Source organism: Vigna unguiculata, chromosome 3 (genome assembly GCF_004118075.2).
Source record: "Vigna unguiculata cultivar IT97K-499-35 chromosome 3, ASM411807v1, whole genome shotgun sequence".
Classification (NCBI taxonomy): domain Eukaryota; kingdom Viridiplantae; phylum Streptophyta; class Magnoliopsida; order Fabales; family Fabaceae; genus Vigna; species Vigna unguiculata.
The window spans coordinates 62,663,867-62,806,551 of NC_040281.1; the positions used below are offsets into that span (position 1 = coordinate 62,663,867).

Sequence of the window (142,685 nt, forward strand, 5' to 3'; positions counted from 1 at the left end):
CATTTTTTTACAAACTAAAACCGTCAAATGTGTATATACAAAGACTAGCATAACGAGCCTTAGTACACAGCAATTTTCCATATAAATTATTTATTTTCAACTTAATTTAATCATCTAAACAATTAACTAAAATTTTCAAATAACATATTTTTTTCATTTCACTTCATTCCTTTTTTTTTCTTTACTTCTTTCCTCCCTATTTAACTACTAATAAGAAAACACGGTTAAGACTTACTTTAAAGTGTACATGGACGTCTTAGTAATGTTATTTAAATTACACGAAAAAAAGTTCAAAGTATATGTATATATAAAACTTATATAATTTACAATTAAAAATTATATATTATGTTGTAATATCGATTTATATAGTAAAGCAATAATTTATCGGAAGAGGTATAACACCAGTAAATTTATCTGATCCACGTAAAGAATTGAGACCGTCTCCAGTCACAGACACAAATTTTAAGATAATTAGCGTTTGGGTCTTCATCTTTGTATAATATTCAACTTTTTTATATTTACCTGAAATCATTAAGGCTCATATTTGAATTATCAACAATCTCCCCATTCTTATACCATTATTATACAATAATAAAATACATTTACTTTAAACTTTTGTGAAGGATATTCTTAATATAAGAAACCATTAACCATATTGTATCTCATTTTAGTCGGTCATTAAGACGAACCTTCAACTCTAATATCACTAATGAATTTACCGGAAAGATATAACACAAATGAATCTGAGCTCAATCCATATAAGGATTGACACCACCTCCAACACAAATAAGGGTTTTGGATGTGAAATTGATTGAATTTAGAAGAAAAGTTTGTAAGTAATTTGATTGATGTGATAGATTAAAAGTTAAATTTAAATAAAAGAAAAACAAAATTACCAAATTGACCTTAATATTGAAATTAAACTAAAATTATATTTAGATAAGTTAGATTTATTTTATAAAAATCATTTAATCAATAAATTAGAAAAAATATTTTTTTTTAATAAAAACATAATAAAATACCGTATATTTACGTATTGAAATTTTTGTTGGTAAATACTTTAAAAATTTTGGGTATTAACATATCATTTAATTTAATAAAATAAATAATAGATTGTCAAAATTCTATCCTCCACAAATTCAAAACACCACCTCATTTTCATATTTTATATGATTTTTGTTTCTGTTGCATGCATAGGTCAAGATTAGTTCAACTATAACACGGAAAAACACGCTTAATGTGAATCTACACTTCCTATTATCAAGCACAGCCAATGTAATAGTTTGACAAACTACTATTAGATTATAAATATACATAGATAATGCATTTTTTATATACTTTTTTATTCATCTCCAAATGGTCAACAGCTACAACCATGCAAAAATAATTGAGATAACGTCAAGCAATTTAATGACAAGCGACAAAGTAAAACTTATAAATCAAGGAAGGTAATTGTCAAATTCCATCCTAAAAATAGTTATATTAGGAGGATTTCTAGATTTTGGAAATTGAATTTTTGTTTTTTTGAAAAAAAAAATCTTATTATTTTATTGTTGTTACTTTGTAATATTTTACTATCCTGATAGATCATATATATATATATATATATATATATATATATATATGAGACTTATAAAATACTTATTTATTATATATATATTGTTTATAAATAAGCTTGGAAAATATATAAGTAATATATTAATTTATAAAACCAAACGAATACTAAAATTTGTTTTCTAACATATTATTATGGTCCATTGAAATATTAATGACAAATTACTTCATTGGTCCTATTTTGAGAGATTTATTCTGATCAGGTCTTTTTTATTAGTAATACACTGACAACGTTAAATATGTGTCACAAACTCGTTTGTGTTTTTTTTTTTAACTTTTTAAAATAAAAATAAAATAAAATAAAATTGTCATGTGTTACGTTGGCATTGTGTCACAGGTGACAATGACAGTGTGAAGCCACAAAGACAATGTCATGTATCACTATTACATCAAATGTTATTATTACCTTAGTCTTAATTCGGTCCATGTATCTTTAATTAAGTCACATTTTTCTTTTTTAAATTTAACTAATTTTGTATCTCTTGATATTTTTATTCATATTTATATTTAATATTGAACTTTATTTAAAATTGTTTTCAAATTATAAATTTATTTGTTTTAAGTTGTTAACAAATTGTTTACAATAATTTTAAAATTTTACATTTGAATTTATAAAATTTTTATTTTTAAACCAACTCAAGTATTTGTATGGAAATTATTAAATTTTACATATTTTAAAAATATACAATTATTTAAAGGAATTGGAGAAAGTTGATAAATTATTTTACTTTATGAAATGTAATTAATAAACAAGTTTAACTATTTGTTAGTTGAAATTAATTTTTGAACTTTTTTTGTGTGTTAATATTACTTTGTATTAAAACCTTTAAAACAAAATTCAATAAAATTCAATATAAAATATAAATTTAAATAAATTTAATCTTGTTAAAAATATTTTAAAATAATGTTTGTATAATATTTATACAAAATTAAATTTTGTTTTAATTTAGAGAAAGACAAAATTGCTCAAATTTTGAAAATATTGGGACTCAATTGAGACAAAATAAAAGAATATAGGACCAAATTGAAACTAAGGCAATAACACATGGCCAAATAGTAATTTGTGACACTTCTACTGTCATATGAATAGGGACGTTAATAAAAATCACACCCGGTAGGTATCCACAGATAAAATCTGCTACGGATAGGAAATGAATATTATAAATGGATATCCATGAGTAACGTGTACGGATATTTTTTATATTCACATGTTAACGGGGAGATACAAGTATCATAGTATTTGTACCTGTGGATAACCGTACCCTTTATACTATAATTTAAATAAAAAAACGTGATTAAAACATTAACACATTAATTTTGAATGAGTTATTTTTTATCAATTTGTTTTAAAAAATCTTTATTTATTTATAAACCGCCATTCACTATATAAATGGATTATTTGTACTTTTATGAAATTTATGAATATTATGCATTGCATTTTTATTTGAATTTATGGTTAAAATATGTTGTTAAATATTAAAATTTTCTTTTGTAAATATTCATTGGTACCCTATTAAAAAAATATGTGTGTACCCGCATAATGGATACCCGCACAGATTTGAGTACGAGTGTAAACATATATTTATCGAGCAGATATGGTACGAGAAAACTGCTACACGTACTTTATCCCTTTGTTAACATCCCTACATATGACTTTGTCATTGCCACGTGATATAAGATCAGTTTTACAGTGACATCTTTTTTTAATGTTGAAAAATTATTAAAAAATATATAAAAAATTATAAAAATAAAAAATGTCAAATACTAACACTTAACACATTTTTAACGTTGTTAGCATTAATGCAAAGAATATGATTATAACAACATATTTAAATAAAATTAAATTGAGACGCGTAAAAAAGTAACCAATTTAAAATTTTGCTTAAAAAAAATAAGACCAATCAAATGATTTAACAAAATATTAAAGGAGAGGAGATACAAGAGGACTGAGAAAAAAGAAGAGTTAGTTTTGAAGGAGTTAAATGCACCTTCTGAAGCAATAATAAAGAATGGTAGTGAAAATGAGTAGCTGAAAGAACGATACGATCCTCTCTACTAATTTTCTTTCTCTAGACTGCACAAATCATCATCACGCCTCATCTTTCCATTCCAGCTTCATTAATTGCTGAATTAAAGTTTCAGATTTTGCAAGATTTAGGGAGCCAAATTGGATTAAAAATTATTTCCTTCAACGTAATTATAATTTCATCTTTTAATTTACATTTCTTATACTAGATTGAAATTATTTGTTATTTATATTTTCCTTTAAAGAGGATTTAAAGTCAAGACACAATTATTATTTATTAATACAAATTTAGTAATCAATATTCCTTAATTTTCTCGAATCAATGAGTTAATAAATTATACCTTATAATTGTTGGTATTCTAAAGTTATAATTTTTTAAAAGACTTAATATGAGTTAATAAATTATAACTTATAATTGTTGGTATTCTAAAGTTATAATTTTTTAAAAGAGTTAATATAGTCATTCATAATGCAGTGTTCATTTGAAATGATGACATTGTTAGTAGTTATTTAAGAGAATGACTTACGATAATTATGTGCATTTTTCTCGATTGGTATGCAAAGAAATGGAAGTGTGAATTTATCAGATAGATGAATTATCTCATCCTTCCTACCAAGCGAAGATTTGAGAATGTTTCTTCAGATTTTACCAATATAATCTTGTTTCTCTTTGAAGTTTGAAGATGAGTGCATTAGTGTTATAGAAGGTAAAGAAGGAGGTGTTATGGAACATGAAACACTATCTAAGCAAAGTGTGTGAACCTCTGTGTGTGTGCTTGTGTGAAGAGTGAAATAAGGTGTAAGTGAGTGAGTGCACCAGTTACATAATTGATGTTGCGTGTGTGAGTATGTGTGCATGTGTTACATAATCGGTGTTATGTGTAATAATATTTATTTATTTATCTATATATATATAATGAATAGTAATAATTATCATTATATTATATGTATAAAATAATTATTAATAATAAAAAAATATATAAATATGTATAAAAATTAATAAAAATTAAATATATTTAATATTGACATATTAAATAATATATATAATTCAATAACAAATAATATATAGAAATTAAATATAACAATAAATCATAAAAATAATATATATATATATATATATATATATATAATAATCAACAAGAATAATTATTAATGATAATTTTAAATAATAATAATTTGATATAATTTATCTTTTTATTATAATTTATCAAATAATATTTTTTAAATTTAATATTTTTAACAAATCAAAAAATCATTTTATATATTTTTACTATCAAGGGTATTTTAGTAATCTTCAAATTTTATCTATTAAAACTTTTTTTTATCACATCCCTCAAATTACTTAGTAAATTCTACACAATTCATCTCCAACTTCACTCACTTCACCCTTTAGATCCACTCAAATTCATCTTCACACTCTTCTTTAAATTCGTTGTATCAAAAGAACATAGACTAAATAAATTTCTATTTTGTTTACTAATTCATTACCTTTTAAACAAGAAAGGATTTAATCAGATTTTATATTCTGAATTTTTGAGATACATTTGATTTGATTCCTCCAATTAAAAGAAAAAAACTTCCTCCTTTGAAAAATACAATTTTAATTTTGAAACTGAACAAATATTTTAGGTCTTCAAACTTAGAGGTGAGTCATTAAATGAACTAAAATGGTGTCACTAGTGCAATTTTACGTTTCGACAGCGCCTTATATGCCTCGGTTCTAGTGTAAACGAGACATATTATGATGCGGTGGCACTTTTGTAATTTAAGTGAACTTTTATGCTTCGTGTCTCATTAAAACCTAGGCAGAATAACAATTATGCTTCGGTCATATATAACTCGATGCAATAGGGCATTTTAGGGTTTAAAAACCCAAGTCACTTCACTGTTCTTGCGCCTCCTTCTTTCTTCCTTCAGCGTCTTCTTCTTGCTTCTGCAACGAAAAATTCGTGCACGCCAAACTCTCCACCGCATACTACGCCAGCCACTCCGTTCACCCCTCCACTGCAGTTTGGCCGTCGAATAGGGCATTGTTGGGATGCCTCCATTGTCGCGGGATTGAACGGTATGTAGATGGAGGCACTAGGTTTTTGTCTTATGTGCTTGGCTCTTTGAACACTTTCTCCACCCGTAAGAACTTTCAAAATTCAATCTTCCAAACTGTTCATTTCCATTTATTTCTTTGCCTTGAAAGTTGTTGAACTTATCTGGTTTCAGCTACCCCAAGGACTCCGACAAACACATGCTTCCACCAAGTACATTCCCGAGCCAAATATTATTATTAGAAGAAGATGGCACACTCAAAGGGTAGCACCAGCAGCAACACCAATTCCCGTGTCAGAAATAATGAATTGGGTCAGACTGTGGGCAAAAGAAACTTCTCCATTGTGAAGCTTGCAAGTTCCCTACTCAACAACTGTGTCAAAGTTTATCCTTTCACCAATGTGTTTTGTGTATCAAAAATTGGAAATGGAACAGGTTGTAAATTGGTTCATAAATGCTCAAGTTCAACTTTAGAAGCCAATGGTGGAAGAAATGTACTCGGAGGAGATGAAAGAACATGAACTAAACTGCAATTTTTTTTTAATTTTTTATGTCTATTAGGTCACAGTTGAAGTAAGACCCGAGGCAGTGATTTTCGTATATGCCTCGGTTATGAACAGGGGCATAAACCTCTCTTTTTTACCTCACCAAGATATGTCTCGATTATGAACTCGCGATAAAAAGACCAAAATAACCACAACCAAATCTACTATGTGCACTAGTGTGTCTTGAATGTAGAAGAGCAAAACCAAAACCATTTTAAACTTTAAAAACGAGAAACATTAAATATATTATAACTTCAATCACATTTAAACATCTTTGTTTATGAACCTCTAGACTCATTCCAAGAAAAAGGATAAATGGCCAACCAAAGTTAGTTCAGTGAGTAAAGATTAGACTTAATGAAATCTTAATGATCATTAAGACTTGTATATACCTAATCATAATAAGTCTTTGACATTCAACTCACCTGGACTTTTCTTATCATATAAAGAAAACATGGTTCCACCATGTCCTGTGTGTGGGAGTACCAAAAGGATTGGTGTGAAAAAGTGTTTGGGGAAAAGACAGAGAGAAAAACCCTAATATATTGTGTTTATCTTGAATTTCAAAGTTGAAGACACACTCACACAACTCATGCACTGCTTCAACTAAAAGCTCTCACTAAAGTTAAATGTCACTGCACACTCACTCTCTCATTCATTCCCCTCTTCTCTCTTTCCTTCTTTTCTTTACCACCAAAAAGATAAGCTGATCCATCCATGGATCAATGATGGATACCCTAAGCCAAAATGCTGCTACCAAACACATTAACACAAGAGGACAAAACTGACCCAGTTTTTTTTTTTTTTCCATTGTTACGTGGCATTTCCATACCCAAACTAGTCAAATCTCTGCAAACGCTTGTTACTGCTCTATAGCTGTACGGGACCCACTCTTTCTCCTTCCCTTCTTTCTATTTATGCTGTTTCCTCCACCATTTTTCATACACCGTTGATTAAAACACTAACCAAAGAAAAGGCGTAGAATGAAACATGGTTGGTCTTAGCGTAGTGCTGGAAGTTCAGAAAGGTTGTATCAGTAAAAAGACACCTCAAGTCATTAACAAAACCACCATTTTGTCCACCACCACCACCCACAAAAAACCACCCCTTTCTCCTTCTCCTTCTCCTTTTCAAACCCCCACTTTTCTAGACCAATGCTTTCTCTGTGGGAAGAGACTCTCGCCAGGGAAAGATATCTACATGTACAAGTGAGTCCTTTTAATCAAAATAAACAATATGTTTGTTTTTTTCTGTTTTTACTGTAGCATGGTGTGATCCATTATCCATACAACCTACATTATTTGGTCTGTTAGATATAAGACTTTTGCTTTTGTTGTTGTTGTGTTGTTATTTTCAGATCTTATGGTATCTGGATCTTTTGTTTGTTTATCGATGTTATTGAAGTTGTTTTTTTTCTTTTGGGGTGTGGTTGAAACGAAACATGAACATTGTAGAGGGGACAGGGCATTTTGCAGCGTGGAGTGCAGATGCAAGCAGATTTTTTCGGACGAGGAAGAAGCTATTAAGAAAGAGAAGTGTTGTTTGGCTGCAATGAGGCCCACATCGTCTTCGTATTCATCTTCTTCAACCTCACGTCATCATCGGAAAGAAACAAGAAACCGTGGTGTTGGTTTTTTTTAAGGAAGAAATCACGAGATTGTAATTTTTTTTTTTTGCACTCGCATTCCAGTTTTACCCACTATTTATTTGGTTAATGACAGCACAGGCCTTGTCCTTTTTGCTTCCTAGTATGAAGCCAAAAAATGTCCTTTCAGCTTTTCATTTTTTGGGGTCCAACTTCTAGCTGTACCTGAGACCTGATGAATGGTTTGGTTCCACTGCTCAGAAACCGAACCCACACAGAAACACTTCCATGTTTTGTCTTTTATTTCATTTTTAGTTGCTGACAGTTGGAAGGGTATTTGTGGCAATGCATTCTGAAATATTAGAATTCATGTTGATGATGGTGATTGAAAGTGATTTTGAGAAGAGTAATTAAGCTTAAACTGAGTTCTTAACAGGGTGAAGTGAGATATTAATGGTGGAAGATGATTGATTGATTGATTGATAGATAGAGTGAGTGGATTTTCCTTGGGGCTTGTGGCATGAAAGAGCGGTGATTGTTTTTAACCAAAATGACAATGGAATACAGAGATCAAGTTTCCATGCATTTGTGGAGTTGTCGGGGTAAGTACGAATGCCACATTTGTAGTTAGGTATGCAATGTTTCACATTTCTAGCTACCTCTCTCAGCTGCTCATGGAACGCACTTCCCTCTTTAAAGTATGCTGCTAGGCTAAATATCAAGTTATAAATTTTTAGATTTTTATACTTAGAAATCCAAATATAAGTTTATCTTTCGCATTTTATAGAAATAAAATAATTGAGTAATTTATAAGAAAAATCTCATAAATTTATCGTAGATTTTAAATTAAAAATAATATTAAGTTTAATTAACATTGGACTCAAATAACTTTAGTGGTTATATATATATATATATATATATATATATATATATATATATATAATAATTTTTATTTTTATTTAAATAATTTGATGTAAAAAGTAAATTTAAAGCAATTAAATTAGAGTTAAAATAAAAATATATTAAAGTGAATTATTTTATAAAATATCAAAATTTAAATTAAATTTATTTTGTTTTATTTTTTTTCTCTTTCATGATCACATGTGTTTTCCTGTTGAATCTTATGTCTCGGATTGGTCAGGGTTGTAATCTTAGGACCACTAGATTGGGTATGAAAAAGAATTGCATTTCTTCTTGCACCCCTCTTTTGTTTTTTCCTCTGCACTCCATAAAACCTGCAATCCCAAAATCAATCCTCACTAAGCGTATAATAAAAATTTCTGCATTTTTTTTTCTTCTGGATTGAGTATTTAGGAAAATATATCTTGAGAACATTCTATCCAAAATATATTTTCTATATATTTTAAAATGAGTGTGCCGGAAATTACTTCCAAATCTGTAAATATTTTCTGAAATGCTCGATCTGAAATATAAAAGAAATATTTTGAAAAATACTTTTAAATCTGAAAGCATCTTGCAAAACCTTTAATTTGAATTTTTTTTTATACTTTCCGGTTTCGAAATAGATATTCCAAAAGACATTTTTCAGATTCAAAATTTTTCAGAATGTTAATTCTGGAATATATCTAAAAAATAATTTCAACCGTGAATCCGGGACAATGAATCTAAGGTCTTCTTGATCGTTTTCATTCTCATCACAACTGGAGAACGATGAGGGAGAAATGCCTCAATAGGGATTTTAATAAATTTTGACTGGAAGATAAAATAGGGATATCATAATTTATGGGGACGCGTGAAGAAAAAAAAGTTGCAAGAAGAAATCCCTATCTTGTTTATAAAAAAATAATTGTCCACATGCTACAGTTGAGGGAGCCCATGCCAATGGACCACTGAATGACTTACTTTTAGGGAATTTCTACTGTGTTCCCGATTTTTCTTCCTGCACCCCAGCTTTTACTACACTAACTATTATGTCTCTACAAAAAATATATATACATTATTAAATAAATAAGGTCAGCAATAGTTATTGTTTATCAACCATTATTTACTACACTCAACAATCTTTTTCACTTTAAATAGCCACTCCAGGTTCACAAATTTAATTCAATCAGGTACCATTTTTATTTCCTTTTGAGAACTTTGTTTTTGTGTGATTGGAGTGTATTAAGTGGTATTTGTTAGGAGTGTTAAAACAGGTCAATTCGGCCCATTTAGGCTCCGGATCAATTTTGGCCCACTTAAAACAAGTCGGATCACATTGGCTTGCCAAGTGAAACGGAATTACCTATTCAATTCGGTCGGTCAGCTTTGACTTTTTTTTTTAGATTTTGAATTGGAGGCCAAAATCATATTTGATCTTTTTTTCATATTCCATAGTAGAGGTCCAAAGAAACAACTATACAGTATGGAGATCTTATGTTACCAAATAATTAATTGACCCAAGTACATTTTTTCCTTTCATGAACAGTAGAATAAAAATCTAATTTAAGAAAAATAATCACATGTGAACTAAAACAGGTTCAGCCAATAATAAGCATTGAGGAATGAAACAAAATGACATAACCCAGTCAAAAAAAACACAAATAGCAACCCAAGCAGTAACACAAATGTCTATTAAAACAACAACACAAACAACAATTAAAGCAACCTAACATCACAAATGTGTGTGTAGTGTGGTCTGGTAACTCACTAACAACAACATTGTATGCTAAAAACAACAATACAACACAAATAAGCGGCAGCCCAACAACAAACATCTTAATTACAACAATTTACTATACAAACATCAATAAATAGTCCAACAATTGTTATTTTTTTTAAATCAATGATTAAATATAGTTATATCCAATCCAAAGAAGCCAATTACGATAATAACTATGAAATCAAAATTCGGAGAAATAACAGCAACACCAATCACATGATGTCTCGACAACAATTACAAAAACACCATTCACAACAACACCTTAAATTACCTAATAAATAAAATGTTTATGCTATTGAACACTTAAAATACTCAAATATCATACATAAAAAAATATTTATTTGACATGCATTATTTGAACATAATTGCACAAAGATTGTGATAAGAAGAGAAGTATCTTGGAAATATAAATGAATTTTGTAACAAACCAAACAAATTAAAAGAAAAACAAAATAGAGCACACACATGCACGCACATACACTAAGTCAATTTGGAGATTCTCCATCAAAACGGAGATGAGTTCAAACAATACCCAAGTGGATGAGTTTATTTGTCCTCCCTACATAAAGGATGTGGGAGAAAAATGTAATTGTTGGAATTTTATAATTAATCTACGGGTCTTAAAGCGAGTTTAGCCAGCCGGGCCAACCCGTTAGCCCATTAAGGAAATAGCGGGTTGAGTTGAAATTTTCAACCCGCCAATTTGTTTTGGTCTGGCTCGCCTATTCTGTCAAATTGGTGGGTTTGCCCGGTCCATTGAGCCATTTTATTTATTTATTTTAATTTTTAATTTTAATTCTTTTTTAGTTTTAACAAATAAAAATAAAATTTTTTTTTCTATTATATTTTTGTATAAATGTAAATATGCAATACTGTTTTAATTTAAATCATTGACCCAAATAAATTAAGTTCTGATTATTAGTTATAATACAATAATTTAACATGTAAATATAATAATTATTTTAATTTATTCAATTAAAGATATTAACTGATCAATTAAAAGCTTGAAAAATATTTATATAATTAAATATGCTCTAAATATTTGTTTATAAGTAAATGTATAACAAATTTTATAAATCAAAATAGAAAAAAGTGGTAGGGCAGCTCGCCAATTTGTCTTGTGATGAGAGATGGTTGTAATTTCTGACTCATTTTTCAGTGACGAACTAGTCCGATTCGATTGTTTTTTGTGAGCTAAGGGCGGAAAAGGCCAAAACGAGACAGACTAGCCCGTTTTGTCACCTAATGTAATCCATCAATTATATATTTTAAAAAACATTAAAAATTGTATATTTAAGTAATAATAACAATACATATTACATTTTATAAATTCATTTAATAATTTTTTTACTCCTCCATAAGAATAAAAATGCAAAGACTTTATTAAATATATTTTAATTGTGATCTAATATATTTTTAAAAGTAAAAATTGAATAAAATTACTGACAATTAAAAGTAAAATTACTAAACAATTGAGAAATAAAACCAAGGATGGTTAAAAATTATGATATTAAAATTAGAAAGAAACGTAAAGATTAAAATTGTGAATTTCGTAAAATATAGAATCCAAAATTTGAATTAAGTGCAATAAATTTATAAATTAAATTATCCGTATCTAAAATTTCTATTTAATATTGTTGTAAATAATCATTTAATACTCTCTGAGATGTTTGAAGGATAGGTGATGGTATTTTTTATTTTTGTTGCACCTTGAAAATATCAATCTTGCTCTATCTTATCTGTTAGTCTCCCTTAGACTATATATGTTATTTTTCATTTAATTATATTTAAAAAATATATTTATTTTTTGTGTATTCTGTACACGGAAGGAAAATATAAAATTAAAAAGTATTTGAAAAATTAGACATGTTAAAGCGAGTCAAACTGTAATCAGATATGTCAGTCCGTGAAGAAAAGAACGGGTCAGATTGGAGTTTTCAACCTATCAACCCGCTGTGTCCTGGTCCACCTAGTTTGTTAGGGCGAGCCAGCTCGTTCGTCCCGGTCAGCCGACCTGTTTTTTTTTTATTTGTATCTTTTATTTTTTATGTTTAAAAAATAGAAATAATTAAAAATATATATATTATATTATATAAACAAATTTATATAATGAATAAATTTTATAACCAAATATTTTAAAAAATTAAAAAAATTTAAAAACAATTAAAAGAAAAGTGGCGGACCAACTTGCCGTCCTGCTCTGAGAGACAGGTTATAATGTTTTTCGGTGGTGGACCAGTCCAATCCAACTCATTTTTTGATGAACCAAGGACAATGCGAGTTAAAATGAACCGGACTAACCCATTTGTTACCCCAGTAAAAATAAAATGAAGGTGATAGTAATGTAATGAATATACCTTTACATATGTGTGTACTTATTAATATATGTATTTATTAAATAATTTTTGTAAAAGTTAAAATTAAATTAAAGAAATTGTTATAGAATTTAATATCAAATATTAATTAATAATAAAGAAATTTATAGGGTGCAGAATAAATTAAAGGGATGAAATTTTCCGTCTTTTTAATTTTAAAATTTCAAATACTGTCATTTTATTTTTCAAATTTTTAATATAGTTTTACTTTATTTTGACATATAATTTAATCTCGTATATAACATGATAAATCTAACTAATTTTATTAAGATAAATTTAAAAAATGATTTAGATAACGTTTTATAAAAATAAAATTTAAGTCTAATATTACTTTTACACACAATTATATATTTGTAAACAATATAAGACCTCGTATATATCGTGTTATATAATCTCATGTGACATATTACCAATACTTAATTTCCAAATAACATTGAGAAAAAAAAATTGAATTATTACATATTTTTGCAATATTGTTAATTTCTTAACGATGTTGACAAAAAGTATACTAGATTATTCCATTTTTTTTTCAAAAGGTCATAAAATTAAAAAATAATATAGAAATAAACTTAAAAATAGTTGGATAAAATAAATTATTCAATCCAAAGAAAATTTATGACATCCATTAAAAAAAATTCCTCTTATATGAGTATGTAAAAACACAAAAGTGTCTTGCTAATAGATTAATAGAATATGTTGTTCGAAAAAGTGTCTCGGAATTGTTTTAATCTTTAATAATCAATTATGTAGCTATCACAATTAATTATAAATTTAGTAGTATTATTATTATAATATTAAGGAAAAATGTTTTTTTAATAATAATAAACCAATTTATATAGTAATCAATAATAAATAAAATAACTTATCTTTCTTCTAATTTATTTTCAACTAAATAACCTTTATTTTCATTTATTTCTCAAATTTTTTCTTCTACTTCCTCTATTATTTTTCTCTCACCTAAACCAAGCCTTTGGGAAGTGATGGTGAAATTTAGTGAAAGAAAAAAAAATACTTACATTTATCTCATCAAAATAGAGAAAACATTAATTATTGATTATTTTTTAAACTCCACTTATGTAAATTAACAATTTGACAGAGTAAATTTTAATAAATAAATAACTTTTATTATAGGTATAAATTAAGATAATTATTAAAGAATTAACTAATGTAATATAAGCGCCATTTGTAATTAGTTAAATTTGAAGGTAAAATTAGAAAAGCTATTTCAGAAGTTCAGAATGGTGTGATGTGATGTATTGTTATATAGTAGTTATTTTATTATTTGGATTAGAGCCAAGTTTTTCCTACTAAACAGGACATTCCGTTCACGTCACTTCTTGTTATTTCATATTCAATTTCTTTTCCATCTTCATATCAAATCTGAATAATCGAAAACCAGAGGAATCGCATCACAGCACAATGGGTAGCAGAAGAGGGCACACGCAAATGGACGTTGGCTCCGATGGGGTTGCCGTCATCACCATCGTCAATCCTCCCGTCAATTCCCTCTCCTTTGACGGTACACACTTTCGCCTTTTTCTTTTAGCTCGGAAACCATTTCTTCATCGTCTCTTTAGTGCTTCTTTGATTTCTAGTTCCACCACGAGTTAACCGAAGTCTCTCATGATTTGTTGTGCCTTCAGTCATGTATTCTGAAAACAGAAATGATTTTAACTTAAAACAGCTTGGAACAGTCTTTTTAAGTTGGATTAAGAATTTTACTATTAACTTCAAAATCAATTTTATCGAAATTGATTTTGCCAGCAATCACCCAGGCACACAGTAGATTGCATTTACTGCCTGTTTTCTCGCCAATCTTGATGATGATGTGATAGTAGAACCATGCTTTTATATTTATATAACGGATTTGGGATTGCTCCGTGAAATTAATCAGCGTTTTTCTGATTAATGCCACTGCATGTTGTGAAACGTTGATGTGTGTTTCGATGTGCATGTGCATATTTCAGTATGGGTTAAATATGTTTTTGTTTCCTTAATTTTGACTGAATTTTGGAATTAATCTATTTCAAAACTTTGAATCAATTTAGTTATTTATCTTTTGAAATACGTAAATTTAGTTATTTTAATCAAATTTTGTTAAGTTTTTTTTTTTTTTATATTTCAAGCACGTTTCATAATAGTATTTGACTTAACATTAAAGCAAAAAACGTATAAACAACTCAAATATAATGCTGAAATGCGTACGAAACATCATATAAACCTAACAAAATTTGATTAAAATGACTAAATACACGTATTTCGAAAGATAAAGGACTAAATTGGTCCAAAATTTTGAAATGTACTAATTCTAAAATTTACTGAAAATTGAGGGACAAAAAACATATTTAACCCTTTCGGTATCATTTTACATTTTCTTCACGTTGTTTTTTCTATTACTTATTGTTGCTTTATGTTGCTCATCTGTCTCCCTGTGTCTCTTTTTGTCTCTAGTATTGAACAGTTTAAAGGAGAGTTTTGATCAGGCGATAAAGAGGAATGATGTCAAGGCAATTGTCGTTACAGGTATTGTGATTTGCTTTTGACCAGAACAGTTTCTAAGCTTGGTGCGGGGAAGGGACAACACTTAAGTTTGTTCAATTTAACAAGATAGAATCCGTAATTAGGTAGGGGTTGATATTGAAAGTAGTAACCATGATTTGGCAGGGACAATGTAAAACAAATAAATTTCTTAGAAGTAATTTGTTCTAAGGGATCAATGTAAAACCAAAACTTATAATAAGAAGAAGATAATGTGATAAATAGCCACCAATTGAGCCTATAACCTTTTACCCAAGTCCCCACCCTTCATTAGCAATGACCAAGTGACAACTTTGGATGTAGTTATCCCTGTCAAATTAAAAGTACCTGATCAAATGAAATGCTATTATACAAATGTTAGTAATAGTTATGACTTTCAACCATCTAGAATGATCATTCTCACTCAACTCGACTAACTTCTATGACATAATTTTGACATTTGATAAGCACAGAATTTTCAAACTACAAAGAACTAATTACAATTGAGAAGTACAAAAGGGAAAAGAAAAATGAAGCAGCAGGCTAGTTTTTGTGCTTCGCCAAAGATATTTTTTGGCCAACTCCACATAATTATAACTGAATCTTGTCACATGTATTAGGTGCAAAGGGAAAATTTTCTGGAGGTTTTGATATTTCTGCATTTGGTGGCATTCAAGAGGCCAAAGGTACTTAAACAATTTTGGGTGACTTTCTAAATTTCAATAATTGACATTCGTACTAATTTTCTAACTCTTTCCTCTCCCCTCTTATAGAGCGTCCAAAACCTGGTCTTATATCAGTAGAAATCATCACCGATACTATTGAAGGTACTTCGTTTTTTTAAATTCTTTATTTTTTATTTGTTTTCATTTTGTTATATGTTAAATTATTCCACTTAATTTTTCAGCGTCTAGGAAACCATCAGTTGCTGCCATTGATGGCCTTGCCTTGGGTGGGGGTTTAGAAGTTGCAATGGTACACTTTACCCACTAGTTAGGAAGAAACATTTCCTCTTATTTTTCTGCAAAATTTACCAATTCTTTCTTATACAGGCATGCAATGCTCGGTTATCAACTCCAACTTCTCAATTAGGCTTGCCTGAACTTCAGCTTGGAATAATTCCAGGATTTGGAGGTACTATCTGATTCCTCCCTATTTTGATCAAATTAACTTGTATTTTGTGTATGAATTCAAATTAAATTCTTCTGTATACATAACTTTTTTATTATTTATTTTGAAAACATACTTGTAACCTTCATGACTGGACATTGTTGAGTGACATGAGCTACAGAGGAAAGCTGATTGAATATCAAGTTTTACATGCTTTTAATGAAGTAATGAACTAACTAAAAGTTTGGTTAAATACCTTAATTCGCACATTTGACGGGGCTAGAATAATTTGTAAAAGGAAGTTAGACTATGAGTAACAGTGAATGTCTTGTAACTAAATGTTCTCCTCACTATATTTTTCTTTAGTATTGCTAACCTGGATTTTAAATTGTCTTAGGAACTCAGCGGCTTCCTCGTCTTGTTGGTTTGCCAAAGGCACTTGAGATGATACTGGTATGCTACATTTTATGCTTTCATTTTATAACTTTGCTATTCTGTTAAATGTGAAGAAGGTATCTGAAAAACTGGTATATTCAAACTCAAGGTTGGTAATCAGTCTAACAGCTTTGCACTTTTATGTTTGAAATTTGTTGGATAGATATCACCAGATTTTTTGGTTTAGTTCTTCACTTCGAGTGGAATTGTACTTTCCATTTTAACACAGTATTCAAGATTAGTGGTTTGGCTTCAATGTGCTTGTGTAGTGATTTTCAATTAACTTTTTTAACACTTCATTTTAAAAAAATCCAGGCTTCAAAACCAGTCAGAGGGAAGGAGGCTTTTAGTTTGGGGCTTGTTGATGGTTTAGTGCAACCTAATGATTTGGTAAACACTGCACGCCAGTGGGCCTTGGATATATTGGGCCACCGACGACCATGGGTTGCTAGTCTTTATAAGACCGACAAATTGGAACCCCTTGGGGAAGCAAGAGAGATTTTGAAATTTGCGCGAGCTCAGGCTCGAAAGAGGGCTCCTAACCTCTATCATCCTTTGGTTTGCATTGATGTTATTGAGGCAGGAATAGTGGCTGGTCCACGTGCAGGACTCTGGAAGGTTGTTATCTGTCTACACCAGTATATCCCTTTTCCCCTTCATATTACTGTTGCGTAAATATGTATGACTTTGTGTTTAATTTTTGTAGGAAGCCGAAGCCTTCGAACAACTTGTGCAGTCAGATATTTGCAAAGGCTTAGTTCACGTATTTTTTGCTCAAAGAGGAACAACCAAGGTTTGTTTGGGTTGTGTCTTAATTTTTTACCTTTGCTTTTTTCCAATTCAAGTGACAAAACTATCTATTAAGACAAAAATAGCTTATATTTTTTAATACCATACTTTAAACCTTTAATAGAAAGGTTAAATGTTGTCAAAATATTTAGTGTTTGGACATAATTGAAAACGGACACACAAATCACTGAGAGTAGCTTCTGCCTCAGATTGATGAGAGGTTGTTGTTGTTGATATACGTTAACAAATGATTTTAAATGTCCGCTTATTTCTAAATGTTGTATTTAATTTAGTTAATGTTTTGAAAAGAAAGACTCTTCTACTCTTTTCTCTCTCCTCTATGTCCATACCCCTTCGGTGTGGAGCTAATGGACCTTTTTCAATGTTTTTAATCATTCATTAGTATGGGATGTTCAGTGGAGTACTTAAGGGATTTAGTTCTTCCCCATTGAAAAGGTACCTTTTGATGGGTTATATTTTTTTTCATATATATGGTTTATGGTTATAGTCATTGAGAGATTGTGGTTCCATATGGTTATATGACATTAGTCTTACACATATAAGGCATTTGACACCACTTTTACACCAAAACCTTAAGACAATGGTGTTATGAGTCTTTATTCTTATATAGTGTTTAACTTTGTCTTTTCTATCCAATGTGGGACTTTTGACTCACACTTGGACTATTCCCAACAATCTCCCCTCAAGGGAGAGTCCATTTTTTTTTTCATATGATATATTTCCCTTCAGGTGTATGTATGAGTGACCCATTTTTGGTTATGGTTATGCGGTCAGTCACTTTGGTGACCCCTTTGGTTATGGTTATGCAGTCAGTCACTTTGAACCATCGGCTCTGATAGCACTGATGGGTTATATTTTTTTTTCATATATATGGTTTATGGTTATAGTCATTGAGAGATTTGGTTCCATATGGTTATATGATATTAGTCTTACACATATAAGGCATTTGATATCACTTTTACACAGGGAATGGTGTTATGGGTCTTTATTCTTATATAGTGTTTAACTTTGTCTTTTCTATCCAATGTGGGACTTTTGACTCACACTTGAACTATTTCCAATACCTTTCAAGGAATGTTCCTTGAGTGGTTATTGGTATTGGATTTTGTTTATTGGTGTCTCAGAAGAAGGAATTATCTATGGAGTGGTTGACTAAAAGGGATGAGTGAAGCATCACATTATCGTTGGGACATTTACTCTTAGGAATAGGGCCATGATCAAAACTTATCTATTATGGAGTGTCTTAAGCCCCACATTTTGTAGTATCAAATGCTCGATGGAGTATTTAAGTGCTTTCCTTCACCCGCGGGTAACTAACTTTTAACACATTTCCTTTTCGTTTGTTATCTTTTCTTGAACACTTCCATTTAAGCACTATGGGTTCAAAACTTTTTGATTCACTGAAGACTGTTCGGTAGCTTCCTTATCTTCGGATACATCTCATGTCAAATGAAATTAGCATCACTTTGTCATTCCCAATTACCCTTCCAACTCATCTTAAAACGTATCTTAAATTTGAAAGTGGTGTTTTCTTGCCAGAGGTTTTATTGGATTGTTTAAAAGTTGCATATTGTCTATAATAAGGTTTGGGGAATCCACCAACCTTGAGCTAACTTTTCGAATTAGGTTAGGCTTGATGTTGGGTCACTTGCAAATGTTCAATCTGGCAAACTTCAAAATATATGTATCATCCTAGACCTGGATATGAGGCAAAGTTAAGATGAGAAACATTAGCTAGGAATATAGTCATAGTCCTTATAATGTTTGGGCAATCCTCCTCTCTGTGACCTTGATTTTGGAGTCCAGTTAGGATCGATTTATCTTTTTTATAAAGACAAAGGTTTTGAAGCTGCATTAGCTAGCCTGTAAAGGTCTATTTATTTATTTTTTTTTTGTATAAATTCGACAAATACGAATTTCCTAATACCTTGTGTCATGGATAGGTACCTGGGGTTACGGATCGTGGTCTGGTTCCTAGACAGATCAAGAAGGTTGCCATCCTTGGTGGAGGACTAATGGGGTCCGGAATAGCAACAGCTTTAATTCTTAGCAACTATCCTATCATCTTGAAAGAAATAAATGAGAAATTCTTGGATGCTGGTTTGAATAGGATTAAAGGTGAGAATAGATTCTTAAGAGTTGGCTCTCACCGGTCCCTATTCAATCTGCATTTTTAATGAAGGTATATGCTGTTGTTTTCCTGTTTTAATGTATTTTTTTCTTCACTATGAACAGCAAACTTAAATAGCCGTGTTAAGAAAGGTAAAATGACCAAGGAAAATTTTGAAAAGGCCATCTCTCTTGTAACCGCTTCCCTTGACTTTGAAAGCTTCAGAGATGTGGACATGGTCATTGAGGTTGTATAATGAAACTCCAAAATATATTTCCTTATTAACCGTCCTCAAGGTTGTGGTTGCATGTTATGGAAGTTATGAACTTTTGGTGTTTGATATCTCGACAGGCTGTTATTGAGAATGTGTCCTTAAAGCAGCAGATCTTTGTTGATCTTGAAAAGTATTGTCCCCCTCATTGTATACTTGCAAGTAACACTTCCACAATTGACTTGAACTTGATAGGAGAGAAGATCAAATCCAAAGATCGAATTGTTGGAGCCCATTTCTTCAGGTGGTATCTTGTATTTGGAAACTATTTTTCTCCCCGTAATGTCTTTCTGACTTAAACATCTGACTTGTGCTTACTTAGTCCTGCACATGTTATGCCACTTTTGGAAATTGTACGTACAAAGCAGACCTCTCCCCAAGTGATAGTTGACGTACTAGATATTTCAAAAAAGATAAAGAAAACACCAGTGGTGGTTGGAAACTGCACTGGATTTGCTGTTAATCGGATGTTCTTCCCGTACACGCAAGTAGGTCTCTTGCTTGTTGAACGTGGAGCAGATGTTTATCAAATTGATAGGGTAATCACCAAATTTGGAATGCCCATGGGGCCTTTCAGGTATCAATTCTCGGATAAGATCTTTATATTCATAATCAATTCTTGAAGAGTCTAATTTGTTACATATTTACTTGTGCAGATTGGTTGACCTTGTTGGATTTGGTGTGGCAATTGCTACTGGCTCGCAATTTATTCAGAATTTTCCTGAGCGAACTTATAAATCAATGCTTATTCCACTTCTACAAGAAGATAAGAGAGCTGGTAAAGATAAACACTGCATCGATTGGAATTTTGATGAGATATATGTGTGGAGTGTATTTACTAACATTGAAATGCTCGGTCATATTCTACTGAACTAATTCATGAACAATCTTTGTTTAACACACTTCTAACAGGTGAAACAACTCGCAAAGGTTTTTATTTGTATGATGATAAACGCAAGGCTAGTCCTGATCCGGAATTGAAGAACTATATTGAGAAGGCGAGGGGCATTTCTGGAGTCTCTGTTGATCCTAAGGTATTTTCAACTCTTCCTAATTCATTGCATATTTGTTGGCTGAAGAGGAAACAACATTTGAAGTCTGATTTGTTTTTAAATTTCCATTGGATAATCTGAACCTGGACAGCTTGCGAAATTACAAGAAAAGGATATCGTAGAGATGATATTCTTTCCTGTGGTGAATGAGGCTTGTCGGGTCCTTGATGAAGGTATTGCAGTCAAAGCAGCAGATCTCGATATTTCTGCTATCATGGGCATGGGGTTTCCACCTTACAGGTTTGTCTTATTATTTATTTGGCACACTTGTAAAAAAACTGTGTACATGTTCTAAAATTTTGAGGTCGATTTCGTTAGGGGAGGCATCATATTCTGGGCCGATTCTTTTGGATCGAAGTACATATATTCAAGATTAGAAAAATGGTCAGAGTTGTATGGAGAATTCTTCAAGCCCTGTGCGTACTTGGCTGCTAGAGCCGCCAAAGGAATTCCTCTGGTGAGTAAAACTATGCTCCTTTATTTCCATTTCATTTCATACAAAACCATTTGTTATTCCAGTAGGGTTTAGCCAATGTCTATTTGGTCAATGGCATTAGGTTGGGATAGTGTGCAAAGTGTTCTTTCCCTTGGTAGATTGTTTGCAGGATTATTAGATCTGTTTTTAACTCAAGAAAAGATCGAAACTTAAGGTAACTTCGTTGTCTAAAGGGCAATTCACTAACACATTGCATCTGTAGCCAGAAAATCAAGATCATCTATTATAGTTAACTCCTTTGCTTTATCAACTGCTTTAAACACTTAGCGAAGCAAACAAGCCTCAAAGAGACCAAATTAAAAATGTTTTAAGAGAGTTAACTTCCGATCCGAAGTACGATGACAGGATGAAACTTGTAATGTTTGTATGTATAATGATCAATTTAATAAAATTTTACTTATAAAGTCCAATATATGAATAAATACTACATTATATGTTTAGCTGTTTTATATTTTCTCCCTACATATAACGAAACCACATTTTAGCTTTAAAATAATTAATTGACACTTTGTTATAAATCAATTTATGTATGACTGAATTTTAATTTAAGGAAAAAATGATTTTATTTTATTATTTGATTCATATAAGTTAATTTTGATCTGTGAAAGAACTATTTAATTTATTTTTTCTGATATTTCTTTTGTAACAGTGTCTTTTGAGAAATTGTTGTAAGAATAGCTTATGTCACATCCCCCAATAGATAATGTTTGAGAATTATTTTTGCTGTCTAATGGATTTTGTCCGATTGTATTGCAGAGTGCCCCCGTGGAGCAGGCAAAGTCAAGGATGTAAGAAATAAACAGCTCATCAAGTGTTTACTCTATTGAATTTTCCTTTTCTCCTATCAAATGGTGGGAATATAGTGGTGACTTCAAAAATAGCTAATAAATAATGTATGATGAGAAAATATTTAAACAGCACTATTCTTTGGTCAAAATAAAAGTATCTAGTCTAGATAGATGTTTGTTTGTCACTAAAAATAGAGGACCAATATCAAGAGTTTGACTTAAATGGACGGTAATAAATGGTCATGGAATTAGTTTTTATGTTTTTTAATGGTAATTAAGTTAAAAACATGGATATTCGAAAAAATGAATTAAAATTTACAACATTTTTTAAGGCATAATATTATTTGCCTTAATAAGATAATTTATTACTCTTACGATAACCGATTGAGAGATATTGGATACTCCTTACATCTTATCTACAATTTTTAGTAATATCATTAAAGTATTCAATTTTATCATCTAGAAACCCGGTTATGTTATAAATTCAATAATAAACAATTGAATCTGAACTGACATATATTCAATAAAGAGAATATCATGCCGGGTCACTACTTTCTAAAAAGAAATAAAAAGGAAATTAATATTATAATAATTACAAAAATGTAAAATAAACAAAGTTCACCGCAATAAAATAAAAGAAGATAGAATAAAATTAAAGCTGTATATCCTTGTTGTATTGTTCCTGAAATTAAAAAGAAGAGATAAATAATATTTGAAGTCCTATAAGTTTTATGTGGTGAAACGATATATTTTTTTTTCATTTTGATCTATAAATATATGTTATTATTGTCATTTGAATCCTTCGTTGGGGATTAAAAAAAATTAGGAGCTTAAATTTAGAATTAAAATATTTAAAAAATTATGTAAGTTTTTCTTAATTTTAAAGATTAATATTACAACGAAATGGTGATTAAATTAATCATTTTTCAAGAAAATAGTAATCAGTTTCATCAATAATGTTGGAATAAGGTGCCAAACGATGTGTACTTGCAGTTTATAGTGTAAGATGATTAGTTTGGGGTGTTTGTTTTATGATGTTGTAATAGGAATGACAATCCCATATATACTATAATCAAAATGTTATTTTTAGGCATGCTTGAAATATTATGGGTTAACTTTGTTTTTTGGAATGTTTTTTTACATAAAAAATAACCAAAATAAAAATAAAAACAGACAGTGAAGTTAAAAAGTAATTTATATCTTTACCATTGGAATATAACCTTTTTACCTTTCAATATGAAAATAAAAATATTGCAATAAGATAATATAACATTTATAGGAATAAAATAATTCGAGAATGTTTTTTTTTTTTTATAATTACAAGTATGCAAAAAAATCGAAAAACTTAACCAACTTTAACTTATTTGATTTCTTTCTATTATTATCTCTAATATTTTAACATATATTTTCATCACTTTTAATGTATATTAATTATTTATTATCATCATTATTAATTTTACCTTTTTAAAAATAATTAACTATTATAGAATTTTCAATATTTATGGTTTTTAACATTTTTATGTAATTTAAATTAAGAAAAAGTAGCATTATATACATAAGAATTATAAGCAATAAATATTATAAAAAATCATATTTAATTTTAATTTTTAAAAACTAAAACTAATTAATATTTAAATAAAAACACTTGTTGAAATAAAAAGTATTATATATAGCCTTAAAAATAAATAAAATTATAGAAAAAGTGTAATAAAAATGTAGGTATTTTAAAAAAAATAATTACATAGTAATATATTTTATGAACAGCTAACAACTAACAACTAAAAATTTATGAGATAGTTCCGTGAAAATGAAAATTGACTTAAAGGTATCTATGGAAAGGTAGATACAATCATTAATATTTGATGTGCCTTGATGTGATGTGCGTAGCTTATTTATGTTACACAGTAGTCACCATCGTCAACAAAATTTCTCCCTCTTTTTTGATTTATTATTTTCTTCTTCAAGTCTGATTCTTGGAAAGTCGTAAGAGTGGCAGCGTAATGGGAAGCAAAGGACACACGCTCATGGAGGTTGGACCCGATGGGGTTGCCGTCATCACCATTGTCAACCCTCCCGTTAATTCTCTCTCCTATGATGGTAAATTTTTATCCTTTCAATTCTTTTTCTATTGCTCAATGTTACTCTATGTTGTGTCGATAATTTCTCCTTCTTTTTCTCTCGCTAGTGTTGCGCAGTTTTAAGCAGAATTTTGATGAGGCTCTAAGCAGAGACGATGTCAAGGCATTTGTTGTTACTGGTATGTTTTGCAATTTGCTTTTCTAGGCAGAGATTATTCAAAAAAAAACTGGGAAGGGGGCAATGCTTAAGCTTGTTCCCTTGGTATCTTATCTATTCAAATAGTTGTCCTTGACCAAATTGAAAATTTCTTGACCGATCTTGCTTGTTAGTTTGTTATGACTGATACTATTGTACATTCATTGATGGTCAAACCATCTACAGTAGCCATCTTCATTCACTCCTGTGATATGATGGGGATATTTTGATAAACACCGAAGTTTCAAACTGTGAAAATAACTAATATGCTCTATTAGATTGGGAAGAACAAATGGGAATTGAGTGCTGGCCGATTTTGGGCTTAACCGAAGATATTTGTTGGCCAACTAGCTTGTAGCTATCGCATCATAACTGAATCTTATGTTACTTTATCAGGTGCAAAGGGAAAATTTTCTGGAGGCTTTGATATTTCTGCCTTTGGTGATGAAGGGCCGATAGGTACTTCTTTGGGAGTGTCTTTGTAATGTGGTTACATTCATAGACATTGTGTAATTCTTTCCTCTCTCTCTCCTCATGTAGAGCGTCCAAAAACTGGTTGGCTATCGGTAGACATCATCACTGATACAATAGAAGGTACGTCATTTCTTTATGAAATTCTTTATTTGCTATTTATTTTTCATTCTGTGCTATCTACAATCTATTTTCTTCATTTTTCAGCGGCCAGGAAGCCATTGGTTGCTGCCATTGATGGCCTTGCCTTGGGTGGGGGCTTAGAAATTGCAATGGTTTGTGTTGCCAACTGATTAGGAAAAAGAATATTTTCTTTGTAAATTTCTACAAATTGTTACCCATTCTTTCTCATATAGGCGTGCAATGCTCGGTTATCAACCCCAACTGCTCAGCTTGGTTTGCCTGAACTTCAGCTTGGAATAATTCCTGGACTTGGAGGTATTAACTCATTCCTATCTGTTTTCATCAAATTTACTTGTATTTTGTGTATGAATTCAAAATGTTAAATAGAGAACAAGTTAGACCATGAGTAACAGTGCAGGTCTTATGACTAATTTTGTTATTGTTTCCTTTTTCTTTAGTATAGAACATTTTTCATTAAAATTTGAATTGTCTTTCAGGAACACAGCGACTTCCTCGTCTTGTTGGTTTGGCAAAGGCACTTGAAATGATGCTGGTACTATACCTTTTTATGCTTATTTTTTTGTAACTTTCCACTCTGTTCAATGTGAAGAACTGATCTGAAAAGCTGGTGTTTACAAACTCAAGGTTGGTGATCAGTCAAACAGCACATTCACTGTTCCATCTTAGAATTTTTTTCTGAACGTAATATCAACAAGCTTTTTCTTCAGTTCTCCACTTTGTGTTGAATTATGTTTTTCTTTACAGGAAAGTTTCAAGAGTTGTGACTTCAATGTTCTTGTCCAGTGATTTTCAATTAATTTCTTCACCTCTTTTTTTTTCTCTCTTTTTGAACTAAGACTTCTAAACCAGTTAAAGGGAAGGAAGCTTTTAGTTTGGGGCTTGTAGATGGATTGGCGTCGCCTGATGATCTGGTGAAAGCTGCACGACAGTGGGCCTTGGATATTGTAGGCCATCGGCGACCATGGATTGCTAGTCTTTATAAGACTGACAAATTAGAACCCCTTGGAGAAGCATTGGAGATTTTGAAATTTGCTAGAGCTCAGGCCCGAAAAAGGGCTCCTAACCTCCACCATCCTTTGGTTTGCATTGATGTTATTGAAGCAGGAGTAGTTGATGGTCCCCGTGCAGGACTCTGGAAGGTTGTATCTGTCTCCAGTATACCCTTTCGCCCCTTCATATTATTGCTGCAGAACTTTGTGACATTTTCTTTTGATCTTTTGTAGGAAGCTGAAGCAGCTGAAATACTTGCAAAGTCAGATACTTGCAAAAGCTTAGTTCACATATTCTTTTCTCTCAGAGGGACGTCCAAGGTTTGTTGGGTTTTCTGTCTTAATTTTACACTTATTTCTCGTCCTTCAAGTGACAAACTAGTTACTAAGAGATAAACTAGTTACACTTATTGTTATAAACTTTTACATTGAAAGCTTAAATATTACATAGATTTAATTGCAAAATTTGTATTGAATTTGAAGAAAGTTTTGAAAAGAAAGACTCTTCTAATCTCTTATTTCCTATTTTCATTGAATCCTGACCCATCTTGATGTACAACAATAGCTTCATCTCAATAGATGTGGTTGATTACATGAATTAATCAATACCATTAGCCCCGGTTAAAAATAATTTTTCAGGTTATCCCTTTTAATAGATTCTGTTATTGTCCTTCTTGGCATCCTTTTATCAATTTCACACGGACTAAAAGCCTTGGCAATTACCCTTCCCATCGGTGCCTCCAATGACTTTCTTTGAACACATCCCCACAGAATTTTTGGCCATTCAATCAAGCAGATCCCGCAGCCAGAATTATTTGACTATCCCCTTCAATATGATTGCTGATTTTGTAATTATTTCCTTTATTAGGATATTTGTAATCACATAATTATGTCGTTATCTACTTCATTAGGATAATATAGATGTAGGTTAGCATTTGTAGCAGTTCAGCTACTTTTCAAGGCCGAAATTTTATTTATTATATTACTCATATGAGAGTTCTCCAGATGAACACAATTTTTCGGAGTTTAACACGATATTAGTCTGAGGTGCGATCCTACCTAGGTTTGCCCAGGATTCCTAGCCTCTTGTATTTATTATCTCATTTCTGTCCTACTCTAGAATAAGTTTATTTGACCTCTGTCCCTTTTTCAATGTGCCCCTTGTTCCACTCAATTCTTTATGACATCTTGTTTGTTCACTGTAATGGCAAGAACTACACAACCTGAGCATTTCAGTTCTAGATATTTGTCAAAGGTAAGGAATTGTGATACTGATCGTAGCATTCCTTCTCTCGATAAAGATGAACAAAACACTAAATATGACAAGTGATAAATCAAAGACACTCGAGTCATGATTTGGATCATAGGCTCTCTTGATCCCAATATTGTCCTCAATCTTTTAGACCATTCAGCACTGCAGCCAAGATATTGGCCTATCTAAAGAAAATGTGTAGAAAGAATAACACTGGTAGAAGGTTCTGGCTTGAACTTGAAATAAACATATTTCAATAGGAAAGTCTCCCTTACTCTGAATTCATTGCCGTTGTTTATGAAGATTTGTCAATTAAAGGTCATACTGTGGTGCAAACAGTTCATGAAACTACTAAACGAGATTAATTTGTTATTGAGTTGAGATCAGATTTTGAAGGTATTCTGCTCAATTCTATGAACAATATTGTATCCTCGGATGCATGCCTAAATGAACTTCAAAAAGAAAAATATCTCTTCCAGTTGCGGACACCATACAAATCAAACCTAAAACACATTTCTTGAGAACTATTCAATGTTGGTGCTTCTTCTGCTCGTAGCTTTGTGCATACAGGAAATGTGCATCATAATGCTCTTACCCGCCTTCAAACTTTGACCCCTGATACTACCGCTTCTCTGCTTTAGGGCTCTTGGGGAAATCTTCTTGTACCCATTATTCTTGGAATTTTAACTCTGGGGCATCCAATCATATGCCCTACAGTGCCGAAACCCTTACAAATGTCACAGGATACTCAGGAAATCTCCAAATTCGTACTGGAGATGGAAACCATTTACCTATCACAACAGCAATGGTGATAGATAACATATTTAACAATGTCTTTGTTTCACTTAGTCTCATTAGTCATCTTATTTTTGTTGGTCAATTAGTTAACAATGATTGTCAAATTGAGTTCTCAAAATTTTGTTTTCTTGTGCATCATCAACAATCATGTAAAGATGTTCACGAAGGGCCTGAAGTTGTTCATCTTTTCCCCCTTCATGTCTCAGTCTATGTGTTCCTTCCAGCCTTTTATTTCTTATAATTCCACTGTTGTTAATTTCAAAACATGGAATATGGTATTAAAGTGTATCTAGTGTTGATGTTGAGTTACCTACAGCTGTTTAATCTTGCAAACATCAGACTACGGAGGTGACGGGGTGTTAAGATGCCTCCCATTAGCTAGTAATATAGTCAGAATACTATTTTTAAGGTTTGGGCAATCCTTCCTCCTTGAACTAACTTTTGTGATTGGGTGAGGGTTAGATATTCAATCCAATTTTTATATGGATAAATATGGCTGCGAATGAGAATTAGCTAGCCTGATTCTGAGTGCTAAATTTATGTCTAAATTTTATCCATATGAATTTTTCAATACCTCTTGACGTGAACAGATACCTGGGGTTACGGATCTTGGTCTGGTTCCAAGAAACGTTAAGAAGGTTGCCGTCCTTGGTGGAGGATTAATGGGCTCTGGAATAGCAACAGCTTTAATTCTTAGCAGCTATCCTGTCATCTTGAAAGAAGTAAATGAGAAGTTCTTAGATGCTGGTATCAATAGGATTAAAGGTGAGAATAGATTCGTAAGAGTTGGCTCTCACCAGTCCCTATTTAATCTGCATTTTTAAATAAGAAATAGATGATGTTGTTTACCTGTTTTCATGTATTGTTTTTCCACTATGAACAGCAAACTTACAGAGCCGTGTTAGGAAAGGGAAATTGACCCAGGAAAATTTTGAAAAGGCAGTCTCCCTTGTACAAGGTACCCTTGATTATGGAAGCTTCGGAGATGTGGACATGGTGATAGAGGTTGTATAATGAAATGCAAATAAACTTTGCTTATTTACTGTCATAAGGATCGTGGTTGCATGTTATCCATTGCTTGGGAAATTATTAACTTCTTTTTGATGTTTGTTGTCCGGACAGGCTGTTGTTGAAAATGTTTCCTTAAAGCAGCAGATTTTTGCTGATCTTGAAAAGTATTGTCCTCCTCATTGTATACTTGCTAGTAACACTTCCACAATCGACCTGAACCTGATTGGAGAGAAAACCAAGTCGAAGGATCGAATTGTTGGAGCCCATTTTTTCAGGTGAGATCTTTTATCTGTTTACTAATATTTTTTTGGCTGATCTAAATATCTGACCTGTACTTCCCTAGTCCTGCACATGTTATGCCGCTTCTGGAAATTGTGCGTACCAACAATACCTCTCCTCAAGTGATAGTTGACGTGTTATATATTTCAAAGAAGATAAAGAAAATTCCAGTGGTGGTTGGAAACTGCACAGGATTTGCTGTTAACCGGATGTTCTTCCCATATACCCAAGCCGGTCTCTTGCTTGTCGAACGTGGTGCAGATGTTTATCAAATTGATAAAGTAATAAGCAAATTTGGAATGCCCATGGGGCCTTTTAGGTATTATTGATTGGATAAGTTCTTGACATTCTGCATCAATTCTTGAAGTGCATGATTTGACACTTATTTACTAATGCAGATTGGTTGACCTTGTTGGGTTTGGTGTGGCGATTGCTACTGGTATGCAATTTATTGAGAATTTTCCAGAGAGAACTTATAAATCAATGCTCATTCCCCTTCTGCAAGAAGAAAAAAGAACTGGTAGAGATAAACTCCCGCATCAGTTGGAATTCTGACAATATTATATCTACGTGGAAAATATTTACATGACAATGATATGCTCCATTTTATTCTATTAAACTAACAGGTGAAACATCTCGGAAAGGGTTTTATTTGTATGATGATAAACGGAAGGCTAGTCCTGATACTGAATTGAAAAATTATATTGAGAAGGCTAGGAGCATTACTGGTGTCTCCGTTGATCCTAAGGTCTTTTAACTCTTCCTAATTCATAGCATATTTTTGGATAGCGAGGAAGTACATTTTAAAGTAAAATTTTATTGTAAATTCCTCTGGATATGGATATGATGCTCTGAATCTCAACCTGGACAGCTTGTAAATATACAAGAAAAGGACATCATTGAGATGATATTCTTTCCTGTGGTGAACGAAGCTTGTCGGGTCCTTGGCGAAGGTATTGCAGTCAAAGCTGCTGATCTCGATATTTCCTCTGTCATGGGCATGGGTTTTCCACCTTACAGGTTTGTCTTATTATTTATTTGGCACATATCAAAACTTTGTAATCGTTCTAAATTTTGGGATGGATTTCACCAGGGGAGGTATCATATTCTGGGCTGACACTCTTGGATCCAAGTACATATGTTCAAAATTGGAGAAATGGTCAGAGTTGTATGGAGAATTCTTCAAGCCTTGTGCCTACTTGGCTGCAAGAGCTGCCAGAGGAATTCCTCTGGTGAGTAACCTAAGCTCATTTTTTTTTTCATTTCATCCATGCAAAACTATTTGTCTTGTTATTTGCAGACTGTTAATAACTTAAGGTAATTTTGAGATCTAAAGGACACTTTACTAATGCATTGCATCTGTGATCATAAGATCAAGATCGTCTAATGGAATTTGTCTGTACTTGGTAGTAAAACAAACAAGCCCTAACTTGTCTTGTTTCATTTATTAAATAATGATTGAACCTTAAGTTTATGCACTTAAGGAAATAACCAACACATTCATTAGTACTTCTTTGAAGTATAATATTCAAGATTCTTTCTGACCATTGGCTCTTCATCTTGACGGTGTTGTACACTTATTAGACTGTTATTTAAAAGAAAGCGTTGTTTAAGATAATGACTATATATGAGGTTTTTAACATTTTCCTTCTATATGTGATAAATCCACATTGCATAGATAAACAACAGAGTATAAGATAAAACTAAAAAAGTAAGGGATACACGTCATGGAAATATAATGTTGTTGCCTGCTTCTGGAATTTAACAAGCTGTCTTGGTAGACAATTCTGAGTCTCGCCATTTGTGTTGCTCTGTGATGGATTTTGTACTTTTGTATTGCAGAGTGGCTCAGTGGAGCAGGCAAATTCACGGTTGTAAGAAATGAATAGTTCACTCTGATGGAATGTTCCTTTCAAAGGGTAGGAATATAGTGGTGAATTGAGAAACAGCTTCATTTATGATGAGAAAATATATGAACAGCGTAATTGTTTGGTCAAGATAACAGTGTGTTTGTTTGAGACAGATGAAATAAATGATTTTCGCTTATTTTTTTACAAAATTATTTAGTTATTTTAATGTGTTTGAGACATAAACTGATTTTGTTTCTAAATCTTCTTTTGAAAATAAGTTTGCACACTTATGAAAGTCTGAAATTATTTGAATATTTTCATATTATCATGAGATTGTGCAACACTTTTTTTTCAATAACTTCATACCTTTTTTTTTTTGTAATTTACCATCTAAAAGTCAATTTTTTTTTGTTGTTGTAGAAAACATTATTATTTTAATGTTGTCTTTTAGCATATTCATCCACACAAAATTTGTTTAGATCTTTTGACTGTTTGTAATTAGGAATAGAAAAAAAATATAATAATAGAATAATTAACAGAAGGTATTTATCAGATAACTTATTCAACATTCAGATTTCTAAATTACAAATCGAACCTCTTTTTTTACTTTTTAACCTGAGATCGATAAATGTTTCCCATCACCGTTCATACCTGTCACCTCTGCTGTGTTTCTTGTCCAATCACTGGAATGATCAGACCTTAATGTTCCCTCATGAAATATCAGAACACAACTCAGTGAAGTGGTCACGAGCCTCACAAAGAAAATAGATGAAAAAAATGGTAGTGTTTTGCAAATTTGTGAAAAATTATAAAAGAGTAGGTCTGGTCACAAACATTTATACCCCATCTATGTTATAAAAGGTTTCTTACTGTAATCGAAATATTAGATGAGTGAACATTGATGCTTGATTTCAGCATGCATTTTCTAACAAACAAAATTATATATCTTATTAGAATTTGGGTATTGATTTATATTAGAAATTGGGAATTGATTTATTATTATAATGTGTATATTATGAAATTAGGTATTCATTTATTAATAATGCTTTTTTAGATTGAAACTGAAATTAAAAGAGATGAAAATGGAAGAAAATGAGAGAAAATAGAGTATAAAATAATTTTTTTGAATTGAGAGAAAGTGAGTGAAAAAAAATGGAAAGTTGATAATATATTTGATTGATGTAATAGAGGAACATTAAATTAATTAAAAATATAATAAATTATAAAAATATCTTTAATTTAATTTTCTTAAAAATAAGCATTAATTAAGATTTAAAATTGATTAATTGAAAAGTAATTAGATTACAAAATTAAAAAAAAAAGTTTTTTATCGATAATATTTCATAAATATACATGGATTTAAAGAATAACTAAATTTTTAATATAATTTTATATAACTAATTTATTTTAATAATATTCATTTTACAAGAAAAAAATTATTGGTATCATATTAAATAAAGTGATTAAAATTATTAAGATCATATTTGTTTAAATCAACACTTAGGGTGTGTTCTTTTGGGGAGATGGATATGGGAGAGAGTGTGAAGATGAATTTGTGTAGATTTGAGTGGATGGATTTTTGTGTTTTTTTGAGTGGATTTAGAGGGTAAAGTGAGTGAATTTGGAGATAAGTTTTATGAAAGTTAGTGAAAGATTTGATTGATATGATAGATAAAATAAATTGTAAAAATAGATAGAATTAGAAAGTTACCGAAATACCCTTGATGAAAAAAGAGAATGATTTTATAATTTGATGTTATAAAAATAATTATAATTAATTAATACGAATTAAAAAATATTAAAATTATATAAAATTTTAAATAAAAAAATTAAATATTTATGAATGTAAAAAAAATTATACAGTTAAATTTTAAAAGAAAGTAAAAAAAATTAAATTTTAAAAAAAATTTATATAAAGTTAAAAAAAAATTTAAAAAAAAAGTTAAGAAAAAAAGTTTTAAAAAAAGTTAAGAAAAAAGTTAAAAAAAAATTAAAAAAAAAGTAAAAAAATATCTATTATTATAAATGTTTGATGTACTATGAGAAAAGGAAAAATTTAAGAATGATAAGGTTAAATTTGTAAAGTTGTTATGTATCATCGTAAATCTCTGCAGTTTATAAGAGATAGAAATTTAATACAAATCTCCAAATCCGTCTATTCATTTATTCTCAAATCGTTAAAAAAGAACACGAAGAACGTGTATTATCCGTCCACGCAAATCAGCGGATTCTTATAATCCACCGAAAGGAACACTACCTAGGCAATGTTTGTTTGATGAGATGAGTTTAGAGGAGAGTGTGAATATGGAGTTGTGTGGATTTGAAGGAATGAATGTGTGTTCTTTTTAGTAGATTTAGAAGATAAATTTGAAGATAATTTTATGAAAATTAATGAGTGATTTGATTGATATGATAGATTAAAAAAAGTTATAATAGATAAAACTTAAAATTTACCAAACATCATTCATAATAAAAATTTAATAAAATTATAATTAAATAAATTAAAAAAGTTAAAATTTAAGAATATTTTAATTATATAAATTATATATATATATATATATATATAAACTAATAATAATATCTACATATATTAACAATATTATAATAATTATTAATTATAATATACTTTAATTAATTAATAATAATAATAATTTTATATATTATTAGTTATTATATATTAATATATTAATCATTATATTTTTAATAATATTTTAAGAATATTATATAAATATTTTAATTATTAATAATTATTATTAAATATATAAGTATGTTATATATTATTTATTATTATAATTTATTATATATATATATATATATATATATATATGGTTACATAACAAATATATTATAACATATATAATAATAATAATAATAATAATAATAAATAATATATATATATATATATATATATATATATATATATATAATAATTATTAGTAATTTTAATATGATAGTAAAATATGAGGAGAAAATGGTAAAAGTTAATCTATTCATGAAATTTTTCGTATGTGGAGAATTGATTTCTGAGATAAGTTTACAAATTTGTCTGTGTAAATCTGCGTTCATCCTCTTAAACGAACATAATTTTAAATTCTAATTGTCTTTTCAAATTAGCTTCAACAATATTATATGCACAAAAGAACATTGTGTTAGGTTGTGTTCTCTTTAAGGAATGAATTTGGAGGAGAGTATGAAGATGAATTTGTGTGGATAAATATTTGTGTGTTTTTTTTTTTGTGAATTTAGAAGGTAAAGTGAGTGGATTTGAAAATAAATTTTGTGAGTAAATGATTTGAGTGATATGAGATAAAATAACAATTTATAATAGATAAAAATTAAAAATTATTAAAATACCCTTATAAATATATGAAGTAATTTTTAAATTAGTCAAAATATTAAAATTTAAAACTATTATTTGATAAATTTTAAAAAATTAATAAAAATTTAAATTATATTAAATTAGTATTGTTATTTTTATAACAATTATATTGTTTAAAATTATTATTAATAATTTATTTTATTATTATTAATTATTATATAGATAAATTTTATTATTTGCTATTATATCTAATTACTATATGTTATTTATTATCATTATACATATAATAAAAAAATATATAATTTTTAATAATATATGTATACATATAAATATTTGAAGAAAAGATTATATATATATATATATATATATATATATATATTATCAATATTCGAAATATGGATAAAAATAAAGCACTTAGAAGATGAGATTAAAACTCTAAAATATTGTTTATCATCGTAAATTTTTGTAATTTATGGGAGATGAATTTTGTACACTATCTCACAAATTCATTCTTTCATTTTCTTTTATGTTATGTTCACTTGAGGGAGAGGATTTGAGAGAGAGGGAATGAATGTGTTTGAGTCGATTTGAGAGTGAATTATGTGTTTTTTTTTAAGGAATTTAGAGGTGATTATATGTAGATTTGAAAATAAATTTCATAAAATTTTGTGAAAAATTTGATTGATGTGATAAATTAAAAAATATCTTTTAATATAAGTATTGATTAGATTCTTATTTTGCCCTTTATGTAATAAGTAATATAATTTGATATTTGTATGAGTAAATTTATTTTGTTAATATTTTTTAACCACTAAAATTGAAGAAAACAAAATGATGTGGGATTGGATTCAAGTGATGTGGGATGAGATCCCTTCTCTTAAGCTATGTCTTAGATCCGTTTCAACTTTGCTAGGATAGAATTCTTCACTCACATCATTCCCCACCACATATGATAAAGTTATTCTTGTAAAATTACAAAAATACTATTGTTTACCTGTAAATCTCTTGGTGAGTGAGTGGATTGTGAATTTTCGATATCACGCACGTCCGTGTTCGCATTCACGGACAAATCCCATAAAATGAACAAGGTGTTCATCCGTCGATCGGTCTCCTCAAATAATAATTCCTCCAACGTGAATATAAACTTAACCTTAAATCATTGTAAACGAAAGTAAACAAAGTTAACTATTCATCTACGTAAATTTGAAAGACCCCTGGGAGAAAGAACTAGTGCTTTTCTACCTTATTGAGTGATGTATGCTCTCATTAAATACAATTAATTGTTAATAATAAAAATATATTTAATATTTAAATTGATTATATCTAAATGCATTATCATACTTCTCTCATCAATTCAACTATGCACGTTTATGTCACATGCAAAAATAAATAAAAAACTATTTTATAGCTTCTGTTATTTTCTTAAACAGTAATTACTTGTAGAAGAAAATGGTTGAAGCTGTATGTTTTTGTATTTCTTAATGGAACATTGTTGAAAAGTGAAATATCTCCATGGAAGTGAGAGGAGAAAAGAAAATTTTGTTAAAAGCAGAACATAAAGAGGGAATTGAAGAGAAGTACAATGATGATAAGTTTGAGGTAGACAACTTAATAAATGAGCTAACGTACTAACAAAATCATAATGAAATATTTATGAATAATAAAATCATCAACTGCAACATCTACTCAACCATAAAAACTGCATTACGCTTCTTTAAAACAAAAAACTTCTACTTTTCTTACCTTCCTGTGTTCGGTATGAAAATTTCATCTTCATCACCATATTAAAACACAAAACAAGTTTAGAAGAGGAATTTTTTTTAAGTTAAATATATTTTTTGTTTTTAACTTTTGAATTAAAATTGAAAATTTTTAATATTTCAAACTTTAATATATTCAAACTATGACAATGAATAACGATAGTCATTTTAAACCACTTCTGTAAATTTTTTTAAAATATTTTTACGTGTTAAATATTTTAAATTGACGTTTCATACTATTTAAAAAGTTTTACCTTAAATATGAGTTGAAGATATATTTAACACGTAAAAAATAATATTTATTATATTAAAAAATTATATTTATTCATATAAAGTTAAAAAAAACAAAATTTAAGAAAAAACAATTTTTAAATTTACATATAAATTTAATATTAAAAATATATTTAAGTTTTTTTAATAATGTATTTTAATAATATATTTTAAACTTTCATCCGCATGGTTCAACAAAATTTTATATTACTTTTCGAGTTTTGTGAAAGAATCAGATATATAAACAACTTAAAACCCTCGTCACATCTTTACTCCACAATAAGTTCTTTCTGTTTTTCCATTACTATGGATTTATGAGATCGAAAAAAATTACTATAAATTACCACTTTAATCTTATGCTAAATTACATGTTTATTTAATAGACTTTAAAATTGGTTATTTTGTTTAGGTGTGGATAAACTTTCTTTTTTAGCTCTTATATTTTTATAAGTACTATTTTAATTGCTTTTGTTACTATACGAGTTTAGATGATAGAATCCATAAAAATAAGAAAATAGTATACATAAACTAAAATATATTAGATACTAAAACATAAACTCTTTTTTTAAAATATAAAACTAAATTAATGAATAGTTTAACCCTTATGTTTATTTGCATGAGAATAGAGACGATGGAAGCAAGGTAACAAAGAAAAACATGAGTTGAGAAGATTGGATATATTAGAAAGTACAAGAGAGAAGAGAATAAAGTTGGTAGGCATCACAAACAAATACATCTTCAACCACTTGGGATAAGAACGGAGTACAAGTGAAGATTGAAATTTAGAGAAGATTGAGAAGTAAAAGTGAAGTGAAATAGAAGAAGAAAAAAGTTTGAAGTGATTTAGATCCGCAGGTGAAATACAATTTTGTTGTTGTTGAGTTTATGGTAAGCTTTTAATGCCATTGTTCCCCAAAGCTACCACTCTTCCCTTTTCTTCCGCTTTTACCTTCCCACACTTCTCTTTCACACTCAATTTCATAACCTTTTCTCTTTTACTTCTATTTATTATGCTTTTATTTATTTACTCCTAACACTTTTTCCTCTCTTTTTTTCCCATCATAGTGCAATTATTGCTTTCATTAAATCATAACATATAGGAGGGAGACATTTACAAACATTTCCATCATAAATAATAAAAATGAAGTATTTATAATAAGCATGATGCTAAAATAAATAAATATTTGATAAAAAAATAAATTTGTGTAATTAAGTGATAGTAGTAAGTAAGCATTGAGATAAAGAATTGGAATGATGTGATATGAGACACACATAATGTGTTGTTTATTGCAGTGAAGAAATGTCAAAATCACTATAGAACAACAGTGTACTTCTTGGTTTGGAATAACATATAATGCTGGGTTTCACAGTACCTTAATAATTCCTTGCATTATAAAGGAAAGAAAATTTTTCTTCTCTTCTTTGTGTGATCTGTCAGCTGAAGCAACATGTTGAGCCATATTAGTAACATCATCAATGTCAAAAATCATCAATCATTTTTTGTCCTCATGGATCATCATTATCTTAAACTTTCAAAACACACTATGTTTGAGTTGAGGAAAATTTACAAGAATTTAGGGTTCTTAAAATAAAATGTATGAGATGAGGGAGTTGGAATTAAAATTGGTCCAGTTATTTTGTAAGGATGTGGAAGTGGGATGAGAGAAAAAAAATGCAGAGATGGGGACACATAGTGACATAAGTGAAAGTAACTTTTGAATGAAAAATGATGTGAATTTTGGGAAGACAACATCAGAATCAAATAAAGGGAAATGAAGAGACTCCCAAAATTCTCTATCTTGCTTTTGCTTAAACACATCAAAATTCACACATCTAACCATATATATATATATATATTATAATGAATACATTACATTTATGAATATTTTTCTTATATGATAAAACTTTGTAATGATTTAAAATTGTCACCTAGTTAAAAATTATAATGATTTTAGTAAGAAAATCGATCAAGATGATTTTTTAAATAAAATAAACGATAAAAAATGTATTTTAGTGTATTTTTATTTAAAATGTCATAGTTTTCCATATCAATAAAAACAATAAAAGTATATTATTATATTAAAGAAAAGATAAAAAGAAAGGAAAAAAAAAGGCATCAAATTTTTTTTTCATTGGATTGACTCTTGGTTGGAAGATAATACAATTTTATATTTTATGGAATCTTCTATACACGGGAGAAAGAGAGAAGAAGAGAAAAAATAAATAATATTACATGTTTAAAGTTGTGGAGAATATTTTAAGGTTTTATTATATTTTAATAACAATGCATTTATACTTATTATAGTACCAAATTTGTGTTTTTAATTTATAAAATCGAACAAATTAGTTGTCCAAAATTAATTAATTGCTTTCGAATTGATTAAAGAAAAACATTGATATCAAATTTAAAATATATTTATTAAAATATAAAAATTAGGATTATTTTTAACTATAGGATGAAAACTAAAACATACCTTAATCTAATTAATATATAAATTTTGTTGGAATTTTATAACAGGAGAATAACAAAAATTTACCAATAATAAGGTTTAAGTTAACAGCACCACACGAATTAAAAAAAAAAAAAAATCTTAAAATTAGGTGCTTGTGATACCACTCTTAATATTTCTAAGAGAAGATTATTACTAATGAGGTTTGAATTGTCCATATAAAATCTCATAACATCACATCTAACCAAAACTTGAAATCTTAAATTTTGAGACTAAGTACTTATAAGTATTTTCTTTTTCTTACAAGTCATTCAAACTTTTCAAAAGCCTTTGAATTCGTATTTGACTTTTTAATAATTTTTACTCTTAAAATTAAAGAGAAAAAAGAAAAAATATAGATATAATAACTTAACAATAATTTTTTATGTTGGAGATGTTGTATCAAATAAAAAGAAAGTGAAATATAAATTCTTTTACAAAATCATTCAAAACATATTTTAATAAGTTTATTAGAACTATTATGTTACTTGATAATGTTTCAAATATATATGAACATTTTGACTAATGTTTTATTTTAAAAATCGGGTTAATTGTGTTTAGAACTCTATTCAAATATGTCATAGTTTATGGAGTAGATATTATTAAGGATGTGATGTGAGCCTCAACCATTAAAATACATTCTAATTAACAAAGAAAAATACATAATAATTTTTACAATATTTTCCCTTTTCTGTATGAAATTTTAAGATATGTTAATAAGAGGACAATAACATTCATTCTATTGAGAGAAAGGTAGAAGTCGTTCAAAATTGCACATTTATTAAAATAAAAGTAAAAACAAATAAATTATATTATACAAAAGCAGACAAATATTATTAAGGTAATTTAATGAAATGAAGTAATGATGAATTTATTTATCTATATTGTTGGAAATCTCATTCGATTAGAGACAAGACGATTTCATAATATATAAAAGTAGTACGCAAATTTCACTTTGCAAACTGGTTTTGTAGAATTGAATTAGATTTAAAGTTCACTTCTAACATGGTATGAGAGTGTATCAGAAGTCTCACATCGACTAAAAATCAGACAATTTTATAATATATAAATAAAATGCAAACTTTATAATAAAAATCGGTTTGTGAGATTGAGTTAGACTTCTAACTCATTTTTGACATCCTAAGTATCTAAATAATTTAGCATCATGATGCCATACTTCTAACTCATTTCTGACATCCTAAATATCTAAATAATTTACCATCATGGTGCCACTTAGTTGGGTAGAGGTGAATTATTTTTTAACCACCACACTTTTGCAATTCCCCTTCATAAGTTATCACCAACTCATTCCTCTCCTTTTTCCAATTCTTTTTATTCAGATACAGTGACATCAAAGGACTGCTGTTTCACAATATTCATTGAGAATATTTCTGAAAGACATGAATGTATAGTTGCTGCAGCCGAGGAATACCAAAAATAATCCCAAAATACTGCAGACAGACATAAATGTACAGAACCATCAAAATTCGTTTTTATCAATTGGGTCCCAGTCACATCTAACGTATCCAACATGTAATTTCAGAAACATATTTTACTCACAAAATATTTCATTTGATATAAGAAATAGTAAGTTTCTGAGGATAAAAAGATGGTAACTTGAAAAAGTTGCGTCAACAAATATTTGATTTGATATGATAGCATGCAATGTTTTTTTTCAAGTATGAGGTAGTTTAATATGATTAGCTATCACAATCTTTTTTTCGTGTCCCTTTGTGACTATCATGAATTGAATATGCACCTTTTACACACAAAAATTTTGTGGTCCTTCTTTTTCACTTCCTCAGATGGATTTTCCCACTTTATGAACCTAACTTTTCCAACATTGCTCCATCACCTACAACACTGTCCTTCTTCAAAGAATTATTGAGACATTAGATACCGTTTTTCTGTCTAAACTTTTACAAGCCATTTCATCATTTTCTTCCTTATAACACCCACATAAGAATGTTGACTTTGTGCTCCATCAAGCATCATTCCAACACTTTTACAACATGGATCATCATAATATATTATCAAAAACTTTAATACATAACATAAATAATTCACATACACTGGTGTATTACACAAACTCTCTCAGATATAATAAGAATATGCATATCGTTGTACATATGATAAGATACTCTCCCCAAAGTTCAGTGTTATTTGAATATACACAAAAGAGAAAACTGACAAAATTATACCACATCGAATTCGCTTGCTCAAACACATGGAGATATACATTATTAACACGAAATATCTAAAAAAAAAATAATTCACTAAGAAAATATACAGTGATGATTCATAAAAAAGAAAGTGTAAACAAAATTATGAGAGTTGAAAGTCCATAGGTGGTGGAGGATTTGATCTTCATGGATGGAATTAAGGAATTATTTTGCTATTGTCCTTATTTTTCCGTGAGGCTTAATAATGCAAAATTGATCAGCCAACATAACTTCAAAGTAGGTTGGATGTTTATCTTCTCATAATTATCATCATTCTCATTCATACAGCACCAATAAAGGCAAAAACCCCTTATTTTTATCACTGTCACCATGATGCCCTTGCCTTTGTCTTTTCTCCTTTGGATTTTTCTTCAATTTTCAAACAATTCAACAATTACTTTACAAAACCAATTGACTTGTAGCTTCCTTACCAAAAAAAGATCTTTAATCTTTAACGTACATATAATTCTACTGGTCATTACTGAACAACTCTGCATATCATTACCAGAAAATTTGTCTTAACATTTTTTTCCCATCTCTCATCAAACCCCATTCTCCCTCAAATTCTTATCAATGTACAATTTTTTTACCAAAGAAAAAAAAAATGGAACCAATGATGGTAGTATACGACATTAACCCAACCGGGTAGTTTATTAAGTTTAGAAGATTGTTTGTCCCTTTGAATCAACACAACATATTAGAAAAAAGAAGGAACTAATTTTTAACGTACTTTTCTATTTTGTCCTTTTTCCTTGTGTTAAATATCAAAACAAAGATAAAATATTTTGAAAAAACAATATAAAGTCGTATATAAAGAAGCAGGCGGATTTTTTTTATAGGAAATAGTGTGATAAAAACTATAAACATTAATCTGCACGTGTTAAAAGAAATATATGGTGTTTGGTAGAGGAAAACAAAAGGTGAAAAATGGATATTAAAATAAAATAGGAATAAAGATGTAAAATTGAAGGATAAATGAAAAGAAGGAAAATATATGTGGAAGTGGTTTTGGGAGGGATGAGGTGGCAGTGTCTCATGAAGTAAAAAAAAAAAAATAATGATGGTATTGATTCACAGGAGTTGGGTTTCCCTTCGTTTGTCTCTTTCAGTCTTTTTTAATAGATGAAGAAGTCAGTATTCCACGTGCTCCTGGGGAGTCTCCCCTGTTCCACTACCCTACGCTACTCTTTTCAATGCTACAATACTCATTCTTTTCATTTTCATTTTCATTTCTCTCACTCCCATCATTCACATGGAACAACCCATGAAAGGAGGCGGAGGAGGAAGAGTCGGCGTCGGAGAGGACCACGACATCTCCGACGGAATGCAGTGCACCGACCACCCTTTCCGAAACAACCCAGGTGCCATCTGCGCCTTCTGCCTCCAGGAGAAGCTCGGCAAGCTTGTTTCCTCTTCCTTCCCTCTCCCCATCCACGCTCCTTCCTCCTCTTCCTCCTCCCCTTCTTTCAGATCCGACCGACCACCCTCCTCCTCCGCCACGCGCCCTTCTCTCCCTCCCACCGCCACCTCACCACCCGCACCTTCCTCTTCCTCCTCCTCCTCCTCCCTCCCCCACTCCCACTACCACCACTACTACGCCCGCAGAACCCGCCTCCCTTTTCTCTTGTCCAAGAACAAGAAGAAGAAGCCCTCGCCCAATGCATCCTCCCACCTCGTTCTCAAGCGCAGCAAGTCCACCGCCACGCCCCGCAGAAACCACTCCTTCCTCGACGCCGACCACGACCAGGATTTCAGTCCCAGGAAGAGACACGGCTTCTGGTCCTTTCTCTACCTCTCTTCCAAGTCATCCAAGAAACTCAACTCCAAGAGCTTCACAGAGTCCAGCACCAACACCAACATCAACATCAGCCACCCGCCCAGGATCTCTACCATTAACTCCGCACCGGGAACTGCTTCTGTCAACCCCAAGGAAAACACCTCCTCTGCTTCTTCTCTCAGGACTGACATTGTTGTTCAACAGGACGCCAATAACAACACCGGTAACAGTCCCACTGCCCATGCCACTTCTTCCATGGAGCGTAAGGTTTCGAGATCCAGATCTGTTGGCTGTGGCAGCAGAAGCTTCTCCGGGGACTTCTTCGAGAGGATTTCCACCGGCTTCGGAGATTGCACTCTCCGGAGGGTGGAGTCTCAGCGTGAAGGTAAGCCCAAGGTGGCCGGTGGTGGCGCTGCCGCCGTGAGTCGTGGCGGCGGCGATCACCATCACCACCATTGCATGAAGGAGAGAGTGAGGTGCGGGGGATTGTTTAGTGGGTTCATGATGACTTCGTCTTCTTCCTCGTCTTCCTCCTCGTCTTATTGGGTGTCTTCTTCTGCTGACGACGCCGCAAATGGGAAATCGGCGACTGTGGCACTGTCTCATAATAGGGGTAGGAGTTGGGGTTGGGCTTTTGCGAGTCCCATGAGAGCTTTCAGCGGCAAACCCTCTTCCAAAGAGAGTAATAGGAGAGATATCATTAGAGATGCCAATGACGGTAAGAATGCTGCGCCAAACTTATCGGCCATACCCTCCTTGCTCGCCGTCAAAAGCTGAGAACAGAAGGGGCAAAGAAGAAAAGGGGAAAAAAACAAAAAGAGAGTATAAATCTGGGAGCTTTAACTTGGTTTATTATACACATTAGTACGATGTTAATGTTAATCACTGTCTATTATTACTATTACTACTTTGTTTATCTTGTGGATGAGTGTTAATTTTCCTTCATTACTAGTAATCTAATACTATTCAAGTTCCTTCTTCTTCTTCCGTTTCTTTCATGATTCCATTCTCTGCATACTTCGTGAATTGTGATCAGATTCCGCAAATGAGAAGAAGGCTTGGTGGCAGGGAATGGAGTGTGGTCGAGAAGAGGGGAAGAAAATCTCGATGCATTTAATTCTCTGTCATCACGTGGTTTGTTTGAACTGCGACAGCACGTTGTAATTTTTAGGCGTCCTTCTTGTTATTCCATTCCACACTCCACACTTGTGTTACGGCAAAGACGTGTAATTTTTTTTTTATTTGCCAAAATCACTATTCACATGCATACACATGTTTGAAGGTGGTGGAGATATATGCATAGATTCGGTGTGAGTGAATGTTATCTGTTGTGTGCAATTTAATATAAGCTTTCATCTATTAATTTATGATTATTAGTCGGTGTGTAGATTGAAAAATGTTGTACTGAAGAAGAGTTGGGTGATGAAAGATGGTTGGAAGAGAAGTGAAGTGGTCCTGGGTAGTAGTATAGTAGGAGATTGGAATTGAAGTAGATGATGTTGTAGTTACAGAGCGTGGTGGCATTTATTCGAAAGTTGTAGTGTACACCTAATTGGCAGTGCTAGTAATTGTTTAACGCATTTATATCTGGAGTATTCCATTTGCATAGCTGTGTAGAAAGCCACTGGTTTATCATGTGCCTAGGAAAGTGCATGAAGCAGCACCATGTCATAGCTCTCAAGGACGGGTATAGGGTATTGGTGATGTGTGAACACAACCAAGGATTTATTATATCTCATCCATCACAAATGGACACCAACACTTGTAAAAGGGACACCTGGTGGAACCAAGAAGATGCATGGTCACTGTATTGTTTTTGTGGAGAAAAATGGAGTAATGGTGGTGTCAGTTACCTTTACGGGACGGCGAAGAAAGGTTAATTAAGTTAAACACCAGACGACCGTTGATGATGCCTGAAATGCAGTTTATGAAATCGATAAAAATGAGTTTTCTGAAAATTGTTAAATTTTTTTTATCGAGTTTGATACATTGATGTATTATAAAAATAGCAGAGGGAGCGCAAGTGTTTTTCTTCCTTTGTGTTTCAATATTCCTTCTTCTTGTTTTGTTGTTTTTTCATGATTGTGTTTGATTAGTCGTCTTGTTTTTAAGTGGATGATTGACTTATGGTTCTACATGCGTGTTTCTCTCTTTCATACTTTTTTGTCGATACCGTTTATGCAAATTGCTTCGCCATCTCTTTCAAAAACATGTTATGAAATTATTGAAAAATATACCTAAATCACCTGGGAGTATCTAATCTTTGGTGTATGAATCTAACACGATAGGACATGGTCATGAAAACTCTCATATACTATTGTAATTTGTTTTATTCTGTTACAAACAATGGTAATTCATCTAACTAATCCTCAAAATATTTCTAACACTACGGGCTAACATTCATTTTTTTTTTTTTATTAAAAATGTTTAGATTATTGTAGTGATAAGTTGGAAAATGATGTATTAAGTTTTATCATTCAAGATTTGAAGAATTGTGTTGTGATAGGTAATATTTGGCCAACCTTAAAATAAAATTTATAATATTTCGACCTACTTTAAAGTAAATTTTGTTCTTCAAAAGTTTTGATTGTGATAATAAACCTTTTTCCAAACAAGAAAGAGAAAAAAAATAGACTTCTTGTTGGAGAGAGAAGTAGGAAGAGGAGGTTATAGGGTCTTTGACATCTGTAGAAAGGTTGAAGCTTGAGAAAAGCTTGAGAAAAGGAGAAGAAAGATAGTGTAGATGAAGAAGAAGAAAGACTTAATAGACGTCACATTCAATCTTTTAAAAAAAATATGATTGTTCCTGCAACTAAATGCGGGAGAAATTTTCGTAACTAAATGTAGGTGAACAAAAAATAAATTGTGACTTTCATAATTTAATGGGATATTAATTCAGAAAAAGTTTGTCATTTTTTTTGGGAGAGACCTTCTTATTTAAGCTGTGTTCTTTTGAGAGGAAGGATTAGAAGGAGAGGAAAAACAAGAGATGACAAAGATTAAAGGATAAAGTGTTAAAAAGGATCTGTCTAATACTCTTAACCACAAGTGGATCTGTGTTGATTAATGAGTTTCTTACTTGTTTAAAGTGAATCTTGAAGGATTCTTTAAGGTTTAAAACTTAGTTAATCAAACACACAGTTCTGGGTTAATGGACTGTTTTAAAACAACCAAGAAGGATTAAAAGAGAGAAGAGGAATCAAAACACACAATTTATACTGGTTCGATTCAAGGCGAATCTACATCCAGTCTTCTCCTAAGTAATGCACTTAGGAGGATTCCACTAAACACAAAGGTTTCAAGAATTACAAGCACACCTATGTAATTCTAACCCCAAGAACCCAAGAACTTGATTCAACAATCAAGAACTCCCCCTAGGAGCAATGCATCCACACAATTGCACCTAGGTCCACACTTCAACCACTGAAGCTACTGTAAACAAAGATACAGAAAACAAAACAAGAAACGAAAACACCTATGTTGTGCAGATTTGACTTGAAGCTTCTTGAATCAAGCAAGATCCATTATGGTAGAGTCAACCATCAAACATTCTTGGATCTGTGCTTAGGTAATTGCAGAATCTTCTGAAGTTCTTGTGTCTATCAGATGGCTCTTTGTCAGATGCAGACAGCGTAATCTCTCCAAAAAATCCAGACCCAAAACAGATTACAAAACAGCTTTTATACTAAGGTTTTTGCTGTCACTAATTCAATTAGCCATTTATCTAATCGATTATCGTGAGTATGTTTTCACTTACTTAGTACACTACTCACAACTAATCTCTTAGTCAAGGAGCTAATCGCATACAGAGTTACACAGCAAACCTGAAATACAATTGAACAAGAAAAGCTAATTCCTAATGCATACCCTAATTAGATCAAGCTATGTTTTATCCTAGATAAGTAGACATCATCAAAATTGATCTTTGTTTATAGAAGAAAAGCTCCCCCTGCCAACATAAAGTTGATGTTGTTCTTTTTAAGGGATTAACAGGTGATTTTAGAGTAAATTAGAAAGTGAAATTCGTGAAAGTTTATGATTGAATTGAGTAATATGACATATTGAAAAGAAATTAATAGATAAAAAAATGAGATTACCAAAATATCACTAATGTTAAAAGTAATATAAAATGTTATATAAATCATTTAGAATCATTTATTTAATTTCTATTGATTGTGTGAAATAATAAAAATATATTTATAAAAAATGAATAATAAGACTTATTTGGTATGAAATTAAATTTATATATATATAGTTTTTAAGTCTTTGAAGTATAAATTTTTTTGTTTATTTGATATGAATATATTTTTTAATTTGATTATGTTTGTTAATAAAATAGGTAACAGTTTTTAATAAATTTGTTTTCTTTTCTTCAAATTTTATAGAATTATATATTGTTTTTATATTTTTAACTTTTAGATGTTTATTAATAATAAATTTTTATTTATTTTTATTAATAAATTAAAATTAAAATTACATATATTTATTTGTTAAAAATTAACATTGATAAACATTAATAAATTAAGTTATCTAAAATTTTTGAAGTAAATAATATTTTCACTATCTAAAATTTTTAAAGTAAATACACAGAAAAAAACATATCAAAATTGAAAAATTAGAATAAATTAAAATTATTTTTTTACTATTTCATTAAATGATTAACAAATAACTGAAAACAAAATTTTATTGAAAAATTTATTAACAACAAATATAACGAGGATAAAGTGGTAATTTCTTATCCATTGCCTTCTAATCTCTTCAACAATAGTGGGATGTAATTTTTTAGTAATTCATCTATTCCATCTTTGTCATTCCCTTGCATCACCCCAAAAAGATCAAGGTAATCACCCTCTATATTTTCCTCTCCAATTTTCTTGAATAGTAGATCTACTTAAAAGAACAGGCCTTATAGACAGGAAAAAGATCGTTCACATCCCGAATTTTTACCTCTCCTTAAAATTTGGGGATGGATGGATTCTTGTTGCAACTAATAGTATGACTAGCTAGTAGGTAGAAAATTAACCCGCTTATCTCTAGAACAAAAAATCGAAATGACGTTACCTCTATATTCTTCCTCAAGGTCGGTCTAAAATTAGTCCATATCTTTTCTCTAGATTGATCCAAGACTAGTCCATATCCTTCTTTAAAGTCGATCTATATCTTCATTAAGATCTGTTTAAGATTGGTCCATATCCTTATCCTTTCTTGATGTCGACCTTCTACATGCATGATGTCGACCTTCTACATATCTTAGGTCATAGGTCAGTCCAAATCTTTAAAGCTTATTTTGATCTATGATAAATATTTATTGGATTGAAATCAAAATGATTATATTAAAATCAGTCCCTTAATGGTACAATTTGTGAATTTTGATCTATGATAAATATTTATTGGATTGAAATCAAAATGATTATATTAAAATCAGTCCCTTAATGGTACAATTTGTGAGTTTTGATATTTTGGAAGTTGGTGTTGCAAAATAAAATATGCAGAAGGAATAATATTTAATTTTCAAGAACAATGACTAGAAACATTGTTGTTTACTAAAATATAATTATGTACCAATAAAATAAAATAAAATAATTTCAAATTATTTTTATAGAATTAAATATGCTTTTTTATTTATTTTGGAAGGTTTTTATTATTGTACGAATTAAGAGTTGCAATTAAATTGAGATATATATTATCGAACTGTAATGATTATTATAGAATTAAATAAGATTTTATTTTTCAACATAATTTTAATGTGTTAAGGTTAAGTAGGAACTGTAATTATCATTATAGAATTAATGATGAAACATCTAAACATGAAGGGAGAAGTAGAAAAGCTTCCTTTGAATTATACGTAAAATTAGGATAAATTAGAATCCAATTTATTTTGGTCCGACCCATTAAAGAAGCACAGACTAAGAATCTTGACCTATTATGGAGAGTTAACCGGTCAGCTTGTATTTATTTATTTTTTTTCATTTTATACTTTTTAATTTCGTAGTTTTATTTTTTTGCGTATAAAAATACACTAAAATGTTTTTCTAATATATATTGTACCGTCCTGGTTTTGTATAACTACTTTGTCTTGTATATATTTTGTTTATAAATTAAATGTTTTTAACTTTTTAAAAACGACTATAAATTAAATGTTAACTTTTAAAGTCGAATATAAATTAAAGGTTAAATTTCTAAGTTCAAAAGAAACTGTTTTCTGATTTTAGTGTTCATTATTTTATATTTGATTTTAAGTAAATCAGGAAAGTTCTTTAAAATTTCATCTTTAGTTATAGACTATCAATTTGACACTCAGTTATAATTAGAATTTAGAATAAGTACGGAACAATTTTTATAGAATTAGTTATTAAATGAAGGAAACGAAATGGTGGTATTAAATATTTGTATTATCTACTTTTTAATTATCTATAATAATTGATGAAGTACTTACACTTGTCATAAAATGAGAAAAATTACATTAGATAAGTTCTTTCTTGAAAAAAAAAAATCGGTTTAAATCGGTGAAAGACCAGATGATGAAATAATAGATATAATAGAGAAAATGGTTTATAATTGTATTAAAAAGAGAAAAAGAAAGAAAGTAAAAAGAGAAAGAAGGAAGGTGAATTTGGGGAAGATAAGAATCATGATGGGGACACGAGCCTCTGATGGGAAAGTACAGAAGCGGAAGAAGACACAGTCTGTGACTCACTCACAAACACAACACACTCTTATTCTCATTCTTCCCCTCATCATGCCATGGACCACCATTCCCTTTTACATTCTTACCCTTCCATAAAATTACACTAATTATTCATTATTTCAGGAACATCATTTTCGAAACATAATAACAAAAAAAAACCCATTATTACACTTTAACGTAGTTAGATAAGCAGAAACTAAATATAGCACAAATATTATAAAAACATCATAATTTAACTTAAAACTACTTTTTTCGAGTACACAGGACATAGTTTAACTCGAACTGTTTAACGTACGAAAACACAAGATTACCCTACCAAGCCAAGCCAAATCCTAGGTGAAAATTGGAGATATTATGGTTTTAAAAGTCTATTGTGGCGATTTGAACTTGTGGTTAAGCAACATCCGTCGGAGCTCCACCGGGTCAATTTCAGGGGTGTGGTTGATGGGCCTGTAGTCACCCGTTATTGGGTCTGGGGCCCAGTCAGAATAGGCTTTTGCACCATCTCTTGTCACAGGCTTTTCTTCTGCACCTCCCACGATTCCACTCCTACGCCCTACATTATTACCCAATCCAACTCTTACCGAAACATCAGACGCAACTGCATAACCTCGCCTACGATAATACGCAAGTGTTAGGGTAGAAGAAAAATATTTACATGTAAATTGAAAATATTCTTAAAGAAAAAAAAATGGATCTAACCGATGAACAGGAATTAGTGAGATAGACTGAGGAAGAAGGAGACGGAGAGATTTGGCTTGCGAGAGAGAAGGAGACATCTTATTTATAAGTTTGCTGCTGCGAAAACCCTAAGTGTGTGATTTCGCAGCAGCTACCACACACTTTCTTTGAGTCTTCTTCCTCTCTCTGTGTCTCTGTGTTTAGGGTGTTTGGGTCCTTTTATAGATGACAATGATTACAGTGTGGTACGTATCGGGGTGTGATTGGATGTGCGAAAAACCAAGTGTAACCATTTGGTAGGAACACCTAATCCATGCTCTTCCTGCTCATGACACGTCTTGCTTCATGCATGCAATATCGTCAAATGTTAATCAATTCAAAATCATTTCCTTTTCTACTAATTTTAAATAAAAGTATATTTCAACTTCGTTAGTTACCAGTTTAATCTTTTTATTAGTGATGTATTCAGATGAAAATTGTAAATAGGCTTTTTAGTTATAGTATTATGGTGTGTTTTTCGTTAACATAATAAGAGATCACTTGTCATTTGTTGTTCATATGAAGTGTTATTGTCTTTGTGGTTATCATTAATTTAGCAGAAGAAATTACATTGATTCAAGTTTTAAAAAAGTGATACCAAATTAAAAACATTAAAATAGTGAGATAAAACTGAAAAAAATATCAGAATATTGAGATTCAAAAATCTATTTAATCCAAATTTTAAAACAAACGTTCTAACATGTTTTTTAACAGTGCAAAGGATATATATAATTAAAACATTAAAAATAATATCTACACACTGTGGACAACTTTATGGAAACCTCCTTTTAACCTAACAAAGGGCCAGTCATTATGGATTTTTATGAATATTGTTTTTTTAATTTTTTTATGCCAGAGAACTAAACAATAAAATTACGTAGAATCATGTAGAGTATGTACTTATTAAACTGATATTTAAACAATATATTAAATTCAAGATTTATGAATTTAAAAAATACATAAATAGAAGAGATCATAGAAAGAATGACTATAGATAGTTTACAAAGTTATAGATAATTTACACTATTGGTGTAGTGATAAAAAAATAACAAAATTGAATAAAAATATTACTTAATCTTCTTTTTAATAACTATCAAACAGGTTAGTTACTTACTAAATATAATAAAAAATAAATGAAGCAGGTTAATTTGTAAATAACAAAAATAAAATCTTCATCACCAAGTTAATTATGTGAATATTTTATTCATTCTTTGCCAACATACCCGCTTCGGACAACAGAGTACTCTAAAAATTCAACGTAACCATGATAAGGATGATAATTACTTTAAATAAACTCATGCCACCTTTAAGATCTTGACATATTTCTTATTCTGGTACACGTTTAGTACCTAATCTAATCTACTTCTATGTATTATTTTAAAGAGGGGGAGATATATTTTGATTTATTGAGTTTATTTCTAAATTCAAAGTATAATAATACACATTGAGGATTGTGGCTAAAGTGATACCAAATCCCTATTCAATCTACTAAAAAATTATAAACCATATATGAATAATTAAAAAATAATTAAACACATGCAAAAAGTGTAAGAATTTTAATTAAGGAGACGCAATATATGAAAGAAGAGATTGTGCAATATATGAATGAGAAATACATAGAAATACAACAAATAAAATGTACGTTGTTCCCTTTGAGGGGCTGGTGTTTATTTTTTGTGTCAGATGTACATATATCTCATTGATTTAACAGATACATATCTAATGTAATTCCAATAAGCTACTGCAGCTAAATGTTGTTATATGTATATATATGTTTATTTTGAGCGATGTTTTCTACGAATCTATACTACAGATTTGCCCCCTGTTAGTTTAGAGTCAGCGAACAATCTTTGCCGGAAATCAGATACCATTAGAGGAAGTCCCTCTCGGAGAGAAACAGAGGGCTGCCACCCAAGAAGCTCTTTGGCTTTTGAGATGTCTGGCTTCCTCTTATGTGGGTCATCTTCTGTATTTGGTCTAAACTCTATCTTTGCATTTGGGTCTATGGTCTCTTGCACCACCTGAGCAAGTTCAAGCATCGTGAATTCACCAGGGTTCCCCAGATTGAAAGGACCAACGTGCTCCCCCTCCATCAGCCGCATTAAACCTTCTACCAAGTCTGACACGTATTGAAAGCTTCTTGTCTGCTTTCCGTCGCCATAAACCGTCAATGGCTCCTTCCTCAACGCCTGCTCACAAATTCAGATTTATTCAGTGGTTCGTCATAACTTAAAACCAAATAAATAATGTCATGTCAATGCAAATACCTGAGCAACAAAGTTACTAACTACACGCCCGTCATCAATGCACATTCTCGGTCCATAGGTGTTGAAGATTCGAGCAATCCTCACCTACACGCAACACTCTTTTATTTCGTTGAACACCTGGCATGCACCAAAAACCAAAACGTGAGATTATGAAGAACCAACCTCGATGCCAGCGCCTCTGTGATAGTCCATTGCCAAAGTCTCTGCAGTGCGCTTTCCTTCGTCGTAACAGCTCCTTACACCTGTCGCAGTAGCACAGCATGCAGTGCGATTCAACCATAAATTAAGATACAAAAAGTAACTTGCACGTAATGAAAAAGAGTAATTAAAATACTACTACTACTGCGGATTATTGAGATTACCGATGGGATTAACGTTGCCCCAGTAGGTCTCAGCCTGAGGATGCTGAAGAGGATCACCGTACACCTCACTGGTGCTGGTAAGCAAAAACCGTGCACCCACTCTCTTTGCCAAACCCAACATGTTCAGCGTTCCAACCACATTAGTCTTGTGCTCCACAACCATATAAGAATCAAGGATTCCAATTTCAACCGATCCAATATCAGAATAAAAATGAAGAAACAATTACGTGAATGGAAAAGAAGGTAAGAAAATATTTCGGAAGGATATGATGGTCTTGACGGGGTTGAACTTGTAATGAACGGGGGAAGCGGGGCAAGCCAGGTGGTAGATCTGGTCAACCTCGAGGAGGATGGGTTCAACGACGTCGTGGCGGATGAGTTCGAAGTTGGGGTTCCCCATGTGATGCAGCACGTTCTCTTTTCTTCCGGTGAAGAAGTTATCCACCACGATCACGCTGTGCCCTCTTTCCATCAGACGGTCCACCAGGTGGCTTCCGACGAAACCGGCTCCGCCGGTGACCACGATCCGCTTCTGCTTCCTGCCCTTCACTCCGATAGGCAGCCTTCCCTTCTTTTCGGTGTGCTCTTCCATGAGCACGCGGCGAGTTGGCAGAGCCAACTCGGTCTCTAGGAGCGAGTCGTGAGGAGCTGCTACGGTGGATGGAGAAGGTAGAACATGGAAGAAGGCGGCGGCGATTGCCACACCGACGAGGAGGAAGGGGACACGCTCGCGCAACATGTAACCGATCCGGCTGGTGGATTTGGGTGGGCAATTGGACTCAGGCGCCGAATCTGAGTTCCGGTGGGCGAAGTCTGGTGTCTGCGTTCTGTGAATCAGTTCGGAGCTCATTTTTTAAAATTTTTATTTTCTTCTCTGGAATCTGTGAATTGAATGTATATAGTTAGATTGAGATGAATGTTTATTGCGAAGCATGAAAGAGGGCTTTATAATCGCTCCAACATTCAACTTCTCTTCCTTGATTTACAAATTTGAGGTTTCCAACTTTCGGTTTTCCTTCTTTTTTGCTTTCCTTTTTTGAAAAGAACATGGTGATAACACATGATAATTACTTCTACACCTTTTTATGCAATTTAAGATATTTTCGTTCCTTCCAATTCATTTTCGACTACTCTCGCATCATTTCATGGATATATTTTTATTCTTGTATTGTTTTGTTCGGAAGAAGAAAATAAAAAAAGAGAGAATTAACGGAAATAAAAATCAATGAAAATAAGTAAGAAATATAAATAGTCAAAGAGAATTCTAAAAAAATACGACCCCTGCATGAAAGAACGTAAACGTAAAGTCATTCACTCTTTATTTTTCTTGGTTTTCGATTCTTTCGCGCATATCAAACTAGTTCACTTAAATTTATTCATTTTTTAATTTTTATTTTTTGTCAAACAATAATTTTATCAAACTCGTGTTGGACTAACTATTATCAAACCCTACGGTGTATATTAAAGGGTTGTGTTAATTAATTAAGTCAATAAATTATTAATAAGTTTTAGATAATTTTTTCTGATCCAAAATAATGGAGAATTAGTTAAATAACAACGAGATGTTTTACATACTTTTACCTGTTTATTACACAGAAATAAATTAATCATATAATCTGATAAAAATTATATTATTTAAAACGCAGGTATATATATATATATATATATATATATATATATATATATATATATATATATAGAAACTAATTCATATATTCAATAAGTCGAATTATACGTATAACTTCAATTAGATAACTTATTTAATAAACTAATTTTGAATGCAAATTTAGCTTATTTGATTTCCAAACAAAAATTTAATAGATTAGCTATTAAATTTTAAATTATCTTTAAATTGGTTTAGTTTATTGTCATCCTACATTTTTGTGTGCCTAATTATTGTGAACATTAGTTTAATAAAAATCTTCATTAAAGTTTAGAAACAGTATAAGTTCACCTTATCATTCAATAAAAAAAAATATAGTTTCTTGTAAATCTAACGAATAATCTCAATAAAATGTTTAGTCTTATAGTTTTTATTGAAATTAATATCATATACAGGCTCTCTGTTCAAACTAAATAACAAAAAACATGGTTCACACGTACTGTTTATCTTTTGTATAAGTTATTTCTTATTTAATGCGACTTGTGTAGAGTTTATTTTTTAAACTTCTACATGCACTACTTTTAGTTATGCACACATTATGATTGAAATGATTTTTTCTTATAATTTGATATATAGTTTAAATAAATTAAATATAATGCAAAGGCAAACAATATTTTTTACTAATGTGTATATATAGACTTAAATCATTTTTTTATCTTTATACTATTCTAAAATTATGGAAATCTAGTTTATTGTTAATATGTCATTTAATTCTTAATAAAAAATGTCAACATATAATATGTACGAAAGATTCTGTTTTAGCAGTTAGATATGTTAATAATAATAGAGTAAAATCATGCATCTTCAATAAAAGTGAATTAAAGCTTATTTCAAAACTAAAAATCCTTACAATTTTTCTTCAGTAAAATAACTTATTTATTTTATTTTTCACTCTACGGCCTGATCCACGAGACAAAGGTCACACCGGCCCAACTTCTAAGACCCGTAAGTTAATGCAGGTCAACGCGCTAACACACCAAATTCTACCCACTACAACAACATCCTATGTCTCCGTGTCTTTTTATATATAGTTTATTAGGTAAAATAATATATATTATATATATTATTCTCTTTTTCAATTTTTTGAATTCTTTGTCTTGTTTTGAATTTACAAAATTTACACACATTATTCACGACCTTGATTATATTTTTCGTCTTTTTGTTTGATTATGTTAAAACTGTGTATTGTAAATTTTAGTGAATAAAATTAATGTTAGGTTTCACACGTGATTATTTTACTCCATTTTTACATTTTTAATCATTATTTATTTGTTGTTTATTTTTATTATATAAATATTTTTTTGATGAATTTGTATATAATTATGTTTATTTTCTAAATCACTTTCATAAGTGCAAGTGTAATTTTATCACCTGCAATTACATAAAGATTTTTCATCTAAGTGTGAAATCATCATTTTTCTTTCAAAAATTGATTTATTTATTTTTAAATTGTACCATTTTAGTGTTTTGTCTCGCATGTATAATTAGAATAAAGTTGTGTTATGTTAATGAGAAAGGTTAAGTTAGTCTTCCTTCAATAAGGTATTGTAAGGTAATGTAAGTAAAAACATTACTTATCATGTGTTTATTTTAGGGAGTAGATTTGAGTGAATTTAAAGAGAAAGTGGAGTGAAGTTAAGTTGTTTGGATTAAAGAAAAGATAGCAAAATTTAAAAAGAAATGAAAAAAAAAGTTTATCAGAATTATTGAGTGATATAATAAATTAAAAGAATAGTTTAATTGATAAAAAAATAAAATTACTAGTTTACTCTTGTATATATAAGATTAACTATCTATTTCTCCCGGTTTCAAAAACAAGAACAAAATTTATCTGAATTCACAAAATAACCAACCAAGTAAAATAAACTCTCTGAAAATGACCACCAAGAATCACCCTTCTTTCAACATAAATAGACTATCATCAACACCTCTCGACGTTTTAGAATTAAACATTCAATATTTAAAAGTTAACCTCTGCATCACTAATGTATATAGAAGAATAACTGTGTTTTTTCATTAAATTACTCGATATTTAAAAGTTAACCTCTAACATCACCATATATAGGAGGACAACTGTGTGTTTGGGAATCTGATTAGAAATAAATTAAAATAATAAAAACAAAAAATATTAAATATTTACCATAATTTTCAAACTTAAATCCAAATAATTTATAAATTTTATATTAATTATATTTACTTCCACCATAATTATCTAATACAACTTATAAATTACAGATTTATAATATTTTAACTCATTCGTGATTAATATAAAATTTTTGTATCCGATCAAAAATTGAATCTAAATAAGATATTAATTAGTTTAATCTAATAATGTGACTTTTAATTAATTAAAATTGAATAATTTATAATTCAAAATAAAGTACTAATTAATTACATTTTAAATAATTACAATTTTTTTATGATAAATATCATTTTTCTCTAATATCGTAAAAAAATTAAAATTACAATCTAATTAATTACAACCTTTTATAATAAATATTATTTTAGTTAATGACGTAAAAAAAAAATTTCTATAATAGATTTAACAACAAAATTAAATTACATCTTTTCCTGTATAACAAATTTTAAAAGGATATATTTATAATTCTTTTTACCATGAAGTTTATTAAATAAAAACATCATTTTTATCAAAAAACAGTTTTTTTCTTTAAAAAATTAATATATTATACAATAAAAAAACCAGAACAGTGAAAAAAAAAATTCTACAAGGACTAACATAATTTCTGTTAAAATCTCTTATTTGTAGAAAAAATCAATCTCTTCCCACTCATTCAAATATGTATTTACAAATTTTTTCAAATCAATTGAATTAAACACAATATTCACCCATAATTCTATTACAATAAATAAGTAAAAACAAACGCTTGAGTATAATTTCAGTAAAAATGGTAAATGTAACTATTATACGTGATTGATTCAACTCCCACTTATCAATTACTTGTTTCTTGTTTAACGAGAAAAAAAAAAACCTAAACAACTCAAACTGCATTTGAATTGAAATGTTCATAAATTTATTTTTTGTCAAAAAAATTATACAAACAAAAATAATTAAGTTATAAATGCTTTAAATAAATTAAATGCATATTTAATATTTTTTAACAAATCAACTGCAACTTATTATTATACTATGAGGAAGAAACTAATTTAATAATAATGAGTAAAATTAACAGGTGAAGAAAAGTATTAAACAAAGTGAAGGTAGGATTTGACATGTTTACCCCTGTGTAGCGATCCAAACCGCGGTTATTTTAAAGAGGAGAAGACAAAACGCAGCCACACATTTATCGATCGATTCACACAAAACACAATACAAGCTTTGCTGCTACACTACACCTACTACCTACTACCACTTCTACTAACCCATTCTCCTTTCACCGTTATGGTACCGGAAAGACAACACGGCGGCGGCGGTGGTGGAGGAGGAGGTGCGCCCCACGGGATCCTCCTGGCGGTGGTGGTGGCAATCGTCGTCTTGGTGCCCTTTCTGGTTGGGGATCAGGGCGAGGCCATAACCGAAGCAATCTCTGAGCTTCTGAGCCCATTGGGCCTCCTCCTCCTTCCCATCCTTCTCCTTCTCACCATCCAGTTCCTCTCCTCCGACCGCGGCTCCTTTGTCTCCGCCCTCTTCTCCACCGGCGAGCCCGACACCATCCACCGGGTGAGCGGCTCCCCCGTCGGCGTCGCACTCCTCCTCCTACTCATTCTCTTCCTCCTCTACAACCGCTTTTCCATCTTCGGTGGCGACGATTCCGATGATTGAAAATCAAATCATTTAAAAGAAAAGGTTACATTCGAATATTCTGGATCTGTCTCTCCCTCTTTTGCTTTTGCAAGTGCGATGATAATGTTGTATATGTACGTACATGTATGTACCTATTCTTTTTCAATCGAATCTATCGATTTAATTGGGATTATGGAAGTTAATTCAAGTCATAGTTGCCAGATTATTGCGCTAATTACCACCTGCTCATCTTATTAAGGCTTTGTTTTTGCGTTTAAATTTCAGTTAAGTTAATAATGTTTTTTTTTTGTTCCGCAACTTTGTTCTTGGAGCGTGCCATTTGTAGGGATCTGAATGAGAAATGTATTGGGAAGGTGAAAAGTGACAAAGTAAAGGGGCAGAGAGAGAGAGAGGGTTTGTTTGAATTTGAAAGATCCAAGTTTTTAAGGAGATATAGATATTCCGTGTCGGTGATTTTCTTTTGCTTTTCTCTGTGATTCTAACATGGTATATTTATTTGTACATTAGAATGAAATTTAAAATTTTAAGGCAAAAACAAATAATGTGAAGTTAAAATTAATAGCAAAAGAATTAAATCTAATTGAAAAGCCAAATTTTTTTTACATTTATTATTTCATCCTTCGATCTTTCTATTTTAAAAATATATTTTTTTAAATTAAAATACCCTTTAAAAGTAAACATTTTCTTTGAATCTAATGTAACCAAAACCACCAACAAGGACGGCATGCGCTGACCGCTTTCACAACGTGTGGGCACCATGGTGTGGTCCCTACTTCCCGCATGCATAATCTTTTCTAAACTATTTTGTTATTAAATTGAAATTTGAAGCATTGATTGTTGTATATTAAATTAGTATAATTTTGTCATTGAGTGGTAATGATGTTTAAAAACCCATTTGTACACTTTTATGGCTAAGGATGAAATTCTATATATATTATTTGATTAGTCATCCTTTTTTATGTTATTATTGCTAAGGTATATTGAGTATGACGTATATTTTTGTAGAAATAGACATGTCAAAGTAAGCCAAATTGGCTTATATAGATTGGCTCACCACGAGCCGGGTTAAAAATGAGTGAACCCAACTCGGCTCATTTTCTGGTGAGTCAGAAATTTTGTAATCCGGCTCAACCTACCATGGGTTGGTGAGTTAAGTGGATTGACTCACCAACCCACCTAATTTTTTTTTAGTATTTAAATATTTAAATAAATTTTTAAGTAACCCATGAGATAACAATCATAGTAAAATCAAGAACCAATGTTTTGATCATGCTCACCACCAATATATGAAGAATTATTTCCAAGAAAATATCCATTAGTCTAAGAAAGCATGACTAATATTACAAATTTTCTGTCATGCTATTCAACAAAATATAAATAAAAAAACTATACATTTTTTTCATGCTAATTTAGAAAAAATTGTTTATAAGACGGTTACTTGAGTAATTTACTATAAAGATTATAGTTAAAGATTAAAGTATCAACATATATATATAACTTGACAATTAAATTAATTAAACATTCAAACTATTCAAATATAATTAAGCAACAAACTAACATTTAAAAATATGAAATTGTGAACAAATATAATAGGAGTAGTAAATAATTACTAAAAAATTAAAAACAAAATTAAAAAAATTAAAAAAAAAATTGAAAAAAAATGTTGGTGGGTTAAGTGGGCCAACCCACCTTCAACCCGGTTCGAACCCGTTTAACCCGTGGGTTAAGTAAGCCGGGTTGAGTTCAACCCACTTTTAAAAAAGTTAAATTTTTCTCAACCCAAACCGGTTTGAACCCGTGATGAACCAGGTTGACTCACGGGTTGAAACCTATTTTGACATCTCTATGTAGAAGCGTTAGTTAGCGATGTTCCGCATACATCGGTTAGGAATGTTTAATCTTAATGGTTGATCATGAATTCAAATTTGAAAAGGAAATAGTATTGAAAGACATAAGATTTTTGTTGTCGTTTATGGTAATTTTCCCAATTTCATAAAGAAAAAGGAATGTTGTTAAAGAGTAATTGGGTATGGTTTTTTGCTGTGATTTTGTGAGAGAATTTTGAAAAGTAAACAAATTGTAACATGCAGCTTTATATTGCGCAAAATTGAAATTATATACATAGAGACAGAGAATATACGAGTGGCTCCAAATATATATAAAATTTATTTTGTGGTGAAGCTGATGTTAAGTATTATTAAGTTAAGTTATAGAAGTGTGAAGTGACAATGTGAATCTTGGCGATAGAAAGATCCACAAAAGACGCTGACAAGTGTCTCTTTCTCATCTCATGATGTGAATTATTAGGGAGAAAATGGTTAGCACTGTTTATTGAATTTGACATTAAGAACAGAAAAACAAAGGAGATGAAGCATGCACAAATTTAACTAAATCCATTTTCTAAAGAGGACCAATTGACATTGTAAAATATATGAGATTGGAAGCACTTGGTTTATAGTGTCTTGGATAATAGTGTAAATTTGGACAAAATATCGTTGAATTTGACAGGAAACATAAATTATTGAATGAGTCAATACAACTCTATGAGTTGTAGACACCCATTTGGATTGTAATAAAAAAAATATGGTAATGTATATTTAATTTTTTATTTTACATCTATTCAACGTCAATAAAATTATACTTTTATATTAAAATATAAAATAATTTAAGAAAATTAAGTAAAAACATAAAAAAAATATTTTTTATTAGATCTTAAATAGAAATAAAAAAATTTGACAGATATGCATATATAATTTTTCAACGAAAAGAAAAACACTAAATAACATGTTTAGTGTTAAGCAACTCATCATATTGTATTTTTTTTTTCCTTTACCACGTTGCTAAAAATACTTATTGTAGCTATTTCTTGCTTTTTAAATACATTAGCTATGAATTAAAAATCTCTTGTGCTCTTTTGTTTTATCCATCTAATGTTGTTTTAAAAATGTTTTGAATTTCAATAGGTTATTCGATTAAAAAGACCCCTTTCCCTCCATTAATTCTCCAAGCTAACAATTTAAGATAAAAACTTAAAAAAATGAAGAGAAGTTTATGTGTCATCACTAGTCACTTGTCATGATAACATGATTGATTTAGGGACGCAAATAAATAAATGAGTTAGGTATATATTCTTACAACTCAAGTTTAACCTGATTCTTTTTTTGTAATTTGGTTTGTTTTTTTTATAGTTTGTTTAAATATTATCTCGTATTAATAGTTAAAATATGTCAGCAGGTTTATAGTTAAATAGGCTAAAAGGCTCAAGAGTCTATCATTGAAAAAATTGATTAGATTAAAAAACTCACAAAGTTAACACATGTATCACACATTAGATACAATTGAAGCCACAAAAAGAAAAACCTATCGCATTTTTATCAAACCAGTTCAAGTAAGGACATCATACTTAGTTGTTTGTTAGGCCATGATATAATATTGTATAATTTTATCAAAAAGATATTAACTAAAAAATAACATAACCTATTAAATTTATACTCGCTTTATCATACAACAACCTTTTCCAAGTTTTGACACGCGGAAAACAAAATATTTAACTTATGTACATCTATATTAAAAAATACTCTTATTTTTCATCTCCTAAACTCTTCTATTAAGTAAAATTCATACAAGCCTCTAAATCTGAGTCGCATTTTTTCATTTGACCGATTTCAATAAAAAAACTCACATGAATTTTAACGAATAAAAAACATAAAAAAACAGCATTACAAAATATATTTCAAACACTTTTCTGAACATATCGTAATCAAATTAGAATTGTTATGGAAAAACTCTAATCACCGCAAAAATGTGAAATTTAATTTCTTTGATTCTTTTGAAAAAACTCTATCTGTACTTCTCTGAAGAATACATTCATCGTTTTAAAAACTCGAAATGGTAATTGATTACACGTTTGAACAGCGATTATTATAGTTAGGCTTTTTTATATGGCAGTAACAGACTAAACGATAGAATAAAAATAAAAATAATTTACAGTTGAATCCAATTTAACAGGCATCAAGATGGACATAATATCACACAAGAGACAAATATACATTTGAGCAAATTTAATTTGAATACCAACAAAAGATCCATTTTTTTTTTTGTAAAATGAAGAAAAAACCTTTAAAACTATATTGCTAGGAAACGCGAGAGCAATTACATGAAGATTGAGATGATGAGTGAAGAAGAGAAAGCGAGTGGCTTTAACGGGGTACTCTTTTTCTACTTAGTATCTCTTGTTCTTTTAGTCGATGTTGGAACCTTGCGAGGCGAGCTTGAAGACTCACCAGGCTAGCTGCTTTGCGAGAAAGCACAAAACTCAATTGAGTTACATAGTTGTCAATTAGACTTCCTGGCTGGTCCACTTCTGCCAATAGTTTCATTTCCTAACAACCAAAGCCAATACCAATATGAGCTCCAACAAACAATTACTATGCAAAAACAAAGTTTTACTTATTTTCTTGACATTACTAAGAACCAGAGATAACACCTAAAAACAAAATTGAGGCTGGTAGAGGTTAAGTGTGTGAGATATTTGAATAACAATAGTTACACTACACAGTTAATAGAGCATGTACCACCGATGACTCAAATACTCGTGTATAGACGAAAACAACATGCAAAACATCATATCATATTGGACCATTCCTAAGAACCCTAAAATTTTTGTGCCATCAAACATTAAACACATGCATATCAACGTGCAGGTATGAAAATACAGAAAGCAAATTGACGGATGTCAAGTGCAATGAAAAAACTCAAGCCCTGAAGTTACCCAACAAAAAGAAATTAGAAATTGCATTTGACAATGTTATTGAGAAGTTAGAGAAAAATTTGCCCAACTTACTTCACGAACAATCTCCATTGTGTCCTCAATTTCTTTCCTATGAGCAGCAATTAGTGCTTCTTCCTCCTGCAGAAGCATAAATTAAACAGATACTCAAAAGTGTTACAGTAAACTTTTAAACTGAAAGAGGATAGCTCCAAACATTTGACAAACCTCAAGTATTGCGCTGATATTCACGTCAGAAGAGGATTCTGTTTCAGACTGCCCCGATCCAGTGCTAACTGTGTTATAATTTCCTGTGTTCTGCTGCTTGGAACTTGTGGTGTTATTAGAACCATTGGAATCCCTTTTTACCCAATTTATAGATCTTTCGGATTTGTCCTCCTTGGTTCCTTTTCTGCGTGGAGGAGACACCTTTTGCACTTTCTCATCTGTAACATTTAGGGAATAAGAGTTCATCTTTTGACTGGTAGAATCACCGTAAGAATTCTTTACTTCAAACCTTTCCCTGTCCATTGGAGCAGAAGCCAGGCTTTTATCTTCTCGCCCATTGTATGAATAACTAGAAGAGAAACTTGATAGTTGTTTGTCAACATCAGTGGAAGAGCTGTACAAAGATCTTTCCTTTTCTACAGCTTTTCTGCCCAAGTCCGTTGCTTTTATCTCTTGACGCTGACCATTAGAATCCTCTGCACCCATGCCAGCAAGAAGTGAAGATGTTGGTGAAGCCTCTTTATTCACTGGTGGAACTGGATTTGGGGCCTGGTCCTTCCGAGGATTTCCACTCTTGGATAGACTTTTAACTCTGTTCATATGAGACAATAATGGTTAATATCTAAAAACATGTGTATACGAAAAAGTGCATCCAGTTATGAGCATAGTCTTCTTAATTTACAGTTGCAAAACACATACCGGTCTGCATATCTCAAGGTATTAAGTGTGTGTTCACAAGACCCAGCATTTGGGGATATACAAGAGATCATAACAGTTTTTGAATTTCCAACAAAGGAGTCACGGAGCACTTCCGTAAGTTTGCTTCCCCGAAAAGGAATATGGATCTGATCATTATCCAAAGCCCGGATGCACTCCTTCAAAGCCAAAAGACTCTTGTTGATTTCAGCACCTTCGATCCTGCGGTAGTGATACAATTAGCGCCAAAAGTGAAGAGATCGGCTACTACAAGACACAAAGCAGGGATAGAAAGGAACTCAAGGAAGCCAACCATGACCAATCAAACCATGTTTTGCGGCAGTTACATGAAAATAACAACACACTATAAATCAAACAACAAACAAACACTTGGAATTTGCATCCCTTTGTTGCATCCATTTTCCAATCCACCCATGTATGAATCCAACTAATTTGCCCAATCATTGGCATAAAAAATTAATGAATTAAATCAATAATTATTACTATATGATTAACAGACAATCAATCATATTTTTAAAACAATGGACCGAGATATTGGATCAATGTCTGCGAAAGGAGCAAACGCCCACCAGGGTCCCTTTGAAAACAAACCTCATCAGGACAGAAATTTTTAGTTGACCAGAAAAAAAAAATTCATTTTTAAATAGATGAAGTGGATTCATCCGTGAAAAAAATGAATGAATGGGTAAGATTTTACTTTTTATAAATGAGTAATGAGTAGATTAATCTTTTCAATAAATTGATAACATACCATAAATGAAATAATAGTTTATTTTTTCCAATCATTTTAATCCACTGCAAATTTATCCAAAACATCCATTTTATCGAAAAGTAGCAATAGATGATTAAAATCATTTGTGCAACTAAGTAGTCCCTAAGTATATTATACTAAATCTATTTGCAACATTGAATACATGATAAATTGAAATTTCATTTTTATTACAAGTTGACAATATCCTATACATGTACAGTAGCTACAAATCAGGTTATGAAATAAACCAAAACAAGCTGATTCCATTTACCTTTGTCAACTAGAGAACAGTTTATATGTCCTGCTCTTATCATTTTAAATATAGTAAAGAAAGGAGTCGGTAAATGAAGTTCTAAAAAGTAAAACATAACAAACGCATATAACATTAAACAAGCAGATGGTTTATCCAAAAAGATAATTTAATGGAAAAGTACCTTGTTTGACGGTCATTGTCAGTAGTATCAGCACCTCTTTCACTTCCAGCAAGATCAATAAAAGATATCTTCCCCACAACCTTCCCACTTTTTGCCTCATTTCCATCATTATTGTTCCGCTTACTCTCTTTTATCTCATTGTGCTTCTTTACAACCAGTTGCAAGATAGCATGGGACCTGGAGGACTCCTCATTTGCACCAGTTGACCCCGTACTTCTGGCTGCATTACCCTTTTCAATGAATTCTTTGACAATCTGTACATCAGACACTTCAAATTCTTGAAGTCCTACAATACACACTTGCTGCCGTCCATCTTCTCTCATGCAGAGTTTTCTGTTCAAAGCAAAACAAACACAGCCACTCAGTAATCTATATAAACAGATTGTACTTCCAAGCAGATATAATATGCAAGGTGATAGCACGGAGTAAACAAAACAAAAGAATATGCGTTTTAACTGGTTACGTATGTGTAGAATCCATAAAACCCCGAAAAAAAAAAGAAAAAAAAATCAAAACATTGTTAGTATGGGATGAAGTTTATGTTCCTTGGGAAAATCTAGAGTAATACCCTTGACAGTAGAGACTTGCCATAAATTTATTACTATTTAAAAATTTAAACACAAACATTAAGAGAATTTGTTTCAATTTTTGAAAAATTATTCCTGAGAATATGAAGTTAGGAACATAGCATTCTCACGTTTGTTATAAAGCTTAAGAAATAATTTACCCAGCATAAATGATTCCCATATGCATATTCAGCATGTCTTTCATTCCGATGATGCGGTGGGAATCTTGAAGTTAAATATATTCCAACTTGTATTTTCTTTCTAACTTCTACTTTTTTGTCTACCATTTGAATTTTGAAGAACATTACTGGGAGCAATATTAAATCTTTAACCAAACATGCTTTGATGTTTACCCAGACATATTACTGCGAATGGAATTATCTATCCAGAAATAAACTCAACGTAAAATCACAATCTTCAAGTTAAGACCCAGATCACAAATACAAAGCATTCATGCCAAAGGTAAATTAATGTCTGAAGGACAAATACACCAAAACACACAAGAAAGAAGTACCCACTTTCTGTCACTAAGAAGATCAAAAAGTTTTCCACCATATATCTCAAAGTAGCTAAGCCACAATTTAAATCTCTGGCTTCGATATACTGGTCGATGCAACTGTCTAACAAGGTCTTCAGCAGCTCTGAGCGGCAACGGTTGCATTGTGTATGTTTTGCCACTTCCTGAAAGTAAAACACTATTAGCCACAACTTAAAGCGGGTTGATTCATTTAAACCTTCAATTACTTGTGTAATGGCATCTATTATTATTACTAATATCATCTTCCTCTAGGCCAAGGTCATCAGTCGCCTCCAACTTCAGGCAACAACAAACCAAGTCTTTTCTCACAAGGTGTGGAGTCACCTACAATACATAAAACAAAATGATGTGCTACCCTCCATCTCATCTACTCTCCTAAGCCCTAACTAGGTCCTACATTGGATTTCTCCACACATGCAAAACAATGCAAAGCAAGATTCTATTATTATTTGCACAATAGCCTCCAACTCTTGGCAAGTTTCCACAAAATGAACACGTCATTGGCTATTTTGGAGTGTTAAATATAATTGATTTCACAAGAAATGAATTGACTCCTCATTTCCATTATTAACTCCACAGGAAATCAAGAACCATTCACAAAAACTAAAATATATGAAAAACCAGTAAGCAAAATATATAAATAAAAGGCCTGGAAATATTTTTGAGATATTAAATGCATTCACCTGTAATTCACAACAATACTAGAAAGTAAAAGAAAAGTATGGAACCCCAATGCTGTTATGCTTGGCTACTAATACAATAAAGAACCATCAACTACACTCTCACTCACACAAACAAAATACATACTTGGAAAATATTGAGAAGAAAAAGAATGGACAGTAATATTGGATGGTGGTTATTTTTTGGTAAAAGTATGATTTGAACAGGGAACAACAAATTTCTTACCTGTCTGACCATAAGCAAAACAAGTAGCTTTGGTTCTCTCAAAAATTGTAGGAATAATTGGTTCGACCGTAACTCGATATACCTGTCATTGCAAAGCAGCAACATACCTTAGATTAACAGATCAATTCAAGAATCAAGACCAAGACAGAGGCAAGAACTCACAGTTTCATAAATACTAACAACAAAGACAAAATGATGTTATGGCTACCGAGGAAAGAACGATCATTAAAATAAGAAACTGCAAAAAGATTCAATATTTGTTAAGGAGCTGCCTTACTTCGTCATTGGTAACATTCTCATCAAGAACAGCATCAAAACAGAACTCATGCTTCTCCACATAAGCTGTCAAATCCACCTTTTACATGACAAGAACAAACAATTAGATCTTTAAACAGTTAGTAAGAACAAGAATAGCAAACAAAAATAAAATTCAATAATTATTCATAAATAATTCAACCTTTGAACTGATATAGTAATAAATGGTAAAACAATAACTAGTGTTTCAATTCAACATAAACAAACCTTTAGTTTTGGTTCATGGACTGTCAAATATGCACTGTCATATGCAGTTACAATGTCATCCTCCTTCTTAGCAAGCTCCTTCTTATTTAAAGGTCTTTTGCGTACCTAAGACATGCATTGGAAGTAAATGCCTAAAATAAATAGCAATGACAATTACAAATTTCCCTTAAATGTTACTGAATCCATAATTAAAATCACATGTTAACTAAAGGATGAAAAGTTCAAAATGCTTTAGGGAACTAATATGAAGCAATTAATAATGAAAGATGCATTTGACTCATAAGTTTCTTTTCCAAATGATGATTTTTATTGAATTGTTCAGATAGTTTGGGAAAAATGGTGATAACAAAGAGAAGTGGTAGTCATGTTACTAGGTGCGATACTAAAATATCAAAGAACAAAATATGTAATTCAAAAGTCATTGCTCACTTATGACAATGGCAACACAAGAAAACCATAACTATACATGTTTTAAAGTGCAGGGAAGAAGCTACTGATAAATGTGTCAGGCTACTTATTTCTAGAAATATTGACATACCACAACTTTAATCTTAGCAACATTATTTTCTCTTGTATTATTCTCTTTTTCATTTGTAGGCACAAAAACTGATGCATCAGCATCTGCTTCTCCTCTTTCCTGCTTTCTGTTAATTGGATTGAAGTCATCTTCAAAAGCTCTAGCACCTCCAGGCATAAAAGGTGATGGCTCAAAGGGTTCTGAAATAACATGCTGAGGAGAAGAAAGAAATCAGAGACAATAAAACCTATGCATGTATAGATACTTGTACTGAAAATGCACGAACGTTAAGGAAATTGTTGCAATATAAGGGATCAATGAGAATAAACATGCACAGTCAAAAGGTAATGAAACTCAAACAGAATACTAATGGTTAAAAATGCCAGTACTGATACTTAAAATTCATAATTTGAACTTTACTACAATTTGACTGCCTATATTTGTATCATAAGATGAAACTCAAACGACTATGTATCTTAAGATACATGTAAAAATCTTATCACGATGATACGGTTTAAAATTTCATCATTTTTTTTTCTTAAATTTCTTTCACCAATACTCACACAATAAAAGTTGAAAAGTTATATAATCTTTCACCAATTCTCGTGAGACCAATGGTTTGTTTCCATTCTTCTAAATTAAAGGCTTTACAAACTCATATAGCTAGTAATTTTGGTTTACAAGTCTTGTGGTTAAGTTGTTTTGTCCATTTGTAGCTTATAATTATAATATTGAGCACCACATATATATGATACATTTGAAGTAATTCAAAGATAAAGAAACAGTTTTCCAATTCACAATTTAAATCTTGATTTGATAACTTCGTTCAGACATTTAAACCTATGACTATTGCCTAAATGGCTCTGCTTATATAACCAAGATTCTTCACCATCGTCAAACAAAAAAGTTGCATTAGACTTTAATAAAAATTTGCTAAACTTATCATGAAAATATAGTGATATTAGGTTAATATTCGTACATGGAAGATAACTTTACACATAAAACATATTATCCCTGCAAATGTGTAGAAAAGGAATCAAACTGAAGATAGCTTATTTAACTGAAAGAACTGGAAACCACCATATGGTGAATCGTACCTCGGACAAAAGCTCTGTATCATCCATAGCATGAAGATCCAGGAGCCCGGCTCCAAAATCTCCCCTGAAATCTGGAGAATAAAACCCATCTGATACTGCCACTCCACTTAAATTTTGGGAAGTGGGCGTATATGGCTCAGAACCAGATTCCCCGTTCAAATTGAGGTTTCTCATTAACTTAAAAAGCCTCTGCTTTTCTTCTGCAGACTGCGCTCCATAACCCTATGGCAATATCATGTTCACTTAGTCATCTCACAGACTACCATCATAAATAACAATACGAAAAACAAACAACATTTAGCCTGTTCAAGTTCAACCGTAGGCAATGTAAGTTTCTAAAAAATATATAAAACCGAGGTGCACGCTAATTATCCCACAAAAACACCGGACAGTTCAAAAATTTCAAATAGAAATGATAGTCAGGTGTTTCAAAAATTTTAACAACACAAAAATGCATTCTAAACACTAAAGGCACTATGAATTTGGGATAAGCACAATAAACTATACACCCTTCCTCAGGAAATAACAATATAATGTACTCATACAATAATACACAAATAACGCAAGTGAAATAATAGAAGAAAAATGGACAGTTAAAAAATAATTTAGATATTCATGATTATCTCAACTAACCAAATAGTCTACACAGAACTCCAAACGACCAAGTTACCACACTATATACAGCTCGAACATGAAAGAAGTTGCAAAAGAGGGAAAGTAAAAGAGACGGTAAATTAATAAATTGGCAATTCAGAATTCTTAAAGAAAGCAAAGAATTAACAAGTAGTTTAGAAACGAAAACCTAACAGAGTTGTAATCTAAGAGAGACGATAAATACCTGCATAAGAAGATTGGGGAGGAGGCGTTGATCGATACCAGTGGAAGCCAGTGGAGAGGCCAGATGCTGCAAGCCGGCTGATTGTAACCAGCGCGCCATGACGGCGTCGCCGGCATCGTTAGCCGGCCCCGCCGCATTATGGAGAGATCCGGCGCCGGCGTGGTCATACAGAGCAGTGGCCGCTGCATTGCTCTGCTGCATCTGGCCACCCATGTGGCGCTGCGACCGTCTTTGGGGCGCCAATTTTCAAGATCTGTTTTGACAAACTTCGCAACAAACACAGACGCTAGAATTCAAATTCGAAAACCGCCACAATAAGATATCACCGGAAAAAAAAAGCATCAGGAACACTTACGAGAAGGAGAGAATTGGAATCCAAAGAAGAACATGAAAGTGGGAGTGAAAGGACGGAATTCAGAAATCAGCGAAGCGTGGAATTCCAGTGAACGGAGTTATCGAGGAACGAAGAATGCAGCGGGCTAGGGAGTGGATAATCGAGATCTACGCTGTGAAATGGGGATTGGCAATGGCGGATTGTGATTCAGATCTGAAAGTGGTCGAAAATACGAAAACGAAACCCCTGAACGGTGGGGAAGCGTTGCTTCTAATGTTCTGTTGATGTTGTTGTTGTGTAAGTGAAGAAAATGGAATGGTGGCGGAAAAAGAGAGAGAAATTGAAGCGAGGAAGAAAGAGTAGGCGTGGATGATGTGATATACTTCGACAAAAACAAAGGTATACGTCAATGGAAAATTTACGGATAACAATCCCATAATCAAATAGTCAAACATTATATAATATTATTTTTAAATATTATTAAAACGGCTACACGAAATCAAATCTCTTTTTTTTTCACTATAAGTTACCTAACAGTAGAAAATATGTCACTGTGATACTTTAATTGATAATTTGGATTTTTCTTAATAGACCTACTAATACAAGGACTAAAATGATAATAATTTTTAAAACTAAAAAAAACTATTTTATTTGCACTTAAATAATAAAAAAGGTGTTTAATGGTAAGTTTGTTTAAACTATAGTTTATAGTTTATACTTTTTCGATATAGTGAGAGTTTGAAATATATTTGTTTTATGTTTGTATCTAAAAAGATGTGTCAAACAAGCTGACACAATATTCGATGAAAGTTGAAAGTTGAGTTAATATTTAAACCAAAATCCAAACATCCCAAATAGTAATAGAAAGTAAATTTAAATTTAACTTATCTATTTGATGATTTTATTTTATTTTTAATTAGATTCGGAATGCAGAAGGAAATATGAAAAATATTTTGAAAAACAATATTCTTATTAAATAACATTTTGAAGATTTTTTTTAATTGCGATTAATTCAAGTTCTCTTGGAGACAAAAATTCAAAAAATAGTACATAATCGAGTAATATATTAATGTCAACGAACTAAAAAATAATTCAATGCAAAAAGAACAATAATAAACTAAGGACTTTTCCCCTTTTCATATGTTTTTTTTCTTTTTTTCAGTTCATAAGCTTCTTCTTCTTTTTTCCTTTTGTCATCGTAATACGCTAAACTAAAGTGTATAAACTGCATTTAAATTAGTTATTGCTGGTGTTAATAAGATCAACGTATCAAAAAGTAAAATGGTGATTTAAAATATGTTGGTCTGAAATATATTAAATGCGTATTGTAGTAAAATTATTTAGAATTTCCTACATTATATTTTTACACGTTTTTAGTAAAAGAAAGGTATATACTAATATTGTTCTAACGGAGCATTATGTGAGGTTAGGTTGATGCCAATTGGCAAGTACATGGCTCAGAATTAATGGGTAAAAGCTGAAGGGAACAAAAAACTGCACATGCGTTACTATTAGACATCCTGAATCAATTAACTCTCAACAATAAAAACAAAGAAAATGGCTTTTTGAAGTGTTTATTTAGACTGAATTTTTCATAAAAGACCCGTATAATAGGTGTAAGAAAAGTGTAAATTTAAATTTTACATTAAGAAAAAAATTAAATAAAAATGAGAAAGTTGAACATCATACAAAGATGAAGATTTACATAAATTTATTATTTTAAGTTTTTGGGATGAGAGTGGTGTCAATATCTTATGTTGGACTTATCTTTCATTGGTGTTGTATCTTTTCACTTATCCAATAGTGGTATGAGATCCTAGTTCATGTGGTGATCGGCTCAAACAAAATATTGTATCGAAAGTCTTCGTGACGAAGGATCAACCAGCAATACAACTACTTGTTAAAAATAAAATAAAATTATATGACATTCTTGAATAATTTAAAATATTTTTAAAAGATAGTTTTGTATGATATGATTCAGATTTTCGACCTACAAAGTAATTTTGAGATAAAACAAATGTTATTATCCAATTAATATCATTTCAATAACATGGTTAAACTTTATTTAATCACGATATCTAACGCAGACAATAGATTTTTGATTAAATAAAGTCATTCTTATAATTTAAATTACGACACTATAAATCTAAGTTAACAACAACTAAATCTAAATTGGGTATTAGAAAACAAAACCTCATGATAGGTAGTTAAATAGAACATATGTATGAGAGGTAAGTATCGTGTTAGCTTTTATAACATTTATTACTATTAAAAAAACACTACTTAACTTAATTGTGGAAGTATCTTTTAGAGATGACCCACCTCAACAAAATTAAAACGCTATAAATCTGAATTATTAAAAGGGATAACAATGAAAAAGAAAAATATAGATAAATTATTAGAGTAATTCAGTAATTACGAATACCATCTTATTCTAATAACACATTTTTTTTCTTTGTTTTTTTTTCTTTTTGAAAATGAATGAATTCTAAATATCTCTATCTCAAATTACCTAATCTAGAGATTAATTGAACAAATTCGTCATGATTTTCTCTGATGGAGAGACAATAGAGGACTAAAAATAGTACGTATATTGTACTCACAATATATTGTATTTACATGTAAGAACCATAACTCTTTATGTAACTTGTGTCAGTTATTTACTCAAATTTTAATATTTCTAATTTAACCCTTTCAACATTGTTGGTATTTATACATTTTATATATCATGACACACACACACACATATATATATATATATATATATATATGAATCCATGTTAATTAATCCACAACACATAACAATTAATAAATGCCACAACCAACACGAGTCACCTTTGGATACTTTACCCTCATCATTAATATAACTTTCTTTTCTAATAAAACATGTGGGACTATTTCTAGCATGGAAAATGTATTTTTCTAAATTTTGATTCAATTTTAACAGATAAAAAAAAAAGTGTGAAAATGGCCGTTTTGGCCTCATTGTGAAGTAGGGTTATTTTTTAAACAAGAAAACGAAAACCCTTTTGAAATCATGGGAAACATGGCATACCTTGGGATTCACTTCTTAAGTATTTGCTTTGGCATGAAGCATGAGAGGTTTAAGATGGAACGATTAATTAGGAACATTAATTTGACTAAAGTTTAATCTTTTTGTTTTCTTGTTTTCAATTTCACCAAAGTAGCTCTACCATTGATTCTCAACATATATACGTCCAAATTTGAGTATGTTTCAATAATTGAAGTTGATAACATGACTCTCTTTTACGTCTTTTTCAGACGCATCTCTTACGTTTTTTCTATTTCACGTGACTTTGTTAATAACCTTGTCTCACTGTCACGTTAATAATTCATTGGATGTTATTCATTCCATTAATGACTTGAAAAGGATCATACCATTATCTTTTTGAGCTTGTTAACACGTCTTTTCTGGTATATATGTAAGCCACCAAATATACCACCACAAAATTATACCTCGGTTGCATATCTTAAATTATTTTTCATCTTTTTTAACTTAATTACAAGTTAAAATTTTAAGGTTGTGTTTTTCTTAAAAATTTAATTTCCGTCTAAATTAGTTTAATTTGAGTCAACTATATTTTGGAATCAATTTGTTTTACTAAACAGTAATTGTATAGATACGTAACTGATAATATAATTTTCAATTTTAATTTGGATTCAATAACACTGTTAAATCTAAAGATACGTAAATTTAATTGTTATTAACACATCATTCTTAATATTGTTTACTTAAATTTAAAGACATGGTTAAATCCAAAGATTTGCCCCGGTAAGATATGAAGCAATGTGAGAAATGAATAGGACAAAATTCTCACCTCATAACATTGCAATATCAACGTCAAAATTCAATTTAATTTATATAAATAAATTTCTTATATGTTTAAAAGGATATGCTTATACTTAATGATTCTTAATTTGACTACATTTAAGTTGAAATTTTGAATAATTAATTTTATTAATTAAAATAGAACGTCTTTTAAAAAATAATTATTAATTATTAATTTCATTATATTTATATTATATTTATGATAAAATAAAAAATAATTAACTCTATTAATTGAAATATCGTAAATTCATAAAATAGAAAAATCATTTTATAAACAAAAAACAAACATTGTAAGATTTTTATCGTATTTACTAAGATGCAAACAAGCAAAAATATTTTTTAACACTTGAAGACCGTCTATGAATAAAAATTTGAAATATGAAGGTTTGAAATGTTTGAAAGATATATGATCTTAAAATTTATAGTTTTTTTCAAATATTTTCTGTGATGGAAAGATTGCACTTCTTTTATGGAAAATTTTTATCTTTCTTTATATTACCTTTTGTCACTCGTTCAAATTAACTTTTCTTATTTGTTTAGAATTAGAACATGCGTGAATGAAAAATAAGATGATAAATTTTGATGTGCACTAAATAAATTATCAAATACAGTTGTATAACATTTATGTATATTTTAATTTTTTAAATAAAATAAAAGTACATTAATAATTATAAAAGTTATAATTTATTTAATGTTACGTTTAAGTATACATTTTTATGAAAATAAAACTACATTAATAATTATTTTTAATCAATAACAAACACTAATCAGGAAGACCGGTATTTAAATTACTTTGTACGACATAATAAATAATTGTATCCATTACTAATTCTAGCAATCAGAAATTAATAAAGAGCTGTGTACTTTTTTTATATTTTTTAACATTTATAGTACGTACTTATAAACTAGTATTTGAACATAATTTTTAACATTTAGGAAGTTAAGGACATTTAAAACAAAGCTTGAATGCATATTTATATTTTTATGCTCCAAATAATTTTCCTCCTTAGGTTTAGAGAAGATAAAGTAATTAGCAACATGATTAATCCATCATATTTTGTTGATTTAATTTTACATCCTTAAATTCATCAATCTTCCAAATCTACTTTTCACATCATGTCCTGCATTAAATATTACTAGATTTTTCGTATTTCTGTTATACCTTTTCAACAAATATTTCATGAAGTAACACAAAAACAAAAAGAAACCGTGTATCTCATACTAGTTCATAATAAAATTAACCTAAAGCTCATTTCTTATGATTTTTATATAGAAATTGTATAGAAAAAATTCCTAGGAAATAACAAAATTCTAAAAAGTAAAAACAAAATGACAAACCTTTCCATTGAATATATATTTTTTCTTATCTCTATATCTCAATTTTGGCCTTTAAAATATTTTAATCCAATTTCATTTCTCATTAACTATTCCTGCCCTCATTCTTACTTCCACATCTCTTTCAATTTTTATTTATAAAATATGTTGTCTTTTTCGTTTCTATTTTATCTGGGTTTCTTTAGAAGGATCATCCACCAATACAACACATAGTAGAAATATACTATGAGTTAATTAAGATGTATATGATTTGGACAATAAAGTAGTTATTTTACATGAGTAAATTCTACCATGTTTTGTTTCATTTAGGGGTGTATTGATGATAGGTGTAAAGGTGAGATTTATACTGGCAATACTAATGAATGAAGTCATATAGACAAGGGTTAAATATGTTTTTGGTCCCTCAAATTTCAGCAAAATTTGAAATTAGTCCCTCATCAAAACTTTTGACCAATTTAGTCCTTCATCTTTTAAAATGCATGAATTTAGTCCTTTTAACCAAATTTTGTTAAGTTTATATGACGTTTCAAGCGCATTTCATGATAGTATTTAAATTATTTACACTGTTTGACACATTTTTGCTTCAATGTTAATTTAAATATTATCATGAAATGTGCTTGAAATGTCAGATAAACTTAACAAAATTTGGTTAAAAGGACTAAATTCACGCATTTTGAAAGATGAAGGACTAAATTGGTATAAAGTTTTGATGAGGGGACTAATTCCAAAATTCACTAAAACTTGAGGGACCAAAAACATATTTAACCCTATAGACAAATACCAGTTGTGAGAGTCTAGGGACGTTCATATTTAGAATAAATAATGAGATTAGTCGCACTCAGAAAAGATATGTAATTTACCTTGTCATGCTCTGTGAAACTAGAAAAGTTGTTTATATGTAGTCTAACTCTTGAGAAATAAAAGTAATAAAGCATTGACAGGTGCATGATCTTGTAGCACTAGCCAATACATTGGTCGTATCTGTAGTTATTAATGTTTGTTTGTGCTTGATGAATCTTAGTGTGAGGTATGACCATGTGATTGTGTGGTATGTCATTATATTCAAATTTTTAGAAAATTCTATTTTCATTTAACTTATAAATTTTAAAATCATCATTATCTTACCTTGTTTGTTTCTTATGTGTTGATGTTATCTACTTGCGATGACAGTAAATTTGAAGAAAACAAAAGATCATGTAAATGAGTGCTATATGATATAATGTACATGTCACTCCAAATAATATTCTTTTGAATACTTTTTGAATGTTTAATTTTTTTTATTATCAAATGAGGGCTTTATTTAATATTATGAACTGTTGGAAAATCACGCACTAAAAATAATTTCTTCAAGTGGAAGCATACCCGAAATAAGAGCATAAAAATAAATAAAAGCACATAGGAAATTTAATGTGGTTCGACACCTCAAGGCTTACATTTACAAACACTCAACAAGAAATATTATCACCCAAGTGCAAATTTTCAGGCAAAAATTGCAAACCTTCATACAATTTTTATGAGCCAAAACTGCAAACCCTTCATAGTGCAATTTTTCTAGCAAAAATTGTAAACTTTCCAATGACACACAACTACCCAAGCCCCTCATACACCCAAGAGACCTATTGAGTTGTGGTGACAACTCCAAAATTAACTCTTTACTTTATAATACTTTCCTGCTGTTCTCTTTTTCACATTACTCGATGTGAAACTTTGGTAAGTATTCACTTGAGAACCAACCTGAATTATATATTGTGAATTTTGCTTTGATATAATAATGTAATTTTATTGGAGAGTAAGTTTTGGACTGTTATTTTAGGGATCTTACCCTACATAATAAAACTATATTAGTTTGCAAATCAATTATTTTATATAAATAAATTGATGGTATTTTATGAATAGTTCACACTATAAAAATCTTGATAGTATCAAGAAAATGTGTCAAAATTAAACCTTTTCTTCTTCAAACAGATTCCATCCACACTAAAACATGGGAGAAGATCTTTTTGCAGTACATCTGAAAATGAGTCTGGATATTTTCCAAAAAGAGATTCTCAGCTGCACATACTAGTAAAACGATTTTACAATGAAAATTGAAACTTTCATTCTACAGATGATAACATATGTGGTACCAATGGAGTTTTATACATTAGATTTTAAAACACTTTCAATTTTCACTGGAAAACGTATTTATGTTTAGAGTCTTATATGGCGTATCAGATAGAATTCTATTTAATGAAGAATTTCATACAAGAAAGATACGTATAAGAAAAAAAAGAAAAAAGATGGCATGTGGGTCTAGGGTTAAGCTTTAGTTTGAAAGAAGATGAATTAATAATAAATTACAGCCAATCCGTCAACTTTGATTTTGTTGATTGATGCAGTGTCAAACCTTACCATTCCCACAATTTCTAATATGTAATCACCAAATAAACTCCTCTGTTTCCCCAAAAATATTACAAAAATAACTTTGCTTAATATGTGAAGGTTTTGAGAAAACAAAACTTTTAAAAATAAGGTGACACTTTTTAAATTATTGACAAAATATAGACTATATTTTAATGTTTAAATATAGACTTTAGTTGTACCAGAGTTTTTTTTTTTCTTGAGTAAAAACTTTGGTTGTACCAAAGTCTATAGTGTTACTATTTATATAGCTTGCTTACAAAATTTCGAATATTTTGAAAATAAAATTTGTAAACATTACTTTGAACAATGATTTTTTTTAATCAATTGAGTGAATTAATTATAAAAAGAAACTTTATTTTAAATTTATTCACAAATACAAATAACTAGTATTTTATCATGGTGATTCAAGTTAGAAGGTCCGTATGGGCCATGGCCCCAAGATATTTTTTTTATAAATATTTTATATTAATTTTTTTATAAAATATAATATTTAATATTAATAAATAATAAAATTAAAAATTAAACATAATAAAAAGTAATAAAAAAATTTTATATTTTTTTTTCTTTCTCATTTTAAGTTTTTCTTGTATTATATTTATTTATTACTCTTGTATATCTTTTTTATTCTTTGTTTTAAAGAAAAAATAGAAAGTTAGATTCTCTTGTTTTTAGTTCTCATCTGTTCTCTTTCAAGATAAATAAAAAGAAATAACTGTATCCTTATTCTTGATAGAAAAATATTAATTTGATATTTAGTTTGTTTTTTTCATCTTATGAGTTTTTTGTATAAATATAAAAAGAAGTTATATATACTATATATTTTTTGATAACCATTTCTTAAATATAACTTGATTATCATTTTAGTTAATAATTACTCTTGATTTTTGATTAGATTTTGATAAATTATTTTTTAGTCTTAATTTTTTTTAAATAGATATATTGATGAAAAATAAAATAATAGATTCATTTTTTTAAAGTGATAAAAGGGGAGATACCTTTAAGATAAAAACAATACAAATTAACTTCTCCACCTATTTTCAAGCATGATACTAAGAATTCAACTGTTGAATTAGAGAACCATTTCTTAATATTCAAAAAATTATACATTTCTTAAAATTAAAAGAATTATAAGTGAGAAGTTTCATATTAATTCTTTTGAATTATAGACAAAATGTTTGATATTAATTTTTTGGAACTTATTATAAGAAAAATATTATTAAATATGAGAATATACATGAAAAGAGATAAAATTAGAAAAACTTATTTAAGATGAGTTTTATATCAAATATAATTTCAAAACTATAATTTTTGTTTAAGGAAAACATACCAGAATTTCAACACTAAATTATATACTTTTATTATATTAGTAATAATAATTAAATATATAAAACTTGAATATATTATTTTGAACCCTTCAAATTTTTTATCAACATATGCTACTAAACATTAGTGAAACTTATATATGTATAAGATTTTTTTTTCTTACTATAACGAATTTATAATTTTTTTTTATCATTTAATATTATTTTCTTATAAGTGAAACTTAAATCTCTTTACACAGTAATAATATTTTGAGTAAGAAAGTTTAACTTAACTACACATTAAAAGGTAAAAGAAGAACTAATAAATTAAACAAAAAGGTGTACTACATCCATAAGAAAACTGTGATATTGTTTAATCGTAAAAATTAAACCAAAAAACTAAAGGAAAAAGTAAAACTAGATGATGCTAAGACTAGAGTAAAAAAGGAAAAAAAAAAAAAAAGTTCCGCAGGTAGTAGCAATCTTAGCACTTCATCTCCTTGAGAGCATATGCGAAGTACAGAAACGTGGGATCAGTGGCACCATCCTTATAATAAGCAAACACCAAGCTCCCATCATCGTGCATACTCTCCCCAACAAAGCTGAAGATTAATAAAAGTTTTTGGTTAATTACCGTGATTTTAATAATTAGAAGCAAAAAATCATATACTTACAACTGAAGATCCTTGATCTTGGAGAGCAGGAATTTAGTTGCTCCTTCGATGTGTTTCTTGAACAAACTTTGTTTCTCCCCATCAAGTTTTTGGATCAACAACTTAATATACCTCTTCATGAAGACAAGAAACTGCTTCTTGTCAAAAGCAGGTTGCTCCTGCAAAACATTAACCCTAAAAATTTTAATCCATGAAAACACTAAAACCCAAACAAAAAATTAGGGAAAAATAATCGAAACCTGAAGTCTGAATGTGTCAACAATATCAACAACTTTGATAGCTTGGTCGTCGACACCATCGTCTTCCCCACCTTCAGCAGAAGGGTTTGCGCCAATGTCGACATCAATTGCCCCTTGAACAACCCACTGCAAACCCAAAAATATACAAACCATGAGAACTATGTAAAATAAATCTTTTCTCTTCATTTATAATATTTTAATGTATAAACTCACCTTTCCAGAAACTTCCCACAACATTCCATTCTCAATTTCTCTGTAGGGGAAGGAGTCCGAGAGAAGTTCGTCACCTACGCAACACAATACAAACAAAACACTGAGAAAATCATGCCATACAAAGGCTAGAACGAATCGTCAATTTTATTTCGGAACTATTATTCTCCACAAAACAATTTATAAAATCTTTTCCATTTAAATGTAGGTTTTGTAAACTGTCGATTATAAATAACATCAATTCATAATATATAAATAATTCTTAATATATAAATAGATATAATTCTTATAAGTTGATTTTGTAGGATTGAGTTAGACTTAAAATTCACTTCTAATATGTTAAATTAGACGATGATTTTTTAAAAACATAATAATAGACGATGAATTTATTTTATCTTTTGTATCAGAATATTCAAAGTGGCAAATAGATACCTGTGAGGAGGTCCTTGTAAACCAACATATTTGCAGAGATTCTGGCTGAGATCGTTTGGAAAAGAAGGTTTCTGCTTTGAAGGACGAGAGTTTGGAATTTGTTTGCACACTTTGATGCGAAGGTGCAGAGACTATTTATAGGGAGGGGTGCTTGAAGAAAGTAAACAAAATTTTCGATCTTTTCCTTGTTGATATAAATAAATATGATATGATCTAATGATTTTGTTTTAAATCTTTTCGGATTTATCTTTAGAGATTGTTCTCTTAAAAATAAATGATAAATTTTAGATTCCATTGATATAAACTAGAATATAGTTTAGACAGTAAATTGTATTCAAGTAATTATTTTTACATATATTTCACATATTATTGTTAATTTTTTGTATAAATATTTTTTCTTAAATAACTTTTTTCAATATTTTATCAAGTATTTAATTTCTTTAATTATACTATCATATTTCAATTTATTATCTTCTATCCGTATCTGCAAATAGAATTTTAACAACGTGTTAAAGATTAGTCTATTTAAAAACTGATGAAAGTCACTTTAGAAATAATCTCAATTGATATTAGTGAAAAAAAGAACTTTGGTTAATGATTATTGAAGAATAATTGTAATTATACCAATTAAAAATAGTTACAGTTGAAAAAATGTGTGTTTGACATAAAAAAAAAAGTAATAATGTTCATGAAAAATTTAAATCTTTATTGAGAAATAACATTATTAAAAATTATTGCTAAATAAAATAGTGTGAACAAATTATAATTGATATTTAAATTTTTAACTAAAATAAATTTTCTTATAAATTGATATTTAAATTAGTGGTTAATATTACTTATCAAATAGATTTGGTATCTAAATTTTCTCTATTTAAAAAATTCGTCTTCAAATTGATTTTTAAACGTGCTTTTGTCACTAAAATTATTATTTAATTTTTTTTTTTGCAATGATATATATATATATATATATATTCAATATATATTTTTTATACTAAGAATAAATATTAAAATTAGAGATTTTTAGATGGTATGACAAGTATATTACTATTATTATTATTATTATTATTATTATTATTATTATTATTATTATTATTATTATTATTATTATTATTATTATTATAATAGTAGTAGTTCAAATATTTGATTAACGATATATTTTGAATGTTTTTGTATTATCTTATTATGTGAAATATGTATTATAATTTTACGTTATTTTTAATTGATATAAGATGATCTTGAAATTATTTGATTTGAATAATTAAATTATTCTCATAATTTTTTGTATTTTTTCAGTTCTTTTAAACCGTATGTTATTTTGATGTCGCATTCTTTAGATTTTTTTTGTCAAAATTTTGGGAAGACACTAATAACGGAAGATAGTGGGGATCTTTATTTTATTTTATTTTTCATATATTTAAAAAATAACATTTATATATTATTATTTTATTTATATTAATTGATTTTTATTTTATTTTTATATATTTAAAAAATATTTATATATTATTACCTTATTTATATTAATTTAATTTGGAAAAAAATTAAAATTTAAAAATCACTTTTTCTTTCTCTATTATAATTTCTTATACTTTTTTATTTGGTTTCTCTCTTTTGTGTCTCCATCACTTTCTCTCGTTTTATTTTCATCTCAAATTTTACCATCAATTTCTTATTATTTTCAAAATCAAATTGCACTACAGCAAAATTGAAGAGTTAAAGAACATTTTGGACTAAACAATTTCTTCTTTTGAGTAAGTTCATTTTTTCCTTTTTTCCTTTTTTTTTTTGAAGCAATATGTTTCCCTCTTGTATGTGGTTTTTCTATGCTCTAGGCATATCTCTATCTGTTAGAGATTATAAAATCATGCTTTATTTGTTGATCAAACTCTTCTTCTTTGTGTAGATAGAGCTATTTTAGGCTTTGAAGTTGTGTAAGGGAAGAACAAGATTAAGAATCTACTCTAAGGTTAAGGTAAAGGAAGCTAATCATTTAGAAGTTATTAGTTTTCTTAAAATATTAAGTATTGCTTTTAAGATTTAATATGGGGTATTCATAATTTTATCTTTTTGTAAATAGGTGAGAGGTGACAAATTTATATTAGAAAAAGTATGACAAAGAGTAAAAAAATTGATTCTTTTTTCAAGAGGAAAGCTTGTGATGAAGATGAAAAAAATGCATCTACGTCATCTAAAATTGAGAAACTTCATGAGAATCCAAATATTGAAGAAAATGAAAAACAACTCTCTAAGGTTCCTAAAGTTATATATAATGAATTTGAAAATATTTTAGAACGTGATCGGGGATGCGTCTTCAAATTTGGCAATATCCACCAAATCAAATTGATGAGGTACGAATGGCTTATCTAAAATGGGGTCCATATCAAATACATCTAGAAAATTATCCGTTGTCTGGTAAAGATGATCATCCAAGAAGATTTCAGTACACATGGTTTAGTTTATTTCCTTCATGGTTAGAGTATTCGCCATTAAAAGATGCTGCATATTGCTTACCGTGCTATCTTTTTAGTAAAAAACTAGGCGGACGACTTGGCTCAGATGTTTTCATTGTTACAGGTAATTGAGTTTATTTTCATTGAATTCTAATTGGCAATAAGTTTATTGTCATCAACATGTTTAACTTTTTGAATTTTTTTTATAGGTTTTAAAAGTTGGAGGAAAGTTAATAATGGAAAGAATTGTGCTTTCCTTAAACACATTGGGAAAAATCCTTGTTCACCACACAATATTGCAGTGTCGGCTTGTCAAGACTTGTTAAATCAAAATTGCCAAATTATGAAGAATAAGTTACATCTCAAGACTTCAATTGACACGGTTCGTTTTTTATCACTTCAAGCTTGTGCTTTTAGAGGTCATGATGAAAGTACTGAATCGGGGAACCAAGGTAATTTTCTTGAGATGATAAAACTCATAGCATCATACAATGATGAAGTTGCAAAAGTTGTGTTGGAAAATGCTCCATTCAATTCCAAATATACTTCACCTAAAATTCAAAAGGAGTTATTGAATATTCTTTCTAGTAAAGTGAAAAATCATATTTGTGAGGAAATTGGGGATTCCAAGTTTTGTATAATTGTCGATGAAGCGTCTGATGAATCAAAAAAAGAGAAAATGGCTCTTGTTTTGAGATTCGTTGATAAAAATGGTTTTATTCAAGAGCGATTTTTTGATATTATGCATGTTAAAGACACTGCAACAATAACTTTGAAGAATGAATTGTGTGTTGTACTATCTCGACATAATCTTAATGCTTCTAATATCCGTGGTCAGGGGTATGATGGTGCTAGCAATATAAGAAGAGAATGGAATAGATTACAAGCATTATTTTTGACTGATTGTCCTTATGCATATTATGTTCATTGTTTTGCTCATCAGTTACAACTTGCCTTGGTTGTTGCATCAAGAGAAGTTATTCCAATTCACAAATTCTTTTCAAAATTGACTTTTATTGTCGATATTGTTTGCTCTTCTAGTAAACGTCATGATGAGTTACAGGTTGTCAAGTTAGATGAAATTGCATATTTGTTAGAAATTGATGAGCTTGAAAAGGGTAAAGGGAGCAATCAAATTGGTACTTTAAAACAAGCTGGGGATACCTGTTGGAGCTCCCATTTCTCATCTATTTGTAGCTTGATCAATATGTATGATGCCACTTGTTTAGTTTTAGAAAAAAATATTGTTGATGGGTCTACTTATTCACAACGTGGTGATGCTGATAATGCTTACAAAAGCTTGACCTCATTTGAGTTTATATTGATCTTGTATTTGATGAGAGAAATTATGGGGATAACAAATGTTCTTTGTCAGGCATTACAACAACAATCTCAAGATATAGTTAATGTTATGTGTTTAGTTTGTTCTACAAAGGGACTTCTTCAAAACTTGAGAGAAAATGGTTAGGATAAGTTATTAAAAAATGTGACTTCTTTTTGTGAAAAACATGACATTGAGGTGCCTAATTTTGGGGCTTCTTATGTAGCAAGGCAAGGACGCTTTTGTCACCAAAAAGATCATATTACAGTGGAGTATTATTTTAGAGTTGAAATATTCTTTGTTACCATTGATAAGCAATTACAAGAGTTAAATTGTAGATTTAATGACCAAGCGATGGAGTTATTAATTCTAAGTTCTGCCTTGGATCCTAAGGATGCTTATAAAGCTTTTAATATTGATAAAATTTGCACTCATGTGGACAAATATTATCCCATGGATTTCAATGAGCAAGAGAAGATTAATTTGAATTCTCAACTTCAACATTTCATTATTGATGCTCGTCAAGATTCAAATTTGAAGAATTTATCAACAATGCAAGAGTTATGTACATGTTTGGCAACAACAAAAAAGTCTGAAGTTTACTTTTTGATTGATAGATTACTTCGTCTAATCATGACTCTTCCCATTTCTACAACTACAACTGAAAGATCTTCTTCTGCAATGAAAATAATTAAGAACAACTTGAGAAATAAGATGGAGACGGAATTTTTAGCAAGCACTGTGATAATCTATATTGAAAGGGATATTGCAACTAGCTTTAGTTCTGATTCAATTATTGAAGATTTTAAGTCATTGAAAGAGCGTAGAGAAACACTCGATAAAGGTAACTTTTGTTAATTTTTTTTATATATTATTGTTGATGATAAACTTTATGTTACTCTTTTAAATATATTATTGTCATACTATTTGGATTCTATTTTCATGAGTATTTATTTTGAATAAAAAAATGATGTAAAAAAATGAAATTTTCTTTTTATTAAAAAAAATAATTTATATATAACAAATATAATTTAGTTCCTTAAAATTTTTGTTTAAATTCTGCTACTACTACTAATAATGACAGTGACCGGAAAAATACGACAGAAAAGATAAGACTAGTGTTGACCCAAATAAAATGATATAAAAGATGAGAAGAAAATTATACTTGTTGAATTTTCTATTATTTGCTTTGTTATAAGGTTGGTTAATTTGCTTAAATCTAATTTTATTTTATGCATTGGTTTCTATTAGTCTTTTCTTTCTTTATCATTATTGGTATAAAATACAGAAAACCATTAGTTATATTTTTTTTATTATTTGGTATGTATTTTCTTCTCAATGAATTGAGATCTGGTTATTCAAGGTTTTACAGTATACACCTGTAAAACATTGCATTAAGAGTACTATGCTTTGTATCTTAATTAAATACTATAGTTATATATAGACAATCATTTAAATTATATCAAAATATTTAAAAATTAAATAATTGAAATATATAAGGAGTTATTATGTAATTCTACTCAAATTACTCTTGAATAGAATGAAACTTTTTTATTTTTTCTAAATTTGGAATTTAAATAGGTAACAATGTTTTCTTGGAATGATTGTTCGCAGAAAATTTTTATATGAACGTATGAGATTTTCTTTTTTCAAAAAATAATACATTTTTAAAGAAAAGTTTCTTAAATAGATTTAGTGAAATATTATTCTATGGTTTATTGTAGAAGGGTTTTTCAATTTTTTTCTAAATCGGGAAAAAAATAAAAATAAAAATAAAAATAATAAAATATAAAAAATATCTATAACAAGTAACCATATATAATAATGTTATAAATTTGTAAACTTATCTTTTATTTTTTATTCATCTCTTTTTACATGTTGTTATGATAATAAATTTTATTCAAAATTATATTACAAAATAATATTTTTTATTTTTCTTCTAAATAATATTCTTTTAAAAAAATATTTAAATGGATCCAGTAGAATATTGTTTTTTTAAATAGATCTTTGCGGTAATAGTTGAGAATTCGGCTATCCCAAACACAACTTCTCAATTGATTTATTTTCTGTCCATATCAAAACCCCTTCAAAATTTGGCTTTTAGAAACTGAATTCGGAGAGATCCATTTATTTTTTTGGTTAAATATGTTTTTGTCCCTCAGTATATCAATTTAGTCTTTCATCTTTAAAAATAATTGATTTAGTTATTTTTATCAAATTTTGTTAACATTATTTGACATTTTAAACGCATTTTATGATAATATTTGAATTAACATTGAGGTGAAAATGTGTTAAACGGTGTAAATAATTCAAATACTATCATGAAATGCACTTGAAACGTCATATAAACTTAGCAAAAATTGATTAAAATGACTAAATTCATGCATTTTTAAAGATGAAAAACTAAATTAGTCAAAAATTTTAAAAATGAACTAATTCCAAATTTTACTGAAACTTGAGGATCAAAAACATATTTAACCCTTATTTTTTATGTTTTATTAAAAATAATAATAATAATAATAAACATTAAAATATAAAATTAAGATAAGAAAAAATAGTTTAAGACAATTAGATTAATTTTTTATTATTTAAAAAAATAAAAAAAAATTTAAGAATGAATAAATTTTAATTTTATAATATTAAATTTAGATTTTACAGTATTGTTATTATTGATCACAAATATGTTCAATTATAATTTTTTAAATAATAATAAATTTTATTACAAATTACATTAAAAAAATGTAAATTAATTTTTAGTTTACAATTGATTATAATTTAAACTAGACATTTATAATTAATTATTTTAAATTACTTTTTTATAACTTAATTTTTATTTTTTTTCCTAACCATTTTTAAAAAATAAAAAACAAAATAAGAAGTATATTTTTTTTTTTAAATAATATTAAACATTTTAATAAAAAAGGCATTACTGTTTTATATTTTGAAAAACTTATACAAAGATTTCTAACAATATATTTTACTAAAAATAAATTTAATTATCTGCACAAGTCATAACTTGTCGTAATTGTGATTTTCAATTTTTTATTATATTTTTAGTGTGGTTCCTCTATACTTTATATTTTTTAATAAAATTTTATACGATGATAAATTGTTAATAGATTTTACATATCAAAATTTATATCAATGTTTAACACAATCTTATCTAGAGTCTCAAATATTTAAAAATAGATTCCAACAAACGTTTACTAATGTTTTTGTCCTTCATGTAAATATATATATATATATATATATATATATATATATATATATATATATATAATATCACTACTGATATATATAACTAAGAAAATAATTTCCAAGTAAACTCAAAATCTAAATCAAATATATCATGTTAGTTAAGTTTAAATTTAAATAAAATAGCTATATTTCCATTAATAATAATAATAAGACTTTTGCATTTAAAATAAAAATACAAAATACTATATTAAAATAAAATAATTACATGAAAATTTTAATACAAATTTGAATGTTTTTAATCTCTCAAACTTAAAATAAATTTAATTTTATTCATTCAAATCAAAAGTTAATCATCTTAATCCTATAATTTAAAAGGTACTTTTGTCAATTATATGTTCCAAATTTTGCTCATGATTAAAAGTTACACATTATTTATGACAACATATTCGATTTTATCATTAAATATCAACACATGTTTGGCTTTCCTTCCAGATTATTCATTTGAAGAGAATTGATCTAAGGAAGAAAATAAACCTTTTTTTTTTTGTTTCGAAGTTCATGAAATTGGTTTAATCAGTTATTTGATTAATGTGTTCTTTCAGAAAATAATTTTTCAATTTTTTTTAATCATAGGTCTCAATTTATAAAAATTAATACAAATTAATCATGATTTCTAAAAAAATTGATATAATTTAATTTTTTTTGTTAAATTTTTTGAAATGGATTAATAATTTTTATTGAAACTAAGGTTATGTTAATTATACCAAGAAAATAGATAATCCTAATTAAAAACTATAAACTTTTATGAAAAACCTTTGATTAATTTCAACAAATTTTAGGAAAAATAACAAATTAATCAATTTTTTACAAATGAAAACAAAATTATACCAAATTTAGACTAAAACTGAAATGTATCATTTAATAACCGATAATCAAATAACTGAATGTATATTTAAACATTTAATATAAGTGGCGATATTATGTTTTATAAAAATCATTTACACATATCTATAAATCTTATCAAATGGTTATCTGAAAAATACTTGTATTGAACTTAAAATTTGAATATTTTAGAATTAATGGATCAATGCCAGGACCGAAGTGATGATCACAAGGCCGAAGAAAAGATTAGTAGTTTAATTATTTTCAGAACTGCACTCTCTGCGTGTAAACTGAAGTTTATTAAAGATATTAGGAAAAAATAATGTACAGATAAAAAACCTCTTCCAAAATTTGTTTTAAATTGCCTTCATTCTTCTTCTATAAAGAAGACTTTAAATTGAATGATATCCATTATGTTTCAACAATTTTCTTTCTTTTATAAACTACGAAGCAACTAAGGGATAAAACCTTTAATTCAGACACTTAATCTAAATTGAAATTGAATTCACTATACCAAAGATTTTGAAATTGAATCAGTTTTATTTTAAACACATTTCTGAAAAAGAAAAATATATATACTTAATAAATAAAGTCTAACTCCTAAAATTAGTTGTTCTAAACACATTCTAAAATGCTTCATAACATTGCTTCACATAATCAAAACCTTAGTAATGCCCCGTTTTCTTCACTGCTCTTAACTCGCCTGATACGAGGGCTCTGCATCACCGCACAAACAAGTTCAAAATTCAGTAGAAAAGGACGCAAATAGTAACTAGACACCAAAAACGGTGATGGAACACAGTTATCATTACATAATTAAAATCACGACCTTATAACGAATATCTATGATTCACCTTTGCGTAGCATATACTACACTACCTAATGGTGTACCTGGATATCAGGACGATGTGCATAATAAGTCCAGTCCACAATCTAACAAATGCCAGAACTTTTGAATGGTTATGGCCAAGATAGTGACAGGAGTGAAGGATACTTCATCAGAAATTGATCAACTGATTTGACGTAATTGACTGTTTCAGTTTTCTGATGAGAAAAATCCATTGTGGAAATACAGATAAAACATTCTTTAGCTTAGTTAGCTCTTAATCTCAAGATTTCCTTAGCTGTTCTGCGCCGGAAGTACGACATGTGTTCCTACAAATGGAATTTATGGGAAGAGGAACTCAATTCAGAAACCACATGAAAAAAATAGTTACAGAAAAGCGCCTTCCTCAGCCAATATGGCGAGGCCAAACTTAAAGAGTAATTAATTAGTTCATTTTAGAATGTTCCATTGGGCAAGGAAACTTGGGTATTAAAACAGCTATTAGTCACACCATAGACAAACAATTTTTAATCTTAAAAAGAAAACTTCAAGCAATTTAGAAGATTTGAAAGTTGAAATATTCTATTATGAAAAACTCTAGGTAGCAACGCAATATATCCTTTATAACAGTAAGAAAGTATTCCTTATCAAACAGGTGAATGAAATGACTGACCAAAGAAGTCCATGGCTTCAGGAAAAATAAAATTAAATGCTATAATGAACAGAAAACAAAGGCATGATTTTCTTTCAGAAATAGAAAACTATAATATCCAACCTGGTTGAAACACAGCCCCAAGTTTCTGCTATAGAAGTCAGCGTATTTGATCATAAAAACCCCACAATCATACCTGTTTAAATATTAAGTTGCATTTAGAAAACAATTCGCCCACAAATTACAGGAAATACTTCAGAGCTACAAAAGAATAGAATGAAAAGTGAGATTGCATTCGTAAAGTATTGATATCTAAAAAATTTCTTATAAGTCCTACCAAGCTCGCCCTTAAAGATATTCTTTCCAACAGAGTAATAGAAGAACTTTGTTAGATTATTCAGAAAGCCTTTATCCAATGCTAAATAAATAGCAATTTCCTAAAATCATCAATACTTGGGATCTACATTTATATTGGGCAATTGACATGCCACAAAATCTGATGAACAAAATCATACGCATTAATAATAATTACAACAAATGATCACCATGACTACCTTCAGAGACGATAGAAAATTAAAACTTCCTGTAGTGAGCCCTTCGGACTAATTAATCCATACAAAGTCTTGATGATAAATAATCAACAAATTAATTAACAGAGTCAAAAAATAGATCCTCCGGTAAATTCAAAATTTATGGTCAATGCATAAAATCTGTTTATAAGATATATATATATATATATATATATATATATATATATATATAAAATTCATCAGCAGTGGGAATTTACTACCGATTATTTTTTATTACAGAAGATATTTCTTCATTTTTATAGGGGGAAATGCTAAACTAATGATATATTAAGTGAATTACAAAAGATAAGAAAACAAACCCATTCTGCTGCTCAGGAAGGTCTTCAACAAATTCCTTTTCCCAAGAACTTACATCAAGATCTTTTCCAGTCTTGTCCTTTACTTCATCTACAATATAGCTAGCCTGGTAGACACCAATGACAAATATCAGAAATTGCCACACATAAATGTTAAGACATCTATATATTTTTCCCGAGTCCCATCTCAAGTCCAGTGAGGATCACGGACTTGTTACCTAACGGTATTGTGTGAGTGATGACATAAATATATTTCTTCTAACCTTGAAAATGTTGTCTCGATAACTAAACGTCTAAAAACATTATACAATCCAGAGTCACACTTACGCACCTCATCAAAGCAAAAGACTTTATTTTTTATTTTTTTGTGTATCATCTATTGAAGATCTCATGTTTCCTAAAACTAGCTTATATCCAACATAATTTTAATTTATAATTAATAAGATCATAAACACAACTAACTCAAAAGTATATTTATAATATATGCACAATGTATAAATACATCTAAAAGTTTAGTGTTCAAATTCAAATACCATGTCAACTTTCCGGCACACACATATTTGGGTACTAATTATAATTTATTTTATAATTAGGTGGTTATCTCATTCCATAGTTCTTGGTTGATTATATATAATATATATATATATATATATATGTTGTAGGCTGCCTGAAATTACACTCTAGGTATTCAATGTTTTGTTTTTATCTATTTCACTTTTTATCAATTTTGACTGTTTAGCTTCCTCAATCCTCATCCACCTAAATTTATTTTTAATGACCGGATTGAGACAATACAGACACATGCATGATCTCTCGACATCACCAGATGGCCTGGACAAACAAGATGTTCAACCCATCAAATTGAATTCTACGCATCAGACCTAAAAGTTTTGTTATAACCTGCTTGTGTGAATCCAAACATGGTTAGTTTTGATATTCAACATAACTTTAACCATTGACTTGCTTAAGTGATATAAATCAGCTGTAGCCTTATTTTATCTTAGATGCCTTGTCCAAAAGGAAGAGCAGGAGATTCCCCAAAAATAAAAAACAAGACTAAAAGGCAGTATCAAAATTGAAGAGGGAATAGAATTTTTATTTTTAAATACTTTAAGCATGGCTTCCCCTTGAGAGATTGAAAACATATCGCTAGTCTATCACTTATTTGACATCCAAAAGGAGATAAAACAATTGGATCGAATCCGGTTACTCAAATCACAAATCATACAATATTAAAAATGAAAAGATACAATATTGAGTTAAAAAAAAAATAGTGGGGGATAGAATTATCACTAAAAGTGTTGATGATTCTTGATTGAAACCTAAGATTTTTCTATGACTATCACCAACTCGCTGTCATCACTTCTAAAATATCCTTTTACAAGCAATAGGCAGATAGGAAGACCAAACTTAACAGTTAAACTTACCAGAACTTTCATCACATGGGTGTCTATTCCTTTCAGTGAATCCAAGTACTGAAATTTCTTATCTTTCTTATTGATAACAGCCAAGCACCAATGGATCTCTTTATGGATAGGAACAAAAATCTAGGAAAAACAAATAAGGTAAAAGGTGAGCATAAAAACCAATTTTGATGATTATAAAAAGGGAAACATTTAATAATTCCTTCAACATAATTACTTTATCACATTCATGTAGGCCATATCCCAGTTTCTTTTGGCTGGTCCATCTCCTCACAGATTTGAAATCATAACCACCCTTGCCACTTATTAACTGGTAAGTAGAATTCACAAATAAAAACATTAATGACAGATCAATATGACTAAATTGCAGATAAAACAAAAGATATAGCATGCATGATGTTTCTATTTCTCCTGCTTATGGCATGGATAGGGGAGTCTTGTTCAAAATATTGATATTGGTTTGTGTTAAAGATATTATTTGATTACATTAAATAGGGAGATATGATATGATTTGAGAAGGAAATATCTTACCAAATATTTCTCATTATATATATATTAATTTTGTTCCTTTTTATTGTATCTTTTCTTCATTATAAATAAGAATACTCACGTATCTACTCAACACAAGGGATTCATTATATTCCTCGGTTTCTCTCTTCTAACATGTTACCAGAGTACTACCATCATCCATAGCTTATTTTGTCACTAATTCTTTCAAGATATTTTGGAAGCTAAAATAAAATTATTCTGAAGCTTGCCACTTTGTTATTTGACTCATAATGCTAATATATATAGATGTTTATTTATGTTAAATTGCTCCTAAAGTAATATTTTTTAGTTATTGATAGTGAATTTGCCTTCGTCTCTTTCATATGTAAATATGTTATGTTTTATTATTGATCATGAATCTTATGACTCATGATTCGGAAAATTGGCCTTCAGGTTCATAATTTGTATCCGTATTGAACTATCGTGTTTCCAGTGCAAAACATTTTAAGACATGTTTCTTAGAAAACGTTTTCATTACTTTTACTTTCCACGGAAGAAATGAGCCCCAAAAATAAATCTACAAAACATGCACTAGAGGATTAAAATAAAGCACAGTCGAAAGAAACATGTGTTTGCAAGCACTATTCAGTTTATATGGATAGTATACCTTCTTGTAGAAAAAAGTATTGAAAAAATGACAGTTCAGAAACTTCTGGGGCTCTCTTCTCTCCCTTTCTTTTAGCAATTCAAGGTACAAATTTATTACCTGGAAATGTAAAGGTATAAGATCACTGAATCTCAAATCATTGACACTGAAATTTTTAGATATTAACTTTCTTCTCTTTCATAGCAATTCAACATAGTTTAAAGAAACAATAAGAAAACAAGGTAACCTCGTCATTTAACCATGCACCGGGTCTAAGGCATTGAAATTTTTCTCCTGAGACCTCAATGCACGATTTCTCATGGGCAACCAAGATCTTCCTCCTGTAGAAGTAGGCCCTCAATATGATAAGGTACAGCTAAAACCTTTGTCAATTGCATATAGCCAAAAAGTTCAAAAAATACCTGTTGGCAGAAAAGGCACGTGTAACCTCTAACTCATCATCTTCAGTAAGAGGAATAAAAGGTTCCAATGGCACTTCCTGAAAGCCATATTAATTTTTTGTCAACTGCACTAACATTTACAGTTTCCTATGGCTTAATAATACAGTGGCACATTGCAATGCATCATCATAAATGTTGAACAAAACAAAAGAGGAAAGCATACACCTAAGCAATAATTACAGCCTCATCAGATAAAATATAGAAACACGGGGCAGTTAACAAGTCTTTACCTGTACTAGTTCCTTCTTCGGGCGCAACAATTCAAATGTGGACCTACGCTTCTCATTAAGCTTAATTTCAGCCGACAGCCTCTTAATCGTATCCGAGCGCTTGTCAACAGCCTCAAGCAACTTCTTGTAGGCATGAACATCCGAAAGATCACGCTCAGGAGTTAAAGATAGAGTGCCGAACATCTTCACAGCATTAACAACATTCAAATCGCCGTTAGTCAACTCCGAAACCACAGATGAAGCTGACTGCTGCTGAGGACCGCCACGCACATCCTTAGCTTTCAAATCCTTCACTTCAGTCACAACCAAATCACCCTCTTGCCACTTGTGCTCCGTCACCACAGAGCGCACATCCCGTCCATCTTCCCTAAAACGAACCTCCTCCACGCCCGAATCTTCGGAAACCATGCCCTTGGGACTACCATCATCCACTTCTATCACCTCCTTACCCTTTTCCTCAAACCTAATGCTAGCTAACGCTGATTTTTTCGCCCTTTCGTAATTTTCACTCAGCGTGTTGCCGACATCGTTAACAATCTCTTCCTTGCGATCATAATAACTACTACTAGCATTCAAGCTCGATTTCATTCTATTAAACGTAGGAAAATCAAACTTACGGGGTCTACACGGCGCGTGAACCTCCCTACGCCCCAGTGGCTTGGCTTCAGGGTATTTGGAAATTCTGGAAACGATACTACTCGAGGATAACACAGGGTCCGCGTGGTTGTCGGATGTTGCCGACAGTCTGAGCCTTTTGGAATTGGGAGATGGAAGGTGGTGAGCCGCAGAGAGCCAATTCGGGCGGCGCTTGCCGTTGCTAGTTACGACGGCCATCGGAGAACGAGCATGTCCAGTGAAGGTTGGGAGAATTGGGGATTGGGCGAAACCCTAAAGGAAAAGGGAATTGAAGAGAAACGTTGCGTTAGGGTTTATGAGAAGCGGCATAGAAGAGAGTGAGAAGGTGGAATTGAGAAATGAGGGAAACGGAATTGGGTGGAAGAGTTTGAGCGCGAGAAATTGAAAGGTGAAAGGTATGAAGAGATGAGAAGAATGAGAAGAGAAATTGGAGTGGGGTGTGAATGGTGGTGTGGATCTGTTGTTGATTGGCGATTCACCTCCGCGCCTGTTCCGCCGAGGATGACCTTTTCTCTTTCTTCTCTTTTTCGCGGCACAAACAACAACTACTCTTCTTTCCAAACTTTTACCCTTTTCTCCCTTTAATTTACGTTTTTCTCTCTTTTATCTTCAACGAGTTAACTTTAATATATTTGAAGAGCTAGAGAAAAATATATGATTGAAAAATTTAATGCTATTATCTAGAGTGATGAAGAAAATAGTTTCATGCATACTCTCTACATATACATATTTATATTTATCAAGAATTACTGGTTTCACCACTTGGCTATTAAACTGCATATTAGTATCAAGTTCTTAAATTAAGAGTTGTTTTTCCTTTAAAAATACTGTCAAGATCCGCTTAAGATAAAATAAACGAAGCACTCTCTTTATACTTTCAAAGAAAAAAATGCCAATTTTCTTTATTAATATTTTTTTATTAAATTAATTATAATATTATATTTCAAAAGTACCTAAATTTTTTTATTACTTGAATTAATTATAAAATTTTATTTAAGAAAAAAAATATCTCAAAAATAACATTTTATTAGTAATATAATTACATTAAATTATTATTAGTATTTGTTAATTTTTAGTGATATTAAAGATAATATTTAATGAGTTGATTTTTTTATAATAAAATATGATTTAACGAGTTATGTTTATTTTCTCATAATTAATTTTAATTCTATTTTCTTCTTTTATCTCTTTGTGACTTATATTATCTCTTATTTATTTCTTATATTTTAGAGTTTTTTTAATAAGGTTAGAGTTTTAACATATTATATTTCTTGACTCTCATGATCTCTGTATGTGTTAATCTTTACATCTTCATTTATTCTAAGTATGTTTTTTTTTTCTTATTTGTGTTGCTTTTGTTTTTATGGTATTTGTTAGATTTGTATTAAAATTAGAATAGTGTTTTCTTTTTTGTCCACATCTTGTCTACAAAACTATTAATTATATTAAGATTTAGTCTTTTTTGTGGATAATAGATTAATTGGATCATAAGTTTTTTTTAGAATAATAATTTAAGTTTAGGAAAAAACGTATTGGTCGAGTTGAGATGAACAATAATCTTGTTTAATTTATTATTAATGATTAATTTTAAAATAAACTTTATAGGTCCTGAAAAAGTTGAGACTTAAAAAAGAGAAAGAAGTTTGAGACTTGAAAAAGAGAAAGAAGTTTGAGACTTCATATACTATATGTCTACGATCAAGTTTACCTCACTGACAACCTAAACCTGGTTTTATTGTTTTAACTTATTTGTTTCATATACTTATCTTTTGTATGTTTTATATACTATAATTTTATATTTTATATAAAAATATGTAAATATGTCAACTAGAAAATTTGAATCAAACGACTTAAAAGTCTAGTAGAATTGAAAAATTGAGACTTTAATTGCATGACAAAAAAGAGGTATGAATAAATTTATAAAAATAAATAATAAAAAATTAAAAAATACATGTGAGTTTTCTTTGAATGCAAGATAATAACAATATAAAAATAGGTGAAACCAACAACAAAAATATATAAATAGATAAATATAGGAATGAAACAGAGAAAGAGAAGGGGTAGTGATAAGATAATTTTAATTCTCAAACATGATGACGAGATCCAAACCAATGGAAGAATATTGATACAAATTTAAAAAATTTATTTGTAAAAAAGGTTATATTAAAATCAATAATATAAATTTTACTAAGAATGTATATTTTAGGCATTTTCCTTCATCAAACTATATTCAGAAGCCAAATTTTTTTCATAAAAAAGGTTCGAAAAAAAAATTGAAATAAAATGCTTCTTTATTTAATTTTGTTTCAGCCTTTCAAAACTCTTAACCCGCTTTGAATAATGTGAAAGAATTTTGGAGGACATAATTGTAAATATGAAAAAAATCAAGTTCTAAATTAGAAATAATTTATCTAGAAATTAATTTGTAAAAGAAAAATCTGTTATATGTTTATTTTAAAGTAAAAAAAAAAATGTTTGAGAGGCTTGGATTTACACGACCGAAGGAAGGGAGGGGAGTAAAAGTATCTCATTTTAATGAAAAAAAAAGAAGTCACATTCTATGATAAAAGTATTTTAGCATATTTATTGTTTTGTAACTTACAGTATGATTTATTTACTCACCGAGTTAATATTAATTTGATGTAACGGTAACATTTCTTTTAAGTGTTTTAAAAACGTCAAAGATTAAATGAATTAAATTATTTGAAAGATAAAATATCAATTTAAATAAATATGTTATAATTATATAAATAAGGAACACGTCAAATGTAATAAAAGTTTATCGTCTCTAATCATACATTTATTATAAGAAATGTTGTTTATGTATTTATTTTCGTATTATATATTTGATGCTAAAGGATATTTTTTTCTTTTAAGTATATCAGTTATAAAGATGCTAGATAAATTGGTATCATACTCAATTTAATCCTAGCCCAACCTATTATTAAATTCACTGTTCACACTTTACCCGGTGAATTTTATTTGTAACAACATTTGATCAAAACTAGTCTTCCTTTATCATAGTCGGAAGACAATGGTTATTGTTAGACAGTAGACAAAATAAAAAGACGTTACAAAAAGGAGACATTTTATTTTACAGTAAAAAGGACATCTAAAATTGCAAACATCATGATGCGGTGCTTGCTTATACGAAGAAATAGAAAGCAATGCCGAATGGTGTATAGTACAACGATCCCATGCTATTCATACAATGGCATGCAGCTTCATAAGTTCTCAATATTTATCATGTACAATGAAGCTTTCACCATCGTCCGTCTCCTAACACTAACACTAACACGGGAGAAAAAAAGTTAACGTTTTACAAAACAAAAGGCTGACCAGTAAATTTCCTATCACAAGAAACAGCCATTAGCATTTTGAGGTATGGAGTGCAAGAGCTTTGTGCTTGTACTGTTTTCATACAAGCTGCACTACAGCAATGACCCTTAGGGCACCGTTTTGGAGAAGATCAGCAACCTCGTCAAATAACAGAGCAGTTCGCCAACCCCATCCCTTCGGATATTTAGGTAGAAGTGTGCCTGTTTGTTTAAAGCTTCCAAACACCATCATTTCCCTCTTGGATGGGACAGTTAACTGAATGACATAAACAGAACAATCCCAGAATAGTTAATCAAAATGGTAGAAAGTTATGAAGCACCAGAATATTAATGTGTTATTCATGGCTGATATTACCTGGTAGCGTGCAGTCACCTTTTCACGTGAATCAACATACATGTGCACCTGATAACACATTTCAAAGATATGAAAGTCAGATATAGCATCTAATTGAAGGTCTATAATTGAAGCAACGGGGAAATCAGCTAGAAAGTATACATGTCAGGCCATATAATCAACTGTCTAGAAACAAAACGAAATAAGAAGGCATTAAACTACTGCTAAAGGCATTAAGCTTTTCAAGCTTAACAGCATAATCTAATTCCAAACTATATTTAGGCTTAATTCATTCAAATACAAAAAATAAATGTTCAGCTAACCTTTCTATGTATATCAGTTATCTCTGCTTTCCGACGATGAAGAAACAGCCCTGCATTGACATTGAAAATAAGTTTCCAGACAGACAAAAGATTTTCTTTATTTAAATTAATTCACATCCCGAAGGTAAGAAGAATTTTGATGTATTAAAGCATTACCAAGGGTTCTCCGTCTCTGAGGGTCTTCATCATTAAAAGCTTGTACACTGATCTGATGATTCAAACAAACAAATTTTATTCATACCAGGACATGCAAAATCATATTAAATGAATATGAAGATGAATTCACGTCCATGTACCTTCCACAAAGAACCAGCGTAGAAAACTTCTGTAGAATGCTTGACCTGGCCATCACCAAGCCTATGCACATCCTCAAAACGTACACTGCAAAAGCAGTAGAAATTTACAGAACATTTACATAAATTGATGAAACTATGTGCCCAGGAATTTGGGAAGCAAGACGCATGTATGTGTTATATGACAAAAAAACTAAAAAAAAATAAAAAAATAGAAATAATAGAAACTGCAAGAGGTCCCCCCTGAAACCAACCCAGATTACAAGATACCTTCCATGGATTCAGGAAATATCATAGACCATAAAATTTTAGACACATCAAAATCCAATTTAAAAGAAAAATCAGTCTGAAAAAGTCAAGAAAGAATCATTATTCAAGAGCAAGTATGTATCAATTCCCCTCGTCAAAGCAGACAACTCAACTTCAGTTAGAGGTGATAATTGTATGAGGGACACACGAGTGAAATGAAACATGGAGAAAGGAATGAACTGTTAAGATACAAGGAGAAGAGAATTTAGTTAAGATAGTTAGAATATTCATGAGCTAATTACTTGAGGTGTTAAGGAGGTGAATTTTATAGACTGAGCATTAGCTCTTTCTGTAGGGGGGAAGCCCTTGAAGGAGAGAGTGCTCTCCTATTTCTTGATCTTTTCATTCTATTTAATAAAAACTTTTCTTTTCTTTTCTCTCTCTTTTCAATTCTTGGTTCCTAACAAATTGGTCCGACCAATGGTCTAAGAAAGACTTGGAAAGTCCTACAAAATAGCATCAACAACCAGGTTCTGGTAATGAAAGTATCCAAAGAAAACCATCCAAGGAAAGACGATTAGCTGAGGAAGATTATCAGATCAAATTGACTCACCAAAAGCTCATGGAATGGTGAATATGCAAGCTGACCCACCACTATCAATATATACCTCATATGTTAAAAATTGACAACAGTTGCAAAGTGGTTAACTTACCCAAAGCGAAAAGGGGGGAAATGGCTTAAAGGTGTTTTCATATCCAGTGATATGGAAGCACTGTTGACATTGTCCCATTCTATACCAATGGTATGTTCTGGTGTCTCTAACATCTGCATGGGGATACCACCAGTACTTGCATCTCCAGCATTACTTCCAGACATGCTGCTTTGCATGCCCATTTCATACCCCCTTTGTGTTAGCTCCGTATGTACATTTGTTCCATTACTCCCTCCCTGGCTTAACCCAACTACAGCTGTCAATCCATCTCCAGACAGGTCACCATTTGGGTCAGCACGTGTCTCTGAATCATCATTGGCTGCAGACTGAGGATAGTTTCTGTTGCCAACACCAAATGGTACACGAGAAAAGACGAAACGTGTAGGATGCGAACAAGATGCCGGAACAAAAGTAGTTCCACGGCCAATACCTGCAAGCCCATCAATAGCACCTCTAACATGCACTCGTACAGGTCTAAAAAGACCATTTCTTTCACCTGCAGAAGATTCAGCAACATATATACTTCCCACACTGGCAGGCATAATGTTCTGATTATGTTCTTGCATGTAAGATCCAGATGTAGAAGCTCCATGTGAAAATGCAAATTGCTTCTGACAAGTGCAATTCGTGAGGGAGCAAACTTTGCATGTATCAGCGGCAATTTCCTGTACTCTCTGACTAAGAAGCATCTAAGGAAGGGATAAAGTATAAAACACCAAAACAATAATGTCAACAACATTTCCCAACCAAGAATAACAATTTCTGTACCAAGTTCAATGACCTATATATTGAATGATTGATCAGCAAAGATTACATTGTAACATTTAAATATTTTCAGGGATAGAAGTTTTTTGAGGCAGATATTAGGTTTGTTTTAGAGGCAAAAGAAAAGTATAAGTTGTTACTTTACAAAATTAGCTGTTTGTTTGCTTTAGAGGCATGATGGAAACTGTAACTTTAAATTATATAAGCATTTTTAAGATGGAAAATGCAAACTAATTTTAAAAGACATTAATCTCAGTCTAACCTGAAGCCAAAGACCATCGTTTACAGCTTTGCAAGGGAAACCTAATTCTTCAAGTTGCTTTCTGACATTTAGAAGCGCATCAAAAGACATGTTGCAATATAAAAGGGATCCCCCTTCAAATATATTGAAAAATGCATCATATTCATCTCCGTGACCTCTGTAGTTTGTTCTGGGGTGAGCTTTAAGCTGTCTTCTGCCAACAACTTGGCCATTCCATGAAAACAATGGTGTTCCATATCTTCCCCAATCACTGGACGTCAGCTCATTACAAGAATTTGATGACAAGCAATGTCTTGATGGATCCCTAACAAACCAACTATTGTCCTCCAACTGGTAGCAAGGTCCTTCGGAAGACGGCCCTTCAATAACCACTCCAGGGGCTGCCATAGCTGTAGCTTCTGCACCAAGAGGCATGTCCACATAGCATGATGTTGTCATCACATCTGTATCAGGCAATGAATTACCCAATGATGGTCCTTCCATGTCACCAGAATATCTTGGATTCAGGTTTGGTGTACGGACATATGAAGCTTGTTGAACCTGTTCATTGGAAACAGAAACACCATCGTTGAAGTCTGCCACTGGATCTGCAAGCTCAACTAGAACACTTGAAGTGCTCGGGTCCTTTAAACCACTTTTAAGATTCATTTTTCCAAGGTCAGTTTCCAACCTCTTAGTAGTGCAGCTATCAATTACACTTTTTCCCTTGCTGTTAATAGAATCAGCATGAATACCAGTGGCAGACTCAGAACCAGAAATTCCATGCGAAAGATGTTCAACCTTGCAATGAGCACCTTTTGCCAGGAATGTGTGCAAAGCCAATTCAAACCTTTTTATAACGTTATAGAGAAGTGTTACACAGCTTACAAAGTGCAATCTCTTAACCACAGAACCCAAATAAAAATTTGGAACCACTTACCTTTTCTCTTCATTGGGTATCCATAGATCATTAGAAGTCAGTAATGCATGTAATGTTTGCGATGAAAGTTTAGGAAGCACCTGCAATAAGCAGATGTTTTTAGTCCAACCTAATCCTCGAACTCACAATACACATATAATAAAAAACCAGAACAGTCAATACAACACCAAGCACTTCTATTTGCCTCATTACCTCTTTCAATTCCATGCCACCACTTTGACAAAGGTAACCCCAGCAAGCAGTTCTAACACGCTCCCCATGAATGCCATAGTCTTGGTTCTCCGCAAACACCTAGCTTACAATCAATCATAAACCACTAATAACTAACCAAATCTTTTTACAGTATCATTTAAATTTTACAATGAAGCTATACAATCATCTGGATCCTTGAACCTGATAAGCCAAGAAGTTTGAAGTCCACAGCTCAGAAATAATGAAATCTGTACAAATTCCACATAAATCCTACACAAATGTATAACACACCAAATGAAAAAATATTGCAAAATTTAATAAGCAATAACTAAAAAAGTATAATATATATATATATATATATATATATATATATATATAACAGTTCAGAATTCATCAACTTAACCTGTAAACATCATACCTGAAGGTCGAGAAAGGATGCAGCAGCAAGAACACGAAAAGCATTACTATCATTAAGCTTAGGGTGGTGCCCGTATAGGTACGCCAACGCCATTGCAATTGCCTCGTCATTAACATTCTTATCATCAACATGCAGAGTCACAACAGGAGCACTGGCTTCTTTCCAAGGCCCGTGAAGCATGTTCCTAACAAACGCGAATTATGCAATAAATAACTGTAATCTTCTCAGACCAACAAAATAAAGAGCTAAATAGCCATATAGGGTCAATGCAAAATCTTTTTACATTTTCAATAAATCAGAAATCCTCCTCCTTAGTATGACTTTTATCATAGTTATTACAGATTCCAATATACTAAATGACAGACTATGAAAGCATAAAACCTTCTCGTTTACTACAAGCTATTATACAGCGTGTAGGTTCATAATTCACAAAACAATCGGAATAAACCTACAATATAGAGTTATGTGCCAAGGAAAATAAAGCACAAAGTTTGGGAATCGAAAAAGAAATTAAGTGCGATAAATATTATAAAATTCTTGTTAAACTTGTTTAAAATTGATGAGAGGAAAAATATTTCACTGTGACCCTCGGTAACTTATCAGGTTCCATCTGCGACTAAGAAAGAGAGAAGCAATGAAAGTATGGTTTTCTACAAAGGGAAGACACAGGACAAGTGAAACAGAAGAGAGAAAGATAGAAAGGATGGTTTACCAACCATCGTCGTCGCCCTCGTTTCAATTCCTCTTCAACCATCCCAAACAGATTGCTAAAGCGAATGTTAAAGTTGATGGATGTAGAGCAATTACAATAATTACAATCACAATAATAAAACAAAATAATTAATTAATCGGTTACCTGAAATAGGAACTACGCGAGAGGATAAGCCGATGAAGGTGATAAGTGGAACCCATTGCATTGACGACGATGTCGGAGAAGGAACCCGAATTGAAGCCTTCGATTTGGACATGCTCGCAAAGGGAAGCGAGGTTGCAATCGACGCCGCGCAACTCCGCGGAGGCTCCGTCGGAGTGCTGCGGCGGCGGAATGGCGGCGATTTTGGTTTTGGGATGCTCCCGATACTGAGGCTCCTCCATGCTGCACTGCACATCAAAAGCACACTCTCATTCTCAATAACAGTGTTGATCGATCCAACGGTTTTATTAGCGCGAGAATTTCATTTTCACTACTTTAACTACACTAATAATAATTACTATAATTATAATAACCTTTTTCTTCTTCGTCTGCGTTTTTGTGAATCTCGCCCAATTCAATTCATTGTGTTTGGGTCTTTGCAGATTCAGTGCAACGCTTCGTAGTGATCCACCCTTGTTTTGTGGATCACTGTTATAATGTTTTTTCCCTTTTCTTTCTTTTCCCTGTCCGAAAAGGAACGCTATATCATTTTTTAACTTACTTTCCGACACAATACCAAATTAAGAATAAAATAACACCATGGAAATCAAAATACATAGAAATAGAAAATGAATACAGACATTTTAGATTGACAAAATTGAATCCAGAGAAGAATATTACAAAATTTATTTCAGGCTTAAATATTATTTTGGTCCCCATTTTCGTAGTGTTTGTTTATTTGAATAGAATGTTTAAAATGGTCTTTATTTCGATAGAATGTTTAAAATGATCCTCATTTTCGCAATTCGTGTTTTATTTGGTCTTTTTTTGTAACGCCGTTTAAATCATTAACGGAACATTGTATAGGTAGCACTGTTTGTATTATGGTATGTTACGTATACTGTACATGTGTATTGTGTATGTGTAGTAATGTAATTAGATATTTAAGGATAAAAGGATAAATAAGTGAGCTAGGGTGTTGGTAATGAATGTTTGGACAGTATGTCAGTTTTGGCAATCTTGTTCCTCCATTCCCAAATAAATATATCAATCCATCATCTTTCCAGTCAATGGTGAAGTCTTATGGGAAATAACTCTCTACTCTGACGTCCATCCACCACATAAGAGGATCTTACAAGGAAGACCCAAGACAAAAAATAAAGTTGGAAGAGTGGGAGTTGAGAAAGGATAACACACAAATCAACAAAGGAGGGCATAAAAAAATGTAGCATATGTCGTCAGATTGGACATAATAGGATGTCCAAACTGCTGAGAACGCACCAACAGCTAAGAATGCACCAACTACTGAAACTCAAACAACTCAAACGTCTTAGTTTAGGATGAAATTACATATCAGGAGGAGGCCATGATAGCAACTACAAACGTCTTAGTTATTTTTTGAAATTTCTAATTCATTATTGATGTACTGCATTTTGACGACTTTCCTTAAACTTCGTTCAATTTCACTTTTGTCAAACACTGATGTAATGCATTTTGATGAGGATGAATTAATGTTATGAATTTAACTTCTTCCAAACTTAGATCAATTTAATTTTTTCCAAGCTTAGATCAATTTAATTTTTCCCAAGCTTAAATCAATATCACTTACTTCAATGCTCAGATTAAGATGTCATTTTGAACATGTTGGGACTAATATCAACATATCAACATAATCAAACTAATTCATTTCTTCATTTAACAATAGTACAAAACAGATTGGACTTTAAAAGATTACACACAATAACGATACGAATAATACAATAACAACGCAAGTAAACCCTATTACTAATTGCAGCCTCTTCTCAGCAACTTCAATGACTTCTCCAAATCATTAATCTGCCTCATTTGTATCATGATGATGACATCCTTTTCATCAACACCACCATTTGAAAAAGTTGCAACCCACATTATTGAAACTACCACTCCAACGATTACAACTAAAGGTAAAGGAAGAAGATTGGGACCATAACAAACCTATATAATGAGATTGCAAGAAGAAGAAGATTGCAGCAACACCAACTGGGAGTGGAGGAACAAGATTGCCAAAACTCACCAGCTGTCTAAACATTCCTTACCAAAACCCTAGCTCACTTATTTATCCCCAAATATCCCAAATATCTAAACAACATTCCTTACCATGTACAATGCTCCGTTAATGGTTTAAACAACGTTACAGAAAATGACCAAATAAAACACGAATTGCGAAAATGATGACAATTTTAAACATTCGGTAAAAATGATTACCATTTTAAACATTCTGTCAAGATGAGGACCATCCACAACAAACACTACGAAAATGAGGACCAAAAAGATATTTAAGCCTTTATTTTATTTTAAAATTGTGGATCATTACCGCGTGCTAGAGTACAAAAGATCTTTTTAATTTAAAAATTCATCACATTTTGAAAGATTTCGGAAGAATATAAATACTTTTTAAATAGTTTTAGTGTTGTTTTGAAAATGTAATGATCGTAAAGAAAATTATGATTAATTTTATAATTTAAATTAAAGTCAATTTTAAAAGGTAAACTTTAATATATTTTAGTAATAATCGGTAAAATTTAAAGTTAAATATATGTATCAATACTTAATATCTAACTAAGATTTCACGGAGTTTAGACCGAAGAGGGGAGGGGAGGGGACTGGATGTGTGGAAAGGTGAATGAATGAATTTGAAGTGATAGAGAAAAATTTATGTTGTTATTTGGATCAAGGAATAGATAATGTGATTTTGGTATATTTGAGATGAAAATTTGTGTATAGTGTAACAAGTATGATAAATTAAAAAATATTTTAATAAATAAATTTAGATGATTACTATTTTACTTTTAGAATAAAAATGATATAAATTTTAAATATAAATAATAAAAATTATATTAAAATGAAATTAAAATTATTATTTAAAATTACAGCTATATAATTTATAATAATAATAATTATTATTATTATTACACCTTTTCTTTTCAGTAGTGAGATTAAAGAAACATTTTAGTTTTCAAAATGTACAAAACATATTTTATACTTAGGGTTTCCTCCTATGGGTTTTCTCCCCACTCATGCATGCAATTATTAAAGGGAGGATATGTTACTTAAATATTCAAAGAAAGTGTGAACCATATATCCATTCATATTTCTTCAAGATGTTAAGCCAAATATTTGTCTCCATCCTTCCACATCCATTCTCATATATTCTTCTAAATCAGTTGATCAGTGGCGGAATTTGACCAAAAATTGTAGGGGTGTCAAATTATATTTGTTATATATAATTTTTTTAATTAAAAAATAATAATTTCTTTTAATTAAAAAAAATTAATTTTTTTACATAATTTTTTTTATTCAAAATAAGCATTCATGACAATAGAATCTAAACAATATAACAATAATATATATGAAATAGTAACATAAAGTTTATCATCAACAATAATATAAAACAAAAGTTACCTTTATTCAGAGTGCTCCTTTACGCTCTTTAATATAAAACAAAAGTTCCATTATTAACTTTCCTCCAATTTTTAAAACCTATAAAATAACATTCAAAAAGTTAAAACATGTTGATGACAATAAACTTATTGCCAATTAGAATTCAATGAAAATAAACTCAATTACCTGTAACAATGAAAACATCTGAGCCAGGTTGTCCGCTTGGTTTTTTACTAAAAAGATAGCACAATAAGCAATATGTAACATCTTTTAATGGCGAATACTCTAACCATGAAGGAAATAAGCTAAACCATGTGTACTGAAATCTTCTTGGATGATCATCTTTACCAAAAAATGGATAATTTTCTAGACGCATTTGATATGGACCCCATTTTAGATAAGTCCTTCGTACCTCGTCAATTTGATTTGGTGGTTATTGCCAAATTTGAAGACGCTTTCCCGGATCACGTTCTAAAGTATTTTCAACTTCATTATGTGTAATTTTGGGAACCTTAGAGAGTTATTTTTCACTTTCTTCAATATTTGGATTCTCATAAAGTTTCTCAATTTTAGATGACGTAGATGCATTTTTTTCATCTTCATCACAAGCCTTCCTCTTGAAAAAAGAATCAATTCTTTTACTCTTTATCATAATTTTTCTAATATAAATTTTTCACCTCTCACCTATTTACAAAAAGATAAAATTATGAATACCCAAAATTAAATCTTAAAAGCAAGACTCAATATTTTAAGAAAACTAATAACTTCTAAATGATTAGCTTCCCTACCTTAGAGTATATTCCTAATCTTGTTTTTCCCTTACACAACTTCAAAGCTTAAAATAGCTCTATCTACACAAAGAAGAGTTTGATCAATAATTAAAGCATGATTTTATGATCTCTAACAGATAGATATATGCCTAGAGCGTAGAAAAGTCACATACAAGAGGGAAACATATTGCTTCAAAAATAAAAAGAAAAAGATGAACTTACTCAAAAGATGAACTCTTCAATTTTGGCGTAGTACAATTTGATTTTAAAAATAATAAGGAATTGATGGTAAAAATTGAGATGGAAATAAAAAGGGAGAAAGAGTTGGAGGCACGGAAGAGAGAAACCAAATAGAAAAGTATAAAAAATTATAATAGAGAACAAAACGTGATTTTTAAATTTTAAAATAGATTTTTCAAACTAAATTAATATAAATAAGGTGATAATATATAAATAAAGTAATAATATATAAATAAAATAATAATATATAAATAAAGTAATAATATATAAATATATATTTTTAAATATATAGAAAATAAAATAAAATAAAAATAATTAATATAAATAGAATAATATTTTTTAAATATTATTTTTTAAATATATAAAAAAAAAGTGAAATCAAAAACGGTTAGGGAGCCGTGGCTCTCCCTGTCCCATAATAGTTCCGTTCCTGCAGCTGATACAAACATCGTCGATGAATGGATATACATCCTTACCAATAGTTTAAACCTTGAAACAAACACTACCTAAAAGATACATTATTAATAATCGATGCAAGTTAAATAAATTTTACATAATATTTATATTTCCATTTAAAATTTCTTCAAAATAAGCTTTTCTCATTATAATGAATCATATTATATTTATAAATCTCCAAAAATAAAATTCTCACCGACTTTTAAAACTTTCATACAACATGTATATATTAAATCATACCCGTTACAAACACAAAATGGTTGATATATTTGTAATTGATACAAAATTCAATTCCTTAATTTAATCAATATTAGAATCAAGTGTATAATAAAATCAGCCAATTGACTATATCTATGATCACATGCGTTAAATCAGGCTCAAAAATTTACATCGTCACACCTTATTTATTAAGTTGTTACCAAAACAAAAAAAAATATTTTTATTTATTTGATATGGTAAATTCCTATGATTTACTAAGCACCAATAGCAACAAATTTTTAGCTCATCCCATCGTTATATATATATATATATATATATATATATATATATATATATATATATATTAATTAGCATATAAATAAAAGTAATGGTTTTTTAATTTTAGTATATTTGATATATTTGACATCCCAACATTTTCATATATTCATTTTGGCACTCTTAAGAAAGTTTTTCTTAAAGATCCACCACTATTATATTATAGAATTTTCCTTCAACTCTCGTCTTACTGCATTAATTCAAATATAAGTAGAATTTGAATATCTCTTTGGCAAAATCCAAATGCACAACCTATATATCCCACAACAGTATTTTTTAGTTTTTGGGAATAATTATATTTACAATTCATCACATGTTGTATCATCACATTATACACTTTCATTGACACATATACATCTAACTTTATTTAAATGTTACCATGCTAATAAATTACAATTAATTATCCATTACACTATAACAATATTTAAATTTAAATATAATACATCAACCAATTTTTAATGATAAGAAATATTTAAAGTTCCGGAAACATTCTCCTTGAGTAGACACTTGACTCGCCCAACCCAACAAATCACCAACGAATTAAGCATATATTGCAACTTGAATTAACCTCAATGAATTCAAGGCTTGAATATGGTGTGGAACTTAGTTACTAGCAAAATTATGTGAAAAAGTATGACATTGAAAGGATGGTGTTATGAGTGATGAACCATAAAATTTGCATAGAAGTCAAACATATTTTTAAGCAACTTACACTTGGGATTATTTACAAATTGAAAGCTAAAGGAGGAGCAATACGATCCTTTGAGGGTCTTAACGTGTTTGAATAACCGCCAAATTGATTCTAACCCAAAATCAAGGTAAAAAAAAAGTGAAAACAATTATCCATAATACTGGCTCTCGACGTAGAATTGAAATCGATTAATCCAAACAAAATAGACCGTCAGAGGGAAGAGATGCAGCACAATGTATTTCATCTTCAATGTATGAGGCACTTATTGGAAGAAGAGGAACAGAAGAAGGAAACGTGATAAAAAAGTTTATAAGACTGCACAAGGAGCTATGTTTACGCACTTCCAATCTATAGTCATACTTAGACGAATTCAGAAACTTGAATGTGTAGAAACAAACACTCGTGAGGGGTAATGCTTGAATAAAATTTATTATTCTCGCAATCTGAATTGATTTTCAAAATTTCAGATTTGCATAACAACTACACTATGAATCTCCTCGCATATCCCACCCCTTACCTACTCCCAATAACCCTAGCAACTCTAAAAATATGCACGGACTTCCCTTTGGAAGACACGTGGGTATTGAAACTAAAATACCAGGAAGAATTTCCAAAAGGCAGATCATCGAGATTCAGTCAGTAAAAAGCATACTTCAGCTCTTTGCCAGAAGTTAGCTCCATCAAGTCCAACTTTTGAATCTGATAGTGAAACAGTGAAATTTCACCAAGTGTCCACATATACCATGACCACCAATTGTGGTAGAGTTGCCGTTTCGTTTCTTGAAGACTTCACCATGGACATTTCTTGTGGGACTTGATAAAGTAACAATCATACATATCAATGCGATGATACATTTTGACCTTGTTCTATTATGGCGCGCAGGGCCATCTCAACATCAGCAAGTGGTTGCCCAACATAAAGTTGAAGCTGCCTCTTTTTCACCACTACCACTTTCTTGGCATGAGATAGTATTTCTTCATTCAGTTCCTGCAAATTATTAGTAGTGCACTTCAGGACAAGGTATGTATCAAACATGATTGTACAGTTTACTGCTAACTATAGGTTCATACAACTGGCGGCTAAATGATCAATTCCAATTTTCATATGCCCGGTTCAGGGTAGTAATGAGACATTTCAGTTATATGTTAGAACATGTAAGATCCTTACTTTAATTGACACTGGAACTGCATCAGCACTAAAAGACTCCAAATCTTCGAAAAATGATTGCAATAGAAAACAGAAGTTGTTGGCATCAACACGATCCTCAAAAGCAACAGTAAAGGAATCATCACTTTGGTCCTGTTCATTAGATGTGAGCATTATGCTATAGAAACCTTCTGATCCTTCCTTGGAATCTCTTCGCATGAGAATGACCTTCACAAATATAGATAGTGACTTTATAATCAGATGCAACTGGATACAAACAGGGACATGTATAAATGACTAAATGATGGCACAAGCAAACTTATACCAGTACCAAAAGAGTTTTACAGTGTATTTGCTTCCTACAACATCCAGGACAATGGCTTTGTCAAAGTTTTTAAGGATTAACTCATAAACTAATTGATATAAAAGAGAAAATTTTATAGGTTTCACAGACTTAACAATAATGAAGTTTCGAAGATTCATAATGATGAAGTGTAGGGTGTTACATAAAAAAATTAATATAGGAAGTTAGAACAGTTAACACAAACAATAGTGTTACCCATGAAATTAAAACACAAATAATGTTTATAATATAAACACAAATGATAAATATAATAGAGAATATAGTTCAGATTAGCATGATATATATAATGAATGAGTTAAAGTGCTGTTGTTTTAGAAGAACGTGATGAGTTTTCTCTCCCAAGATATGTCAATCAGTCTAGTGCAAAAAAGATTCACGAACTCATGAACACTAAATACTCCAATATATTTCAATTTAAAGCATGAATGAATTTTATACGTTCTAACTGTATGTTATTCCACCCTCGACGAGCTATTTACAAGAAAAACAGCAACCAATGTCACAATGTGCGGCATTGTTACCTAAACAAAATGATCACGTTAAAAACAATTTGTTCCATTCTCAGATTTTTGTATAACGTTATAAAACTTAACAGAGTTGGATAACAAACTCCAACGTGCAGGTATTGCTTCTACAAAATTTAGGATTAAAAAATTATGAAAAATATTGGTTGATTTACTTATTAAATTTTTATTTTAAATTTTATATTACAAGTATAAAAATATTTTCTAATATTGGGTAGACATATTATGCAAATGAAAAACAAGAAAACAAAAACAATTTTTCTTGCACTCACAAACACATAACGGAGGTTCAGCCACCACAAATCAGTCTCTGTATCTGCTTGCTTAACTTTGAGTTTGGTTCTGTTAGCTGGTGAATGTTTTTTAGTTAATCCATGTCTTGAATTGCCATTTACACTGTGCACATCATCCTTTTCAAAACTTATGCCTGTGTCCTGGTTTTCTTCCTCAAAACCCTGAGAATTTTGGGTACTCAAGTCTCTTGATTTTCTTGACTGTATCACTTCCATCGAAGATATCCCAGGAGCAGTCTCCCTGGCATCACCTAAAAACATCGAAGTTAACTCAAATTGTGCTACATTTATAATAAACCAACCTATATTTCACTGGCTTCTTCTTGGAACAAGTGAACAGCCAAAACCTAAAAAGAAAAATCTGTACATTCTTTGTTCTATTTATTTAAAATGCTAAATTATACAAAAGTCTTACTGACTTGTATACTAAAATTTGAACAGTGGCGCAAAAAGAAAAAAAAAAAAACATAGCCAACAATTCGGGAAAATAAAAGGTATTTCAAAATGTGTCACTCCATCAAGCTATGCAAGAAAAATGGAATGTAGTGTTTAAGTATTCAGATAAACCATAGATATGAAAAACCATTTAGAAATAAGTTATGAATTGAACACATTACCATTGTTAGTCCTTCTAGTTTTATTTCCATCGTTTGTCTTCATATCTGGTGTCTCTATCTTCTCTTTCAAATTCTTCACATCATTTTGAATCACTTTGAAAGCGTCATCAACAAATGTTCCCCTTTCTTCCGAAGGAACACTAGAAACACTCTTCTGCTTAGCAGCATCCTGATCATTCACTTGTTTATCTTCACGTAACATTGGGGCTTGGTCAGAAGCATCACTTCCATAATCTTGAGCTGTTTCCTCACCCGCTGAATCCCTCTTTATTGCATCAGAACCTTTCCAATTTCGGGTCCCCGGAAATCCCTTGGGAGATTTTGTAGCCTCAGCAGAAGGGCTTCTAAATTTATACTTCTTCTTAAACACCAATGCATCGTCTCCCTCATTCATATTCTTATTGACACCCCTATCCATTCCAGCAGCAGAATTCTCACTAGCATCCATCTGTAACGCTTTGGTAACATCCTTAGCCCTAACATTTATCTTATTTAACCTATTCTGCAGCTTTATCAATCGCTCACTAATCTCTTTCTCAATATCATCTCTACGACTAGAAACATCACCTTCATTGTCATCAGTTTCAACATCCTCATCCTCCACGTCCTCTTCCCCTTTCTTCTCCGATTCAATTCGCCGCGCTTCCTTCGCCATTAGCCTAATTTCCTCGATTTTCGCCTCCATTAAAAGTTGTTCCCCAGAAACACCATTAATCGGCAACGACACAGTCTTCCCATCCTCACTTTCCCTTCCATCAATCTCCAAATCTCCATATTGGCGGTTGTCCTTGTAATTCCCTGTAGCCCAAACGGCGTAAATCGTCTGTACCACCAGAATCCCCAGAAAATACAAAGCCCCGTATTTGAAGATATCTTTCACGGAAACCTTCTCAAAAACACCATTCTCCCTCGCGGCAACCTCAGAAACCAGTAACTCTTTCATATTTTCAGATTCCCCGGCGACGACTCCGGCGAGCGTCTCGTTGGAGGGAATCTCGACACTGAGGTTGTTGTTTTCTTGTGGAATGGCGACAGGATGTGGCGGCGTGGGCGAAGGTAGAACAGGGAGTGGGAGTGGGTAGGGTTTGGGTTGGGTTCTGAGAATTTTGGGTCGCAAATGGTTTTTCCTCTGCCGTTTTGAATAAACTGGAATACGACGAAGAGTTCGTCCGTTAGCGTGAGACGTCAGAAGAGACGAGAGTGCGTATTGCGCACTCGCCATTGGCACAAGGAAAGTGGAAGCTCCGTGAGATTTCGAAACCTCAGTGAGGATGCTTGTTGCTTAGGTCAGTTTCTTCCTCCATAAGAAGGAACAGGAGAAGAAGCTAAGCTCGCGTTCAGTTACAGTTAGTCTGCACCGTTGAAGAATTCACCGTAATAATCGTTCCTGGTCTGACCCTGACCCTGACCCCGAGTCCTTGCTGGGCCTGCTTTGGCCCAACTTATTACCCGCGTCTTTTGGGTTTGGCCCAACTTCTTTTTGTCTTCAAATATGTCCGAAAGGATAGGTTGTCGAAATCTCGGATTTTTGAATTTTGTATGAACAAGTCTCAATCCCGCACCGCATGGCTTCTTCAGACTCAAAGGGACTCTTCTTCTTCGCCAACTCTGTTCCTCTTCAAATTCGAGCTCCTCTTACCCTCGAAGACGATGATTCTGAAGCCGGCGTTTCAAGTAATGGCACACTTTCTCAATCTGATTACACCTCCCAAGGAGAACAAGAACAGGAAGAGCAAGAAGAAGAGTTTGTTGAAGTTGATGAGTGTGTGGAGCTATCTCCCATGCACGCCGCACCTTTGCATGTTACTCCCTTTGCTCATTTGTCTACTTTTAATGACGAAGAAGAGGAGGAAGAGGAGGAAGAAGAAGCAATAAGAGGGGACATGTTGAGTCTTGCGAGAGTGTCGGGGAACAATTTTGGTGCGCCCAGAATTGAGCTTCTGGACTCCGAAGAAGAAAATTACGAGCCTTCTGTTTTTGTAAACTCGTTACCGGTTAGTCAATCATTGCTAGCGAGTGATTTTGAATCTTTCACTGGTAGTGACGGCGAGGAACTGTATTTGGATGATGAGCAAGGTCAGGACCAAGTTCTTGGAATTAGGGTTGCTTGTGATGAATACTCGACTTCTAGTGCAACGCATTCAGATGTTATGTCGCAGCATTCACAAGACGAGCAATTTGGCTTGGCAAGAGTGGTGTTCGACGAATTGGGTGGGAGTGATAAGTTGATTGAGGCTGACGGTGTTGAGGACTGTCAAGATTATAGCAACAGCTTAATGCAGGAATGGGATATGAGTTTCAATGATCTACCAGAACATAATTCCCAAGTACATTGCATGGCGGGTGAACCTGTGTCTGAAGCTTTTGCGGAAAATGTTGAGTACAGTACACCAACTCAAACCACGGAAGCTAATGCAGATGGAGGTGTTGCTGCTGATCAAGTGAGTGACTGTGAGAATCTGGTAAGTATAACTACATCTGGGGTAAACTCAAATGCTGAATTCCACGATTCTTCTGCTGGTTTTGAATCCAATTATGGTGCTTTTGAGGGTAACAAAACTCTTACTGTTGAATCTTCTGAACATTTTTATCCTAAACTTCTTCAAGAATGTTTTCTGGAAAAGGATTTGTCTAAATCCATTTTAGGGGTTAATCAAGAAGATGAGCTGTTTTGTGATTACCGTTCACATCAAAATGCGGAAAAACCTGATGAAGAGGCCACAGTTGAATTAAACCCCGCATGTCAAGAATCAGAAAGTGAAAGTTGTGCTTCAGATGGACATGCAGGGTTGATGTCGGTTGCCCTTGAGCAGTTCAAGGAACAAATTTCAGCTCTCTCTATTCTTTTGGGTTCAAAAGGTTCTGGAAATGATCCTCAAGAAATACGAGTCATCAGGAGTTCACATGAAACGGTGAACTTACCCAAGGATGATGCAAAAGTCCGATTTATCTATGCTGATGGTGATGCTGAATCAGATGGCAGCTCAAGTACAGTCACCTCCACTGATGAATCGAGTGTGATCTTTCTGGAAGTTCCAGGTAGTCTCAGCTCCTTACCATATAGCAATGCTCGAACCGGTTTCCAGCAGAGCATAACTGAGAAAGAAAAGGAAAAAATTCAGAAGACGCAGGCCATAAGTGTGAAATTCTTGAGGCTTGTCCAGCGAGTAAATTTATCTCTTGAAGATTCCTTGGTTTCTAAAGTTTTGTATAGGTTGGTTGCAGATATTGAAAGGCGCTTGAATCAGGAATTTGTCATAAGATCAGCAAAAACATTAGCGAAGAAGTTTGAAGAAAATTGTTCGGATGATTTAGACTTCTCTTTGAACATTCTAGTTCTTGGGGAAAGTGGGGTGGGAAAGAGTGCAACCATAAATTCTATTTTTGGTGAAATGAAGGTTGTGACAAATGCATTTGAACCTGCCACAACATCTGTACAAGAGGTTTGTGGAACTATAGATGGAATCAAGATCAGAATCCTTGACACACCTGCTCTGAAGTCCTCTATGAAGGAGCAAGCTTACAACAGAAAGATGTTGTCATGTATAGAGAGATATATGAAAAAGTTTCCTCCAGATGTCATTCTTTATGTTGATCGAGCAGATTTTCAAACCAGAGATTTAAACGATTTACCGATAATAAGGTCAATCACAAGTTCTCTCGGTCCCTCAATATGGCAACATGCAATTCTTGCTCTGACACATGCTGCCTCTGTTCCTTTGGATGGATCATCAGGATCCCCTTTGAGCTATGAAGTATTTGTTGCTCAAAAATCCTATCTTTTTCAACAGTCAATTACTCAAGCCGTGCGTAATCTGTGTCAATTGAGTCCAAGTTTCATGTGTCCAGTGGCTCTTGTTGAAAACCATCCATTATGTGGAAAGAATATGTCAGGGGACTGTGTGCTTCCCAATGGACTTAGATGGAGAAGCCAATTATTAGCTTTGTGTTTCTCTCTGAAGATCCTATCTGAAGTGTCTTCTGTTTCAAGACCTCAAACGCTCTTCGATCATTGGAAGCACTTTTTCTTCCAGGACAATTCCCAGCCTCTGTGCCATGAAATTTCTTCGTTGTTGCAGTCTCCTGCTCATTTAAAATTTTCTGCCAATTGGAATTGACCTAGACATTCACTTGGCAATGATTTTGTTGAATATTAGATATGATAGCTGAATTCACGTCTCAGCTTTTCTGTGATGTCAATTCTCGGTAGTCATGCCACCACTGGAGGGTCAGAATGTTAGCATTATTAGCTTTGTTGCTGATTTTTCTGTTTCAAACCTTAGCTACTGAAAGTAATGCATTTTTAGAGGGGACTTACGCAGTAATAAACAACAGTGCCAATGCATTATAACTTGGTTTGCAATTCATGGTTAGAAAATTCCACGATTGTACTTCTTTTAAAAAAATGGAAGCATATATTCCCACATCTGAAGTGTTGAATTCAATGATTGTGTGATACTTTCAAATTTATCTTGAAGTGTTTAATGCTGTTTTGTAACCATTACCTGATTTTCTGGATTCCATGCAGATGTTATGCAATACAGCAAAACAGATAAAGTAGGATAATGATATTTTAACTCACTTTTTTTGACTTATTTTTAACCCACCACTTTTATCATCCTTAGATCATCACATCACATTATTAAAAAATATCAAAATAGATAATCTAATTGTGTGATACTTTCAAATTTATCTTGAAGTGTTTAATGCTGTTTTGTAACCATTACCTGATTTTCTGGATTCCATGCAGATGTTATGCAATACAGCAAAACAAATAAAGTAGGATAATGATATTTTAACTCACTTTTTTTGACTTATTTTTAACCCACCACTTTTATCATTCTTAGATCATCACATCACATTATTAAAAAATATCAAAATAGATAATCTAAGAGTGATAAAAATGGTAAATTAAAAAGTGGATAAAAAAATGGATTAAAGTATCATTATCCAAATAATAAGTACTTAAAAATGTATGAAGTTACATGCTTTAAAAAAGGCACTTCATGTCTTAAAAATAATGAAAAGTAATTAAAAAAGTATAAATAATCAAATCATCTCATTGATCACAAAGTCTATATGATTATTTATATATATATATATATATATGCGGTAGAAATAATTTTCAACTATAAGCAAAGTTGCATTATTTTTATGCGCCAAAGGAGAAACATTAATAAGGAAACATTTTATTGTCAATAAAGGAGTTAGTAATAGGAAGAAAACTAAATTCAATTTAAGTTAAGCACTCACTATCAAATTTAATATTAAAACTATTTTGTCTATAATATATTCAAATTTACGTGACATTATAGTATCACAAAAATAAAATAAAACAGTATCATCTTACCAATGCCACATCAGATATTTATTCGATGGCAATGACTAATATGAAAAAGGCAAACAAACCTAAAAATAGAATTACGAAAACCCTAACCCACGAACAAATACAACCCAGAAAATCCCGAACCCACTTACCTTGTTGATGATTAACTGGAAAATTGAAATGAAGAGTGCAATTGCAATCCAATGATGAAATGACAAGTATTATCTGCTTCCTCTGCAAATCTCAACTCAAGAAAGACGAAGATAAAGAAATTTTCCTAATTGCAAAATTTCTCCTAAATTAAAAAATTAACTTTAATTAGCCACCTGTACAGTACACGTAACACACCCTACTACAAACCTACCACCGGTACATGTTATGTTAATGAGGACTATTCTAAATATTCGGTCAAAATGAGGACCATTTTAGACATTATGTGAAAATGATGACCATCCACAACAAACACTACGAAAATGCAGACCAAAAAGGTATTTAAGCCTATTAAAAAAATATATTTAAAAAACTCAAAACGACTCCGAAAATCAACTAACTACACAAACCAAAAAAAAATAAAAGAAAAAACTACGTAGTTATAAAAAAATATAATTTATTTAACACCGACGAATACACGTGTAATTTTAATTCGTATAGTTAATTATATGTAATTTTCTTTTATAAAAAATGGAGTTAATCTAGTGTTTATTTAAAGTGTGGCGAGTAATGGTTTGATAATCCTAACACAAAACTCCGTGAATTTGCTGTGTTTTTATATTGAATTTTTTCATAGACAATCCGGTAAAATTAACTCTCGTTAAAAGCATATTTGTCATATATTTAAGGCAGTGGTTTATTATAATTTTATTTGAAGAGAATTTATCATGAAATTTACATATTAAAAAAATAAATAATATCGACAGCACTTTTGAGAGAACAAATTTTAAACAAGTTATCTACTCGTTTTGAGGAGTAGTAATAGACAATAGTTGTTGGCGAAAAGACGAACGCAAGAAAGAAATGGTAGTGAGTGTGGCTTAGGTTGGAGAATCCGAGTTATCCGAACGAAGAATGAATGAATGAATGAATCTTCGTTTCTTCCTCACTCAATTGAGTTGAGTTGAGTTCTTCCCATCATGTCTCTTCTCAAATCCCTCACTTCAAATTCCTCTGCTTTCAATTTCAAACCAACGCAATCCACCATGGCGCATTCCTCTCCTTACAAGGTATTTAATGCTCCTTCCTCGACGCTAACCACCATTTTTTCAACCCACTGTGCTGCGTTTCATAAATAACACCTTAAGTTTGACCTGCTGTTTACTATTTTTTCAATTCACACTTTGTCACAGTGGATTGATCGCCTTGTGTCCGTAAAAGATATATTCTTTTTCCGTTTAGCCAATGAAATCAAACTGCTCCTGTTAGTCACGCATTGAACGTGTACGGTGGCTTTTTTATCCTTCTAGCTCGAGATAGACGATGTGTTCGATGATTTGTCTGAGTGAGAATTCAAATTATTGTTTGCTTTTACCAGAGTGAAGTGCTTCAGAAACTTTCCCTTCATTGTTTTAAGTTCTCCTTAAAATCGTGGATTATGCTTGCGTTGGTGTTCTAGTCTTCCTGGGAACGCCGTTCGTCTCACAGTTGCAACAAAATAAAAAAATCTGCCCAAAAATATTTGTTGTTCCCAAGAATTATTGTTGACGTGCTTTTTTGCAAGTTTTTCAAAATGTGGTGGTGGATAAAATTAATAGGAATTCAAGAGTTTATCAAAAATATTAAAGTCTGAATTTGACAACTAATTCTCGATATGGTTTGATGGATTTCTCTCTCTCTGCTGCGGTAACCTGTATTACATCGGTGTGACATGCTTTTTTTAACATTCTCAGGTGCTATTACGAACAGCTTGTTCCTCTTCCAGGGGAACTAACTCTGTTGGCTTGTTTCATTCCCGAGGGATCTCATCAGTTAAAGTGGTATCTATCTCAAACGTATCATACTATTGTACTTATTCGAGGGACAATATATGTTCTTCAAAGCGAAGATCACGAGGGCCAGTGATGGCAGGAAAGAAAGCTTCGGAAGGTAGTCTATTTTCTATTTCACATTACTTTGTACTCCTTTTTTCTAATCCATTGCTGCTTGTCCTGTTTATTTCTTTAGGAATCAAGCAAGAAGATGGAAAATACAAGCACACTGTTGATCTTCCCAAGACAACATTTGGTATGAGAGCTAATTCTTCAGTAAGGGAGCCTGAAATTCAGAAAATTTGGGAAGAGAATCAAGTATTCAAGAAAGTTGTTGAGAAAAATAGCGGAGTAAGTTTTGGATTGTCCTCTCACCTGTTTAACTCCTAGCTATATGAAAGCATTAACCTATTCTAAATTACTTGATCAGGCAAATTTTATTCTTCATGATGGCCCTCCATATGCTAATGGTGATCTTCACATAGGGCATGCCTTAAATAAAATTTTGAAGGATATTATAAATCGATATAAGGTATGTTTTATTGCTATCGAAATGTAACATTTGAAGCATATTTTTTTGTTTTGATTATATCTAACACGTGCAACAATATATTAATCTCAAATAGGCACCAAGCACTGATATTTTGAGAATATTTTTTTTTGTCTGCAGGTTCTTCAAAATTATAAAGTTAATTTTATACCTGGATGGGATTGTCATGGTCTACCAATTGAATTAAAAGGCAAGTATTAATGTTAGTATAACTAGATGTGGTTAGTTCTCATACTATGTTGTATTCAAGAGTGTCTTGTGTTGATCCTTCCTTTTTGTGTTTGGCACACGTCAAAGTTGAATGACGTCTTATATGGAGTAGTTGCAGATGGAATTGTGTTATGCGTTTTATCAATAAATGCATTTGGAGCATTTGTTGGAAATTCTTTCTTTCTTCCATTATCTCATTATCAACTCTTACCTCAAAATTCTGGTGCATGTTTGCATCACTCTCTCCTCCCAACTTTCTCCCTTCCACTAACGCATATGACTCTCATCTGTATACACCTTTTTTCCAGTCTCTCTATTTCGTATTTCCTTTTTCTCTCTTCTGGACTTATCTTACCTATTATCTCCTATGAGCACAAAATCAAACATGGACACACCTAATGTCTAAAATATAGGATAAGTGCTAGTGTGAAAAAAGTGTTCGACTCCATGACACTTCTAAGTTGAGGTATGCATAATTAATCCTCTTGCGCATCTCTCTCTTTCTCATATCTCTCTCCCACACTTTTCTTATCCTTGTCTACTAGCAAATAATAGGATAAAAGTTTGCACTTCTATTAAAAATGAAAATTTACGATTATTTTTTTTGGTTAAACATTATCTTCGTTGTCACAAATTACGTTGAAATCAAAATACTTCATGGTTGTTTTGAATTACTTCAGTTTTGCAGTCACTGGATCAAAAGGCTAGAAGTGACCTCACACCGTTAAAGTTGAGAGCAAAGGCTACTAAATTTGCCAAAGAAACTGTTAAGAAACAGATGTCATCTTTTAAGGTCCTCTCTCTTTTCATTCTATTGTAATATTTTTTGTTTATTTATACACAATTAACAATTTCACATTTACTTTTTATTCTAATTAGTAAGGAAATTTTGTAACTTAAGCATGTTACTAATTGTTTACAGCGCTATGGAGTTTGGGCAGACTGGAATGATCCCTATCTCACTCTAGACCCCGAATATGAAGCAGCCCAGGTAGCTGGTACAGCCTTTCTCATTTACCCTGACATGCGTGTTAATCAAACATGATTTTAGCACTTCAATGTGTCTTATCATTGTATAATATATTTGTGAAAGCCTATGTCTTTACTTTCAGTTAGGAATGTTGTGCAAGCAAATAACCAAATAATTACTATATTTAACAAGAATGCTGTTTTTTGCTTTAGTTTTGTTGCTTTCTCTGGTGCTTGACTTCAAACTGTGCTACTGATTATTGTTATGCAACCCTCATAATTTGTTCTTATAATTTTTTAGATTGAAGTGTTTGGCCAGATGGCCTTGAAAGGCTATATATACAGAGGAAGAAAACCTGTTCACTGGAGTCCTTCATCACGAACAGCACTTGCTGAGGCTGAGTTGGAGGTATAATGATATACCATTATGTTATTCTTCTTAATATGAACCATAAATCCTAAATATTAATGCTTCCAATGTGTATAGTGTAGGTAGAACTTGCATAGTTTTATATATGTATACATACAAAGATCATATACATTTCTGTGTATGTCCATCCACATATACGCATGCAGTTTCTCTCTAAAATCTGATCTGATGGAGCTTAGAGTATTTACATTTCTACCTGTTTGATTTCTATGTAGTACCCTGAAAAGCATGTTTCAAGAAGCATATATGCCAATTTTAGAGTTGTGAGTGCTCCGTTAACATCAAGTTCCCTACTACAAGAATTTCCAAATTTGTGCTTGGCTGTATGGACCACAACTCCCTGGACTATTCCTGCCAATGCAGGTATGTTTCATATTTAGTCATATATTTCGTGTTAGTTTATTGTTTCTGGATGTCTTTTACAGTTCCTATGATTTTAGTGGTTTCCATTTCCCCATCTTGTACTTATTCCGTTCACAAAGTCTCAGTGATAAACAGAATTACATATTTTTCTTAATTTCTGTATCCATTGTTTTTTATAATGTTTAACTGAATCATTTGATATAATAGGCATACTACTTAACGTGCTGTAGTCAATGCAGGTTGTCCTTTTTCCAATATCTTGTATATGATTAATTCTTGCTAACTATTTGGCACATAAAAATATAGTGTATTATTTTTGGCCCAAAAATTGCTATCTCAAAGATTTAACTCATTTTTGTTCTTAAATGTTTTTTAATTTAACCGTCTTATGTCACTCCTTCTCTTCTTTACCTGCATTCTACTGTTCTACACTCAGCTGTTGCGGTGAATCCTAAGCTTGAATATGCTGTTGTTGAAATAAAGTCATTACTGGAGCCTGACCCTGCATCTGGTGGAAAAAAAAAGAAAGGGCTTGGGCTTGTTTTGGAGGATGAGAAGAAGCCATTTCTTATTGTGGCTTCAGAGCTTGTGCCAAGTTTAGAGGCAAAATGGGGTGTGAAGCTTGTTGTCAAGACAAAGCAATTGGGTTCAGAGTTGGAAAACTACAGGTTGTTGGAAGTATGCAAATTAATGATTACTTTCTCTTACGTCCTTTTTGATTTTGCTGTTATTTCCATAATATTTCATGTTAATAATTGTTTTACCTTTTACAATATTGGGGGAAGAAAACTTTACGCTGAGGGTATACATTGTTGTCTCAGGTATATCCATCCAGTAGATGATAGGGAATGTCCTGTTGTGATTGGTGGTGATTATATTACAACAGAAACAGGAACAGGACTGGTCCACACAGCTCCTGGACATGGTCAGGAGGATTACGTGACAGGCCAGAAATATGGACTACCCATATTTTCTCCAGTAGATGATGATGGAAAGTTCACTGAAGAAGCTGGGCAATTTAGTGGGCTTGATGTTCTTGGTGAAGGTAACACTGCTGTAGTAAAATACTTGGATGAACATCTCTCACTCATCATGGAAGAATCATATGGTTAGTTTGTTCTGCCCTAATCATAAGAATTCTGCAAATAACTATTGACTATATCATCGTCATTCCCCATCTTCTCTGATACAGAACACAAGTATCCATATGACTGGCGAACAAAAAAACCAACAATATTTAGAGCAACAGAGCAATGGTTTGCATCTGTGGAGGGATTTCGCCATGCTGCTATGGATGCTATTAACCATGTAAAATGGGTTCCACCTCAGGTATGCTGTTTTATTTTTCAAGTTTCTGTTGCTGTATGATATCATTTATTTGTAACATGTATTCTCTTAGAGATGTGCCACTTGTTGTGTTGCTGATATACTTGAATTCCTTAGGCAGAAAATAGAATTTCAGCAATGACTTCTTGCCGCTCAGACTGGTGCATATCACGACAAAGGACATGGGGTGTCCCCATTCCAGTATTTTATCATCTTCAGTCTAGAGAACCTCTTATGAATGAAGAGACAATTGATCATATAAAATGTAAGAGCCCAAATGTGGTAAATTTCTATTTTCTTAATTCTCAAGAGTATAAATTATCTGGTTAGTATTTTTTTGGTACATCTACCATCCCAAATGTTAATGGACAGCACAATGATTTATTCTACGTAGTTGAATGCAGTGGTAAATATTTAAAATTGTTTAATGGCTTGTGCTTATCTAAAAATGCTTGTTCTGTGGAGGTAATTAGATAGTGAAATTGATCTTTTATTTTAATTTGATGCTTTTTCAGCTATCATAGCCCAAAAGGGTGGTGACGCATGGTGGTACATGACAGTAGAGGATCTCCTTCCAAGTAAATATCGTGATAAGGCAGCAGAATATGAAAAGGGAACTGACACAATGGATGTATGGTTTGATTCAGGTACAATATTCTTGTCCAAGTAGTTCTTTTCCCTAAATGCATGGTTTCGTGTGTTTCTCAATCACTCCCATTTACACCTTTGTGTTCAGGGACTGTTCTACATGTTTAATTAATTTATTTTTTTCAGATCCACGCCCATAACTGGATTATCCAGTTATTTGTTGATGTTCCTTTTTCTTATTACTCTTTTGACCTCCGTCACATGAATTGAATCTAGGACCTTAATCCTTAATCCCTCACTCCCAACCCTCAGCTTCTTGAGCAATGCTGATGTTTCCTTTGGCATTTTACTTCTAACTTCAGGTTCCTCCTGGGCTGCAGTCTTGGGAAAAAGAGATTCCCTTAGTTATCCTGCAGACTTGTATCTTGAAGGAACAGATCAGCATCGAGGGTGGTTTCAAAGTTCTTTGTTAACAAGTGTAGCTACGAAAGGTAATAGGCTACTGGACTTATTTTATCATATTGATTATCTTTAAGACTTTTACTATTTGTCCCTCTTTTGGTTTTATCAGGAGTAATGTTTATCTCACACTGGTTAGGCAAATTAAAATAACTGATGTGTAATTAGGATAGCATGTTATTATGTGTGGTTTGTGCTGGCAGCGAATACTGTCTATAGGAGGCGTTTGTTTCTGAGATAGATGGTGTATTGTTGTAGTATGTATGGTTTTCTGTGTTCAGTAGTGTTCTTTTTTTCGTTTATCAACTAGTTTTCTATCCTTGATACCATATAATTGTCCTTCTTGTTTGATACAGGGAAGGCTCCATATTCAAGTGTTTTAACACATGGATTTGTATTGGATGAGAAAGGCTTAAAAATGAGCAAGTCATTGGGTAATGTTGTGGATCCACGTTTTGTGATTGAAGGAGGTAAAAATCAAAAGGTTAGTCATGTTGACTGGGCATCAAATAAATTAGTCTTGGAATTTTGTCAGACTATAATTTTCCTTTCCTTAAAGCTCCCCAAGCAAGGGTTTTTATCTGGTTTATTCACAGGAGGCACCTGCATATGGGGCTGATGTCCTCCGACTCTGGGTTTCTAGTGTAGATTATACAAGTGACGTGATGATTGGCCCTCAGATTCTTCGTCAAATGTCCGAGGTTTACCGAAAGTTGCGAGGAACTTTGAGATACCTCTTGGCAAATCTTCATGACTGGAAAGTAAGTTAAATTCTACTGAAGTTCAAGTTTTTTTCTCGATGGATACCTTCTCATTTTCTTTGTTTGTAGTTACCGCCTATTGTCACTTGCCTATCTCTTGTTTTTATATATTTGTTCCACTATGTCATCTCTGCTTATGTCTCATTGACAGACGGAATACGCTATCCAATACCATGAGCTTCCGAGGATTGATCAACATGCACTTTTTCAACTTGAAAATGTTGTAAAAAGCATTCAAGGGAATTATGAAAATTACCAGTTTTTTAAAATATTTCAGGTAATTTTTTATATCTTCACAAAACGTTCCTTTATGTGTAATGCGTGTTTATGCATAGGGTTCATCCCTTAAAGAGGGAAAAAAGGAAATAGAATTATAGGGATCCAGTGTCATAGACATAATAATATATTCTTGGAAAGTTGTGATATGGGAAGTCTTTTATATCGAACTTTTATTAAGCTTAAGCATATCATTTTGGTGGATTTTTTCCAACTGAATTGGTTGATTTTCAAAATTCACATTTATCTCCTCCATTGTGTCAGATTTTGCAGAGGTTTGTTATTGTTGACCTGTCAAATTTCTATTTTGATGTTGCCAAGGATCGACTTTATGTTGGGTAAGTTTCTCTGCTTTAGCGTCCTCTTTGAGCGTAATTAACATGCTCTTCCTTTATGGCATCAAGGAATAGAGGCCTGTTTTTCCTTAATTGTTTCTGTTCAATTCCATAACTCATCTCAATACGCTTAAAAATTTGCAGTGGATCAACAAGTTATACGAGGAAAAGCTGCCAAACAGTTCTTGCAGCTCATCTCCTTTCAATTGTGAGAATATTAGCACCAATATTACCCCATTTAGCCGAGGATGTGTGGCAGAATCTTCCTTTTCAGTATATAACTCAAGATGGTTCCATTGCTGAATATGTATTTGAATCAAGATGGCCCCTCTCAAATGAAACATGGCTTGCCCTCCCTGTAGAAGAAATTAATTTTTGGGAGAATATTCTTGAGGTACCCTTTATCTCAGATTTCAGGATAAGCTGATGCCATCTGAATCAATTTTTCCACGTGGTTCATGACAGAACAAAAAGATAGTCCTTTCTACCCATGAAAAAGATATGTTATAACATTAAGGATGGTAAATAAGAGCATGGCTACATAACCACCTTTAAATGATCAAAATACAAAAATAAGTCAACATTTTCTTTGTTTTACACAAAATAAATTCACGATGTCGATATGTTATCCACTATATAATCTCTGGTAATATACTCGTCTTGATATCATGCACACACCCACACAGAGAGAGAGGGAGATAAAGGAATTGCGTCACCAATTTCCTTGATCCAAGTAGTAATTGTGAAGTCTGAAACTACTGATTGATTTTTTCATTTTTATAGTGTAGTCCAGTTTCGGTAATTATTTCACTCTTTTACGAGGTTGGTTTTCCTAAATTTCAATTTCATATGTATAAGGATGTAAATGTGAAGTACAGATAATGAAAGAAAGTGTGAAATCTCTTTATACTTTATTATCTGTTTCATTCTGTTTGCTAAGCTGTACAATGAGGAAATCAATGACATCAGATATTTTATTTAAGTTGGTGCTTGTTTCTAAATCAAGACTTGTGTTGCCAGCTGAGAACAGAAGTGAATAGAGTTTTGGAAGTTGCTCGAACAGGTAAACTAATTGGGGCCAGTCTAGATGCAAAGGTTCATATCTATACATCTGAAGCCAGCCTGGCATCCCAATTACGCGAACTGTGTGCAGCCAAAAATGAAGCCGATACATTGCACCGTCTATTCATAACATCTCAGGTATGTATGTGGTTGAGTGATTTCTCTCTTAGTAACTAGTTGACTTGAAGATTAAGACGTTGGATTGGAACTATTAAAATCTTGCTTAGGGAGCATCAAATTATGATTCATATTTTGACATTGCAGTGGAATATATATCCTTGCCAATTGAGCCTGGATGCACAATAGAATAAATTGGATTATGTTGTAATTTGATTGACAATGTGCAGGCTGAGATTCTTCCATCATTGGACGATGAACATACTGTAAATATACCATACAGTGGTGAATGCCTAATTCAAGGGAAGAATAAAGTGTGGATTGGTATATCTCGCGCTGCGGGTTCTAAGTGTGAAAGATGCTGGAATTATTCACAGCAGGTTGGTTCATTTTTGGACCACCCTACTCTCTGCAGTCGCTGTTACGATGTGGTTGCTGTTCCGACACCCCCTCAGGTAGCAGCAGTCAGTTAAGATTTTAGAACCAAAGTTGTTTGAGTTCCAAAATGTCATTTTTTTTTTCTCACTACTTCACTGGTATATGCATTCAGTAAGTAAGTGTTGAATGCTGAGTTATTTATTTCAATTCAATGTCATTTTTGCTCACTACTCATATTGAATAAATAATTATTGTATGCCACTGAGCGCAACTACAGACATAATTCCATTTAAATTTTGACCTGTTTGTTTATGTTTGCCCGTACTTAGGTCAACAAAGTGGGAACAGCCCAAATAAACTATGGATTTAGATCGTGATTTTATAGAATTATGGTAAAAATTGATTTTGAAATAACCAAGTAGAACTGTGCATTTTTTAAGAACGTTTGTGTATTTCAAATAAAATTTGATTGTTTAATTGCTAAAATCTATAATAATATAGAAAATAATTCTTTCTTTTGTCATACACATTTCATATTTCTTTTTTATACTTAATTAGGTTTTAGAATTAATTGTTTTAAGAAAGATGAAAATAAATACCCAAAGACATTATGAATTATTTACATTTTTTAACAGCACAATATACTACAAATTAATCATTATTTTTTTTATCTAATCACCATTATTCATGAAGTCTCTTTTCACTAATGAGTTATAATCACCATTGTGCTTAAAATGATGGATTCTATTTCTGAGAATAAAATTAATTTTCAAAGGATTTAAAATAATTTGGGATAAAATATATTGTTAGATAAATAATCATTTTTTAGTATATCTATAATGTTTAAAACTGTCGATTACGATAAACTGTATATATAAAGTAAACCATTTTAATTACATAAAAGCTAACATTGTAAAAATTCAAATTTAAAAAAAAAAATAGAATATGAAAATTTTCATTCTATTACTCTTATGTCACTTGTTTTTCGTTTCTTATTTTACTTTAAATATTTTCAATTAACTAACCTTAAACATATTATTATTTTTATTATATAGTACAAATCAATGTTTTTAAACTTGAATAATTGTGTTCAATTGAGAGTAGTGATCAACTGTGAGTAGTGCATAAAATAACAAAAAACTAAATATTACGAAATAATAATCAATTGGATTTGAAGTGTCTACACTATCTAGAGTTGAAAGTATATGTGATGAGATTATTGTATCTAAGGTGCGAGGTTTTGGCATGGATAAAGTAGTCATGTCATATCTAAAGTTTTCACAGATTGGTTTTGCCATATTCAGATGGGTTCACTGATGGATGTTGACAGCAAAGGTTTTTGTATCGAATCAGGTCTCAATCACTCCGGTAGCACCAGACATTTTGTCTTTATTGTTGGGCAAAAAGAGAAAGAAATTCCTTCTTCATCGGAGCTAATGATATTTTAATAATTAAATTTTAATAATTATTTTTATAATTTGAGATAATAATTTTAAAATTATTTTAAAATATAAAACAAAAGAATAGAAAGTCATTTAACAAATATCAAATTTTAAATGAGAGTTCAAATTTTTATTAATTTTTTGAGTGTTGTTCTTCCTTGAACATTAAAACTATATTATATTTAATATTTTAAATATTATTTTAATATATTTTAAAATATTAAAATTAATGATAATTAATTTATTATAGCAATACAATAAAAAATATTACAAAAAAATTAAAAAGAATTCAAATTCTTTAAAAATAAAAAAATTGTCAAAATTTAACTTTTATAGATTTTTTTAAAATACTAAAAACGTAACAAATTATTCTTTTAGAGTACTGGTTTATTTCTTTGGAAAACTAAAAAATATTGAAAGATTAAATCATATACAAGCCAATTTAATTTACGAGGACAAAAACCACTTCTTTGAAAAAAAAAAATCAAAAAGCCAAAAGTAAAAAATTAAGAATGATTTCATGTTGTCGGATCAAGTTTTGAAACATCGTAAAAACAATAATATTAAACAAACAATAATTTTATTGGCCAGTTAAAGAGTAAATATTATAGTTTTGTTAATAAATAAAAATTGTTTTTCCATGTTTATTCAAAAGAAAACCTTGAATTTTCTGAACTCGAGGGCCTAGACAGTTTCATAGCCCCATCAAACTGAAGGCTGTCGGGAAAATTTTGTTTACTGCGAAGCATCAGACATTATAGTATATATCTAACACTAAAATTGTGTTCTTTCAGTAGGAATAACTTGAGAAAGACAAAGAGATAAAAAATATTAAACAGTGAAATTGGTGTTATCTTTTTTTAAAGAATTTAAATATGATTTTGAAGTAAATTAGATAATGAATTATATGAAAGTTTGTGATTGAATTGATTGATGTAACATATTAAAAAAATTAATAGATAAAAAAATAGATTATTAAAATATTTTTAATGTTAAAATTAACATTAAATTAAATGATATATAAATGATTTAGAATTATTTTTATAAATTTTATTGAATGATTAAAATTATAAAGAAATATTTATAAAAAATGAATAATATAATATATTTGGTATGTAATAAATTTAGTATGTAAAGTGAAAAATAATTTATTTACACAAAGATTTTGTTTAATTTTTAATAGTAATTTTAGAAGTAATAAATTTTTATTTGTGTTATTAATTTTTATTATGTTGTTTTCATAATAAGGGAAAATGAATAGATCACATATAAGAAAGCTTATATATGAGGAGGTAATTTCGTAAATTGAAATAGTCACCTTTTGATCTCACCATGCACTGGGAGATTGCATTTGGAATGAATCTCCTGATCATTGCTCAACATCACCTTCTATCACTCAAAAATAAAAGATAATCACCTGTTAATCCTCTCTTACCATTCTACATGAATAGTAGATCATTTCAAAACACAGCGTAATTCTTTTTAATAGATTGACTTGGGAGAGAATAAGGGAGGGAGATGAATAAATAAGACAAAATATGTCACCTTCTGATCTCGTCATGCACAAGGGGATTGCATTTGGAATAAATCCCCTGATCATCGCTCGACATCACCTTCTATCGTCCTAAAGGAAAAGGTAATCACCTGCTAATCTTCTCTTTCCGTTCCACATGAATAGTAAATTATTTCAAAACACAGTGTAAGAGAGTCTATTCTTTTTAATAGAATGACTTGGGAGAGAATAAGGGAGGGAGATAAACAAATTGGATGAATTTGAGGGTAAAGTTGGTGTTGTTTTTTACAAGGGATTTATAGGTGATTGTTGGGTAGATTGGAGAATGAAGTTTGTGAAAATTTGAGAGTGAATTGACTCATATGACATGACAAATTAAAAAAAAATAATAGATAAAAAAGTTAGATTATCAAATTGTTCCGATCCTAAAAGTAATATAAAGTTATATTTAGATGTGTTATAATTTTCTTTTTTAAATTTGATTGAATAAATGTAATTATAAAAAATTTATTTATAAAAAAAACAAATAATACAATGGTCCATCAAAATTCCTCTGTTGGTCGCTCCACTTCCTGCAAAACAAAAAAAAAAGTAAAAGAATGTTGCATGGAACATGGTGGAGGAATTGTTCCAAACAATTTTGGAACTGATTCATGCTAGACGGAATCGTTCCAAGCACATGTAGAACCAAACTAAAATCGTTTCAATATGGTGAAATTGTTCCAAGCACCACATGGGATCGTTAATCATTTCAAGCATTGATGCACCACATGGAATCATATCATTCAAATGGCGGAGGGAATTATTCCCTAACAGCATGCTCAAACATGAAATCGTTCCCCAACAACATGTTCAAACATGGAATCTTTCCATGATGAAGGAAACCATCCCCTAACGTGTCTCGTCTTTCCCACGGTGGATGCATCACGACCCACTTGCATAACATCCTGGACTCTTATCCATTTCAAAAAACACACAACGACACATACATGTATATGAATAGAATGAGAGTAATTTAGTAAATATAGCTTGATCACTCTCAAATTACCCCATATACAAAGGACGAGTATTTTGTCTAATTTCGCTAATTATCATTTCTCTATACTTTCTATTACTCTCAAAAGAACACGAAATTCGCTTTGTAATTTTTGTGCACATTAAAATTATTAAATTTGTGCAAAAGGATGCAGTGCGACACGTTCACAAATAAGAAAAAATAAAAAATAAAGTAATGGCACGTAATAGAGAAAAAAAAAACACTGAGAATACCATCAGGAGCAGTAGTAGTACCTTTTCTTTATTGTTATTTATTCTTTATTTATTTACTAAATGCTTGATAGCTTAATACTGTAAATTTAAATATACTTTTACTGTTTTACGTATTATGCGAAGATTATTAATTTAATATTATGTTTTGAAAAGGTAATCAAGAACAGTTAATAATAGAATCAGTTAATCAAATGTAATTAAAAACAAAATAGACCCAGGCAGAATAATAATAACTCAAAATAAAACCCCGTGTTTCAGACACAGTGAGACTTTCGAAGTATTGAACAAGCAAACCCTCACTTCCTTTGGCGGCTCTCAATTTTTCGAACCCCAAACCCTAGTTTTGTTTGGATTCCATCTCTAATAAGTATACTCTCATACGGTTTCAAGCGTGTTATTGTTCATATGGGTATTTTTTTTTGGGTTTGAAAGAAATCAGATAAGAGAGAGTGGGTTGTATCACGGTGGAGAAAGGAGGAGAAGAGAAAAAGAAAATGGAGGATTCTTTAGGACAAAAATGGAAGCAGCGAGAGTTCACTTTAGCATCAGTTTCTGACCTATCTGTTGCTCCTCCTTCCGCTTTGCCGGGAACCGCTCGCTTCGACTCCGACGGTCTCCAAATTCATCAGCAATCTCATCAGATACCACTCAGTATCGATCCTCGAACTGTTCAGGTTCGTTTTCACCTTCTGCTTCTTCGCTTAGCTATTGCAAGAGTAAAACAAAATTCTTTTAGTCGCAATATTATGTTGTGCATTTTATCTTATTCAGCGGCGGGGTTAATTTTATTTATTTGTTTATTCTTGTCGTTTTCTTGTTTTCTTCTTTGAATTTTAATGCTGTGTTTTTCTTCATTTGTTCACTGATTGAGCGAATAGCGAAACATTCAATAAATGAAATGGCAATCTTCATTAGGATCTCTCTTGATTATTGTTAATTTGTGGTTTATCCTCACAGTTATTCAGGCTGAGTCCTGTTCACTCCGTTTGCATGGTGGAAGGATCTGAAGCCGGTAAAAAGGTACGGAGCAGAATCATGGTAAAATTGTATTGGAATGGGACCGTAACATTAATTACAATGCGATTGTTGTTTCCGCATAAATAATGGATGTTAGATGCAGTACATTTTCATGGATGTCAAACTCTTGTGTATGATTTAGACTCCTACAGTTCTTCGTTGACAAAGAAAGTTAACTAATTATCAATATTTTTTTCTCTGGTAATGTAGTTTTTACCCTGCATCGAGCAATTGTGTCAAAGTTTTAATAGGGCTCAGAAAAATTGAATAAAATACTTTTTTATCGGTTTTCACTTTAGGAACTTATAATTTTCTGAGTTTATTAATATAAGTTTGGTCATTTATAGTTTGATATTATTTAACACTAATGTACCATCTCATTCTTTTAGTATGATTTTTTTTCTATTTTGTTTTATTAGTATTAAGAACATTTTGTTAAGCATATACGTCATTAATAGTTTTTTATATTACTAACAAATTTACTAGTCAACTCGGAGTAGAGTTTATGAATGCTCCATAAGTTAGCATAAATTCTCGAGTTCAACCGCCTTGAGTAATACCTCCGTTACATAATTTGTTGATTTGTTTGCAAATGCTCATGCATTTTGAATAGTGCTATTTTTGAAACAGGCATCGTATTCCAGGGGAGTCAATATCCAGTTTAGAAACGAGGAGGAGAGTGCAGCCTTCCATTGTGTAGTCCAACAATGGAAGAAGGAAATCAATGCTCAAGGTGCTGCTTTGAACATTCGTGTAATACTTGTTGTGGAATGGTCTTTTGTCATATAGCACTACTCCACCAGCAACGGTGTTTTTTGTATTTGCATTTATTGTTATTATTATTATTATTTAATTGCTTTAGGTCAAGTTTGTGGTCAGAGTAAATGAGTAATACTTATGCACCAAGTGACTATTAGTTATTAGACCTGTAAAACATGGATTGTAGAGGGGCAAGCCTTTATTTTTAATGTTTTATTATCTTAAAACTTTTTTCCTTCATCATATTTGTAGCTTGTCTGCTGCTGTCTAAACAAATTTTCTTCTTTCATGCACTGATTATTTCTCCTTCATCGTATTTTTTCATTCTCATGGAGGCCCTTTTATCGTACTTTATTTTATTCTCATAAGGTTATTTTCAGTAAAATATGATATTGTTTAACTTTATGTTTATTTTTTCAATACAGGAGGAAATGGGCGAAATGAATCAAATACAACTTCTAAAAGCAAATTCGATGAAAAGATAGAGTCATCATCTGCCAAAATGTATTTTCATTACTACGGACAACTTCTGCATCAGCAAAATATGTTACAGGACTATGTTCGAACAGGTTATACATTTTTATATTAATGTGGTCCCCATTTTTGTTTGAATTCTACGTATATGTTACTTATATGACATTAATTATTGTTTCCAGGCACCTATCACGCTGCTGTTATTGAGAACCGATCTGATTTCACTGGTCGTGTTGTAGTTGATGTGGGTGCTGGTAGTGGTATTTTATCTCTATTTGCTGCTCAGGTATGCTCATCACATTATTTGGGTCTAATTCAATTTGAAGTATATGACATTTGTCTTCTAACTTGATGAAATTTCAATGTTTCCTTTCCTCCTACAATCGGAGCTTTGTCATGTTCTTGTCATTCTAACATTCATTTTTAGGCTGGTGCAAAACACGTTTATGCCGTGGAAGCTTCTGAAATGGCAGAATATGCACGGAAGCTTATAGCTGGGAACCCGATGCTAGCTCAACGAATTACAGTGAGATCTGTTTCATGGTTTTTTGCTATAATTGTTATTTATTACGTATTTATTACTAATGGAGTTGTTTTATTTAATAATTTATATAGGTGATCAAAGGCAAAGTTGAGGATGTTGAATTGCCAGAGAAAGCAGATATTCTGATATCTGAGCCTATGGGTAAGTTCATGTTCTACTTCCTTCCAGCAAACTTGAAAATAATGATGATTTTCAATGTATACTTTATATACAATTGTCAAATATGTAGTGGAGACTTAAGTTGTAGCATGGCATGCTGAAATTTCACTCTTTTTTTTGTTGGAACTTTTTTCTGTTATGCAGGCACCTTGTTAGTCAATGAAAGAATGTTGGAGTCTTATGTCATTGCCAGAGATAGGTTTCTTGTTCCTACGGGAAAAATGTTTCCAGCTCTGGGAAGGTAAGCTAGCACCCTTCTCTGTCTTTCTTGGAACTTCCGGTATGTAACAATAGTAAATGAGATTTTTCCAAGGCAAGTTATGTGCAACTAATTTTTTTTCTTATTGAATGTGTCATTTCTAATTAATTTTTTTTATATCCCAAGACTAGTGACATGTTAACAAATTTAATAAATGGTATCTATTGCTCTTTCAACTATAGTTCACAATAATATGGGGTACAGGGTGTTTGAAAATTGTTTCATTCTTGTTTTACGCCTACATTTTATTTGATGCTTGAGTGAAAAAATTAATTTTCAAGGTCTTGGTGCTTTCTTGTTCTGAATGATTTATCCAATTCAAATATCATCGGATTATGGGTGCATTTGGTTAACTTATTTGAAAACATTCCTTTGATTAAACTTTAATTTCTTAAGCTATTCTTAGTAACATCAGTGAAGCAGACTTTTTTATTTTTACCTGAATTAACTTCTTTCATTGTTGTAGATTGTTTTAAACTTATCATAAAATTATCTAAATATGTGTTAAAATGGGACCATTCTTTCTTAGAAAACAAACAGGCTTTTATTTATAATCATCTTATTATTATATTGTGTTCTCCTAACCTTGAATTTATTTTTTGGTGTAGGATTCACATGGCACCTTTCACTGATGAATATTTGTTTATAGAAATTGCTAATAAGGTGTGTAAACAACGTGCCTTTATTTATATTTGTAGATGAGTTTCTGTGTTTGTTCTGTAGCTAATACACGAAGTGTGTGTTTATTAGTTATTTCTTGAAATTATAGTGCCTAATTTATACACCTTTGGAGAGCTTTTTCTTTTCCATCTGGAATTGGCATCAATGTAATGGAAGAGGCTAATCTTTGTAAAAGAGTATTTACTGGATTACGAAGAATCCAGTCTGGAGTGTCTCTTACTGAGATTTGCTTCAGTTGTCCAGTGAAATGGATTTCAGTGATATTCAGCAATGATGCCTGACACCAAAAAGAGATTGGGAAAAAAAAACAGCAGCTTATTTTGCTTTGTACAATCTATCAAAAGCTTTTCTGATTTCATATTTTGTTTAGAATTGCTTCTGGTGTAAGGCATCATAGTGAAAATTGCTCAGTGATTATTTTAACTTTTTTTTTTCAGGCACTGTTTTGGCAGCAACAGAACTATTATGGTGTTGATTTAACACCCCTACATGGGACTGCATTTCAAGGATACTTTTCTCAGGTAATATGTTTTCTGAAATTTACCAGTTTGTTTTGGGTAGTTCCCTCATGAACAAAAAAGGTTAAATGTGATATTATCTTCCATTCTTCGTATTTAGTATTACTATTGGTTTTGTTGCCATAAATTAGTTTGTTATTGGAGGTTTTATGTCACTAATGATGGAATCTTTTCCTACGTAAAGCCTGTGGTGGATGCTTTTGATCCAAGACTGTTAATAGCTCCTTCAATATTCCATGTGATAGACTTCACCAAAATAAAGGTTCGAAGAATTTTTTTTCTTCACAGTCCATTTCGTTTTGAGACTGTCACATTTCCTTAGGGTCGTGTTGGTTCTGGTAATTTGGTGTCGCTGATCAAACAAGCTGATTTATTTCGATTGCATTCAGTTTTTCATGTAATTGATTTATTTTTAAGGCAAACATGCTTCCATATTGAAACCTCTTTTAAATAGAAGTCCCGGGCTTCTCTTCTAATTGTTTCACTAGTTATTTTCTGGAAGAAGAAATTCTATGAAACTACAAAAAGGCATGCATTCTTCTGGTTATGAATCATTGGTTTTTATAAATAGTATACTGTTCACGTGGGACTTAATTGTGTTCATTCCTGTTGTTACTACTGTATTCTTTCAATGCTTGCAGTACCGTTGACTACGAATTTTTTACCACTGACCAGATCACTTTTTATATTGTAGGAGGAAGAACTGTATGAAATTGATATTCCTCTGAAATTCATAGCCTCTGTGGGCACCAGAGTGCATGGCTTAGCTTGTTGGTTTGATGTGCTGTTCAATGGAAGGTAAATGTTCCTCTTTATTTGTCTAGGCTGCATTTTATTTAGATGTTTTGGTTACTGTTCTGGTCTGTTGAGTTTTCTTTAATTATTATAAATCAACAGTACTGTGCAAAGGTGGCTTACCACTGCTCCTGGGTCACCGACAACCCATTGGTACCAGTTACGTTGTGTTCTCTCACAGCCAATATACGTCATGGCTGGACAAGAAATTACTGGCAGGCTTCACTTGATTGCTCACAATGCACAGAGTTATACAATATATTTAACATTGTCAGGTTGGTACTTATCTGCTTTCTTTTCCTTATTGTTGATATACCTGCACCATCATGTTAATTCACCAAATTTCAATTTTCATTTAGCTAAAATGTGGGGTCCTGGTGCTGAACAAGGGGGAATTCTCCAAACATCTTCCTGTAAACTTGATCTGAAAGAACCCTATTATAGAATGTCTCAACCACAGGCTTATGCATTAGCTCAAGATCAACAACCTCAACCACTTATACCAACACAGGTATGGAATTTCTATCTCTTCCCATTCTGAGTTGAAATTCAGAAAACAATTTGATGGTAGATTTTTTTGTACGATGTCTGTAGAATTTGATATATATTAAATTAAATTTAGGGGAAAATCCAGGAAGAGTGACGAAGTAGGAAACCTTAACAAGTATATTTTCTCTCTTTGACTAAAGTATTCCCATAGACATTACCACGAAACTAATCTCACCAGTATTTACTAATATTAATGAGAACTGACCTAGAAGTCCAACAACAGTTCCCTGGGATTCAAATTATAGTAATAGGTTTACAGGCACTTAATCAATCTTGAGTCGTACTCCTTTTCATCGATTAGTTTCTCAACTTGAAGTTTATTTGTTTGTGCAAAATTGGAATTTGCCAACTAAAGAAAATGTGACTGAATCTTGGCTATATGGCTCCCTGAGACAGCTAGGTGTTGGATTAATTATATTATTTTTGTAGTCTTTTTTATATTTTTGATGTACTTTGTTTTATTGTTTATGTTGTATCAGTCACCCTGACTTCAAATGACAGGATTTAGATGAACCTGAATTTGTACAACAGCCTTCGCCTAATTCATGTGTCCAGATTGATCCACTGATGCAGAATATTTAAGTTGACAAATTCTAACCCTAATTTCTATTTGTAACATGAGTTTGCCATGATGTAACATGTTGGGGCCATTTGTCTGTATTTGGACATTTCCCTTGCCTGTAAATTACATTGTGTTCAATCTATTGTGGGTGAATGTCACCCTCACAAATCTATCAAATCTCATGCCTCACAAACTAGGGAATTTAACGACTTGGTTGAGTTTAAGTGTTACTTCCACATTTAATTTAATTAATATGAAGTTTTAAAATCTCGGAATATCCCTACCTTGAGTTGTTTATTTCCTGAAGTTATATATCTTTCAACACGAATGGAGTTGGCGTCATTTGCAAGACTCCGGTTGCACAAGTCGATACCAGTTGACATCTTATATTTTGAATACAAACAATATTTCAGATCCCGACATAAAATAAAGGAATTTGTGTTTCAAAAGATTTTTTCTTTTTATAAAAAGAAGTCGTGTTTGAAGAAATGATTTGTTTTATTTTTTTTTTTCAATTTTAGAAAAATTGTAGCTATTTATTTAGAGAAGTTATAAGTTTTTTTATTTTATTTATTGACAATTTTTTTCCTTTTTGTGTTGTAGAAATTATTATTTTTTGAATTTTTATTTTATTATAAATTAAAAGAGTAAACAAGTAAAATATATAAACAGTTAAAATTGTGAAAATAAAATAAATAATTAAAATCATCCAACATTTCATACACATTTTATTAATAATATTAATTAATTAATTAATGAAAACAGTAATGTAATAAATTTACAAAATAATTAAAAAAGTAAATAAAACAATTTTATATAAGCCCAGTTATTGAAAGGCATACGTTCTAAAACTATTTACATATAACTAGTATATATATATAGAAAATGACTACATATCTTCTTACTTCTAAAATCATTATACGCAAACTTGTATAATCGTACTCCAATAGGTGCATTTATTTTAAGACTCATTTTAGTAGAAATAAATTTTAAACAGATAAATGATAAAAACTTTATAAATAAGTTATAAGCCTTATTTATTTTTTCATTATAAATTTCATATTTCTAATATTTTTTCTAGAATTTTAAAACTTGAAGCTATACTTTTAATAGACAAAATACAATTATAAGGAGGTAACAATGTGATTATCAAGTTGAATCAATAAAATTCTTGATTGATGTAAGTAATTAATTCCCTACTAGGAACTCAATTTATTTTTTCTTCTCTTTAAGAATTCTCTTAAGGATTATGTTGGCTATAATTAGTTCTCCATATGAAGAAATTGAAAAGACAATTTAAAAATTTAGAGAAAAATATAGAAAAGGAGATGAAGACATAATTTATGAAATTGAAGTAAATTGGGCCTAAATGTAAGCTCTAGTTAGGTTTATAGGTTCTACAAAAGTCTAAAAATAAAACAAGAAAAATCAAATGTGCATGGGTTCTTCTACAACATACAGTAAATGTACTTCAACTTCAAAAAATCATACATAGAAAATAAAATAAGACTCCATATCTAGCATACCATATGTCTATTTTGAATTTCCAAACATGTAGAATCAATGAAATTGAAATCAACAAAAAATAATATCTGTAGAAAAAATCATGATCAAAATAGTAAGTAAAAGTGAGATTAGTTGATAAAGCAATTATGTATAATGAACCTAAGTTATAACTACTAATATAAAATTATTTAAAAACTTGAAAACGAAACATATTGAAAGTATTTTCAATGTACAATAAAACTATAGATGTAGACAAAATATGTGTAGTGGAGGCCTTTTATGAATGTATGGCGAGGAATACTTAAGATAATGTTATGACTTCAAGGATTGTAGTGTTAAGCACATATTTCATTATAAAAATGAAATATTTCATGTTTTATTGTTGATCTAATCATATAAATAAGACATCAAGTAGTGAGAAGTTAAAAGGATATTACAAATAAATAGTACTACAAATAGAGCAAAGGGTCAAAGTTTAATTACTAATTGTTAGGATATCTAATATCAGCTACAAATATCGTTAGAGTTCTCTTTACAACACATAAATAATTTTGTTCTCTTCAACAACTTTTAAGAGTAATTTATGCTCAATTTAATTTTAATATTAATGCGAAAGAGGAGAATTAATACAGAAAACGAATGATGGAAACATATTTATGTGAGATAATTAACACTTCTCTTTAATCTGGTGGCATTTATGCAAGACACTCTTTCATTTTAAACTAAGTATCACCTTTCCAGATCCGACATCAGGAAAAAAAATATAAAAGATACATTCTAATTATTTCATTTTCTTCTAAAAAGTTTCCTTTAAAAAGAAAATATCATGTGAAAATTTAACAAGCAGTCATAGAAAATATCATCATCAGCCTCTATAAAAATATTTACTAAAAATATATTATCTAATCACTTTCCAAAATGTTAGAAAACTTAAAACCATTCTTCTGCCTTGAGATAGATTTCTTCCGTGGATCCTCACCGAAATTTGCATGATTATTTGCGCATTTATCTAGATCTTCCAGAACTCCAAGTATTCACTTCACGTCACTCCAGAAATTTGCATGATTTGATTTTTTTTGGTTCTGTTTTCAATTTTGGTTGCATCAGAGCAAGTGTAGTGATATTTGACTGCTTAGCAAGAGTTGCTTGAATGATCGGGCATTTCTGTTGTACTTTGTCGAGCATTAACAATATATTTAAGTTCGTATTTTAGAAATCTTTTCGATATATTCTAAACATCAAAATCAGTATATTTTGAAGGTAACATGAGAGAAATAACACGGGAAAAGAAAAAACAACCTAAAGAATTCAAATTCTGCAAAATCAAATTCCCAAGTGCATGGTTGAGAAACTTATAGGCATTAAATAATGTAATAACTGTGAGAGTTTGAGAGTAGAAAGACGTAGAAGAGTATTTTTAGGGTTTGGAGTCTCTGATTCTGAAATGGGTGGTCCGGGACAAAATCATAGTTGTACACAAGATAATGGGACAAGCGTTTGTGAGGTGTATTTAGTTGTCACTCTAAAAAGGTAACCCAGATGCCAATGCTGCCATCATAATAATCATAGGACCCTGTTCACCCATTTCAATTCACAGATAATAATAATAATAATACATGTGAGGCTGCCTTTAATCCAGGATAAGAATATCATTCCTCCTCCAATGGAAACCAGACATTTTTCTTAAGAATTTCAAAGGCTGTTTATATGAAATGACCACCCTGTTACCTAAGGTTGATAAAGACCACAATAAATTTGATAACTAACTCAACCAAAGGAGTAATTGTTCTTCCATGCCATTAGTACATTTATTTATGGGAGTCAAATTTACAGATATAAAATTATAAATGTTGAAAATAGAGACCTGCGCTATCTGCGCCGCATACAATTGCATATCGATGACGATTCTTTGAAATTTTTTCTGGTTTATGTTCCACTGTAACAGAATTTAACAAAAACCAAGTGTTACTTTTTCTTCCCTAAACAAATTACTCTCACATAAGAATAGCAACGATCTTGAGTACTTTAACCGACAAAGAAATATGGGCATCGAGCGTATTTGGCCATTTTTTCATGTTCTTCTTCTTTAGAGGGAAAGGGGAGAAAGCGACCTATTTGGTGATAAATTGGCCATAGTTTTTTCTACTATTTTTTTTCTTTTCCTAAATTTCAACAAAGCGTGTGCTGGAAAGAGAAAAGGGAAACACGGAGGGCCAGCGCACGGGACAGATGCCACCCTCCTTCACC

At 30.9% G+C, this 142,685-nt stretch overlaps 15 protein-coding genes across 20 annotated transcripts; 8 read left to right on the forward strand and 7 right to left on the reverse strand.

Moving 5' to 3' along the window:
• Positions 1-7,157: 7,157 nt before the first annotated feature.
• On the forward strand, positions 7,158-8,552 carry LOC114179340 (FCS-Like Zinc finger 15-like). Its single transcript, XM_028065657.1, has 2 exons — positions 7,158-7,436; positions 7,683-8,552. The coding sequence occupies exons 1-2, from the start codon at positions 7,219-7,221 to the stop codon at positions 7,867-7,869; spliced, it is 405 nt and encodes a 134-aa protein (XP_027921458.1). The 5' UTR covers positions 7,158-7,218; the 3' UTR covers positions 7,870-8,552.
• Positions 8,553-14,118: 5,566 nt separating this feature from the next.
• LOC114175727 (peroxisomal fatty acid beta-oxidation multifunctional protein MFP2-like) lies at positions 14,119-22,611 on the forward strand. Its single transcript, XM_028060513.1, has 18 exons — positions 14,119-14,369; positions 15,302-15,373; positions 15,988-16,053; positions 16,141-16,194; positions 16,275-16,342; positions 16,420-16,501; positions 16,875-16,930; positions 17,228-17,530; positions 17,619-17,705; positions 19,666-19,840; positions 19,958-20,079; positions 20,184-20,347; positions 20,426-20,680; positions 20,760-20,881; positions 21,016-21,137; positions 21,247-21,395; positions 21,474-21,612; positions 22,408-22,611. Exons 1-18 carry the CDS (start codon positions 14,270-14,272, stop codon positions 22,441-22,443), a joined length of 2,172 nt encoding a protein of 723 aa, XP_027916314.1. The 5' UTR covers positions 14,119-14,269; the 3' UTR covers positions 22,444-22,611.
• A 1,693-nt stretch (positions 22,612-24,304) lies between these two features.
• On the forward strand, positions 24,305-31,719 carry LOC114175728 (peroxisomal fatty acid beta-oxidation multifunctional protein MFP2-like). The gene is made up of 18 exons (XM_028060514.1): positions 24,305-24,536; positions 24,625-24,696; positions 25,110-25,172; positions 25,254-25,307; positions 25,392-25,459; positions 25,541-25,622; positions 25,805-25,860; positions 26,165-26,467; positions 26,552-26,638; positions 28,958-29,132; positions 29,251-29,372; positions 29,490-29,653; positions 29,722-29,976; positions 30,056-30,177; positions 30,284-30,405; positions 30,529-30,677; positions 30,751-30,889; positions 31,500-31,719. Exons 1-18 carry the CDS (start codon positions 24,440-24,442, stop codon positions 31,533-31,535), a joined length of 2,166 nt encoding a protein of 721 aa, XP_027916315.1. The 5' UTR covers positions 24,305-24,439; the 3' UTR covers positions 31,536-31,719.
• Positions 31,720-42,694: 10,975 nt separating this feature from the next.
• On the forward strand, positions 42,695-44,336 carry LOC114179813 (uncharacterized protein DDB_G0271670-like). The gene has a single exon (XM_028066277.1). It carries the CDS (start codon positions 42,820-42,822, stop codon positions 44,119-44,121), a length of 1,302 nt encoding a protein of 433 aa, XP_027922078.1. The 5' UTR covers positions 42,695-42,819; the 3' UTR covers positions 44,122-44,336.
• A 5,877-nt stretch (positions 44,337-50,213) lies between these two features.
• LOC114179814 (late embryogenesis abundant protein Lea5-like) lies at positions 50,214-50,920 on the reverse strand. Its single transcript, XM_028066278.1, has 2 exons — positions 50,735-50,920; positions 50,214-50,647 (listed from the first exon to the last, which is right to left on the reverse strand). The coding sequence occupies exons 1-2, from the start codon at positions 50,809-50,811 to the stop codon at positions 50,401-50,403; spliced, it is 324 nt and encodes a 107-aa protein (XP_027922079.1). The 5' UTR covers positions 50,812-50,920; the 3' UTR covers positions 50,214-50,400.
• Positions 50,921-52,356: 1,436 nt separating this feature from the next.
• Positions 52,357-54,432, reverse strand: LOC114179815 (UDP-glucuronic acid decarboxylase 2-like). The gene is made up of 5 exons (XM_028066279.1): positions 53,650-54,432; positions 53,382-53,529; positions 53,182-53,261; positions 53,020-53,103; positions 52,357-52,941 (listed from the first exon to the last, which is right to left on the reverse strand). Exons 1-5 carry the CDS (start codon positions 54,229-54,231, stop codon positions 52,555-52,557), a joined length of 1,281 nt encoding a protein of 426 aa, XP_027922080.1. The 5' UTR covers positions 54,232-54,432; the 3' UTR covers positions 52,357-52,554.
• Positions 54,433-58,319: 3,887 nt separating this feature from the next.
• Positions 58,320-59,065, forward strand: LOC114179816. The gene has a single exon (XM_028066280.1). It carries the CDS (start codon positions 58,445-58,447, stop codon positions 58,823-58,825), a length of 381 nt encoding a protein of 126 aa, XP_027922081.1. The 5' UTR covers positions 58,320-58,444; the 3' UTR covers positions 58,826-59,065.
• A 3,742-nt stretch (positions 59,066-62,807) lies between these two features.
• Positions 62,808-71,419, reverse strand: LOC114178030 (kinesin-like protein KIN-13A). Of its 2 annotated transcripts, none has more exons than XM_028063704.1 (13): positions 71,045-71,419; positions 70,690-70,955; positions 69,852-70,073; positions 68,776-68,967; positions 68,238-68,342; positions 67,993-68,070; positions 67,716-67,797; positions 66,790-66,952; positions 65,706-66,038; positions 64,503-64,721; positions 63,804-64,395; positions 63,651-63,716; positions 62,808-63,189 (listed from the first exon to the last, which is right to left on the reverse strand). In XM_028063704.1, the coding sequence occupies exons 2-13, from the start codon at positions 70,900-70,902 to the stop codon at positions 63,007-63,009; spliced, it is 2,448 nt and encodes an 815-aa protein (XP_027919505.1). In that variant the 5' UTR covers positions 70,903-70,955; positions 71,045-71,419; the 3' UTR covers positions 62,808-63,006. The 2 variants fall into 2 exon arrangements, with proteins under 2 accessions (XP_027919505.1, XP_027919506.1); XM_028063705.1 differs by having other exon boundaries at positions 70,690-70,975.
• An 8,963-nt stretch (positions 71,420-80,382) lies between these two features.
• LOC114175567 (translationally-controlled tumor protein homolog) lies at positions 80,383-81,495 on the reverse strand. Its single transcript, XM_028060320.1, has 5 exons — positions 81,468-81,495; positions 81,039-81,163; positions 80,826-80,951; positions 80,587-80,744; positions 80,383-80,514 (listed from the first exon to the last, which is right to left on the reverse strand). Exons 1-5 carry the CDS (start codon positions 81,493-81,495, stop codon positions 80,397-80,399), a joined length of 555 nt encoding a protein of 184 aa, XP_027916121.1. The 3' UTR covers positions 80,383-80,396.
• An 8,305-nt stretch (positions 81,496-89,800) lies between these two features.
• LOC114178524 (ubiquitin-like-specific protease ESD4) lies at positions 89,801-96,146 on the reverse strand. Of its 3 annotated transcripts, XR_003603334.1 has the most exons (10): positions 94,930-96,145; positions 94,661-94,737; positions 94,486-94,579; positions 94,260-94,358; positions 93,321-93,413; positions 93,107-93,226; positions 91,683-91,786; positions 90,917-90,989; positions 90,207-90,470; positions 89,801-90,032 (listed from the first exon to the last, which is right to left on the reverse strand). XR_003603334.1 is itself a non-coding variant. In XM_028064487.1 (9 exons), the coding sequence occupies exons 1-9, from the start codon at positions 95,761-95,763 to the stop codon at positions 90,408-90,410; spliced, it is 1,557 nt and encodes a 518-aa protein (XP_027920288.1). In that variant the 5' UTR covers positions 95,764-96,145; the 3' UTR covers positions 90,124-90,407. The 3 variants fall into 3 exon arrangements, 2 of the variants coding, with proteins under 2 accessions (XP_027920288.1, XP_027920289.1); XM_028064487.1 differs by lacking the exon at positions 89,801-90,032 and having other exon boundaries at positions 90,124-90,470; XM_028064488.1 differs by lacking the exons at positions 89,801-90,032; positions 90,207-90,470 and having other exon boundaries at positions 90,974-91,054; positions 94,930-96,146.
• A 2,490-nt stretch (positions 96,147-98,636) lies between these two features.
• On the reverse strand, positions 98,637-104,786 carry LOC114177965. Of its 2 annotated transcripts, none has more exons than XM_028063591.1 (13): positions 104,599-104,786; positions 104,228-104,472; positions 103,372-103,555; positions 103,155-103,223; positions 102,954-103,052; positions 102,762-102,841; positions 101,843-102,671; positions 100,816-101,504; positions 99,857-99,941; positions 99,717-99,768; positions 99,561-99,610; positions 99,259-99,306; positions 98,637-99,159 (listed from the first exon to the last, which is right to left on the reverse strand). In XM_028063591.1, the coding sequence occupies exons 2-13, from the start codon at positions 104,464-104,466 to the stop codon at positions 98,983-98,985; spliced, it is 2,601 nt and encodes an 866-aa protein (XP_027919392.1). In that variant the 5' UTR covers positions 104,467-104,472; positions 104,599-104,786; the 3' UTR covers positions 98,637-98,982. The 2 variants fall into 2 exon arrangements, with proteins under 2 accessions (XP_027919392.1, XP_027919393.1); XM_028063592.1 differs by having other exon boundaries at positions 104,228-104,467; positions 104,599-104,755.
• Positions 104,787-110,745: 5,959 nt separating this feature from the next.
• Positions 110,746-114,603, reverse strand: LOC114178320. Its single transcript, XM_028064152.1, has 4 exons — positions 113,281-114,603; positions 112,643-112,914; positions 111,504-111,710; positions 110,746-111,323 (listed from the first exon to the last, which is right to left on the reverse strand). The coding sequence occupies exons 1-4, from the start codon at positions 114,500-114,502 to the stop codon at positions 111,174-111,176; spliced, it is 1,851 nt and encodes a 616-aa protein (XP_027919953.1). The 5' UTR covers positions 114,503-114,603; the 3' UTR covers positions 110,746-111,173.
• A 242-nt stretch (positions 114,604-114,845) lies between these two features.
• LOC114175568 (translocase of chloroplast 159, chloroplastic) lies at positions 114,846-117,398 on the forward strand. The gene has a single exon (XM_028060321.1). The coding sequence runs from the start codon at positions 114,846-114,848 to the stop codon at positions 117,396-117,398; it is 2,553 nt and encodes an 850-aa protein (XP_027916122.1).
• A 2,145-nt stretch (positions 117,399-119,543) lies between these two features.
• On the forward strand, positions 119,544-128,701 carry LOC114178654 (isoleucine--tRNA ligase, chloroplastic/mitochondrial). Its single transcript, XM_028064675.1, has 22 exons — positions 119,544-119,826; positions 120,490-120,685; positions 120,764-120,918; positions 120,998-121,099; positions 121,238-121,307; positions 122,008-122,120; positions 122,250-122,318; positions 122,598-122,705; positions 122,942-123,089; positions 123,526-123,757; positions 123,911-124,197; positions 124,282-124,418; positions 124,533-124,680; positions 124,931-125,062; positions 125,366-125,494; positions 125,819-125,946; positions 126,059-126,223; positions 126,375-126,500; positions 126,764-126,837; positions 126,979-127,228; positions 127,855-128,034; positions 128,244-128,701. The coding sequence occupies exons 1-22, from the start codon at positions 119,737-119,739 to the stop codon at positions 128,484-128,486; spliced, it is 3,282 nt and encodes a 1,093-aa protein (XP_027920476.1). The 5' UTR covers positions 119,544-119,736; the 3' UTR covers positions 128,487-128,701.
• Positions 128,702-132,853: 4,152 nt separating this feature from the next.
• Positions 132,854-139,156, forward strand: LOC114179376 (probable histone-arginine methyltransferase 1.3). Of its 2 annotated transcripts, none has more exons than XM_028065700.1 (15): positions 132,854-133,289; positions 133,573-133,635; positions 134,263-134,365; positions 134,817-134,960; positions 135,048-135,151; positions 135,293-135,391; positions 135,481-135,550; positions 135,713-135,809; positions 136,436-136,490; positions 136,946-137,029; positions 137,211-137,288; positions 137,721-137,824; positions 137,924-138,096; positions 138,181-138,332; positions 138,872-139,156. In XM_028065700.1, the coding sequence occupies exons 1-15, from the start codon at positions 133,110-133,112 to the stop codon at positions 138,950-138,952; spliced, it is 1,587 nt and encodes a 528-aa protein (XP_027921501.1). In that variant the 5' UTR covers positions 132,854-133,109; the 3' UTR covers positions 138,953-139,156. The 2 variants fall into 2 exon arrangements, with proteins under 2 accessions (XP_027921501.1, XP_027921502.1); XM_028065701.1 differs by having other exon boundaries at positions 138,850-139,139.
• The last annotated feature ends 3,529 nt before the right edge of the window (positions 139,157-142,685 follow it).

Bases quoted from the DNA above. Each gene is read 5' to 3' on its own strand.
- LOC114179340 (XM_028065657.1), top strand. From the start codon at position 7,219: ATGGTTGGTCTTAGCGTAGTGCTGGAAGTTCAGAAAGGTTGTATCAGT. The intron at 7,437-7,682 runs GTGAGTCCTTTT...TGAACATTGTAG, and splicing joins AAAGATATCTACATGTACAA to AGGGGACAGGGCATTTTGCA.
- LOC114175727 (XM_028060513.1), top strand. From the start codon at position 14,270: ATGGGTAGCAGAAGAGGGCACACGCAAATGGACGTTGGCTCCGATGGG. The intron at 17,706-19,665 runs GTTTGTTTGGGT...TGTCATGGATAG, and splicing joins CTCAAAGAGGAACAACCAAG to GTACCTGGGGTTACGGATCG. The intron at 21,396-21,473 runs GTTTGTCTTATT...CGATTTCGTTAG, and splicing joins ATGGGGTTTCCACCTTACAG to GGGAGGCATCATATTCTGGG.
- LOC114175728 (XM_028060514.1), top strand. From the start codon at position 24,440: ATGGGAAGCAAAGGACACACGCTCATGGAGGTTGGACCCGATGGGGTT. The intron at 24,697-25,109 runs GTATGTTTTGCA...TTACTTTATCAG, and splicing joins CAAGGCATTTGTTGTTACTG to GTGCAAAGGGAAAATTTTCT. The intron at 30,678-30,750 runs GTTTGTCTTATT...GGATTTCACCAG, and splicing joins ATGGGTTTTCCACCTTACAG to GGGAGGTATCATATTCTGGG.
- LOC114179813 (XM_028066277.1), top strand. From the start codon at position 42,820: ATGGAACAACCCATGAAAGGAGGCGGAGGAGGAAGAGTCGGCGTCGGA.
- LOC114179814 (XM_028066278.1), bottom strand. From the start codon at position 50,811: ATGTCTCCTTCTCTCTCGCAAGCCAAATCTCTCCGTCTCCTTCTTCCT. The intron at 50,648-50,734 runs GTTAGATCCATT...GTATTATCGTAG, and splicing joins TCACTAATTCCTGTTCATCG to GCGAGGTTATGCAGTTGCGT.
- LOC114179815 (XM_028066279.1), bottom strand. From the start codon at position 54,231: ATGAGCTCCGAACTGATTCACAGAACGCAGACACCAGACTTCGCCCAC. The intron at 53,530-53,649 runs ATATCCTTCCGA...GTTGTGGAGCAC, and splicing joins TCAACCCCGTCAAGACCATC to AAGACTAATGTGGTTGGAAC. The intron at 52,942-53,019 runs GTATTTGCATTG...ATTTGTGAGCAG, and splicing joins TTAGTAACTTTGTTGCTCAG to GCGTTGAGGAAGGAGCCATT.
- LOC114179816 (XM_028066280.1), top strand. From the start codon at position 58,445: ATGGTACCGGAAAGACAACACGGCGGCGGCGGTGGTGGAGGAGGAGGT.
- LOC114178030 (XM_028063704.1), bottom strand. From the start codon at position 70,902: ATGGGTGGCCAGATGCAGCAGAGCAATGCAGCGGCCACTGCTCTGTAT. The intron at 66,039-66,789 runs GTGGGTACTTCT...TGCTTTGAACAG, and splicing joins GATCTTCTTAGTGACAGAAA to AAAACTCTGCATGAGAGAAG. The intron at 63,717-63,803 runs GTTTGTCAAATG...ATGCTTCTGCAG, and splicing joins ATATCAGCGCAATACTTGAG to GAGGAAGAAGCACTAATTGC.
- LOC114175567 (XM_028060320.1), bottom strand. From the start codon at position 81,495: ATGTTGGTTTACAAGGACCTCCTCACAG. The intron at 80,745-80,825 runs GTTTCGATTATT...AATGTTTTGCAG, and splicing joins TTGACACATTCAGACTTCAG to GAGCAACCTGCTTTTGACAA. The intron at 80,515-80,586 runs GTAAGTATATGA...ATTAATCTTCAG, and splicing joins AAGATCAAGGATCTTCAGTT to CTTTGTTGGGGAGAGTATGC.
- LOC114178524 (XM_028064487.1), bottom strand. From the start codon at position 95,763: ATGGCCGTCGTAACTAGCAACGGCAAGCGCCGCCCGAATTGGCTCTCT. The intron at 93,227-93,320 runs GTAATTATGTTG...TGTTTTTCCTAG, and splicing joins GCCTACATGAATGTGATAAA to ATTTTTGTTCCTATCCATAA. The intron at 91,787-93,106 runs GTAAGTTTAACT...GGTGTCTACCAG, and splicing joins CCCATGTGATGAAAGTTCTG to GCTAGCTATATTGTAGATGA.
- LOC114177965 (XM_028063591.1), bottom strand. From the start codon at position 104,466: ATGGAGGAGCCTCAGTATCGGGAGCATCCCAAAACCAAAATCGCCGCC. The intron at 99,942-100,815 runs GTAAGTTAACCA...CTGCTTTTGCAG, and splicing joins TTCCCCCCTTTTCGCTTTGG to TGTACGTTTTGAGGATGTGC. The intron at 99,307-99,560 runs GTTAGCTGAACA...ATGTGTTATCAG, and splicing joins TAACTGATATACATAGAAAG to GTGCACATGTATGTTGATTC.
- LOC114178320 (XM_028064152.1), bottom strand. From the start codon at position 114,502: ATGGCGAGTGCGCAATACGCACTCTCGTCTCTTCTGACGTCTCACGCT. The intron at 112,915-113,280 runs GTAATGTGTTCA...CGATGTTTTTAG, and splicing joins AACTAGAAGGACTAACAATG to GTGATGCCAGGGAGACTGCT. The intron at 111,711-112,642 runs GTGAGTGCAAGA...ATATTTGTGAAG, and splicing joins TGAACCTCCGTTATGTGTTT to GTCATTCTCATGCGAAGAGA.
- LOC114175568 (XM_028060321.1), top strand. From the start codon at position 114,846: ATGGCTTCTTCAGACTCAAAGGGACTCTTCTTCTTCGCCAACTCTGTT.
- LOC114178654 (XM_028064675.1), top strand. From the start codon at position 119,737: ATGTCTCTTCTCAAATCCCTCACTTCAAATTCCTCTGCTTTCAATTTC. The intron at 125,947-126,058 runs GTTAGTCATGTT...GTTTATTCACAG, and splicing joins AAGGAGGTAAAAATCAAAAG to GAGGCACCTGCATATGGGGC. The intron at 126,501-126,763 runs GTAATTTTTTAT...CCATTGTGTCAG, and splicing joins AGTTTTTTAAAATATTTCAG to ATTTTGCAGAGGTTTGTTAT.
- LOC114179376 (XM_028065700.1), top strand. From the start codon at position 133,110: ATGGAGGATTCTTTAGGACAAAAATGGAAGCAGCGAGAGTTCACTTTA. The intron at 136,491-136,945 runs GTGTGTAAACAA...TTTTTTTTTCAG, and splicing joins TTATAGAAATTGCTAATAAG to GCACTGTTTTGGCAGCAACA. The intron at 137,030-137,210 runs GTAATATGTTTT...TCCTACGTAAAG, and splicing joins TTCAAGGATACTTTTCTCAG to CCTGTGGTGGATGCTTTTGA.